This window comes from Trichomycterus rosablanca, chromosome 15, assembly GCF_030014385.1.
Source record: "Trichomycterus rosablanca isolate fTriRos1 chromosome 15, fTriRos1.hap1, whole genome shotgun sequence".
In the NCBI taxonomy this organism is placed as follows: domain Eukaryota; kingdom Metazoa; phylum Chordata; class Actinopteri; order Siluriformes; family Trichomycteridae; genus Trichomycterus; species Trichomycterus rosablanca.
This window is the reverse complement of record NC_086002.1, coordinates 32,760,526-32,884,539: the sequence shown is the minus strand read 5'-3', so window position 1 is coordinate 32,884,539 and position 124,014 is coordinate 32,760,526. Positions and strand designations below refer to the sequence as shown.

Genomic DNA, 124,014 nt, shown 5'->3' with positions numbered 1-124,014 from the left:
GATCTACAAATAAAAAACACTATTTGTAAACAAACACAACACGATCTACAAATAAAAAACACTATTTGTAAACAAACACAACACGATCTACAAATAAAAAACACTATTTGTAAACAAACAACACGATCTACAAATAAAAAACACTATTTGTAAACAAACACAACACGATCTACAAATAAAAAACACTATTTGTAAACAACACGATCTACAAATAAAAAACACTATTTGTAAACAAACACAACACGATCTACAAATAAAAAACACTATTTGTAAACAAACACAACACGATCTACAAATAAAAAACACTATTTGTAAACAAACACACGATCTACAAATAAAAAACACTATTTGTAAACAAACACAACACGATCTACAAATAAAAAACACTATTTGTAAACAAACACAACACGATCTACAAATAAAAAACACTATTTGTAAACAAACACAACACGATCTACAAATAAAAAACACTATTTGTAAACAAACACACGATCTACAAATAAAAAACACTATTTGTAAACAAACACAACACGATCTACAAATAAAAAACACTATTTGTAAACAAACACAACACGATCTACAAATAAAAAACACTATTTGTAAACAAACACAACACGATCTACAAATAAAAAACACTATTTGTAAACAAACAACACGATCTACAAATAAAAAACACTATTTGTAAACAAACACAACACGATCTACAAATAAAAAACACTATTTGTAAACAAACAACACGATCTACAAATAAAAAACACTATTTGTAAACACAACACGATCTACAAATAAAAAACACTATTTGTAAACAAACAACACGATCTACAAATAAAAAACACTATTTGTAAACAAACACAACACGATCTACAAATAAAAAACACTATTTGTAAACAAACAACACGATCTACAAATAAAAACACTATTTGTAAACAAACACAACACGATCTACAAATAAAAAACACTATTTGTAAACAAACAACACGATCTACAAATAAAAAACACTATTTGTAAACAAACACAACACGATCTACAAATAAAAAACACTATTTGTAAACAAACACAACACGATCTACAAATAAAAAACACGACTATCTAACGCACACAATGTGATTTACAAATACAAACGCTGTTCCGCAAATGCCGTTCGTGAATCACGTGACTTTTGGCTGCACTGTTCTGGCGCTTGTGTCACTTTTGTCAGATTTTCTCACAAATACATCCCGACTCGTACAAATGCATCACACCTGAGCAGTAGGGGCCGCTGTGGTACACGTTACAACATGTGAATGAGCGAGAAGAAGCCACTCCAGCCGGCTTGTGAGTCTAGGTGGATGAAGCGCTTTGCCTTTTTGAATGAATGATTATTTTATACTATAGGTCGCGCATCTCGATAGAGCCACTGATCTGTATCTCAGTCATATATCTCAAGTTTATTTATTTATTAGGATTTTACCGTCATGTATTAAACTTTGGTTACATTAATAACAGGAACGGTAGTTACTCATTACACGAGGTTTAACAGTTTAATATCAAACACAGCCCAGATAGCAAAATAATTCTGGCCCAGATCTGGCCCATATCCCCCATTTTCATCTGGCCCATTTGCCACATGGATTGGGCGGACCGCTCCCAGTTGCAAGATTTGGGCCACATATGCACCAGATTAGGGCCACACGTCAGCCAAAAGTGAAGCACACGACTGGGCCAAATCTGGACCAGAAGCTGACCACAAGATGTGGGCCATATCTGGAACAGATCTGCACCAGACTCATTTTAGACAGTAAAACGATTCTGGCCCAGATCTGGCCCACATTCCCCATTTTCATCCGGCTCACTCGCCGCATGGATTGACGGCACTTGGGTGGACCGCTCCCGGCCGCAGACTTGGTCATATAGACACCATTTCATAGCACTTTTTACACTCTTAAGCAACTCCAAACATCTAAAATATGAAATTCTTCTTAATGCATAATGATAAACTCACTAGTGTTGCTAAATAAATGAGTCCTGAACGCATTTTTCAGCAGTGAGCTGTTGGGAAAAACCATGCAGTGTTTTAGCAATTAAAAAGCAGTATATTTTGCAATTTCACTTTTGTTGCAGTCTTTACAGGCCTTCACACAGGATACTGGAATGAAATAATTTTTAAACTTAAAATACTTAGCCTTGATTTCTATCCAAGACACAGGTGAAATTGCATCATATATAGCAATATATACTATATACTATCTCAATGCCATCTGAAAGCAAAAAATGGAAGCAAACACTGGAATAGTGCAAAACTATTTAATTTATCTAACATTCAAACTACTGTCCTGCTTTCTCTTTCCATTGCCCATTTTCCATTGTAAACATTTAAAATAAACACTGAAATCATAGTGCACACAATACTTGTATTTCTTTAAAACCAAAAATAACTAAAGTTACAAAAAAAGAGGATGCTGCCGTAACTTCCTCTCTTCTTCTCCGTCCAATACAATGGTCAGCATGAAACTCAGGAACAAGTGAATATTTGGAAACAGCACCAACATCTTTAACAATCAAACAGTCCAAAGTTAACAAAGAGAAATTCTCTCTTTCTGTCTTCTTTTTCTTTTTCTCTTTTAATCTCATTCTGATTTACCGACAACTTCTCATAACTTTTCAAATGGGTCAACATCTTAACAAATCCACATCATTTTACCTCACACACCAAACAATGCATTTCAATATAAAAGCTACTCTTTTGCTTAAACCCTTAATTTCTATTTTTTCATTCCTTAAGTTGTAGTGGAACAAAAGTGGGCAACAAGTACACTATTTTTTATCACACAGAAACATTGTGGCTTTAAAGCATGAAGTCAATTTCAAGGAATCAGAGTTTATGGTAACCAAACAAGTCAGTAGTATAATACAGCACTTACCAGCAATCACATCTTTTAGTAACAAGCTGTTGAATGCCGTTTTCCCATTTATGCCCCGCCAGTTCAACTTCTTGGCCAGAGAGTTAGTCACAGTTCGCTTCATAATTCGCCACACGGTATCCTTCAGGTCCACCCCTCCATTAAGCCCCAAAGCAGTGATCTGCAAACAATTATGCACTAACTGTGTGTCCAAGATACAGACCTTTCATCAAGAAAAGTCGGAAAGACGTAAAAGTAATGTATTATTACCATTTTGTTTTTGAGCTCTTGTTCATTTTTCAGAACATTCTCCAGATCAAGCAGTGACTCAAGATCTGTAAGCGGCAGTGCCCCTTCATCAAAATCTTGCTCGCTTGGACCTCCAGTACTTCCTTGTATAGCCTGAACAGTCCTCAGGATGATCTTCAATTGGTCTATGACCATTTCTTGTTTTATCAGTAGATGATGTAGAGCAGCTGAAAAACAATAAGAACAATCAATACATGATAACAGAAAGGGTTAGACTTAGGATACAGGCAGATTTTAAAAAATTTTATATAAATGTCATTGGTCATGCTAATACTATTTACCCAGTAATTACAAGCAGTGAAATTAATATTAATTTAGACTGAAAGAAATCTGGGGTTTGATTCCCGGTCTGGGTAACCACACTGTGCTACACTCATTGGGCAAGACTCCTAACATGTTGACCTATCTGTAATACAAGTAACCTTGTAAGTCGCTCAGAATAAAAGCATCAAGTTAAACAGTAATAAGAACACTGACTTAGAACATCATATTGTAAACAAGTTATAAAATTACTCACATGCAAAATCATGAGAGGGCCATCTTCTGCTTTGAGATGTTCCATGTCCGGTCTCGGGGCTCGCCGATCCACCTCCGGTCTCGGGGCTCACTGGTCTTGGTTGAATCTCGGAGCTAGCCAATCCTGGGATTGGATGCTTTATTACTGGTGGTGGTGGGAGTTTTTTGCTCTTTTTGATAGGGAGGTCATCATCACTTTCACTGTCAAGAAGTCTTTTGTTGGGTCTTGTGAGGGTAATACATAGAAAACTAAATTATTTTAAATGACAAGCATTACGATATAGGAAAATAACTTTTAACTAATTTACATTTTTTTTCTCTTGGATTTTTTTGCCATTGTGTCATCTTGATCTTCTTCCGCTGTGTGGATGTCGGTCATGGCTTCTGCCTCAGGGAGTTTCAAACGTGCACTGTTATAGTTGTCTGAAGAGAAACAAAGGAAAAAAGGGCAAATTTTGTTAAATGAGTTGCAAGTACAGTTTGAACTCCTTGTAGACAGAAGAAACCATTCCCACAATGCAAAAAACTTTCTACAATGTACATTAATTTGAAGGGACGTCTCCACAAGTATTAACCAGAGTTAAACTCCATCAATCTGCAAATAAATCCTTTATGTACATACCAGTTGTATATAAAATCTTTATACTGAATGACTCCCAATGGTCTCCAGGCTGCTCTTGATTCCGTGTAGCTCTCATGATGTCACTCATTTTATATATCAGCGGCCACTGACACATTCCAAATTGATGGGACAACTGCAACTTCGTTTGTTTGTAAAAACTCTACAATATAATACATTATCTAAAAATCAAGCAAGCACACACACACACAGACGATTATAAATTATGGAGAGTAGTATTAATAAGAATATTGATAAGTATTGGCATCAATAAGCAGTAACGTCAATGAAATTGTAATGATAGCATTTACAACAAACAGTAATAGCTGAAATTAAATCATACTCACATACACTAAGAGCCAGTCAGTCAGCACTCGGTCTGTCTGCACAGAGACCATGAATCACAGTTAAAAAAAAAATAAAAATCTGTTACCACACTGCATATTTCAGACAAAGAATTAGGATGAATCTATATACAAGTCAGTCACTAAACCTTACAGCTCAACCTCCATTTCTACATGTTTGCTACACTCCGCTGGCTTCTTTACAATTTGCAGGGTTAAAATATTGTTGATGTGATATGTAGTATACGCTAAGCGTGGCACACGCAGCCAATACTACATATTAGATCAGCTTTATGTAACATTGCAAATAAAAAAAACACAGTAAACTGTAAAGTAGCCCCTTTTAATTCAAAGGAATATTGTGACCAAAAATCAAGTGATAACCATAGCTTTATGCTCATTTTATATATTTTATATTATTATTCCTGTTGCTCTTGTTTGGAATATATTACTATTAATTAAATTTTTTTGGTCACAATATCTCAAATATTTAGGAGGACTCTGCATGTAGAAGCGGAATGACAACAAAACCAGACTCTACAGGTAACCGGACACACTTCCGTATACAGCCTTCAAGCTTAAGGCACAGTAGAGTAGAAGAGAGATCTGACACAAAACAAATTCCTAAATCTGTTGAATCAATTGGATAGTCAAAAACCTTTGTGGCATGCCTGAATTCTTTGCAGACAATGTATTTCACTCCCTCAAGGACAATGATATTCTGAACCAAGACAATTTTGCAATTCACTGTAATGCAGCAATCCCTCTCTGATGTGTTAATGATGAACTCATCCATTACCAGCTCTTTAAACTGACAAATGGTTCCTTCAAAGGTCTGAGTGACAGGACCACCCGAATGCTGCATTTTCAATGCTGTTCTAGGGGAGGGCAAAGAAACATCTGTGGAACAATTAAGTTCTGAAAGTCTTCGTATGACTTGGGACAATGGATATCTAGGCTTCCGGACCATTTTTTTTTATTGTTTCAGGTAATTTTCAAAAGGAAACCCTGATATAAGGTCCAAATGGCCATGAATCTTTACATCACCACAAAGGTGTATCAGCCCATGTATATTATAAACCAAAAATTCATGACCATAGAGCTCCCCAAAATGATCAACAAATGACACCAGCAAAGTTTCTGCAAAGCTATTCAACAACAAACAATATGAAGGACTTGCCAAGATGTAGATGCTCACAGATAACGACATAAAGTTCTGATAAATCTCAGTAGGTAACACATCTCTCAGAACTACTGGACCTGTGTACAGTAAAAACTGGCGTAGCTCTGTTGCCTTCCACCGTAACCGCTCAGAAAGCGCCCTAGGTCTTCTGGCAAATTCTGTTGGTATGTTAGGCCTCAGAGCAATCAATTTTTCTGAGATGCAAGACACCTGTTGAGATGAAATCCGGCAACGCAAGGGGCCACCATTGCCCATCCACAAGTCCAGCAGGCGACGCATCACGCCTAAGCACACTAAATGCATGTAGTCATGTGGAAAACCACTGACCATACCAACAGTGGTTTCAGAAAGAGGAGAAGGTTGCACATGATGGTCTTCATCCTCTAAGTTTGCAAAAGACACATCTGTTCTTTGTCTTGCATCCACTTCAGGAAATGTCATTCGATTGCTGACATAAACACCAGACTGTACACATTTGTCACAGCCGCTGTAGCCATTGTGGGATTTAATACCCTTAATAAATGCCCTAGCAGGAGCATCACAAACAACTGAGGACAATGTCAAGTAAAAAGTTTTACCACTGACAACAAACCCACTACTCATTGACTTCAATTCACTGACCAGATCGTTCAGGTACTCTGACAATGACCGAGGCTTCGAATTACCACAAAATATGGCTATTAAAACAGGCTTCTTTGTACAGCCTTTAAGCATCCCTAAAATTGGCCAGAATTGCACAGCACAGCTTTTAAAAATCGGAAGACCATCAATATTCAACTGTAACTTCAAAGTGTGCCGATTTGGGACAAAAGATGACAGTTTTTCAAACACCCCACTGAACATATTCAACACACCAAAGTAATAAAATGATCCACCAGCCAAATAAGCAACATTGTATGAAGTTTGTGCTTTGAGCAATGATCGTGCATCTTTGGGCAAGGATGGATGGTGAGCTTTCAGTATACACAGCAGAGCAGACAACGCAACCAATGAAATACTAAAACAAGTTGCCCACTCTCTCAAACAGCCTGCTAAATCATCTTTGGGAGAATCTTCATCATCGTCAGAACTGTCACAAGATGACATACTAGCCCCATTATTCCCTGACACACATATCGCAGTTTTTGGGGGACACTAAGGAAACATCTCCAAAACTTCCACCCACATCTTCTTCACTCAAAGATTCTAGTAAACCATTGATCCTTTTCTTAGCTTTCTTCCTTAAATTGCTGCGTGCTGTATTCCACCAATGTCTCTCCATTATACACTTAACTGTTTTTTTTTCTGCTCTTCAGAATATCTCCAGTCAGATGCTCTGAAAGGGAAAGAAAAAATGTAGTATTAACACTTTACTAATGCACTTTGAAACAAAGTTGGCTGGTTTGTGGATCATTGTACCATTTATTTATTCAATAAAGTATAGAAGCCGAAAACTGAATAAACGTATGATGGTAAAAATTGATTTTTTTAACACATTAATAATACTTGACTGTGGAAAACATTAATTTTGGAATTTCCAAATTGACAGTAACTCTTTTGGAGAAATAAAAGTTGTTTTGTAGTGAGCCAGAAATCAGAATGGATTTAACAGCACTTAATGATGAATAATTATTTTATATTCATTATTTCGTATTAGCTACTTGTTTCCTGCGCGCGGGAGCTAATTTTAGCTTATAGTTAGCACTAGTGTTCACTCATTTATCAACCTCCAACATGAAATCCTCGTCAAAATACAGTAACTTCAGCTAAAATATTACTCTGCATGAAGTTAATATTATGGTTTTTATAATCCCCGTTTGATTTAAACATGCCAACATTTATATTTTCGTAATTCTAAAGCATGTTGGATTACCTTGACTAAATATCGATGTGTTTGTATTTTTTCATGCAGAACGATATTGCAGTCCTGAGGTAAATTAGCCGTTAACTGTGTGTAGATAACCTGCCTGCTGAGGTGAACTGTCAATCAGTCCTGACTTTCATCCAAATATTTGATGCTGTATAACCAGATAAAACAAAACAAACACAAAAATTTCGCGTAAAATGAACCAATATCACGACTTTTTTGTTTTACCTCAGTTTGTTTAAGTCGTGTTTCTGTTGCTGTTTACACCCGGCTGTGTTTTACTCAGCATAACACTTGTAAATGCGATTTTTGAATACTGTTTTTTAAAATGCTGTTTGTGTTTTGTTTAAGATCACCCAAGAAATATAAGCATAATAAATAGTAACAGCTAGCTAGGTAAACCATAAAATTATTCACTTACCAGTTTGGGCATCAGAAGTTGCTGCTCTGCTCCTCAATCGACGATGCCTTGTGCTGCGCATGCGCGTTCGGTTCAACGGCTGTGTTCCCAATACGTGCGTTATTTTACAATCACACAGCTGCATGATATGCTAAGGTAAAACATTGTAAATAATATTTTATGCAGAATTATTTACTTCTTTTACAGCATCGTCTTGTTTTACATCTTCAGATCATATTGTCAGGCTGAAGCAGCCTCTCACTTTGTGGCTGAATACCTTCCAACTCCTGTAGTGCACTACAAGCCCATCGATCCTAGTGTATTTTATAGAACACTGTGTAGGAAGGGGTGCTGTTTGAGATTCAGCCCATGCAGTAAATTCTACTGCTGGTTCTTGTGATTAAACTCAGATGCTTGTTAATGTGATCTGAATGTGATGTAAATGTAAACAGGCTATATATGTACGGTGTGTGGTTGAAACATACCCTCACCTTACTAGCTTGGAAGTTTTTGTTCCACTTTTAATCTTATATACATATACATATATATATATATATATATATACAGAGCATGTTTTATATGTTGGTGCGGATTATTTAAGAACAATTTCTTTTGAAGCTTGGCTTAAATGCACACTCCTTCGATTCCGTTGAATGATTTTATTTTGATTTATGTTGGTTTACAGGGTTTGTACATCTGTTTTGGAACTTGTGGGCCATATGAGTTTTTTTATATGTGGGCCACTTATGGCACACATGTAGGTAACACTGCCACATCTCTACCAGAAGTGGACCACTTCTGTTTTGGAACTTGTGGGCCATATGAGTTTTTTTTATATGTGGGCCACTTATGGCACACATGTAGGTAACACTGCCACATCTCTACCAGAAGTGGACCACTTCTGTTTTGGAACTTGTGGGCCATATGAGTTTTTTTTATATGTGGGCCACTTATGGCACACATGTAGGTAACACTGCCACATCTCTACCAGAAGTGGACCACTTCTGTTTTGGAACTTGTGGGCCATATGAGTTTTTTTATATGTGGGCCACTTATGGCACACATGTAGGTAACACTGCCACATCTCTACCAGAAGTGGACCACTTCTGTTTTGGAACTTGTGGGCCATATGAGTTTTTTTATATGTGGGCCACTTATGGCACACATGTAGGTAACACTGCCACATCTCTACCAGAAGTGGACCACTTCTGTTTTGGAACTTGTGGGCCATATGAGTTTTTTTATATGTGGGCCACTTATGGCACACATGTAGGTAACACTGCCACATCTCTACCAGAAGTGGACCACTTCTGTTTTGGAACTTGTGGGCCATATGTGTTTTTTTTATATGTGGGCCACTTATGGCACACATGTAGGTAACACTGCCACATCTCTACCAGAAGTGGACCACTTCTGTTTTGGAACTTGTGGGCCATATGAGTTTTTTTTATATGTGGGCCACTTATGGCACACATGTAGGTAACACTGCCACATCTCTACCAGAAGTGGACCACTTCTGTTTTGGAACTTGTGGGCCATATGAGTTTTTTTATATGTGGGCCACTTATGGCACACATGTAGGTAACACTGCCACATCTCTACCAGAAGTGGACCACTTCTGTTTTGGAACTTGTGGGCCATATGAGTTTTTTTATATGTGGGCCACTTATGGCACACATGTAGGTAACACTGCCACATCTCTACCAGAAGTGGACCACTTCTGTTTTGGAACTTGTGGGCCATATGAGTTTTTTTATATGTGGGCCACTTATGGCACACATGTAGGTAACACTGCCACATCTCTACCAGAAGTGGACCACTTCTGTTTTGGAATTTGTGGGCCATATGAGTTTTTTTATATGTGGGCCACTTATGGCACACATGTAGGTAACACTGCCACATCTCTACCAGAAGTGGACCACTTCTGTTTTGGAACTTGTGGGCCATATGAGTTTTTTTTATATGTGGGCCACTTATGGCACACATGTAGGTAACACTGCCACATCTCTACCAGAAGTGGACCACTTCTGTTTTGGAACTTGTGGGCCATATGAGTTTTTTTTATATGTGGGCCACTTATGGCACACATGTAGGTAACACTGCCACATCTCTACCAGAAGTGGACCACTTCTGTTTTGGAACTTGTGGGCCATATGAGTTTTTTTATATGTGGGCCACTTATGGCACACATGTAGGTAACACTGCCACATCTCTACCAGAAGTGGACCACTTCTGTTTTGGAACTTGTGGGCCATATGAGTTTTTTTTATATGTGGGCCACTTATGGCACACATGTAGGTAACACTGCCACATCTCTACCAGAAGTGGACCACTTCTGTTTTGGAACTTGTGGGCCATATGAGTTTTTTTATATGTGGGCCACTTATGGCACACATGTAGGTAACACTGCCACATCTCTACCAGAAGTGGACCACTTCTGTTTTGGAACTTGTGGGCCATATGTGTTTTTTTTATATGTGGGCCACTTATGGCACACATGTAGGTAACACTGCCACATCTCTACCAGAAGTGGACCACTTCTGTTTTGGAACTTGTGGGCCATATGAGTTTTTTTTATATGTGGGCCACTTATGGCACACATGTAGGTAACACTGCCACATCTCTACCAGAAGTGGACCACTTCTGTTTTGGAACTTGTGGGCCATATGAGTTTTTTTATATGTGGGCCACTTATGGCACACATGTAGGTAACACTGCCACATCTCTACCAGAAGTGGACCACTTCTGTTTTGGAACTTGTGGGCCATATGAGTTTTTTTATATGTGGGCCACTTATGGCACACATGTAGGTAACACTGCCACATCTCTACCAGAAGTGGACCACTTCTGTTTTGGAACTTGTGGGCCATATGAGTTTTTTTATATGTGGGCCACTTATGGCACACATGTAGGTAACACTGCCACATCTCTACCAGAAGTGGACCACTTCTGTTTTGGAATTTGTGGGCCATATGAGTTTTTTTATATGTGGGCCACTTATGGCACACATGTAGGTAACACTGCCACATCTCTACCAGAAGTGGACCACTTCTGTTTTGGAACTTGTGGGCCATATGAGTTTTTTTTATATGTGGGCCACTTATGGCACACATGTAGGTAACACTGCCACATCTCTACCAGAAGTGGACCACTTCTGTTTTGGAACTTGTGGGCCATATGAGTTTTTTTTATATGTGGGCCACTTATGGCACACATGTAGGTAACACTGCCACATCTCTACCAGAAGTGGACCACTTCTGTTTTGGAACTTGTGGGCCATATGAGTTTTTTTTATATGTGGGCCACTTATGGCACACATGTAGGTAACACTGCCACATCTCTACCAGAAGTGGACCACTTCTGTTTTGGAACTTGTGGGCCATATGTGTTTTTTTATATGTGGGCCACTTATGGCACACATGTAGGTAACACTGCCACATCTCTACCAGAAGTGGACCAGATGTGTTTTGGGACATGTGGGCCAAATGTGTGTTTTCAATATGAGGGCCACCTTTGGCTCACATGCAGTTTGCCAGTCCCGACAGTGGGCCAGCAATGCCATATCTCAGCCAGGAGTGGCCCACATCCGTATGCTATCTGGGAGTCATGGACAATTTACCTTACTTGCACGTATTTGGACTGTAGGAGGAAACGGAAGCTCCAGGAGGAAACCCACGCATGTCAATACATTCCCGTCCATTTACTGATTTATTAACAACACATCCTGAGTCTCTGGAGGACGTGTCTACATTTTAACATATGTAGTTTGGGTGTACATTCTGCACATTAAAATGTACCCATCTACTGCAGAGGTCACACAGGTAACACTTAAAAAAAAAAAAAAAAATCGGTAAATAATGTCCACAATAACGTTATAATAATAATAAAGTTACAATGAGATTAAATTCTCTGCATTGTCCTAAATTACCACTCAGCCCTGCTGTCATAAGGTTCCCTTGTCTTTACAAAAATTCTTATTAATTCATGAACACATAGGCATAGTTTAGCAACTATAATTTAGCGCAAAATTCTAGCTATTTTTCGCTTGTTATGTTCTTCATTCTTGACTGGGTCAACAAGTGTTACTGTTTTTTCAACATCATGATAATCTTCAACATATTTTATAGTAAATTAGACTTAAATAAGACCATAAACACAGCTAAAATATTTGGCCACACTGTCACAGTTTCAATGTGGACATAATAACTTAAACTATATATATATATATATATATATATATATATTAGGGCTGTCGAAGTTAACGCGATAATAACGCATTAACGCATTCTCAATTTAACGCGATTATAAAAGATAGTGCCGTTAACGCAAATTCTAGTTCATGTTGAGACTTGACTGGTAGAACAAACGTTTTAATGTCGGACTTGCCACATAATGTAACCGAGCGTCGTAGTGTCGTAGTAATGCACTTGCATAATAAAGAAGCTGCCAGTCCTCCATTCACGTAACGCTAGGACGGACACTTCAAAATCCTCCTTTTGGAGTGAACTGGTTTCATTTTTGATCAATATTATTTACCATTGGCTCAGGTACATGTCGAAACAAATGCTTTGTATATTGTAGCGTCAGTGGGAGGAGCCGTGGTATCCAGGCTTACCGTCAGCGTGTATCCCAGTGTGGCAGACTGGGTGGCTGCGGTGAGAGCTGGATAGGTAGCTTATATGTTTGTCTGTTGTATGGATGTATGTGTGCATGAATGAGTGTACGTCCTAAACCACTGAGAGATCTGCCAAGCGCAGCTCACTCGAGGCCCCGACGCTCGCCTTCCTGCTCGCCGGCGCCACATTGGTGTCAGAAGTGGGATTGTGATGTCTGGGTGGCTTTGGTGGTTCGGTGGGCCAATATGCCCGATCTGTCTGAGTGCGCTGGCCCCGGGGTTGTTGCGAGGGCATGGAAAGCCAGGTGCAGCATGGGGTGTTGAAACAGCGGCTCGGCAGTGTAATGGGGTGAGGTCCGGACATGGAGCCACCCAGTGGTCGCTGGTGAGTAGGTCACCGGGACGGTTGACCTTTGGGGAGGGGGCTATGTAGCGTCAGTGGGAGGAGCCGTGGTATCCAGGCTTACCGTCAGCGTGTATCCCAGTGTGGCAGACTGGGTGGCTGCGGTGAGAGCTGGATAGGTAGCTTATATGTTTGTCTGTTGTATGGATGTATGTGTGCATGAATGAGTGTACGTCCTAAACCACTGAGAGATCTGCCAAGCGCAGCTCACTCGAGGCCCCGACGCTCGCCTTCCTGCTCGCCGGCGCCACAATATCATTGGTTTAACAGCCTCATTTCACTGCTTACAGCGCTACCACTGGCCAATCGGAGAAGGTCCGCCCTCTAAATGCTAGTCTGTGATTGGGTGGTTGAATTTCGCCCGCCCTCTCTGTTTTGTAAACACTCAGCTCTCATGATCAGGAACGCGGTGAAAATGCCAAAAAGTAAACTTTTGAGGCAGCGATGAACGGACCTAAATATGAAAAGACACAACATTTAGTGAGTAAAACAGTCATTTGTTATATAATTCTTGCTTGAATTGGTCAAAAACTCTGTTATATGGGTTCTGGATTCATTCTGTGTGTTGCAGTAGCATGTCCCCCTGTTCCTAATATGATGTCCGGCTTTTTGGGGTGTAATGTCCTCCTTTTTGTTACTATGAATCTGGCCACCCTAGTCTAAACACACTCAGTTCGTGTAGAAACGTCCATTAAACCACTGGATAGTATTACTGCCTAGTATGTGAGTGAATAAAACAGTTTTCTCTTGTCCCAGCAGTTTTTAACATCAGTACATTTAGCATAAAATGTGTTCAGCATTGTAATTGTAACATTTCACTTAAAAATCCTTGTTTTCTATAACATTTACACAGATTTTTTTTAATGCGATTAATCGCGATTAACTATATGAAATTCTGAGATTAATCGCGATTAAAAATTTTAATCGTTTGACAGCCCTAATATATATATATACTGTGTATATATATATATAGAGAGAGAGATAGACAGACAGACAGATCGGTAGGATAAATTAACCGTGGCTTCTTCTCGCTCATTCACATGTTGTAACGTGTACCACAGCGGCCCCTACTGCTCAGGTGTGATGCATTTGTACGAGTCTGGATGTATTTGTGAAAAAATCTGACAAAAGTGACACAAGCGCCAGAACAGTGCAGCCAAAAGTCACGTGATTCACGAACGGCATTTGCGGAACAGCGTTTGTATTTGTAAATCACATTGTGTGCATTAGATAGTCGTGTTTTTTATTTGTAGATCGTGTTGTGTTTGTTTACAAATAGTGTTTTTTATTTGTAGATCGTGTTGTGTTTGTTTGCAAATCGTATCATATTTACAGAATACGTTCTGTTTATTTGCGAAGTTTTGGCACTAAATTAGCTCCATAGTCCTTCCAGAAGCGCATTTGTGAGCTCGGACACTGATGTTGGACGAGAAGGCCTGGCTCACAGTCTCCGCTCTAATTCATCCCAAAGGTGTTCTATCGAGTTGAGGCCACGTGTTTGCTGGACGTCCTGCACATCTGTCTTGATGTTCGGTGTTTTACAGCAACAACAAGCACCCAGAATGTTCTTGTACTTCTCCCTGACCTAAGCGTTTAACATTTACGCTGTAAAGAGGTCAATGTATCTCAAGTTCATGAAAAGGTCCATAAACCTCAGCTCAAGTCCAGGAAGAGGTGCATAAACTTCAGATCAAGTCCTAAAGAGGTACATAGACTTCAGCTCAAGTTCATGAAGAAGGGCATAAACCACAGCTCAAGTCTTCATGATGAAACGGTGTGGTGTAGAAGACCTTTACTGGACGTAACACATAAAGCTTGAGCTGAGTTCTGCTTGACTGCTAACACGGTTTGCTAAAATAAGCATCCAGATGAAGACGGACCTTTTCATGAAGTCACATTTATTGCTCTTTGATCCGAGGAAAGCGGGAAGCCATTAACCAACCGCGCTGTAGCCTGAGGATCATTTCCAAATGAAGATGCAAATGATTTTGTTGATACTTCACAGCTAGTGTTTAAAAAAAAAGCATCTGTTGATCTGATGTCCACAATTATTTGGTTTGAGTTATGTTATGTTCTGTGTTCTCTTCCTTGCAAAAAAAAAGAACCAGCATGAGGAGGAACTGCTGCGCTTGATTTACATGATGGGGTATCAGCAACAGGTTTAACCGGACTCGATTGGCAAGAAAAGGTAACAGAAACAGATTTAACCACACTCGTCTTCACAGACGACGAAGCTTTCGGCTTATCACCATCTTGTGATCGGGAAAAAGAGCACGGACTAAACAGCGCTAGGTAAGGAACAGCTCACGGGTTTGTGGTGGTCGTTAAATATTAGCTTAGCGCATGCTTAAAATCCAACATGGATAAATAAAAATATGAGCTTGAGCTGGTTTATGGTCTATACTGGGTAGGGGATTTATGCTAGGTTAGTTGGTTAAAAGATGAGCCCTGGTTTATGCAAATATTGTGCCAAATTTGAGCATCTAAATGATTTATTTTTGTTTTTTTAGTGCCTGGTTTTAGGTCATTGCTAGCTTTGTACGTCGTGAATCAAACCATTCCTAATCAGACACTTTCATAGAATTAATGGCACCATGAATTGAAACCTGTCTGTACTTTTTGGCATTCATGAGTTCATCAATTTGGATGATCGTATATATATACACACACATGTACCTATATGTCCAAAAGTATCTGGACACCTTACAAAAGGCTTGCTAGACATTAATATGGTGGTTCCTCCAGCCTTTACTCTTTCGGGAGAGCCTCCCAAAAGATCTGAAGTACGCTTGTGAGGTCAGGTATCCATGTTGAAGGGTTAAAAATCAGGGCTTGTGTAGTTCCTCCAAACCGTGTCTTTATTGTGCTTTAGGGTAACAGCAGTACTACGTGTGTTCATTCATTTTTGAGATATACTGTCCACATATACGTATTTTCCCGCTGGAACTGTTCCCCGGGTTTATGGTTTGTAAATGTTAGCGTAACGTCAGCTTATAGCTTTGTTTTTGTTGTGAAAATTTGCATTTTATCAGGACAACATGTTTTATTGAATGAAACAAAAAATAGGCCTTACCGATTAGCATTAGCTGGCTGTTGGTTTGAGTTGAGCTGAGCAGTAATGGATTTGTGCTAGTCTAGTTAGTTGTTCAAATCTCAGCTGTGCTGTTGTCCGCGATGCTTCTCAGACTTGGACAACTGTTCGAACTATCTGTTTGTTCCCTCTTTGGCAACCATGTCCAATAATGTCAGCTACGGTCCGACCCGCTTTAAGCGCCTTTATAATATAGACAGCCGTGCCAACAGGAACGTCAATCTCATTAGAGTCGCCTCCATTTTCTCTTAGTTTGTTCCTCTCAGGATGAGCAATTTCCTCCTGATAAAGTAAACTAGTTGTGATTATTAGTGATGATAAGGTTAAAAACACCCGTAAGACTAACAGACAGAGACACAGACAGGCACAGAGAGAGAAAGAGACACAGAGACGCAGACACAAAAATGAGACAGAGAAACAAAGTAATAGAGACAGACAGATACAGACAGAAACACAACAAATACAGACAGAAACAGTAATGGAGAGAGAGAGGCTCAGTCAGTCAGAAACAGACAGACAGAAAAACACAGACAGAGGCAGGAAGAGACATAAACAAAAAACACAGACAGAAACACAGACAGAGGCAGGGACACAAATTGAGAGACACATACAGTGAGACAAAGAGAGACACAGACAGAGAGACACAGACAGGCACAGAGACTAATAAATATGACACAGACAGAAACAGACAGACACAGAGACAAAGAGAGAGACACGACAGATACAGATAGAAACACAAATGGAAAGAGACCCAGTGAGACAGACAGTGACAGAAAACACAAAGACACAGACAGAAACAGAGAGAGACAGACAGACCAAAACAGACAGTCAAGTCAGAAAGAGAGATGGTCAGCTAGAACAACAGACAGAGAGACACTGACAGAGGCAGAAACACAAATGGAAAGACACACAGGCAGTGAGACAGACAGAGACACAGACAGACAGAGACACAGACAGTAAGAGACAGATAGATAGAGACAGAGAGAAAGAAAAACATATAAATAGAAACACAGACAGACACAGATACAAAGAGAAACACAAATGGAGAGAGAAACAGACAGATAGACAGAAACACAAGACAGTGAGAAACAGGTACAGAGACACAGACACAGAGACACAACAGATTTGCCCGGCAACTGCTCAAGTATGCAAAAACAAGTTTAATAAGTAACATTTGTGTCAATATGTTAAACACAGGTTTTATAAGTGGGTCAGGATGAGGTGACAGATTGAACAGGGTTAGGTTCAGGTTCATCATAATCTAATACACCACCACAATGCAACCGTTTTTTTTTTTACAACTTTTAAATAGTACCGGATGCCCTTCCTGTCACCACCTTCCCTATCGTATTTCAACTTGGGACCTGCACTTAGAGCTCACTGACAAGTGCACCTCCCAATAGCTAGGCTGCTTGGTCAAACAACCTCCCCCCGACCCATACCCGAGATAGACTGTGTGGATGCCAGAGCGGCCGAGAGCACCGCTGAGATTTGGGTGAGGTTCGACCTATAAACACACACGACCGAGTGATTTTTAACGGCTATCGTATCTTTTATTTTTCGCAGATATAAATGGTAATCGATGATGATGTCACTCAGACTTCTTCCTCCTCTTTCTCTGATCGTCCTGCTCACAATCGACGGTGAGTCGTCACGCCGTGCCTCATCCAACAGGGGGCGGATCAGAATTCTTTCTTTGTAAGTGTTAGGGTGCCTGCGACGCCTGGTGAACGTAACACCAGTTCCCAGCGTTGCAGGCGTTACAGAACAAGGAACAGCATGGCCTCAAATAGGAGGCCAGCTGATTAGGGCGAACGACCTGCAGCTGCGAGCTCCCTATTTAAGGGGGCGTCGCCAGACTGCAGGCATCGCACCTTTTGTTCTTTGTTCTTTGGGCTATGCTGCACTGCACCAGCCCGTACCCTTTTCAGGGCCAGTTCGGTTACCCCAGGCGCTAAAAGGGCGCAAGGGTGTGTAGATCGCAAGGTCGAGGTATTGAGGGTTTTATTTCTCTTTATAGGGAAAGACGGTGCGATTGGTGCAGCCCGCGAGCTGCGGTTTGTTTTCAGCGTTGCTAGGCGCCTGGCTAACGTGAGTAGCATCGGGCTAACGCTAGACGCTTCGCTCCAACTACCGCAGCCCTTTAAGGCACTAAGCGGATTCTGGGTTCGTCTGCGCCAGTTTGGCTCAGCGGTTTGAACGCCGCATTACCAACGGCACAACCCCGGTTCGAATCCGCGCCTCCCCCCTTTTCTTTCCTTCATGTAGATCGGCTCCTTCCCAGCGCCTTGCTGGTGACACAGCCGATTATTCACGCTTTAAAAGGCGTTTACCTTTTTCTGCGCGATTTCCTCGGACAGTGTCCGGGGTTTCGCTTTTCTTAAACGCTCCTTATAAGGCATAGGGGCAGCGTCTGTCTCAGCCACAGTGTAGTGTGGTGAGATACGCATTCGCTTTGCGAGCGAGCGACCCGGGTTCGCGCCTCGCATAGGCAGACTGTTTCATTTGTGTTTTGTTCTGTTCTTTTTCTCTTTTTCAGTTGCCAGCAAGCCAGCGGCTCCGTTCGGGCTTTCCCGAATCGTTTTCTGTTTTGCCAGTTTCCGTTTTTGTTTAATTATTATCATTTGTGTTGTAAAGAATTATTATTTATTGTAAATAAATATAATTTTTCTCTGCATCTTTGGGTCCTAAAGCCTCTCTTCATAACAGAAAGGTGCGACCATAGATGGACCCAGCAGAGACTCCTCCCATGGCTGACGTCCTTCGTCACCAGGGGGTCGCACTGGGGAGACACGAGCTGGCGCTGTCAGTGTTGACACAGCGGGTGACTGAAATTGCCCAGCTGTTGCAGACTCTGGCAGCCGGTTCGGGTAGCCCCAGTCATTCTTCCGCTCCCCCAGCGCCTCCTGTAGGAGTTGAAACCTCCATTCCGCCCCCCGAGCGTTTTTCAGGGGAGGCGAAGAAATGTCGAGGCTTCCTCCTACAATGCTCCCTCACTTTCGAGCTGCAACCCTCTCGCTTCCCTTCCGAGCGCTCCAAGGTAGCGTTTATTATATCTCTGCTATCTGGTAAAGCCTTGGAATGGGCTACCGCCCTCTGGGAGCAGAATGCCCCCGAGTGTTCTTCGGAGCGCTCTTTTAAAGAGGCTCTGAAGGACACTTTCTTCCATCCCACAGGGGGAAGGGAGGCGGGACCGCGCCTGCTCGAATTGTCCCAAGGAGGGCGCTCAGTCGCTGATTATGTAATCGAGTTTCGCACTCTGGCGGCTGAGTGCGGTTGGGACGAGGGGGCATTAGTTGCTATTTTCCATCGCGGGCTAGGAGAGAGAATTAAAGATGAGTTGGCCACTCGAGAACTTCCCACTTCTCTTAAGGCCTTCTATCTCCTAGCTACCTCAATCGATACCAGACTCCGACAACGATCCCGGGAGCGAGGGTCTCGCCCACCCTTTTGTCGGCCTCAAGGCCAGCCCCGGCCCGTGTCGCGAGATCAGGACCCCGAACCCATGCAACTAGGATCGACCCGGGGGGCCACCCCATTACCATCCGACTCCGCCTCGAGGGCCCGACCTCGGTTAAACGAGTAGGCTGCTCTCGTGGCAGGGAGTCGGGGGCGAGCCGTTCCATCATCCCTGAGCAGGGTCTTTTCCTCTGCGCGTCGTTGCGTTGGGATTCTGGGAATACTGATCTCAAAGTCTGTGTCGATTCAGGCGCGGTGGAGAATTTTATAGATCGCCACCTGGTACGCGGGTTGGGGATTGAGCTTCAACCCTTACGAGTTCCCATTGTGGTTCATGCTGTGGACGACCGGGCGGTGGCCGGGAGTCCAATCACGCACCAAACGCCTCCTCTCACGATGCGTTTGGGGGGGCATGAGGAGCGGATCACATTTTTAGTGACCCAGGTTCCTCAGCTCCAAGTGGTGCTGGGACACTCGTGGTTGAGAAAGCACAATCCCCAAATTGATTGGCAAACCGGGTCAATCTTTGCTTGGGGAACACGGTGCCAGGATGCATGTCTGCTGCCAGTGAGCATGTCATCGGCGCCATCATCGCCAGAGGCGATGACCCCTGATTTGGCCCGGGTACCCCCCGTGTACCATGACCTGCAGGAGGTGTTTAGCAAGTCCCGGGCGCGGGACTTGCCCCCACACAGACCTTTCGATTGTGCGATTAACTTGCTTCCTGGCACTTCTCCTCCTAGGGGGCGCCTCTTCTCCCTGTCGGGACCGGAGAGGATCGCCATGGAGGAGTATGTCAAGGAAGCACTCGATCAGGGGTTCATCCGACCATCGTCCTCCCCAGCTGGGGCAGGATTCTTCTTTGTGGGAAAGAAGGATGGAACCTTGCGCCCCTGTATCGATTATCGAGGTCTGAACGCAATAACGGTTAAGGATCGTTATCCGCTGCCGCTGATGGCCACGGCTTTCGAAGCCCTTCAGCGGGCTTCAATTTTTACGAAGCTTGACTTACGCAGTGCGTATAACTTGATCCGTATCCGGCGAGGGGATGAATGGAAGACTGCGTTCATTACGCCCACGGGACACTATGAGTATCTAGTGATGCCCTTTGGGTTAATGAATGCCCCCGCGGTCTTCCAACGCTTTATCAATGAGGCTTTACGGGAAGCCCTTGACAGATACGTCTATGTTTACCTAGACGATATCCTAATATTTAGCCGGTCCATCGAAGAACATGTGAGGCACGTTCGTCGGGTTCTCCAGCTTCTGCTCGACCACCGTTTGTTCGTCAAGCTGGAGAAGTCCGTGTTCCATACCCCATCTGTCTCATTTTTGGGGTTTATAGTTTCCCAAGGTGCCCTCCGAATGGATCCGGCTAAATGCAAATCCGTGGAGGACTGGCCAACTCCCTGTTCCGTACGCCAAATGCAAAGATTTCTGGGCTTTGCAAACTTTTTCAGGCGATTCATCCGGAACTTCAGTACGGTCGCCGCTCCTTTAACGGCCCTTACGGGTAAGGGTCCGTTTAAATGGACGGTGCAGGCCCAACAAGCCTTTAATAGGCTGAAGGCTCTCTTAACAACTGCTCCAGTGTTGCAGTTGCCCGATCCAGAGGAATCTTTCATTGTGGAAGTGGATGCCTCTGATGTCGGGGTTGGGGCGATATTGTCCCAGAGAGTGGGCCCTGAAAAGAAGCTCCACCCATGCGCTTTCTTTTCGCACCGACTAACCCCTGCTGAGCGTAACTACCCGGTAGGAGATAAGGAGCTTTTGGCCATCAAGCTGGCACTTGATGAGTGGCGACATTGGCTCGAGGGGGCAAAACATCCCTTCCTTGTTTGGACAGACCACAAGAATCTGTCGTTTATCCAGCAAGCTAAGCGGATGAATTCCCGTCAGGCTCGGTGGTCACTTTTTTTTGGTCGGTTTCGTTTCACCCTGTCTTATAGACCAGGGTCGAAAAACGCTAAGCCTGATGCCTTATCCAGGCAGTGGGAACCAACCAGACCTGAAACCGAGCCTGACCCTATCATCCCCCAGAGACAAATTGCTGCCCCAGTAACGTGGGGCATATTTAAGACAGTTCGGGACGCTCAAGCGGTTGAGCCCGACCCAGGTGGAGGTCCACCTGACCGGCTGTTTGTACCATCAACAGTCCGACGTCAGGTGTTTGAATGGGCTCATGCGTCCTCATTTGCGGCTCACCCAGGAGTCTCTAAGACCCTGGTGCTGTTGCGCCGAAGGTTTTGGTGGCCGGGGATGGAGAGTCAGGTCAAGGACTTTGTCCGTACCTGCGCTGTCTGTGCGACTAACAAAAGCACAAGAGAGCGTCCGCGTGGACTTCTCCATCCATTGCCAGTACCCTCAAGACCGTGGTCCCACCTGGCACTGGATTTTGTCACGGGTTTGCCAAAATCCAGGGGATTCACGGTGGTACTGGTGATTGTTGACCGGTTTACTAAATCTTGCCTTTTCGTTCCGATGCCCAAGCTTCCGTCCGCCATGGCTACCGCACAGGCTGTTCTGCAACATGTGGTGAGAGCACATGGGGTCCCGTCCGACATTGTGTCGGATCGGGGTCCGCAGTTTATTAGCCAGTGCTGGCGAGCCTTTTGCCAACTTCTTGGCGCGACGGCCAGCTTATCCTCGGGATACCATCCCGAGTCCAACGGGCAATCTGAGCGAGTCATTCAAGATCTAGGCAAGATGCTTCGGTGCCTGACTGCAGGTAATCCAGCCACTTGGGCGGATAAGTTGTTGTGGGCTGAATTTGCCCACAATACCCTGCACCACGCCGCATTGGGTATGTCACCATTTGAGGCACAGTTCGGCTATCCCCCTCCGCTGTTTCCTGATCAGGAACAAGAGGTTGCGGTGCCGACTGTGCAGCAACATATCCGTCGCTGCCGCACTGCCTGGCGGAAGGCAAGACAGGCCCTTTTGGCCTCTCAGCGCTCCATGAAGCGCAATGCTGACCGTAGGCGGCAGCCAGCTCTAACGTTCCGGCCGGGCCAACGTGTCCTCTTATCGACGAGGGATCTCCCCGTCAAAGGTACCACTCACAAGCTGGCACCGAGGTACATTGGTCCGTTCAAGGTAGTTAGACGGATAAACCCGGTGACATATAGGTTGGAGCTGCCTCCCAGGATGAAGGCGCATCCAACCTTCCATGTCTCCCAACTTCGCCCGTTCGCGAGCGGGGGAGCTTTACCCCCCCCACAACCTCCCGCCCCTCGTATCATCCAGGGTGCCCCTGCATTTACGGTTCGCCGCCTCCTGGATAGCAGGAGAGTGCAGGGCAGTACCCAATACCTGGTGGATTGGGAGGGTTACGGCCCCGAGGAACGTTCATGGGTACCGGCTCGACGCATCCTGGACCCTGAACTGATCCGTGAGTACCGAAGGAACCGGTCTGCGGGTCTTGGGACCTCGGGAGCTGTCCCTAGAGGGGGGGGTCCTGTTAGGGTGCCTGCGACGCCTGGTGAACGTAACACCAGTTCCCAGCGTTGCAGGCGTTACAGAACAAGGAACAGCATGGCCTCAAATAGGAGGCCAGCTGATTAGGGCGAACGACCTGCAGCTGCGAGCTCCCTATTTAAGGGGGCGTCGCCAGACTGCAGGCATCGCACCTTTTGTTCTTTGTTCTTTGGGCTATGCTGCACTGCACCAGCCCGTACCCTTTTCAGGGCCAGTTCGGTTACCCCAGGCGCTAAAAGGGCGCAAGGGTGTGTAGATCGCAAGGTCGAGGTATTGAGGGTTTTATTTCTCTTTATAGGGAAAGACGGTGCGATTGGTGCAGCCCGCGAGCTGCGGTTTGTTTTCAGCGTTGCTAGGCGCCTGGCTAACGTGAGTAGCATCGGGCTAACGCTAGACGCTTCGCTCCAACTACCGCAGCCCTTTAAGGCACTAAGCGGATTCTGGGTTCGTCTGCGCCAGTTTGGCTCAGCGGTTTGAACGCCGCATTACCAACGGCACAACCCCGGTTCGAATCCGCGCCTCCCCCCTTTTCTTTCCTTCATGTAGATCGGCTCCTTCCCAGCGCCTTGCTGGTGACACAGCCGATTATTCACGCTTTAAAAGGCGTTTACCTTTTTCTGCGCGATTTCCTCGGACAGTGTCCGGGGTTTCGCTTTTCTTAAACGCTCCTTATAAGGCATAGGGGCAGCGTCTGTCTCAGCCACAGTGTAGTGTGGTGAGATACGCATTCGCTTTGCGAGCGAGCGACCCGGGTTCGCGCCTCGCATAGGCAGACTGTTTCATTTGTGTTTTGTTCTGTTCTTTTTCTCTTTTTCAGTTGCCAGCAAGCCAGCGGCTCCGTTCGGGCTTTCCCGAATCGTTTTCTGTTTTGCCAGTTTCCGTTTTTGTTTAATTATTATCATTTGTGTTGTAAAGAATTATTATTTATTGTAAATAAATATAATTTTTCTCTGCATCTTTGGGTCCTAAAGCCTCTCTTCATAACAGTAAGAAAGAACGAAAGTGTATATAAATTAGTTCAAGGGTTGTGTTAAACATATCTAGTACGATATTTTGGTTTAGCCAGTAGTTTTGTTTAGAGTTTCCACAGTTACGAGGGGGGTCAAGACTAGACTGATTGTCCTGGTTTAGTAGGGCTGTTTAACTACTCCTGTGTTTATTTTATTATTATTTTTAATTAAAAATTATAATACGGTGGATTTACGTAGCACCTTTCTTATACCAAAGGTCACTTTACATATCAAAAGGTTGTGAAGAAAAATAAAAAGAAGAGAAAATGAAAGGCTAGCGTCAATAAATCATATTAATATTAATAATCGTGTAATTTCCAGTACGTTCCAGCTCTGCCGTGCCAGTTAAGTTTGGTGATTCCCAGCAAGTTCATGGTTAACTCGTGGAGTCCAGGGTTCCTCTAATGAGATCTTTCGTGTGTCATGTGTTTCAGGAAGTCTTGGTCAGTGGAGTGTGACTTACACCCCACAGAATGTCTGCGCTTTAAATGGATCCACAGTGTTTTTGAACTGCTCTTATAAATACCCGTCAAATGGTAAAGTGACGGACGCCTTTTGGAGCATTAACTCAGTACTGCTACCTAATCTGACCAGTCAGTCAGGTTACTCAGGGCGAGTGCAGTATTTTCAAGATCAGGGTCCAAATAAACACGCCGTTAGAATAAGAGACGTGAGGAAGACGGATGAATGCATGTATTACTTCAGATACGTAACAAACATCCAAGGAGGAAAATGGACGGGTATACCTGGAGTTACACTCAATGTTACAGGTAAGTACGGTTACCAGATTTTCAACACGCAAGTTTCTTCTGACGTTTGTGCCGCTTAATTATAGCTGATCTGCTGCTTCCCCAACCCTTGTTGATCTGATGTGTTGAAATTGAATTCATTTGGTCGGTGTAGTCCTTCAGGTGATCGGTCCTCAAGAAGTGACGGAGGGCCAACCGGCTAATCTGACGTGCAACACCACCTGCAATCTGACTGACCCGCCGATGTTCGTCTGGTTCAGAAACGGACTCAATCTGACCACGAACTCCACCAACAGCAGCCTTCTCCTGAATCCGGTCAGCAGCGCAGACGCAGGCAGTTACAGCTGTGCCGTGAAGGGATACGAACAGCTCCGCTCTCCTGATCGAACCCTCACTGTCAGATGTGAGTTCGTGTTCCGAAGAGGCAGTCTCTGCGCCTCATCGGCATTATTATGTTCCTACGCTCGTCTCTCTGTCTTGTAGCCAATGGTTAAAGTTCCTGCTGATGCTTTGACTTGGTAGCAACATTTATGTTGTATTGTTATCTAGACCCTCCAAAGAACGTCTCGGCGTCCATCATTCCCTCGGGTGACATACTGGAAGGCAGTATAGTGAATCTGACCTGCAGCAGCGATGGATACCCAGCTGTGCAGAACTACACCTGGTTGAAGGGGAACACTACCTTACAGCAGGGCAAAACCTACACCATCAACACCACCAGGTCGGAGGACAGCGGGGTTTATTACTGCAAGTCCAGCAATGCTCTCGGGGAGAAGATCTCGTCTGGTGTATCTCTCAACGTTTTGTGTAAGTCATAAGATCTTGACGCTTCCTGTAGTTGTTGAATGACGTCTCCACGGTTAATTGTGCTGTCTTCAAATGTGTTCTGCTGTAGATCCTCCAAGGAACATCTCAGCGACCATCAGTCTTTCTGGTGGAATACTGGAAGGCAGTTTGGTGAACTTGACCTGCTATGGTGATGCCAACCTACCAGTAGAGAACTACACCTGGTTCAAGGGTGAAACTTTGTTAGGCAAAGGAAAGATCTACAGCTTCTCCAGCATCAACTCCAATGACAGTGGAGACTATAAGTGCCAGTACGGTAATAAATATGGAGATGGAAACTCCACCACCGTAACTCTTAATGTTCTGTGTAAGTTCTACCCTATCCTAATCCTTGACCTTTATATGGCTCTTAGTGTCCATCAGTCTTCCTGGCGGAAAAGTTTGAGGGCAGCTCAGTGAATCTCCTGTAATGTCTTTCCATCGCTGATTGTGCTGTCTTCAAATGTGTTCTGCTTTAGATCCTCCAAGGAACGTCTCAGCAACCATCAGCCCTTCTGGTGGAATACTGGAAGGCAGTTTGGTGAATCTGACCTGCACTGGTCATGCCAACCCACCAGAGGTGAACTACACCTGGTTCAAGGGCAAAACTTTGGTATATAAAGGAAAGACCTACAGCTTCTCTAGCATCAACTCTAAGGACAGTGGAGACTATAAGTGCCAGTGCAGTAATAAATATGGAGATGGAAACTCCACCACCGTAACTCTTGATGTTCTGTGTAAGTTCTACCATATCTTAATTCCATAGCTACATTGGTGTAGGCAGTCTCTGCGCCTCGTCAGCATAATTTCGCTGCAGCAGGGAAAGATCTAAATACTGGTTTCCTTGGCCTCCTTGCTGGCTCATATGCCGGCATACTTTCTGACTAGCTGTCGTGGTGGTAGCTCAGATTTCACCTTATCTCCTTCATCCAAATGTTCCTACTTTCCTCTATGGTTGCGTGTTTCTCAGGGGACTTATTGCCAATGCCCCTGTGGGGTGATAGCATGGCAACCTAAGTAGGCTTATTTCTCTGTTAGATGTACGTATGGAGTGTGATGGTTCTTACGCTTGTCTCTGTGTCTTTCAGTTTGTGGCTCCTTCTGTCTTGTAGCCTCAGTGTTGTTTGACCTTGGTTGTGCATCTTGCAGGTTCTTATATTGTGTAGCCACCAGTAGTGGCCACATATAGATGGGAACCCTGGACACTGAAGACAGAAGAAAAACTCATCCAGACTTCAGAGAACAAGTGCATCAGAAAACTGCTGAAGATCTCACGGAGGAAGATCGCTTCGTGAGGCGCCCACATGACAACGTTGACAGTAGATCGAATCCTCTTAATGGAATGTCAGTTTTTGGGTTCTAATCTCTCGTGTTTTTCTTAGATGCCCCAAGGAACTTCTACGTGTCCATCAGTCCTTCTAGCGAAATACTGGAGACCGGTTCTGTGACTTTGACTTGCAACAGTGATGCTAACCCGCCCGTGGACAACTACGCCTGGTACAGAAAAGAGACCTTGGTAGCGACGGGACAGACGTACGACATTCCCGACGTCAGCTCTGAGAACAATGGAAAGTACAAGTGCACGTTCAGTAATGAATATGGAAGCGGAAGCTCCATCGCGACTCTTGACGTCCTGTGTAAGTAAATCTCATGATAGATGCCGTGACGGCTCGGGTGTAACGCGTCGATTACCTTTCTCCAGCGCTTCTCACAGCGGAACAGGTAGATCATCCCGCTTGTAGTGAAGTGAATCGTCTCTGGAATCGATTCTTCTGATGAATTGGACTCTCAACTCAAGTCGATTCCTCTCTAAAGCTGTTATTTTAGTTCAGACTTTGAGGAACAAGCATCCAGGGTCTCGACTCGTGTGGTAGCTGGTTAGCTGGCCACGGTCGAGTCCACCCAGGGCTTTTCCCCTTCTCCTAGTCCTATTTAGGATATTTCTTGTGCTCTGGGTCCTGCTTTCCTCTGTGGGTTTGTCTTGGTGGTACCATACCACTAAACTCTGGGTTTTGTTTTAAGAAGGTAGATTGTCTGCTCTAAATCGCACCTAGGAGCAAGTACCTTCATGACAAGTTAGTCAAACAAGTGCATGTTCCAGGCAGACGAAGGCTTGTCCATGAAGAGGGTGAAAGTACTTGCCAATGACCATTCGGCCAATAACTACACCTATTCCTCAAGGAGTTGTCATAGTCGTTTACAAGCCACCCCAAATCCAGGATCAGAGTTCATTGGCGTCTTTATTATTTAATTCCGTCTTGTTTCCTAGATGCTCCCAGGAACGTCTACGTGAGCATCTGTGATTCGAAGACTCTGACATGCAACGTTGACGCTAACCCACCCGCCGAGAACTACACCTGGTTCATAGAAGGTGGAACCTCACCTGTAGGATCTGACAAGGTTTACATAGCTTCACAAAGCGGATCCTACTACTGCCGAGCTCAGAACGTGCTTAACGATTTGCTTTCAGCCGTCCAGCAGGTCACCGTCGAAGGTAGAACTCCTGGTATCAGTGCTGAATGATCCACAGCTCCTTCCTTAAATGCCCCGAGTACTCAACCTCCAATGAGGTTCAGCTGTGGATCATTAGCTATTATACAATAAACATGAAGCATTCCTGATGCTCACGGCTAATACGTTTTTTTCTAAAAGTCTAGGAAATGTTGCGTCAGACCTCGAGGACCACAAAGTGATCTACAGCACAGTGAAGTAAACCGCACACAACTTGCCCATCAGCATCATCAGCATCCACTCGGACTCATCAGGAACCATCGGAAACAAGACAAGACATCACAAACCACCAGGTTTTCATACCAAACAAGCAAGTGCCAGACCCGATTCCACCTGGTCTTGGTCTTCGAACCGCTAATCCGTCATTGATTGGTATGAAAAGCTGTGCTTAAACGTTTATTCTGTTGATTCTGTTCGATCTTTTTCGTCTTTTTAAAATCATTATAAGCGAATTATAAACAAGACGATCTGTCAGGGGGCTTCCTTCTAAACGGGGCCACTTGCACTCTGAAGGAACCTGCCAAAGCCAATGACTTATCCTTGATGTTCTTTCCAGGTGATCATACGCTGCAGCAGGCTGTCCGATGTTTTATCTCGTTTTCTTTCTTTTTCAATATGTGCAAATACACTCAAATGTACCATTTTCTGTTTTACGCTGTTAAATTGTGCTTTTACTTTTTTGGAATGCACTGCAGGCATCAATTCCAGGGTCTTAAAACTGTTTCCTTGCAAATAAAGGTTTAATTGTTGCTGTATTTATTTGCAGAAAAACCAATAATTCTTCGTAAAAGTACAGATGTACTGTAGTTCTTGATTTATTATTTGTATTACATAAAGCCTAATAACTCCAACTGAACGGAGTCCAGAATGGGTCAATTTAGGGTCTCTGATATCTAGGAATATAAATCTCTCACAGTTACAGCTCTTTAAAATCCTCCACACGTTCTCTACTGGGGACAGGTCAGGACTCCAGGCGGTCATGTGGTTTTGCATTATCGTCCCTAGAAAAGACGACGTCTTGAAGAAATCTCTGGACGGAAGGTGGGCGGCGAGCACTGCGCGTCAGTGGAAACACCTTCCAGAGAGCCGAGTGAGATGGTACGCCTGTTCCCGGAACATTTACATGTTCAAAGTACGGCTTGTGTACTGACGCCTAAGTCGATGTTTTGCATGAGTTACGTGTTAGAACTGGTTTAAAAAAACTGTGGACAGGGCTGGCTCGGCTGTTTAGAGCCAGAAAGGTTTGGTGACTTGCCGCAAGTGCAAATCTGGTAAGGAGAATGGGTAATCCACACCCCTCATGGGTGTAAGACAGTAAGGTTCTTTAGTCCAGCTATTCCACACTCACATGTTTACATGCAGCCAATCCAACTTCTGTACGCTTTTTGAAGGCACCAAACCTACTACTACTTTTGCACCACGGACCGGCGGGGGAGGGAGGATTTCAAATAAATTACTGTAACAAGAAAATAGAAAGTCTCTGTGGTTTTGGACATTGGGATCAAAGTCTCTTTTCTGGACGCAATCCCCAACCCGACCCTGCGTCCACGCTTGAGATGAACCCAACTTTGTTAAATAGTGTGTGTGACTTGGCTTTAATAATTCTCTAAATAACATCAAGATCACACAGATAAATCCACAAATATGAGGGCTTGTCAAGGAGGAACTTGTTGCTCCTGCATGGTTGGAATGAGAACCTGCAGCTACACCAGTCCTGTATAAAGATCATGTTTTCTTTCTTTGTGTTAATATTTCTAGTACGGCAGGATCTTCAACTTTATAATTAACAAAGGATTTCTCAGCGCTTCGATTCGTCTGAGTTTATTGAGAATAAAGAGAATAAACAGTTTCAGAACTGTTTCCTTTATTACATCATGCGTGTTTTAGATCACCAGTGACAATACATGAAATAGTACAGTACAGTAATTATTACAATAATTGTTTATGTCAGAATTAAAATCAATAGAGAACGTTTTATTCATGGTGACGATCTCCATGATTGTAAATGATACCGATACTCATTTCAGAATGAGAGATTGGAGCTCTGGAGCTTTCGGGCTTCTTGTGCTTTTAAACCCACACCGAGATAAAGAAACTATAAACACCATCATGTTATCACCAATATAAACTAAAATATATACAGTGGACCCTTGACTTATGAATGTAATTGGTTCTGAAGAGCTGTTCTTAAGTCAAAATGTTCGTTAGTTAAACCTATTTTTCCCCATAAGAAATAATGTAAACAGAATTAATCCGTGCCAGACCTCCCAAACCCCCCCTTACCTAACCTAACACACATCACATTTCAGTACAGTACGTGTGCTGTACCATACACCATAATACATTTCCTTCTTTTTATATCAAATGTATCTACCAGAAACAACAATAACTCTCATATTTCTCTTTTTACTTCTTTATTTCAGTAGTGTTGTATTTTGTAGGTGTAATTACTCGAAAGAAAGAATACTTTACTCAGCCGAATTCCTTCTTCTCTCTCACTCACTGTCCTTTCTGTCTGATACACAGTGACATCTACTGGCAGGAGTAATTATACAACAACAAATGCTCTGCACCTTCTTTGGTAACATTTTAATATTGAATTTTACAAAATATAAAGAAAACACAGAAAAAACACTCCGCTGTCCGAATGTTCGCTCACTGTATATATATATATATATTGAGAGAGAGACGGTCTGAGTCAACTTGTTCGTGACATCACGTGTTTGGCGAATTTCTGTTCGTAATCTGAAATTTGTTCGTACGTTAATTTGAAAAAGATTGCTCATAACCCGAAATGTTCATATGGTAAGCCGTTCGTAACTCAAGGGTCGACTGTACATATATACGTATATACTGACCAGCCATAACATTAAAACCACCTCCTTGTTTCTACACTCACTGTCCATTTTATCATTTTAGCTCCACTTACCATATAGAAGCACTTTGTAGTTGTACAATTACACACTAGCACACCACCACCATGCCAGTGTCACTGCAGTGATGAGAATCATCCACCACCTAAATAATACCTGCTCTGTGGTGGTCCTGTGGGGGTCCTGACCACTGAAGAACAGCATGAAAGGAGCTAACAAAGTATGTAGAGAAACATATGGTTTGGTACAGTCAGTAATTGTAGAACTACAAAGTGCTTCTATATGGTAAGTTATGGCTGATCGGTGTATATAAAGAATATGTTCATCTGGTGTGTATCAGACCCCGAGGCAGCAGCAGTACGTCTGACACACTCAGTTCCACCAGAAGATTCTTCAGTGTTTATTTAATACATCTCCATTTTTATTTTACTTAGGGATTCATTTCCTAAGTGACCTGATGATGGTGAACAGTTTAGTTTTTCTGCTCATTTTTTTTGTAATGCCATCACTGCTAATCCTCCAACTGCTACTCCTGTTATTCCCATCCATAAAGACCTATTTTCAGCTTTTTCAAGTTCCTTCTGAAATTGATTTCGTAATTGCTCTTGTTCCTTTTCAGCTTTTTCACATTCTCTTTGGGCTTCTTCACGTTCCTTTTCAGCTTTTTCCTGTTCACTCTTGATCTTGTTTTGTTGAGCATCTTCAAACATCTCTGTGGTGTATAACTGATCTCTATTCTTCCAGATCATCTGATTTATTTTTCCAAGAAGTTCTGCGACCTGCGTCTGGTCTCGATTCTTGTTGTTAAAAACATGATACACTGAGTTACACTCATCAACCAGCTCCTTCACACTTTGGCACTTGTACATATGATCTTCTATTGACTCTTTATTTTCTTCCAACGCGTCTCCATGAGTGAACAGCACCATGGTGTGTTTCTGGGCTTTTTCTCCAAGGTTCTTCTGAATGAATTCCACAGCTTTCATTTCCTCCTGTGTGAATTTGGAATTCAGTCTGATGACCAGTAAGATGACGTGAACACCAGGATATGAACGCTCCAGTCCTTTTTTAATCTGCTTAATAACCTCTGTTTCATTCATACTTGTGTTGAAGATTCCCGGAGTGTCGGTCACCTGTACTGTCACATCATCCATCTCTCTGCTTTTTGTATAACTTTTTGTAATGGCAATCTAAAAAGCAGTCTTCCTCAAAAAACTTCTCGTTCAGGATGGTGTTTCCTGTTGCACTTTTGCCTGATCCGGTTTTACCCAAAAGAAGAATCCTTATTTCTCTACCTACAAATAAAAAAGAATCATTAAAATACTGCAGCACATTTTACTGTATTTTATTAAGACGTGATCTCTGTAGTATGTTTGAATAATTCTGGTACGTGTTTATGATGGATTATCTGCACAATGTGGTTGTCTGTTGTAAGATGATTTGTGATATTTGCATCATGTACAGAAAAAGATTCTTTTATTTTTATCTTCTGATTTCTGGTTCAGTAAAATGTGCTAAACGCTGCCAACAGGAAAAACAGAGAAATGTGGTAATGTCAAATGAACTCAGTACAATAATGAGCTCTAACCAGTTTATCTGGATGAATCACTCACCACATTTAGCGTCGCTTATACTTCTAATCTTACATTTACTTAATAAATTATAGACGTGTTTATTCACATGAATACAAGAAAATTATAGATTAAGATTTACTAAAGACTAAAATATTAGTTTCAGGACTCAGTATGTTGTCTCTCCATTGTTATTTTCACTTGTTCTTTAAGAGGCTGCAGATTCTGTAAATCCAGATTCAGGTCACATTCGTTCTAATGAAGAAACCCGTCCTATAAGAACAACACAAAACTATAATATAAGAACCAGCGCAGGATCAGTCTCAGCAAGCAGAGGCGGCTTGTAGCCAGTCAGTCCTCTCACCAGTCTGCTGAACTTCATGAGAAGATCTGTCCTTGTGTTTGTAGCTCACTTACTTACTTCAACTAGCAGGCGTCGCTGAAGAAGATAAATGAAGCAGGTAGAATTAGAGTTTGAGTGTGGCGGCGCGCAGGAGTGCAGCGGCTTCTCTAGCTCTCGGTGTTAGTGTAAAAAAACTAGTATGACTACTTCAAATAGAACAGCAATAAAGTACAGCTCAACAGCATTAATGGAACTAAACAGCAGCGTCCATGTTCAAATACATTTGGAACTAAAAGCAGCGCTCGGTAGGATGCGGATTCTACGAACGACATGCAGCGGCAGACGGAGCTGGCTCGGGGCCAAAAGGAAGCGGTGTACGAGAAAGCAGAAGAGGGGTAAAAGAGCCGGTCTGCTATCCAAGCTAAGAGCTAAAGCTAACAGACCCACTATTCCATCGCTCTTTTTATCCAATGTCCGGGCTTTGGATAATGAAATGGACTTGTTGCGACACAGACTGTGCCATCGGGAGATGCAAAGCTGCAGTGTTCTTGTTCTAACAGAGACGTGGCTTAATAACAACATGATGGACCAGGTCTTAGAGCTCGCCGGACGGCTACTTTTCCGCTCGGACAGAGACGTGGCTTAATAACAACATGCCGGACTACGTGTTCGAGCTCGCCAAGGAGCAAAAACCCTGACACAAAAACCATCTGTGTGTGGCCTGAAGGTGCTGTGTCCAGGCTACAGGACTGCTTCGAGACCACAGACTGGCAGATATTCAAGGAAGCTGCAACATCAGAGAGCAATGTTGATCTGGAGGAATACACAACATCTGTTATGGACTATATTAGGACGTGTATGGAGAATGTGACCACCTCAAAGACTATAACCATCAGGCAGAACCAGAAACCATGGATCAACGGCGAGGTGCGTTCCTTGCTGAGAACCCGTGATGCCGCATTCAGAGACGTGATGAAACTGCACTCAAAACTGCCAGAAGAAACCTGTCTGCTGGAATAAAGAGGGCAAAAGCCACATATGCTCTTAAGATTCAGGGTCATTTCACATCAAACGACGACAGAGCATTTGGAAGGGCATTAGGTGCATCACAGACTACACAGTGCCCTGAGGACCCAGCTGTCCCCGACACCCTCAACACCTTTGAGGTCTCCAACACCACCACCCCCTCCCGGCTCGCACCCTCCTTGGACAAACTCCCAGCCATCAGCGTAACAATAGCAGAGGTGAGAAGAACACTGCTGAAAGTCAACCCCGAAAGGCCCCCCGGCCCTGATGGAATTCCAGGTAGAGTTCTGAGGGAGTGTGCATATCAACTGTCTGAGGTCCTGACGGATATATTCAACATCTCACTGTCCCAGGCCAGAGTTCCAGTATGTCTCAAGACATCCACTATCATTCCTGTACCAAAGTCCTCTTCAGCGACGTGTATCAATGATTACCGACCTATTGCACTCACTCCTGTCACCATGAAGTGCTTCGAGAGGTTGGTAATGAGGCACCTGAAACAGACCATCAACGTAGCGGAGGACGTACACCAGTTTGCACATAGGCAGAACCGGTCCACAGCTGACGCCATCGCTACCCTGACCCACCAGGCCCTCACCCACCTGGAAAACAAGGACTCCTACGTTGTTTCTGGACTTCAGTTCTGCATTTAATACCATCATCCTGCAGAAACTGGTGTCCAAGCTGGAATCACTGGGAACCTCCTCTTCCCTGTGTAACTGGTTCCTGGATTTCCTGACCTGCAGGCCTCAAAATGTCAGGATAAACAACATCACATCCTCCACTATTATCCTGAACACCGGCTCCCCTCAGGGCTGTGTGCTCATCCCACTACTGTACACATTCATGACCTACGACTGCAGAGCACACCACAAGAACAACCTCGTGGTCAAGTTCGCGGACGATACAGTGGTGGTCGGACTCATCACCCACGGAGACGAGTCGCCGTACAGGAAGGAGGTGGAGGACCTAACATGGTGGTGCAGAGACAACAACCTCATCCTCAATGTTCAGAAAACCAAGGAGATGGTTGTGGATTTCCGCAGGACTGGTACATCCCCTCCTCCTCTACTCATTGATGGATTAGCTGTGGAGATGGTCCCCTCCGTCAAGTACCTTGGGGTACACCTGACTGACACGCTGACCTGGCATACCAACACCATGGCTGTCATAAAGGTGGCCAACCAACGCCTGTATTTCCTGAGGAAGCTGAGGAGGGCAGGTCTTCACACAGACATCCTCAGGTCCTTCTACAGCTGTGTGGTGGAGAGCACCTTGACCCTGACCACCTGCCTCACTGTGTGGTATGCTGGCTGCACTGTGGCAGAGACGGAGGCGCTGCAGAGAGTGGAAAAGTCTGCACAGAGGACCATTGGATGCAGCTTACCACCCATCGGGGACATATACACAACCAGGTGTAAGGAAAAAGCCGCCTGCATCTTCCGTGACCCCACCCACCCCGCACACGGACCCCCCCCCCCCCCCCCCCCCCCCCTTCCTTCTGGTAGGAGGCTGCGCTGCATCCGAGCAAAAACAACAAGACTGAAAAACAGCTTCTTTCCGGATGCAGTCAGACTGCTAAACTGCTCCACCCCTCATGTACTGTCTATTCACCAGTTACCTTAAACACCTGTGACCTGGTGCTGCCTTTTATCTGCTGCTATACTGAATCGTGCACTTTAGATCTGCATAAAGCTGCTGTAGTTCCTGTGCAATACTTGAATGTAAATGTAAATATTTAAAATTCATATCTTAGTTATTTCTTCTAGTTTTTAAGTCTTAAGTTTTATTTTTACTAAACATAGTTTCTCTTGCTATTTATATTTTATTTTATATGTTTACACACACCGAGACCTGAGTAACTGCATTTCGTTCTAATCATGTACATGGTTTTGAATGACAATAAAGCTGAGTCTGAGTCTGAGAAGTTCCAGTGTCGGTGTTTGTTCTGATTATGATTCAGGTTACAGTCAGTCAGGTTATAATAAAAACACCTTCTGGAGAGAAGAGTCACACCCAGACTTTAGGAATGTTCTGACATATTTTCTACCCAGTGTTTATAATTACCATACTGTTTCCTTTCAAATAGGATTATGGACATGAGGTTACATTTTCAACTAATATTTACATCTGTAGTGGTACATGTTTTGTGCCCACAAATTACTCTAGTAAAGCCATAATATCAGTTTATATTTATCTTAAAATATTGTCTACAAAAGAATAACATTGTTTATACACTTTATTCTACATTAAATTAGAACTGGTGTGAAATGGTTTTCTATTGATTGAGAATGAGGAGAAGATCCAGTTTCAGAGCAGTTTCCTTTATTTCATAACATTTCAATATCATAAAAACATCAGTGATTGTGTACAGAACATTTCAGGTTCATTCTAATAACCCACACAGGTACATCATGGTGATTGACGGTAAGAAGCTTGATTTATGGTGCATCCATGAAGATCTCCACGATTGTAAATGACACTGATACTCATTGGAGTTTTGGAGCTTTTAAAATCACGTGGAGACAAAGAAATAATGAATACCATCATTTTACCACAGATATACAATAACAAAATGATATAATACAGTTCTGCTAAAGTGGGATTCCAGTGAAGGTAATGTACATTTACACTCATCATGTCATTTTATTCGGTCAAACAGTGCTGAACATATTTGGCATATTGGCTTAAAAAAAAAAAAAATAAAAATAAATCAGACCCCGGGACAGCAGCAGAACATCTAATACACTCAGATCTACTAGAAGATTCTTCACCTCCATTATTCAGTTTCCTGAGGGATTCATTTCCAACTGGATTCAACCTGATGATGGTGAACAGTTTAGTTCTTCTGCTCATTTTTTTAGTAATTCCATCACTGCTAATCCTGCAACTGATAGTGCTGTCGTTTAAGATTTGCGTCATTTAAAAAAAAAATCTGTAATTTTATATTTTCTGCTTCCTGATGAATTAAAATTTGCTAAACATTACCGACAGTAAAAACAGAGTAACGTGGTGACTGTAAATGATCTCATTCTTATCAGCTCCTCATTTAGGGTGTGTCTCCGACCCTGAGCAAAATACACTATTAAGTAAAATTAATACAGTAAAATAAAAGGATTATGGACTTGACGTTACATTATGAACTAATATCTTGTAGCTGTTACATATGCAGTGATACATGAACTATTTTAAAAATGATTTGCACCCAATTACTCTAGTAAAGCCATAATATCAGTTAATATTTATCTAAAAATATTTATTTAATTTATTTACTATTCTACATTAAATTAGAACTGGTGTGAAATGGTTTTCTATTGATTAAGAATGAGGAGAAGATCCAGTTTCCTTTATTAACATTTCAATATAAAAAAAAATCAGTGATTGTATACAGAACATTTCAGGTTCATTCTAATAACTCACACAGATACATCATGGTGATGGTAAGAAGCTTGATTTATGGTGCATCCATGAAGATCTCCACCATTGTAAACGACACTGATACTAATTTGAAGTTTTGGAGCTTTAGTGCTTTTAAAATCACGTCAAGACAAAGAAACAATAAACATCATCATTTTACCACAGATATGCAATAAAAAAAATTATTTTATTATACAGTTCTGCTAAAGTGGGATTCCAGTGAAGGTAATAAAGCAATAAGCCACGAGAGGCCGTGCGTTACTGCGATTTTATCACTGGGATGACGTTTTTGGCACGACGCGAAGTGTGATAAAATCATAGCAGTAACGCACGTCTCGAGTGGCTTATTGCTTTTATAAAACGGCGGTCAACATAAAATATAATAAATACAACAATGTTTAATTCATAAATGTATTTATTGTGTTTAAACTTACAATAAAGCATTCTTCCGCGACGCCAGGTAGTTCCTTAAAAGTGTCGCTAGGCAACATGAGGGCGAACATAACATTCACTTTTTCTTTTCAGTGGCGTATTAATATGGAATGATGTGAGGTGGTCATAGGTGTGCGTTTATCTGGGATTTTACAACGGCTTCGAACGCGGCTCAGCCAATCAGATTTTAGGACCGGAACTATCCGTTTTATAATCTACATTTTACACTCATCTTTATCATTTCATTCAGTCAAACAGTGCTGAACATATTTAGAATATTGACTTAAATAAAAATAAAAAATTGGACCCCGAGACAGCAGCAGAACGTCTGATACACTCAGATCTACTAGAAGATTCTTCACCTCCATTATTCAGTGTCCTGAGGGGTTTAATTTCCAACTGGATTCAACCTGATGATGGTGAACAGTTTAGTTCTTCTGCTCATTTTTTTAGTAATGCGATCACTGCTAATCCTCCAACTGCTAGTGCTGTCGTTAATCCCATCAGTATAGACATAGTTTCAGCTTTTTCACGTTCACTCTGGGCTTCTTCACGTTCCTTTTCAGCTTCTTCACGTTCCATTTCAGCTTTTTCACGTTTACTCTGAGCTTCTTCACGTTCCTTTTCAGCTTCTTCACGTTTACTCTTGACCTTGTTTTGTTGAACCTCAAACATCTCTGTGGTGTATAACTGATCTCCATTCTTTCTCATCATCTGATCTATCTTGTGGAGAAGTTCTGTGACCTGCGTCTGGTCTCGGCTCTTGTTGTTAAAAACATGGTACACTGAGTTATACTCATCAACCAGCTCCTTCACACTTTGGCACTTGTACATATGATCGTCTAGTGACTCTTTATTTTTTTCTAACGCGTCTCCATGAGTGAACAGGACCATGGTGTGTTTCAGGGCTTTTTCTCCTAAGTTCTTCTGAATGAATTCCACAGCTTTCCTTTCCTCCTGTGTGAATTTGGAATTCAGTCTGATAACCAGTAGGATGGCGTGAACACCAGGATAAGAATAATATAGTCCTCTTTTAATCTGATTGATAATCTCAGTTTCAGTCAGACTTGTGTTGAAGATTCCAGGAGTGTCGGTCACCTGTAGTGTCACTTCATCCAGCTTTCTGCTTTTTGTAAAACTTTTTGTAACTGAACTTTCTGAAAAGCATTCTTCCTCAAAAAGCCTTTTGTTCAGGATGGTGTTTCCTGTTGCACTTTTACCTGATCCGGTTTTACCCAAAATAAGAATCTTTATTTCTTTACCTACAAATAAAACAGAGTTATTAAAATACTGCAGCACATTTTACTTTATTATATTAAAACATGATCTCTGTAGTACGTTTGAATAAATCTGGTACGTGTTTATAATGGATTATCTGCACAATGTGGTTGTACTTTAGTCTGTTGTAAGATGATTTGTGATATTTGCATCATGTACAGAAAAAGATTATATTATTATTTTTATCTTCTGATTTCTGGTTCAGTAAAATGTTAAACGCTGCCAACAGTAAAACCAGAGAAATGTGGTGACTGTAACTGATCTCAGAGCTCTAACTAGTTTATCTGGATGAATCGCTCACCACATTTAGCGTCGCTTATACTTCTAATCTTACATTTACTTAGTAAGACATTATAGACGTGTTTATTTACATGAGTACAAGAAAATTATAGATTAATATTTACTAAAGACTAAAAATAATAGTTTCAGGACTCATTACCTTGTCTCTCCATTGTTATTTTCACTTGTTCTTGAGGCTGCAGATTCTGTAAATCCAGATTCAGGTCACATTCGTTCTACTGAAGAAACCCGTCTTATAAGAACAACACAAAACTATAATATAAGAACCACCGCAGGATCAGTCTCAGCAAGCAGAGGCGGCTTGTAGCCAGTCAGTCCTCTCACCAGTCTGCTGAACTTCATGATCTTTCCTTGTGTTTCTAGCTCACTGACTTACTTCAACTAGCATCGCTGAAGAAGATAAATGAAGCAGGTAGAAGTTTTGGTGTCTGTGTTTGTTCTGATTATGATTCAGGTTACAATCAGTCATGTAATAATAAAAACACACCTTCTGGAGAGAAGAGTCACTCCCAAACTTTAGGAATGTTGTGACATACTTTCTACCCGGTGTTTCTAATTATCGTACTGTTTCCTTTCAAAAAGAATTATGGACATGAGATTACATTATTAACTAATATTTACATCTGCAGTGGTACATGTTTTGTGCCCACAAATTACTCTAGTAAAGCCAATGGTTTTCTATTGATTAAGAATGAGGAGAAGATCCAGTTTCAGAGCAGTTTCCTTTATTAACATTTCTATATCATAAAAACATCAGTGATTATGTAAAGAACATTCCAGGTTCATTCTAATAACCCACACAGGTACATCATGGTGATGGTAAGAAGCTTGATTTATGGATCATCCATGAAGATCTCCACCATTGTAAATGACACTGATACTCATTTGGAGTTTTGGAGCTTTAGTGCTTTTAAAATCACGTGGAGACAAAGAAATAATGAATACCATCATTTTACCACAGATATACAATAACAAAATGATATAATACAGTTCTGCTAAAGTGGGATTCCAGTGAAGGTAATGTACATTTACACTCATCTTTATCATTTTATTCGGTCAAACAGTGCTGAACATATTTAGAATATTGACTTAAATAAAATAAAAAAAAGGACCCCGAGACAGCAGCAGAACGTCTGATACACTCAGATCTACTAGAAGATTCTTCACCATTATTCAGTGTCCTGAGGGATTCATTTCCACCTGGATTCAACCTGATGATGGTGAACAGTTTAGTTCTTCTGCTCATTATTTTAGTAATGCGATTGCTGCTAATCCTCCAGCTGCTAGTGCTGTTATTCCCATCAGTATAGATATAGTTTCAGCTTTTTTACATTTACTCTGGGCTTCTTCACGTTCCTTTTCAGCTTCTTCACGTTCCTTTTCAGCTTTTTCACGTTTACTCTGGGCTTCTTCACGTTCCTTTTCAGCTTCTTCACGTTCCTTTTCAGCTTTTTCACGTTTACTCTGGGCTTCTTCACGTTCCTTTTCAGCTTCTTCACGTTCCTTTTCAGCTTTTTCACATTTACTCTGGGCTTCTTCACGTTCCTTTTCAGCTTCTTCACGTTCCTTTTCAGCTTTTTCAGCTTTACTCTGGGCTTCTTCACGTTCCTTTTCAGCTTCTTCACGTTCCTTTTCAGCTTTTTCATGTTCACTCTTGACCTTGTTTTGTTGAACCTCAAACATCTCTGTGGTGTATAACCTATCTCCATTCTTCCTCATCATCTGATCTATCTTGTGGAGAAGTTCTGTGACCTGCGTCTGGTCTCGGCTCTTGTTGTTAAAAACATGGTACACTGAGTTATACTCATCAACCAGCTCCTTGGCACTTGTACATATGATCGTCTAGTGACTCTTTATGTTTTTCTAACGCGTCTCCATGAGTAAACAGCAACATGGTGTGTTTCTGGGCTTTTTCTCCAAGGTTCTTCTGAACAAATTCCACAGCTTTCCTTTCCTCCTGTGTGAATTTAGAATTTAGTCTGATAACCAGTAGGAAGACATGAACACCGGGTTTAGAAAGCTTCAGCCCTATTTGAATCGATAATCTCAGTTTCAGTCATTCTTGTGTTGAAGATTCCCGGAGTGTCGGTCACCTGTAGTGTCCATTCATCCAGCTGTCTGGTTCTTGTAAAACTTCTTGTGTTGGAACTTTCTAAAAAGCAGTCTTCCTCAAAAAGCCTTTTGTTCAGGATGGTGTTTCCTGTTGCACTTTTGCCTGATCCGGTTTTACCCAAAATAAAAATCCTTATTTCTCTACCTACAAATAAAAAAGAATCATTAAAATACTGCAGCACATTTTACTTTATTATATTAATACATGATCTCTGTAGTATAAATCTGGTACGTGTTTATGATGGATTATCTGCACAATGTGGTTGTACTTTAGTCTGTTGTAAAATGATTTGTGATATTTGCATCATGTACAGAAAAAGATTCTATCATTTTTATATCTTCTGATTTCTGGTTCAGTAAAATGTGCTAAACGTTGCCAACAGTAAAAACAGAGTAACGTAGTGACGGTAAATTATCTCAGTACAATAAAGAGCTCTAACCAGTTTATCTGGATGAATCACTCACCACATTTAGCGTCGCTTATACTTCTAATCTTACATTTACTTAATAAAAAATTATAAACGTGTTAATTCACATGAATACAAGAAAATTATAGATTAAGATTTACTAAAGACTAAAAATATTAGTTTCAGGACTCACTACGTTGTCTCTCCATTGTTATTTTCACTTGTTCTTTAAGAGGTTACAGATCCTGTAAATCCAGATTCAGGTCACATTCGTTCTCCTGAAGAAACCCGTCCTATAAGAACAACACAAAACTATAATATAAGAACCACCGCAGGATCAGTCTCAGCAAGCAGAGGCGGCTTGTAGCCAGTCAGTCCTCTCACCATTCTGCTGAACTCTTTCCTTGTTGAAGCTCTTTTCTTGTGTTTCTAGCCCACTTACTTACTTCAACTGGCAGGCGTCGCTGAAGAAGATAAATGAAGCAGGTAGAAGTTCCAGAGTCTGTGTTTGTTTTGATTATGATTCAGGTTACAGTCAGTCAGGTATTATGGACTTCATGTTACATTATCAACTAATATTTACATCTGCAGTAGTACATGAACTATTTTGTGCCCACAAATTACTCTAGTAAAGCCATAATATCAGTTATTTATCTAAAAATATATATTTCATTCATTTACAACAGAATGACATTGTTTATACACTTTATTCTCCTCATTCTCAATCAATAAAAAACAGTTTACACCAGTTCTAATTTAATGTAGAATAAACAATTTCAGAGCTGTTTCCATTATTGACATTTTAATATCTTAAAAACATCAATGATCCTGTACAGAACATTCCAAGTGCTTTCCAATAACCCACACAGGTACATCATGGTGTTATAGATCACCAGTGATGGTAAGAAGCTTGATTTCAGATAATATCATCATTTTACCTTATTCACAATCATGTAAAATATAAAGATGAGACACCACCAGTACAAGACAACCAGAACCAAACAGTGCTGAACATATTTAAAATATTGACTTAAATCAAAATAAAATAAACACATCATACAGTATAAAGAACACGTTCATCTGGTGGAGGCAGCAGCAGTACGTCTGATACACTCAGTTCTACTAGAAGATTCTTCACCTCCATTATTCAATTTCCTGAGGGATTCATTTCCAACTGGATTCAACCTGATGATGGTGAACAGTTTAGTTCTTCTGCTCATTTTTTTAGAACTGCCATCGCTGCTAATCCTGCAACTGCTAGTGCTGTTATTCCCATCAACGTCAAGGTTTCTTTTTCACGTTTACTCTGGGCTTCTTCACGTTCCTTTTCAGCTTTTTCCTGTTCACTCTTGATCTTGTTTTGTTGAACCTCAAACATCTCTGTGGTGTATAATCGATCTCCATTCCTCCTCATTATCTGATCTATCTTTTCGAGAAGTTCTGTGACCTGCGTCTGGTCTCGGCTCTTGTTGTTAAAAACCTGGTACACTGAGCTACACTCATCAACCAGCTCCTTCAAGCTTTGACATCTGTACAGATGTGCTTCTATTTCTTCTGCTTTTTCTAACGTGTCTCCATGAGTGAACAGGACCATGGTGTGTTTCAGGGCTTTTTCTCCAAGGTTCTTCTGAATGAATTCCACAACATTCATCTCCTCTTCTGTGAATTTAGAATCCAGTCTGATAACCAGTAGAATGACGTGAACACCAGGATAAGAAGACTTCAGTCCTACTTTAATCTGATTCATAATGTCAGTCATATTTGTGTTGAAGATTCCCGGAGTGTCGGTCACCTGTACTGTCACTTCATCCAGCTTTCTGCTTTTTGTAAAACTTTTCTTAGTGGAACTTTCTGAAAAGCGGCCTTCCAGAAAAAAACTTTCGTTCAGGATGGTGTTTCCTGTTGCACTTTTACCTGATCCAGTTTTACCCAAAAGAAGAATCTTTACGTCTCTACCTACAAATAAAAACTGAGTTATTAAAATACTGCAGCACATTTTACTGTATTATATGAAGATGTGGCTGTAAGACTGTAATATTTGCGTCATGTAAAGAAAAAAACTGTAATTTTATATTTTCTGCTTCCTGATTAATTACAATGTGCTAAACGTTGCCGACAGTAAAAACAGAGTAACGTAGTGATGGTAAATGATCTTACTACAATAAAGAGCTCTAACCAGTTTATCTGGATGAATCACTCACCACATTTAACGTCGCTTATACTTCTAATCTTACATTCACTTAATAAGAAATTATAAATGTGTTTATTTAAATGAGTACATTAAGATTATAGATTTAGATGAAGATAAAATACGACTGAGATGATTAGTTTCAGGACTCACCCTCTTGTTTCTCCATCTCTATGTGTAAAAACCAGAGGAGATCTTCAGGTAACGTTGTAGATCTACTGTAGAAATCAGTCCTATAAAAAACAACACATTGTCTCATACTGTTTTATTAGGTGTTGGAAAGATGTGTATTACATTGTAAGTTATTATAAAAATATATATACATTTAAAAATATTTAAAAAAATTAATTATTTAACAATAAAAAATATCAATATAAATTTAAAGGGATAAGTAATTTAATAATTATATATTATTTTAGCTACTTACTTTAAACAGTGGACGTGAGTGAAAAAGGTAAATGAAACAGGTAAAAGTTTCAGTGTCTGTGTTTGTTCTGATTTGGATTCAGGCTACAGTCAGTCATGTTATAATAAAAACACCTCCTGGAGAGAAGAGTCACACCCAGACTTTAGGAATGTTCTCACATATTTTCTACCCGGTGTTTATAATGCTCGTACTGTTTCACCTTCAGTCACCATAGACAGTTGAAGTCAAACAGAGAAGTCACTAGATGTCGATCACTAATAAAAAAAAAATTGTGATGTCGTGGCACAATAATTAATACAAAATAAATTATTAAACCTGCTTGATGAATATTTTTGTCAGGTTTTTTTACTGTAATTATTTTAGTCGTTCTACTTACACTACAGTGGACACTATTGAGAATGGGCATTTACTCCAGGAGGGGCATCAAGAATAAAAACCCTCCCAAATCATTTTACATTTGCATTTATATTTTCAGCATTTAGCGGACGCTTTTATCCAAAGCGACTTACATTACTGTGACAGCATATTATCTAAGCAGTTTAGGGTTAAGGGCCTTGCTCAAGGGATCACTAGTCCAGTACTTTAACCACTAGGCTACACCTGCCCTGGTGTGTGATCCAGATTGATGACTCTTGATTTGGAAGTTAATGTGTGAGTGTTTCACTCGGTAGTGAATCAGCTCCTCATTCAGGGTGTGTCTCCGACCCTGAGCAAAATACACTATTAAGTAAAATTAATACAGTAAAATAAAAGGATTATGGACTTGACGTTACATTATGAACTAATATCTTGTAGCTGTTACATATGCAGTGATACATAAACTATATTAAAAATGATTTGTGCCCAATTACTCTAGTAAAGCCATAATATCAGTTAATATTTATTTAAAAATATTTATTTAATTTATTTACTATTCTACATTAAATTAGAACTGGTGTGAAATGGTTTTCTATTGATTAAGAATGAGGAGAAGATCCAGTTTCCTTTATTACCATTTCTATATCATAAAAACATCAGTGATTGTGTACAGAACATTCCAGGTTCATTCTAATAACTCACACAGATACATCAGGGTGATTGATGGTAAGAAGCTTGATTTATGGTGCATCCATGAAGATCTCCACCATTGTAAATGACACTGATACTCATTTGAAGTTTTGGAGCTTTAGTGCTTTTAAAATCACGTCGAGACAAAGAAACAATAAACATCATCATTTTACCACAGATATGCAATAAAAAAATTATTTTATTATACAGTTCTGCTAAAGTGGGATTCCAGTGAAGGTAATAAAGCAATAAGCCACGAGAGGCCGTGCGTTACTGCGATTTTATCACTGGGATGACGTTTTTGGCACGACGCGAAGCGTGATAAAATCATAGCAGTAACGCACGTCTCGAGTGGCTTATTGCTTTTATAAAACGGTGGTCAACATAAAATATAATAAATACAACAATGTTTAATTCATAAATGTATTTATTGTGTTTAAACTTACAATAAAGCATTCTTCCGCGACGCCAGGTAGTTCCTTAAAAGTGTCGCTAGGCAACATGAGGGCGAACATAACATTCACTTTTTCTTTTCAGTGGCGTATTAATATGGAATGATGTGAGGTGGTCATAGGTGTGCGTTTATCAGGGATTTTACAACGGCTTCGAACGCGGCTCAGCCAATCAGATTTTAGGACCGGAACTATCCGTTTTATAATCTACATTTTACACTCATCTTTATCATTTCATTCGGTCAAACAGTGCTGAACATATTTAGAATATTGACTTAAATAAAAAAAAAACAAATTGGACCCCGAGACAGCAGCAGAACGTCTGATACACACAGATCTACTAGAAGATTCTTCACCATTATTCAGTGTCCTGAGGGATTCATTTCCACCTGGATTCAACCTGATGATGGTGAACAGTTTAGTTCTTCTGCTCATTGTTTTAGTAATGCCATCACTGCTAATCCTGCAACTGATAGTGCTGTTGTTAATCCCATCAGTATAGATATAGTTTCAGCTTTTTCACGTTCACTCTTGATCTTGTTTTGTTGAGCCTCAAACATCTCTGTGGTGTATAACTGATCTCTGTTCTTCCAGACCATCTGATTTATCTTGTCGAGAAGTTCTGCGACCTGCGTCTGGTCTCGGCTCTTGTTGTTAAAAACCTGGTACACTGAGTTACACTCATCAACCAGCTCCTTCACACTTTGGCATCTGTACAGATGTGTTTTTAGTGACTATTTTTTTTCTAACGTGTCTCCATGAGTGAACAGCACCATGGTGTGTTTCAGGGCTTTTTCTCCTAAGTTCTTCTGAATGAATTCTACAACTTTTCTTTCCTCGTCTGTGAATCTGGAATCCAGTCTGATGACCAGAAGAATGACGTGAACGCCGGGATGAGAACGCTTCAGCCCTTCTTTAATCTGATTTGTAATTTCTGCTTCTTCTACATTTGTGCTGCAAATTCCTGGTGTATCAGTAATGATGATTGTCCTGTTGTCCATCTTTCTGGTGCCTTTAATACTTTGCTTGTCTATACTTTTAAAAGAGCATTCCTCCGGAAAGAAATCATCGTTCAGGATGGTGTTTCCTGTTGCACTTTTGCCTGATCCGGTTTTACCCAAAAGAAGAATCCTTATTTCTTTATCTACAAATAAAAAAAAACCATTAAAATACTGCAGTTTATTTTGCTGTATTTTATGAAGATATGGCTGTAAGACTGTAATATCTGCATCATGTACAGAAAATAAATCTGTGATTTTATATTTTCTGCTTCCCAATCAATTAAAATTTGCTAAACGTTGCCAACAGGAAAAACAGAGAAATGTGGTGACGGTAACTGATCTCAGAGCTCTAACCAGTTTATCTGGATGAATCACTCACCACGTTTAGCATCGCTAATCCTTCTGTCCTTACATTTACTTTATAAGACATTATATACGTGTTTATTCACGTTAACATATTAGCATTATTTAACAGGACTAAAAATATTAGTTTCAGGACTCACCATCTTGTCTCTCCATTGTTATTTTCACTTGCTCTTTAAGAGGCTGCAGATCCTGTAAACTTCATGAGAGGACCTTTTGTTGTGTTTAGTATGAGCTCACGTCAAACTAAATTCTAAATATCTGTTTAAAGTCTGTTATAATCTATAAAAACTGTAGTTTTTTTAAGTACATCAGAGAAGAAGGTAAATGAACCAGAAGTTTCAGTGTCTGTGTTTGTTCTGATTATGATTCAGGTTACAGTCAGTCATGTTATAATATGAGAGAAGAGTCACACCCAAAAGTACATATTTTCTACCTGGTGTTTAAAATTCTCGTACTGTTGTTTTACTTTCAATCACCATAAAAAAGTTGAAGACAAATAATTGGCTCATATCAGCCTGTGTAAGTTTTTCCTATGCTGCTTTTGGGCTTCTTCTCTCAGACTCTTGATGTTCTAACACTCACATATAGAAGATCAAACAGCAGCAATAGATGAGCGATGATCTCTGACTTTACATCTACAAGGTGGACCGACTAGGTAGGAGTGTCTAATAGAGTGGACAGTGAGTGGACACAGTATTGATCCACTCATACCAGCACAACACACACTAACACACCACCACCATGTCAGTGTCACTGCAGTGCTGAGAATCATCCACCACCTAAATAATACCTGCTCCTGTGGTGGTCCTGACCATTGAAGAACAGGGTGAAAGGGGGTAACAAAGCATGTAGAGAAACAGATGGACTACAGTTAGTAATTGTAGAACTACAAAATGCTTCTATATGGTAAGTGGAGCTGAGTGTAGAAACGAGGTGGTTTTAACGTTATGGCTGATGCACCACAGTGTCATGTGATTATGTTCAACATTTCACAAGAATGAAAAAAAAACATCAGTAGATTTAGTTTAAACTCTTTATTTTCAGTTTCCATGAAGTTTATTTGAGATTTACATAAAGTACATCGGCAAAGAGACCCAAGAATCACAACATGTAGTAAAAACACACTATATTTTACACCCAAATGCAATTAAAACCAAGAAAGATCAAAACACAGTGAGTACAATGATGATCTTCTAGAATTTTTGGACAAGTATAAAATACCATTGAACCCATGACCCATAAAATTGCAGTAATTACTCAGTAAGTATAAAACACAGTATTTTAGTTGTGTAATAAATACAGAATTACTTCGCTAAAACATCTTATTCTTATCTAATGATACAACAAGTCCCCGCAGCCTGTCACCGGTAACAGCAAACAATAAACTCACATTAAATCTCTACTAAATATTATTTTATATCAGATACAGATACATGATAACACAGTGAGCACGACCGACTTTTATTAAAAGCAGTTAACATCAAGTAACTTTCATTTTTATTTCAGGCCCAGATAGAAATAAAAGGGTTTCAGAAATGATAATATGTGATATTTTATTATTTACTGTAACGTGGGAGAAGATTTTGACAGATAAATTGTATAGTTGCTAAGATCTGTTAAAATAACGATAATAATATTAATTGGGGGAATATTTCAAATAGATTTGTTATTGCTGATTATTATTCCACCACCCTTTTCATACAAGTTTTACAGTTTTTACAGCTGCACGTAGGACAGCTTCACTTAAAGCAGCTACACCGGCTGCACCTGCTGCACCTGCACCAGCTGCACTTATGGCAGCTGCACCTATGGCAACTGCACCTATGGTAGCTAAACCTGCGCCAGCTACACCTGCAGCTACTAAACCTGCGGTCTTCCAGTTGATACGACTTAGCTCTCTCTGAGCTTCCTCATACATCTCACTAGTGTAGTGCTTCCCTCCATTCTTCTTAACAACATCATCTATCTTCTGAATCAGGTTCTGAACCTGGTTGGGCTGCTGGTCGTTGTTATTAAACGCACAATAGCGGCCGCTACAAGTGTTTATGAGTTCCCTGAGTTCTGGACTCTCCTCCAAGTACTCTTCTATTGTTCTGTCTTCCAGCTGGTCGGTGTGGGTGAACAGGACGATGGTGTAGCATGAAGCATCTTCTCCAAAGTTCTGCTGGACCCATTTTACAGCGTTCTGTTCCTCCTCTGTAAACCTGCCCAGTCTGATCACCAGCAGGAACACGTGTGGACCAGGAACCGACTTCCTAACACACTGCGCTATTTCATGTTTCAGTTGATCTTCAGACAGATTTGTGTCAGACATGCCAGGTGTATCAACAACACTGATACGCTTTATGGTTTTTGCTTCACATGTCTTTGTTAAGGATTTAGAAGAACATCCACGCTTAAAATGTTTGCCTTTAAGGATGGTGTTACCAGTGGAGCTCTTTCCTGATCCAGTTTTTCCCAGGAGAACGATCCGTCGTTCCATTGCTAAAATAAAAAACAAGAAAATTAGCTCAAAATAAATAGTTTATATTTGTGTTACTCCTGTCTAATGTATTTCCAGAAAACAAGTCTTTAATGTGCCTGTATGTTTGTCTTTTTTCACTGTTTTCTTGACTTTCATTTTAAGAACCTTCAGGTCTTCTTGATATTCTGCTATACAACCCCTGGCAAAAATTATGGAATCACCACTCTTGGAAGATGTTCTTTCAATTGTTTAATTTTGTAGAAAAAAAATAAATCACAGACATGCCACAAAACTATCATTTCTCAAACTGTCAACCCTCTGGCATTAAGAAACAATAAAAAAAGAAACAAATATAATAGTTGTGGTCAGTCACAATTGCTTTTTTTTAGATCAAGTAGAGGAAAAAAATATGGAATCACTCAAATCTGAGGAAAAAATTATGGAATCATTAGAAAACACTGCACCATTATTACTTTGTTGCACCACCTCTGGCTTTTATAATGGTTTAAACTCTCTGAGGCATGGAGTTAACTAATGACAAACAGTATTCTTCATCAATCTGCCTCCAACTGTCTCTTATTGCTGTTGCCAGATCAGCTTTGCAGGTTGGAACCTTGTCATTGACCATTTTCTTCAATTTCCACCAGAGATTTTCAAATGGATTGAGATCCGGACTATTTGCAGGCCATGCCATTGACATTATATGTTTTCTTGAAGGAAAGTTTTCACGTCCTTTGCCCTATGGCAAGATGCATTATCATCTTGAAAAATGAAGTCATCTTCACCAAACATCCTTTCAACTGATGGAATAAGAAAAGCGTCCAAAATTTCAATGTGGACTTTGGCATTTATTGAAGACCATCTCCCCTGTGCCTTTACCCGACATGCAGGCCCATATCATCAACAACTGTGGAAATTAACATGTTTTCTTTAGGCAGTTATCTTCATAAATTTCATTGGACAGACACCAAACAAAAGTTCCAGCATCATCACCCTGCCCAATGCAGATTCGCGATTCATCACTGAAGATCACTTTTATCCAGTCACCCACAGTCCACGATTGCTTTTCTTTAGCCTACTTTAACCTTGTTCTTTTCTTTTTAGGTGTTAATGATGGCTTTTGTTTGGCTTTTCTGTATGTAAATCCCATTTCTTTTAGGTGATTTCTTACAGTTCAGTCACAGACATTGACTCCACTTTTCGGCCACTTGTTTCTCATTTGTTTTGTTGTACATTTTCTGTTTTCAAGACATATTGCTTTAAGTTTTCTATCTTGATGCTTTTTACAACCTTCCCATTTTGTTTGTACTTGGTCCAGATTTTAAACACAGCTTACTGGGAACAACCAACATCTTCTGCGACATTCCACAATGATTTATCTTTTTGAAGGAGTTTTATAATCCTCTCACTTGTTTCAACTGACATATCTTGTGTTGGAACCATGATTCATGACAATCTGCTTTGTGCAACAGCTCTCCGAGGTGTGAGCACTCTTTTTAAACTGAAGAATAATTAGCAAATCTAATCTGCTGCAGATGTTTTGTTTTTAAACTGCAAATTACAGAGTGATTCCATAATTTTTTCCTCAGATTTGAGTGATTCCATATTTTTTTCCTCTACTTGATCTAAAAAAAGCAATTGTGACTGACCACAACTATTATATTTGTTTCTTTTTTTTATTGTTTCTTAATGCCAGAAGGTTGACATTTTGAAAAATGATAGTTTTGTGGCATGTCTGTGATTTATTTTTTTTCTACAAAATTAAACAATTGACAGAACATCTTCCAAGAGTGGTGATTCCATAATTTTTGCCAGGGGTTGTAAGTGTCGTGTCATCTACATAATGTGAGTTATTGATATTTTTTCCACAAATCCTTGATCATCTTCCTCCTGTCCTGCTTCTCTTTATACATTAAGCATAAAGTTTAAACTGTAATGGTGACAGAATGCTCACTCAGTGAAGGGTAACACACATCATTTGTTATTTAAAACAAACATCAGTGGAAAAAAGGAACCAAAGACTCCAAACCGTTGTTTACAGGGAAAACATAGATGAAAGATGGAAGTTGGAAAACTCGTCAGACTTAACCGGAACATTAACGCCAGTGGTGTAAAGTAACGAAGTAATAATAATACTTCGTTACAGTACTTAAGTACTCTATTTGACTTTAATGGTCTGAACAAGAAAATAATGTTTATAAATTATTTCTTTGCTTTTCCTTGTTTTAAACTTTTTAAACTTTTCATGGATGATTTTTAGCTGCTGCTTCAAGTTAGAAATGGTGTTTTCTTAAAAAATAACATCTACACCTGTCATCTACCATGTTTTTGAGTTTAACACACGTCAATCAGGCAGTAGATACGACCCAAAAAACATGATTTAAATTCAGTTTATTTTACCCAAATATTTCGACTTAAACTAGTGGTTGAGCAGATCATTAAAGAGCTAAAAGTGCCACATGTTTTGTTAAACTTTCTTGACTTGAATGTACTACCCAAATCAGAAATCATATTGGGACAGTATAGAAAATACAAATAAAACAGATTCAGCATTTCTTTTACATTCATATCAACTCTTATTTTATTTTATATGGAACAAAATATTTCATGTTTTGTCTGGTCTGCTTCGTTACAATTCTTACACACACATAAATGCATTTTTAAGCTACAACACATTCTAAAAAGTTGGAACAGAGCAATTTAGTGCTAGTAATAAGGTAAAAACAGCATTTACTTTTATTTTTAATGTTTAAGTACATTAACTATCAGATAAATGTCGACTTTTACTCAAGTAATATTCTAAAAGGTGACTTTTACTTCTATCAAAGTAAATTTCTGGTAAGATTCAAGTCTGGCCTTCAGGTACACTGTAACAAATTTCTGTAGTTTTTACTGTATTACTACTGTAGAATGATCAATTTCTTACTGTAGAACCTATACACTGCATTTTACTGTATGTGCAAAGGATCATGGTCAAGATTCAGTGGTGGACGAATCCTACAGTAAGCATATTTTTGCTGTGAATCACAATACGGTACAATAAGTTTAAGCTGGATTTTCTTTTCTGTCAGTTTAAACAATAATCCGTCTTTGGTAATAGTACAGTTTGCATTACAGTGTATCACAAAAGTGAGTACACCCCTAACATTTCTGCAAATATTTCATTATATCTTTTCATGGGACAACACTATAGACATGAAACTTGGATATAACTTAGAGTAGTCAGTGTACAGCTTGTATAGCAGTGTAGATTTACTGTCTTCTGAAAATAACTCAACACACAGCCATTAATGTCTAAATAGCTGCAACATAAGTGAGTACACCCCACAGTGAACATGTCCAAATTGAGCCCAAATGTGTCGTTGTCCCTCCCTGGTGTCATGTGTCAAGGTCTCAGGTGTAAATGGGGAGCAGGGCTGTTAAATTTGGTGTTTTGGGTACAATTCTCTCATACTGGCCACTGGATATTCAACATGGCACCTCATGGCAAAGAACTCTCTGAGGATGTGAGAAATAGAATTGTTGCTCTCCACAAAGATGGCCTGGGCTATAAGAAGATTGCTAACACCCTGAAACTGAGCTACAGCATGGTGGCCAAGGTCATACAGCGGTTTTCCAGGACAGGTTCCACTCGGAACAGGCTTCGCCAGGGTCGACCAAAGAAGTTGAGTCCACGTGTTCGGCGTCATATCCAGAGGTTGGCTTTAAAAAATAGACACATGAGTGCTGCCAGCATTGCTGCAGAGGTTGAAGACGTGGGAGGTCAGCCTGTCAGTGCTCAGACCATACACCGCACACTGCATCAACTCGGTCTGCATGGTCGTCATCCCAGAAGGAAGCTGACGCACAAGAAAGCCAGCAAACAGTTTGCTGAAGACAAGCAGACCAAGAACATGGATTACTGGAATGCCCTGTGGTCTGACGAGACCAAGATAAACTTGTTTGGCTCAGACGGTGTCCAGCATGTGTGGCGGCGCCCTGGTGAGAAGTACCAAGACGACTGTATCTTGCCTACAGTCAAGCATGGTGGTGGTAGCATCATGGTCTTGGGCTGCATGAGTGTTGCTGGCACTGGGGAGCTGCAGTTCATTGAGGGAAACATGAATTCCAACATGTACTGTGACATTCTGAAACAGAGCATGATCCCCTCCCTTCGAAAACTGGGCCTCATGGCAGTTTTCCAACAGGATAACGACCCCAAACACAACCTCCAAGATGACAACTGCCTTGCTGAGGAAGCTGAAGGTAAAGGTGATGGACTAAACCCAATTGAGCACCTGTGGCGCATCCTCAAGTGGAAGGTGGAGGAGTTCAAGGTGTCTAACATCCACCAGCTCCGTGATGTCATCATGGAGGAGTGGAAGAGGATTCCAGTAGCAACCTGTGCAGCTCTGGTGAATTCCATGCCCAGGAGGGTTAAGGCAGTGCTGGATAAAAATGGTGGTCACACAAAATATTTGGGCACAATTTGGACATGTTCACTGTGGGGTGTACTCACTTATGTTGCAGCTATTTAGACATTAATGGCTGTGTGTTGAGTTATTTTCAGAAGACAGTAAATCTACACTGCTATACAAGTTGTACACTGACTACTCTAAGTTATATCCAAGTTTCATATCTATAGTGTCGTCCCATGAAAAGATATAATGAAATATTTGCAGAAATGTGAGGGGTGTACTCACTTTTGTGATACACTGTATATGTAACACAAATACTAGTTTTTTTTATCACTCAGACAGAAAGACGTCTTTATTTCATCAGTAACTGGTACAGAAATTAGAATTACTTGATAATAGTCACCTACTCTTTTAAAACGCTATCAAGACAGAAAGCGAGCTAGCTCGCTGAACATAGAACTAATCGGCCAGTTGATAAACAACTAGCTAATGATCTAGCCAAAAGTAATACACTAGAGAGCCAGCGTTCATAACATTACCAACATAAGCTATTTGTACATGACATTTTGTTATCTGGTGATATTTAGTTGATAACGCCATCAGTTGAATGTATGTAGGAGTAACAACACTGTTCGTAACGTTTGTGTGTAGATGTGGCTGTGCTATGTGGTGAGACTCATCCCTCGTTTTTTTCTAGTTACCGTGAGGCATGTGTAAGTAGCCTACTGAAGTTGACCAAAGCAAAACAGAGCCCCAAAACAGGTAAGAATTTTAAACAGCGTTGATGCCTATGAACGATTTTTTGTTTCTATTAACATATTTTGTTCACATTTTGATGTTCATATTCAGATACAAAGTTGAATGTTTACACGTGAAGTGGACATTTCTACTCAAAGTACAATCTATAACACAAAAGTGAATAGATGCTTGTTTTCCTTTACTGTATTCGTTACAATTCCAGACCAAAGACGTCTAAAGCAACCAAACACAGGTTGTGATGTCACATGATGTCAGAGAAAATGCACGGAGAGAACCGAGGACCTTCTCTGGTGTGCAGTTGAGGAATTTCAGGTGATCACAACTTCGATAAATGCATTAAGCAAAGACCACTGGCATTGTTCAAATTTAACAATGGGTCAACACAAGTATGAACACCCAATGAGGGTTCCATAGCACCATAGCATTATTTAACAAAGGAGCAAACACACAATAGATGACACACCCACATGCCAGAAAAAATTAAAAAGATAATGTTAGGAGTTCCACCAGGCTGGTTTTATCATTATACCTTGCATTGGAACATTCTGGCGACACCTGGTGAAGCCAAAGGGATCATCAGCCCAATTCCCCAGCCAATAGATCTCTCCCAGTGCTGATTGAGCTCACCTGTTCCCAATTAACTCCTCATTCCCCAACCTTCATAAGGCTCTGACTTTCCACCACTCTTCACCAGATTGTCTGATGATACCAGTTTGAAAGACTGCTCAGATCTCTTGGTTTTGTGAACTTTTCTACAGCTCTTTGCTTCCCCTGGATTTCCGGTGTTCCTTGTTCCTGGCTCCAGTGCTTCCGCCGGTTTCTCCTGCCTTCTACTTGGATTCACCTGGCTCCAACTCTGCCACCGATCCTCCTGCCGGCTGTCTGGTTCCATCCGCCTCCTGCTCTACTGCTGCCTTCTCCGACAATCCTCCCAGTCCCTCCTGCCTCCAGCACTCCTGTCGGTTCTCCCTGCCCTCTCCTTGGTTCCTGCTCATCTCCTCCCTCTTCCCTGCTCAGCGGTTTGATCACCCCTGCTGCCGCTCCCTAGTGCCACTGGTTTTTTGGTACCTTTGGTGTTTAATAAATAAACTCATTGACTTAATCTCTGTGGCTGTGGTTGGTGTTCGCTTTGTGGTTCCTAACAAACCTTATTGGCCTAGTGCCAACCTTAACAGATAATGTTCAACAAAGTGTCCAGGATATATCATTCTAAAATAAGAAAAGGAAAAAAAAACTAAGTAAACTAAAAATGCACTGCAGTTTAGTTGTTTTTTTTGTACTTTAACAAAGAACAGAAAGAAATGTTCATTTAATGTAATACCATGTGTTCTTAAATAGCATATGTTGTGTAAATATTATTTTTTTTTCTTTTGCCTTTTCATTAAGTTCACAAATTCACCAGTTAAAGTTTGCATATCTGAGTGTGAGCAAAGTGGTTGGTTTTTGCTTCTTTATATGGAATATTATATTATATTATATATAACAATAACAGAACATTATTTAAACACTGTACACTATAAATTTGTATTAAACTTTATGTCTGTATATTTTGAATTTATAAATATCAGAATGTTAGTATGATCAAATTAAATAATTCTACAATTATATTAAATTAAAATATATATTAATATATATCATTATTTTAAATACATACTAGGGCTGTCACACGATTAAAATTTTTTATTTGAGATTATCGTCTGCAAAGAATAACCAAACAAAATCAACCAGTTATGCACATTTTTATTGCAAGAAATTTAATTTACCAATAAATAATTTTATAAAATTAAAAACTACGCAAACTGGAAACGACTCGTGTTATCGTTATAAACACAATGTTACTATGTTAAAGCAGCGCAGATTACCACAGTAAAGCATGTTTAAAGTGGCACAAACACAGCCCAATAAAACATCGTTTCATTAAAATGTTTAATTCTCGAAATTAACGACAGCCCTAATATACAAATATATATATTAGTATTAATATAAGTTAGTAGTAAGGTTCGAATCTTGTAGGTACTTACCAAATATTACAAACGAGTAACAGTAAGCCGTGTAGATCCCACAGATCCCACAGTAAACTCTAAACTAAAGACCTGCTTTATTCTAACTTTCTGCGTCAGGTGATTTGTGACGTACGTCTTTAAAATTCCCCCACACCTTGTTATTCACTTACTTCTGCAGGCTTAAGATTCTCTATCCTTTATCTGAATGCAGTCACGTGTGAACAGACCTGTTCGACGTCCTTTTTCAGTATAGTGTTTCTTGTACGCACTGGCCGACGCCTCGTCACCAAAACAAAATCAATAAATAATGAAAATCTGATGAAGAGAATCATGAGAAAAGCTTTAACCATCATGCTTCTGTAGTAGATAGAACTCACATGACCTTGAAACGATGGCCTAGTCCAGTTCCTCAACCACTAGGCTACAACTGCCCCTAAGTGGAAAGTATATAATCTTATACACCGATGAGGCATAACATTAAAACCACCTCCTTGTTTCTACACTCACTGTCCATTTTATCAGCTCCACTTACCATATAGAAGCACTTTGTAGTTCTACAATTACTGACTGTAGTTCATCTGTTTCTCTACATATTTTGTTAGCTCCTTTCTTGCTGTTCTTTAATCGTCAGGACCTACAACACACACTAACACACCAGCACCATGTCAGTGTCACTGCAGTGCTGAGAATCATCCACCACCTAAATAATACCTGCTCTGTGGGGGTCCTGACCTTTAAAGAACAGCATGAAAGGAGGGTAACAAAGCATGTAGAGAAATAGATGGACTACAGTCAGTAATTGTAGAACTACAAAGTGTTTCTATATGGTAAGTGGAGCTGAGTGTAGGAACGAGGTGGTTTTAATGTTATGGCTGATCGGTGTATAATGGTGTGTTAAATTAATAGTGCACCAAAGTGTCATGTGATCATGTGAACATTTCACAAGAATTAAAGAAACAAAATAGTAGATTAAGTTTAAACTCTTTATTTCCAGCTCATATGAAGCTCGTTTGAGATTTAGATAAAGTACATCAACAAAGAAACCCAAGAATCAAGCATCACACTATATTTTACACCCAAATGCAATTAAAACATGAAAAATTTGATTACAGGGAGTGCAATGATGATGATCTAGATAGATCTAATGATACAACTTCATATTATATACAGTGTCATCATACACACTTCAGCATGTCACTGGTAACAGCAACAATAAACTCACATTAAATCTCTACTAAATATTATTTTATATCAGATACAGTCACACACGTGAGAGATGAGAAGCAGATACATGACAACACAGCGAGCAGGACAGATGTTTATTAGACACACAGAGCGACTTTAGAATCTCACTTAAAATGGTGGAGTACCCTACGTAGTGCACTTCACAGGAACAGCCGGGGTGAATGGAACGCTCCTACAGAATCGGTGCTGATGGTTGTAAGATGCTTTCTGAACCAATCAGAGCTTCTGATTATAATTGTTAGTAAGAAATGCTGTTATTTGCATTTATTCCGTTTGCGTCACACAGACGACGTAATAATGAAACGCTCGATCGGCTTTCTAACGACTTCCTGTTTTACTTCACGACCGAGAAAAGTTTGGAGGTTTTTAATTATAAGCACATTTACAAAATAACGGATTCTATTCCTAATGGGACGCACGCTTATAAATGCAATAGCATCTGGAAGAACAGAAGCTCAGGTAAGCAGCGGTTATGAGATCAGTTTAAACGTATCAGTTGAAGCTTTTAACTGGAACCTTCTTGTTACAGAAATTACATGCATTTACACAATGAGGAGGAAAGTAAAGACACAAAGTAAAACAGCTAAATACACTCGCTAATCTGTTGTTGTTTTTATCTGAACTTACAGATTATTTTTCTATTTCTACTCTACATTTATAATATATGTTTTGTGTAGATTATATTGTCTCGTGACTTCACTCTGACTCGTATTTTGTGACGTGTGAACATCTCTCGATTCTCGGTGGTGTTATCGACCTCGGATTGCCTAGACACACGTGATTGGCTGTGTCTGAGGGGAGGGATGAACAGATCGAAATAGGAGGGTTCAAAAATGAAAATATGTCATATTATATTATTTACTGTAACATGCGCTTCAGTCCCAAACTTATAAAATTAAAATGACAAATGCGTGACAACAAGCTCAACATTCAACCCAAAATAGACAGAGAGAGAGAGAAGTGAGGGGATACTGACATATAATACAGAACAGAATTTTAAATTGGTTAAGATCTGTTGAAATAACGACCATTTGCTATATTAATTGGGGGAATATTTCGAAGAGATTTGTTATTTGTTATGTTATTTTTTTAAAACAGCCATCACACCTATGGCAGCTGCACCAAGGGCAACTGCACCTACAGCCTCCCAATCAATACCACGTAGTTCTCTCTGAGCTTTCTTATACATCTCATTAGTGTAGTGCTTCCCTCCATTCTTCTCAACAACATCATCTATCTTCTGCATCAGGTTCTGAACCTGGTTGGGCTGCTGGTCGTTGTTATTAAATGAACAATAGCGGCCGCCACAAGTGTTGATGATTCGCCTGAGTTCTGGACTCTCCTCCAAATACTCTTCTATCGTTTTTTTCCCCAGCTGATCGGCGTGGGTGAACAGGACGATGGTGTAGAGTGAAGCATCTTCTCCAAAGTTCTCCTGGATCCATTTCACCGCGTTCTTCTCCTCCTCGGTAAACCTGCCCAGTCTGATCACCAGCAGGAACACGTGTGGACCAGGAACCGACATCTTCACACATTCCTTTATTTCATGTTTCAGTTTATCTTTAGACAGATTTGTGTCAAACATGCCAGGTGTATCAACAACACTGATACGCTTTATGGTTTTTGCTTCACATTTCTTTGTCACGGATGCAGGAGAACATTCATGCTTAAAATATTCTCCTCTTAGGATGGTGTTACCAGTGGAGCTCTTTCCTGATCCAGTTTTTCCCAGGAGAACGATCCGTCGGGCCATTGCTAAAATAAAAAGCAAGGAAATGAGCACAAAATAAATAGTTTATATTTGTGTTACTTCTTACTAATGTATTTCCATTAAAACAAGTCTTTAATATGCCTGTACGTTTGTCTTTTTTCACTCTGGGTTTCCTGATAATGATTGATCTTAGCGATTTACGAACAACCTTAAGAACGAAACCGTAAGTCTCCGAAACTACAAACGAGGTGCAAGAGGTTCTTTGTAGACAAGCCAAAGCCAGGTGAAAACTGAATCACCGATTACATATTCAATTTCTCATTATTATATTACAACAAGCGAACAATTCATTAAGAAACATTTTTTAAAAACTAATGATCAATAGATCTTTAAATAACTGGTACACAAACATTACATTTGCAATCGCTATCTATGCATATCAAGCCTATAAATTAGCGCACAATTAACCTTTCGTGCATCAAACCAGAAGCATTGTGAGCCTATGGTGCAAATGAGGCACAATCTGGGAAAGAGAGAGCTAACACAGGTGGAGGTCAGTCATCTACAACAGACCTTACTGTGGAAGATGAAGTAACACTGAGAATACTAGATCCAACAGCCACTGAAGGGATATCTGGGGGACTAGGTGTATGTTTAAAGTTCCCATCTACCCATCTACCCCACCTCAGCCTACATCCCCTGTGCAATCTTCACTTTGCAGCAGTCCTGGGTCTTCTAGGCTTTCCTCTGCACAGTCCAGTCAAATGGCTCCACCTGAGTAACAGGACATCATGGCCAAGCAGCTTTTTAATGGCAGAGTTATAGCTAACCAATGCCATCTATTTCTGTGCCACTTTTACTGCCCTCTGAACATATACTACTCATAATTTACTAACGATTTGAAGTACTACGTTAGTTACGAAGGGTTTCAGGAAACACTCGTACATGTAAGAATGTTCTTAAGTACAAGGTTAGGAACGTTTTGTGAAACGCACCCGTTTTTTTTTTTTACTTTCATTACAAGAACCTTCAGGTCTTCTTGATATTCTGCTATGGGTGTCGTGTCATCTACATGTTGGAGATTATTGATATTTTATCATCTTCCTTCAGTCCTGCTTCTCTTTATATGTTAAGTGTACAGTCTAAAGTCTAATGGTGACAGTGAAGGGTAACACACACCGGTTGTTATTTAAAACACACATCAGTGTTAAGAAGGAAGCAAAGACTCTACAGTATATATTACAGAGAAAACATAGAATCTTAACCAAAGTTAAAAGTTGCTATTTTTAGAATTATTGCTGTTTTAGGTTCGTCTGACATTATCGCATCACGCAAAAGCTAAATAAAAAACAAAACCTTTCAACAGCTATCTGCAAGTACTTCAGAACTTCTATTTAGAAGTCACAAAAAAACCACGGCGTATCAGGGCCACTTTAAGTTTCAATTTGGGGATTGAAGTGGAATTATTAAGGCTATAGCACCTCCTTGTGTTGGATGAAGGATGTTCATGATTTGGTAAAGTTCACAAATAAAGAAATGACGCTGAAGCAGCTTTGTAATAAACTGGGTTTATTTAGTTGAATGTGCGTCACCGGTGCGCTCATATTCTCATAATATTTCACCTTTATTTCTATAATATTTCACCTTTATTTCTATATTTCACCTTTATTCTCATAATATTTCACCTTTTATCTCATAATATTTCACCTTTATTCTGATAATATTTCACCTTTATTCTCATAATATTTCACCTTTATTCTCATAATATTTCACCTTTATTTCTATAATATTTCACCTTTATTCTGATAATATTTCACCTTTATTTCTATAATATTTCACCTTTATTTCTATATTTCACCTTTATTCTCATATTTCACCTTTATTTCTATATTTCACCTTTATTCTCATATTTCACCTTTATTTCTATATTTCACCTTTATTCTCATAATATTTCACCTTTATTCTCATAATATTTCACCTTTATTTCTATAATATTTCACCTTTATTTCTATAATATTTCACCTTTATTTCTATATTTCACCTTTATTCTCATATTTCACCTTTATTTCTATATTTCACCTTTATTCTCATATTTCACCTTTATTTCTATATTTCACCTTTATTCTCATAATATTTCACCTTTATTCTGATAATATTTCACCTTTATTCTTATATTTCACCTTTATTCTGATAATATTTCACCTTTATTCTCATAATATTTCACCTTTATTCTCATAATATTTCACCTTTATTCTCATAATATTTCACCTTTATTCTTATAATAATTCACCTTTATTCTTATATTTCACCTTTATTCTTATAATATTTCACCTTTATTCTTATATTTCACCTTTATTCTTATATTTCACCTTTATTCTTATATTTCACCTTTATTCTTATAATATTTCACCTTTATTCTTATATTTCACCTTTATTCTTATAATATTTCACCTTTATTCTTATATTTCACCTTTATTCTTATATTTCACCTTTATTCTTATATTTCACCTTTATTCTCACAATATTTCACCTTTATTCTCATAATATTTCACCTTTATTCTCATAATATCTCACCTTTATTCTCATAATATTTCACCTTTATTTCTATAATATTTCACCTTTATTTCTATATTTCACCTTTATTCTCATATTTCACCTTTATTTCTATATTTCACCTTCATTCTCATATTTCACCTTTATTTCTATATTTCACGTTTATTCTCATATTTCACCTTTATTTCTATATTTCACCTTTATTCTCATAATATTTCACCTTTATTCTCATAATATCTCACCTTTATTCTCATAATATTTCACCTTTATTTCTATAATATTTCACCTTTATTTCTATATTTCACCTTTATTCTCATATTTCACCTTTATTTCTATATTTCACCTTTATTCTCATATTTCACCTTTATTTCTATATTTCACCTTTATTTCTATATTTCACCTTTATTCTCATAATATTTCACCTTTTATCTCATAATATTTCACCTTTATTCTTATATTTCACCTTTATTCTGATAATATTTCACCTTTATTCTGATAATATTTCACCTTTATTCTGATAATATTTCACCTTTATTCTTATATTTCACCTTTATTCTGATAATATTTCACCTTTATTTCTATATTTCACCTTTATTCTGATAATATTTCACCTTTATTCTGATAATATTTCACCTTTATTCTTATAATATTTCACCTTTATTTCTATAATATTTCACCTTTATTCTGATAATATTTCACCTTTATTCTTATATTTCACCTTTATTCTGATAATATTTCACCTTTATTCTCATAATATTTCACCTTTATTCTGATAATATTTCACCTTTATTTCTATAATATTTCACCTTTATTTCTATAATATTTCACCTTTATTCTGATGATATTTCACCTTTATTCTGATAATATTTCACCTTTATTTCTATAATATTTCACCTTTATTTCTATAATATTTCACCTTTATTCTGATAATATTTCACCTTTATTCTGATAATATTTCACCTTTATTTCTATAATATTTCACCTTTATTCTGATGATATTTCACCTTTATTTCTATAATATTTCACCTTTATTTCTATAATATTTCACCTTTATTCTGATAATATTTCACCTTTATTCTGATAATATTTCACCTTTATTTCTATAATATTTCACCTTTATTCTGATAATATTTCACCTTTATTTCTATAATATTTCACCTTTATTCTGATAATATTTCACCTTTATTCTGATAATATTTCACCTTTATTTCTATAATATTTCACCTTTATTCTGATAATATTTCACCTTTATTCTGATAATATTTCACCTTTATTTCTATAAAATTTCACCTTTATTCTGATAATATTTCACCTTTATTCTGATAATATTTCACCTTTATTTCTATAATATTTCACCTTTATTCTGATAATATTTCACCTTTATTCTCATAATATTTCACCTTTATTCTCATAATATTTCACCTTTATTCTCATAATATTTCACCTTTATTTCTATATTTCACCTTTATTCTTATAATATTTCACATTTATTCTCATAATATTTCACCTTTATTCTCATAATATTTCACATTTATTCTCATAATATTTCACCTTTATTCTCATAATATTTCATCTTTATTCTCATAATATTTCACCTTTATTCTGATAATATCTCACCTTTATTCTCATAATATTTCACCTTTATTCTGATAATATTTTACATTTATTCTCATAATATTTCACCTTTATTCTCATAATATTTCACCTTTATTCTCATAATATTTCACCTTTATTCTTATAATATTTCACATTTATTCTCATAATATTTCACCTTTATTCTGATAATATTTCACCTTTATTCTTATAATATTTCACATTTATTCTCATAATATTTCACCTTTATTCTCACAATATTTCACCTTTATTCTCATAATATTTCACCTTTATTCTTATAATATTTCACATTTATTCTCATAATATTTCACCTTTATTCTCATAATATTTCACATTTATTCTTATAATATTTCACCTTTATTCTCACAATATTTCACCTTTATTCTCATAATATTTCACCTTTATTCTTATAATATTTCACATTTATTCTCATAATATTTCACCTTTATTCTCATAATATTTCATATTTATTCTTATAATATTTCACATTTATTCTCATAATATTTCACCTTTATTCTCATAATATTTCACATTCATTTATATTCATTTTCAAGACTGAAACTTAAAAATATTTTTTACAGTGGCCTTAAAATATTTGTAAGTTTTGATTTCGAGATAAAAGGTGAAATATTATGGAGGAGTGTGTGTAGGCTTGTCAGTACCCAGATCACAGCCTCCACTGTGTGTTACTGTGGTTATCCAGTAACCCTCGATTATACAACCCCTGGCAAAAATTATGGAATCACCACTCTTGGAAGATGTTCTTTCAATTGTTTAATTTTGTAGAAAAAAAATAAATCACAGACATGCCACAAAACTATCATTTCTCAAACTGTCAACCTTCTGGCATTAAGAAACAATAAAAAAAGAAACAAATATAATAGTTGTGGTCAGTCACAATTGCTTTTTTTTAGATCAAGTAGAGGAAAAAAATATGGAATCACTCAAATCTGAGGAAAAAATTATGGAATCATTAGAAAACACTGCACCATTATTACTTTGTTGCACCACCTCTGGCTTTTATAATGGTTTAAACTCTCTGAGGCATGGAGTTAACTAATGACAAACAGTATTCTTCATTCTTCAACTGTCTCTTATTGCTGTTGCCAGATCAGCTTTGCAGGTTGGAACCTTGTCATTGACCATTTTCTTCAATTTCCACCAGAGATTTTCTAATGGATTGAGATCCGGACTATTTGCAGGCCATGCCATTGACATTATATGTTTTCTTGAAGGAAAGTTTTCACGTCCTTTGCCCTATGGCAAGATGCATTATCATCTTGAAAAATGAAGTCATCATCACCAAACATCCTTTCAACTGATGGAATAAGAAAAGCGTCCAAAATTTCAATGTGGACTTTGGCATTTATTGAAGACCATCTCCCCTGTGCCTTTACCCGACATGCAGGCCCATATCATCAATAACTGTGGAAATTAACATGTTTTCTTTAGGCAGTTATCTTCATAAATTTCATTGGACAGACACCAAACAAAAGTTCCAGCATCATCACCTTGCCCAATGCAGATTCGCGATTCATCACTGAAGATCACTTTTATCCAGTCACCCACAGTCCACGATTGCTTTTCTTTAGCCTACTTTAACCTTGTTCTTTTCTTTTTAGGTGTTAATGGTGGCTTTTGTTTGGCTTTTCTGTATGTAAATCCCATTTCTTTTAGGTGATTTCTTACAGTTCAGTCACAGACATTGACTCCACTTTCCGGCCACTTGTTTCTCATTTGTTTTGTTGTGCATTTTCTGTTTTCAAGACATATTGCTTTAAGTTTTCTATCTTGATGCTTTGATGTCTTACTTGGTCTACCAGTATGCTTCCCTTTTACAACCTTCCCATTTTGTTTGTACTTGGTCCAGATTTTAAACACAGCTTACTGGGAACAGCCAACATCTTTTGCAACATTCCACAATGATTTATCTTCTTGAAGGAGTTTTATAATCCTCTCATTTGTTTCAACTGACATATCTTGTGTTGGAACCATGATTCATGACAATCTGCTTTGTGCAACAGCTCTCCGAGGTGTGAGCACTCTTTTTAAACTGAAGAATAATTAGCAAATCTAATCTGCTGCAGATGTTTTGTTTTTAAACTGCAAATTACAAGTAATCACTCAGCTCAGCTTTGATTTTGTCTTCTTGTGACTGGGGGGGTGGATGGACGGGGCACATTCCACGTCTAACCATATGGACTACAATTCCCATGAGCCCCTGGACTGTCACGTGACTATCACATGTCCCCGGTCAGCCAATCCTGATCGCGCTCACCGTCTCCGGAGTTTTGATTCAGTTCAGCTGTGTTCAGTTCCATGCGCATCTTATTTAAACTCTTCTGTTTGAGTCTCGTTGTGAAGTTTTGCTGATCGTGTTTGTGTCCTTATTTCTGAATCTAACCGTTACCGTGTATAATCCTTCCTGTCTTCCGTTTCCTGCCTGTCTGTTTATCCTCTGGTTTTGGATTTTGTACCCTGTTTTTGCCCTTTTAATATTCAACTTTCCCTGATTTATATTCCGCGAGCGTCTGGTCAGTTTCTGCCTCATGACATGTTGGTATTTTAATTAAAATATAAAGTATGTAAACAATCGCGATTAATGAACCGAATTAATCGTGAAAATCGCCCAGCACTAAATACAGTTACATAAAATCAGGTAGTTAGAAGAAATGTTGGTCAGTGGGAGATACTGCAGCATCTTTCTGACACCAACTGATTAATGTGGTCGCAAGCACACCAGACATAAGAAAACACTTGTTTGTCCATTCAGGGTTAAATTTCTATGCTCGAGATCCACTTTTCTTTTTTTACTCGTACTTGGTTTGGACAAACACATGGTACCTCTGAAGTAACTTGTATTTACATCATTTACTTTTCAGTCGCAATATAACGGAATTACCCGGTGAATTTAAAGTGACAGCATCATTTATTTAAAAATGCATCAGCACTTCATCTGGCGGGCCGGATCGAGAGTTTTGCCGGGCCGGATCTGGCCCGCGGGCCGTATGTTGTGCTCCCCTGATCTAAATAATCCCAATTTATTACAAAGCTGCTTCAGCTCCTTACACTAATAACAAACTGGTGCTGATGTTACAGGAGATCGAGGATTTCTTTATCTGTGAATCTGATATAAAAGTATAACTTTACCAAATCATGAACATCCCTCATTTTAACACCAGGAGAAACTATGTCCATAATATTTCTTTAATCCCAAACCTTGTGGCCCTTAAACTGCGTACAAAAGTGTCTGTATTTTTAATCAAAAATCAATAGTTACCTGAACAAGGTCTCTGGCTTTTTTTGCGTTTTATTTCCACGTACACGGATCTCTGATCTTTGTGCTAAAACCCGCCCTATTTTCTCACGTGATAAAAGTATTGGCACTCACTTCAACCAATCCAGATTCACATTTTGGCTGATAAACAAAAGCGATAAGAATACTTTTTTATTGACATATTTAACTTGTGATATTATTTGCACAATGTGTGTTTCAGTTCCAGTCGGTTCTCTTAATAACCTTATACGTGTATTAGTTGGTTTCGGTTTCGTTTTCCCACCCAGTGTTCTTCTGTTACGATGAACAAACCTTTAAAAAGAAAGAACACAAGGGGACAAAGTCACGGCTAATAACATGATACTAAAAGCTCATTTGAAAATAAAGATGCTTTGATGATGAATCTAATCAGTGGGAATAAATGTTCTAATCCAGGCTGATTTATTTACTGTTCGACATGTGATTCAAAAGTGTAAATGTTTCTCCATCCTTGATGACTAGTGAGGAAAATATAAAAAGGACAAAAGGGGGCACAGAGGCACCAGAAGTGTCATGTGATCAGGTTCAACATTTCACAAGATTAAAAAAAAATAATTTAAACTCTTTATTTCCAGCTCATATGAAGTTTTTGAGATACATAAAGTCCAGCAACAAAGAAACCCAAGAATCACACACGTGTACAATATAATCTTCATTTATATATAACAGTTATGTAATTAAATCACATTTTACATCCAAATGCAACTAAAACATACATTTCAAATTTCAACCATTTGCTATATTAATGGGGGAATATTTGAAAGAGATTTGTTATTTGTTATACAATTTGTTATTTTTTTAAAACAGCCAGTCCTACAGCTGCACCTACAGCCTCCCAGTCGATACCACTTTGTTCTCTCTGAGCTTTCTTATACATCTCATTAGTGTAGTGCTTCCCTCCATTCTTCTTAACAACATCATCTATCTTCTGCATCAGGTTCTGAACCTGGTTGGACTGCTGGTCGTTGTTATTAAATGCACAATAGCGGCCGCCACAAGTGTTTATGAGTTCCCCGAGTTCTGGACTCTCCTCCAAGTACTCTTCTATCGTTCTGTCTCCCAGCTGGTCGGTGTGGGTGAACAGGACGATGGTGTAGAGTAAAGCATCTTTTCCAAAGTTCTTCTGGATCCATTTTACAGCGTTCTGTTCCTCCTCTGTAAACCTGCTCAGTCTGATCACCAGCAGGAACACGTGTGGACCAGGAACCGACATCCTAACACACTGCACTATTTCATGTTTCAGTTGATCTTCAGACAGATTTGTGTCACACATGCCAGGTGTATCAACAACACTGATATGTTGTATGGTTTTTGCTTTACATGTCTTTGTCACGGATGCAGGAGAACATCTTTGCTCAAAATATGCTCCTTTAAGGATGGTGTTACCAGTGGAGCTCTTTCCTGATCCAGTTTTTCCCAGGAGAACGATCCGTCGGTCCATTGCTAAAATAAAAAGCCAGAAAATTAGTACAAAGAAATAGTTTATATTTGTGTTACTCCTGTCTATTGTACTCCCAGAAAACAAGTCTTTAATGTGCCCGTATGTTTGTCTTGTTTTTTTTTGTACTTGTTTTTTTAAACTTTTATTATATGAACCTTCAGGTCTTCTTGATATTCTGCTATGAGTGTCGTGTCATCTACATAATGGAGATGATTGATATTTTTCACATCTTCCATCAGTCCTGCTTCTCTTTATACGTTAAACATAAAGTTTAAGCTGTAATGGTGACAGAATTTGTTATTTAAAACACAAATCAGTGGACAAAAAGGAACCAAAGACTCTATTATATGCTGTTGTTAACAGGAAAAACATAAAAGCTTAAACAAAGATGAAAGTTAAAAAACTGGTTGCTATTCTTGATTATTGCTTAGAAGATTATTGCCGTCTTAGATTGGTCCGACCGGAACATTAACACTAGTGTAAAGTAACAAAGTAATACTTCGTTACAGTATGTAAGTATTTTTTTGGAGTATTTGTACTTTATTTGACTTTAATGGTCTCAACAAGAAAATAATGTTTATAAATTATTTCTTTGCTTTTCCTCGTTTTAAACTTTTAAAATTGTTCATGGATGATTTTTACCTGCTGCTTCAAGTTAGAAATGGGGTTTCCCTAAAATAACATCTACACCTGTCATCGACCATATTTCTGAGTTTAACACACACCAATCAGGCAGTAGATATACAACCCAAACAAGATTATTTAAATACAACTTATTTTACCAGACTAATGGTTGAGCAGATCATTAAAGAGCTAAAAGTGACACATGTTTTGTTAAACTTTCTTGAGTTTTGCTTCAAATTAATTCTGCCAAAATTCAGTGGTTTTATGTTACTGGGATATATACAGTATCTATGACTTGAATGTACTACTCAAATCAGAAATCATTTTGGGACAGTATAGAAAATACAAAATAAAACATTCAGTGTTTCTTACATTTACATCGACTCTTATTTTATCTTATATGAACCAAAATATTTCATGTTTTGTCTGGTCAACTTCGTTACAATTCTTACAACCCCAATTCCAATGAAGTTGGGACGTTTTGTAAAACATGAATAAAAACAGAATACGATAATTTGCAAATCCTTTTCAACCCACATTCAACTGAATACTCTACAAAGACAAAATATTTAATGTTCAAACGGATAAACTTTATTGTTTTTTGCAAATATTCACTCATTTTGAATTTGATGCCTGCAACACGTTCCAAAGAAGTTGGGACAGGGGCATGTTTACCACTGTGTTACATCACCTTTCCTTTTAACAACACTCAGTAAGCGTTTGGGAACTGAGGACACTAATTGTTGAGACTTTGTAGGTGGAATTCTTTCCCATTCTTGCTTGATGTACAACTTCAGTTGCTCAACAGTCCGGGGTCTCCGTCGTCGTATTTCGCGCTTCATAATGCGCCACACATTTTCAATGGGAGACAGGTCTGGACTGCAGGCAGGCCGGTCTAGTACCCGCACTCTTTTACTACAGCCACGCTGTTGTAACACGTGCAGAAGGTGGCTTGGCATCGTCTTGCTGAAATAAGCAGGGACGTCCCTGAAAAAGACGTCGCTTGGATGGCAGCATATGTTGCTCCAAAACCTGTATGTACCTTTCAGCATTAATGGTGCCTTCACAGATGTGCAAGTTACCCATTACCCATGGGCACTAACACCCCCCCCCCCCATACCATCAGAGATGCTCGCTTTTGAACTTAGCGCTGATAACAATCCGGACAGTCCTTTTCCTCTTTGGCCCGGAGGACACGACGTCCATGATTTCCAAAACAATTTGAAATGTGGACTCGTCAGACCACAGGACACTTTTCCACTTTGCGTCGGTCCATCTCAGATGAGCTCAGGCCCAGAGAAGCCGGCAGTGTTTCTGGGTGTTGTTGATATATGGCTTTCGCTTTGCATGGTAGAGTTTTAACTTGCACTTGTAGATGGAGCGACGAACTGTGTTCACTGACGAAGGTTTTCTGAAGTGTTCCTGAGCCCATGTGCTAATATCCGTTACAGAATGATGTCGGTTTTTAATGCAGTGCTGCCTGAGGGATCGAAGGTCACGGGTATTCAATGTTGGTTTTCGGCCTTGCTGCTCACTTGCACAGATTTCTCCAGATTCTCTGAATCTTTTGATGATATTATGGGCTGTAGATGATGAAATCCCTAAATTCCTTGCAATTGCACGTTGAGAAACGTTGTTCTTAAACTGTTGGACTATTTGCTCACACAAATGTTCACAAAGTGGTGAACCTCGCCCCATCCTTGCTTGGATGCTCCCTTTATACCCAATCATGACACTCACCTGTTTCCAATTAACCTGTTCACCTGTGGAATGTTCCAAACAGGTGTTTTTTGAGCATTTATCAACTTTCCCAGTCTTTTGTTGCCCCTGTCCCAACTTTTTTGGAACGTGTTGCAGGCATCAAATTCAAAATGAGTGAATATTTGCAAAAAAAAAACAATAAAGTTTATCCATTTGAACATTAAATATCTCGTCTTTGAAGTGGATTCAAGTGAATGTGGGTTGAAAAGGATTTGCAAATCATCGTATTCTGTTTTTATTCATGTTTTACACAACGTCCCAACTTCATTGGAATTGGGATTGTACACACACATAAATGCTTTTTAAGCTACAACACATTCTAAAAAAAGTTGGAACAGAGCAATTTAGGGCGAATAATAAGGTAAAAATTAAATAATGACATTATTTCAAACAGGTAATGTGGGCGGCACGGTGGCTAAGTGGGTAGCACTGTCGCCTCACAGCGAGAAGGTCCTGGGTTCGATCTTCGGGTGGGGCGGTCCGGGTCCTTTCTGTGCAGAGTTTGCATGTTCTCCCCGTGTCTGCGTGGGTTTCCTCCGGGTGCTCCGGTTTCCTCCCACAGTCCAAAGACATGCTGCTAGGCTAATTGGAGACACTGAATTGTCCCATAGTTACCTAGCCGCTGCAATGCACAGACCAGTGCATTGTAGTGCCGGTCCCAAGCCCGGATAAATAGGGAGGGTTGTGTCAGGAAGGGCATCCGGCGTAAAAACTGTGCCAAATCCCGCCAGCGACCCCTAACGGGAAGAAGCCGGAAATGCCGACCCCGTAACCGAGAAACGGGACAAAGGCTGAGGAACAAGAAGAATTTCAAACAGGTAATGTCAACAGCCGATACTAACAGCATTTACTTTTGATACTTAAATACATTAACTATAAGATTCTTTTAGTTTTTTCTTTTTACTCAAGTAATATTCTAAAAGGTGACTTTTACTTCTATTAAAGTACATTTCTGGTAAGATACTTGTACTTTTACTCAAGTCTGGCCTTTAGATACTTTATACACCACTGCTTAATGCATCACGCACCAGCTACATAAAAAAACTAAACTTCAGAACTTCTATTTAGAATGTAGATCACAAGTCACAAAATAGTGTGATTAAAAATCAATAGTTACCTGAACAAGGTCTCCGGCTTCTTGTAGTTTTATTTCCACGTACACGATCTCTGATCTTGGTGCTAAAACCTTCTCTCTATTCTCATGTGATTAAAGTATTTGCCCTCACTTCGACCAATCACATTCTGGCTGGTAAACAAAGCAATACAAAAGCAGTGCTTTTTTTATTTACGTATTAACCGCAGTTCCAGTCGGTTCCCATAACAACCTTATACGTGTATCAGTTGTTTTTGATTTCTTGTCACGGTAAACAAATCTTTCAAAAATGTACACAAGGGGACAAAGGCACGGCTAATAACACGATACTAAAAGCTCATGAAAATAATGATATTTTGATGATGAATGAGTGAGAATAAACGTTCTAATCCAGGCTGGTTTATTTACTGTTCGACATGTGATTCAAATGTGTAAATGTTTCTCCATCCTTAATGACTAGTGAAGGAAATGTAAAAAAGACAAAAGGAGGCACAGAGGCACCAGAAGTGTCATGTGATCATGTTCAACATTTCACAAGAATTAAAAAAAAAACAGTAAATTACATTTAAACTCTTTATTTCCAGCTCAACAAAGAAACCCAAGAATCACAAGTGTACAATATAATCTTCATTTATATATAACAGTTATGTAATAAAACCACCTATATTTTACACCCAAATGGCATTAAAAGCAGGAAAAATACAGTGAATACAACGATGATCTAGAATTACTGTAGAAGTATAAAATACTCATGAACCCATGACCCATGATGAATCTGAGGAAAGTGAAAGTAAAATTGCACTAATTGCTCAGTAAGTGTAAAACACAGTATTGTAGTCGTGTAATAAATACAGAATTGTTTCACTAAAACATCTTATTCTTATCTAATGATACAATTTCACATCATATACAGTGTCATCATACTCACTTCAGCATGTCACCGGTAACAGCAACAATAATCTCACATTAAATCTCTACTCAATATTATTTCATATCAGATACAGATACACACACGAGATGTGTACACCCCCCCCCCCCCCATCATACAACCCATTCTGCACTCTGCACTTTACCATGTGTGATTCATCTTACACAATAATTGTACATCTTGGACTTACTATTCCAATTGTATTTTATATATTTATATTCATTCACTTTTCATAATTTTGTACATCTGCACATAAAGATTCCTGTATTATATCTGTATATACTCAACAAATGGTGCTAGTTTTTATGTAAGGTAATGTGTATATTTTGTAATTAATGTGACACACCTGTGTCAATGTGACGTGACAATAAAGTGATTTGATTTGATTTGATATATTAATTGGAGGAATATTTCAAAGAGATTTGTTATTGCTGATTATTATTCCATCACCACCTTTCTACAAGTTTTAAAGCCAAACCTGCTCCAGCTAAACCTGCTCCAGCTAAACCTGCTCCAGATAAACCTGCTCCAGCTAAACCTGCTACAGCTAAACCTGCTCCAGCTAAACCTGCTACAGCTAAACCTGTGCCAGCTATGGCAGCTAAACATGCGACAGCTGCACCTACGGCAGCTATGGTAGCTAAACCTGCTCCAGCTAAACCTGTGCCAGCTATGGTAGCTAAACATGCGACAGCTGCACCTACAGCAGCTGTGGCAGCTAAACCTGCTTCAGCAAAATCTGCTTCAGCTAAACCTGTGCCAGCTACGACAGCTAAACATGCAACAGCTGCACCTACGGCAGCTACGGCAGCTAAACATGCGACAGCTGCACCTACGCCAGCTGTGGTAGCTAAACCTGCTCCAGCTAAACCTGTGCCAGCCATGGTAGCTAAACATGCGACAGCTGCACCTACGGCAGCTATGACAGCTAAACGTGCGACAAATACAAGTGCGGTCCTCCAATAGAGACCACTTAGTTCTCTCTGAGCTTCCTCATACATCTCCCTAGTGTAGTGCTTCCCTCCATTCATCTTAACAACCTCATCTATCTTCTGCATCAGGTTCTGAACTTGGTTGGACTGCTGGTCGTTGTTATTAAATACACAATAGCGGCCGCCACAAGTTTTGATGAGTTCCCCGAGTTTTGGACTCTCCTGTAAATACTGTTTTATCGTTCTGTTTCCCAGTTTATCGGCGTGGGTGAACAGGACGATGGTGTAGAGTAAAGCATCTTTTCCAAAGTTCTCCTGGATCCATCTTACAGCGTTCTTCTCCTCCTCGGTAAACCTGCCCAGTCTGATCACCAGCAGGAACACGTGTGGACCAGGAACCGACATCTTTACACATTCCTCTATTTCAATTTTCAGTTGATCTTCAGACAAATTTGTGTCAAACATGCCAGGTGTATCAACAACACTGATATGCTTTATGGTTTTTGCTTCACATTTCTTTGTTAAGGATTTAGAAGAACATCCACGCTTAAAATGTTTGCCTTTAAGGATGGTGTTACCAGTGGAGCTCTTTCCTGATCCAGTTTTTCCCAGGAGAACGATCCGTCGGTCCATCGCTACAATAAAAAACAAGAAAATGAGCTAAAAATAAATAGTTTATATTTGTGTTACTCCTGTCTAATGTACTTCCAGAAAACAAGTCTTTAATATGCCCGTATGTTTGTCTTTTTTCACTCTGGGGTGCGTTTCCTGATAACGATTGATTTATGAACAACCTTAAGAACGACAATTTTGCGATTAAGTCTCTGAAACTACAAACGAGGTGTAAGAGGTTCTTTGTTGCCTCTGAAAAGGCAAAGCCAGTCGAAAACTGAATCACTGATTACTATTCAATTTCTCATTATTATATTACAAAAAGAATAATTCATTAAGAATTTATTTAAAATAACAAAAGATCTTTTAATGAGTGCTATAAAACATTACATGTGCAATTGCTATCTGTTGCATATCAAGCCTATAAATAGACTCATAATTAACCTTTCGTGCATCAATCCAGAAGCATAAACTGGGTTTATTTAGAAGAATGTGCACCACCGGTGCGCTCATATTCTCATAATATTTTACATTTATTCTTATATTTCACCTTTAATATCAAAATAATTTCGAGTTTATTCTCAAGATTTAAACTTAAAAATATTTTATTTTTTATTTTGAATAAAGGTAAAATATTATAAGAATAATGGTAAAATGTTATAAAAATCAAGGTGAAATATTATGAAAAATAAAGGTGAAATATTATAAAAATAAAGGTAAAATATTATAGGAATAAAGGTGAAATATAAGAATAAAGGTGAAATATTATACAAAAAAATAAAGGTAAAATATTATTAAAAAAAAAGAAAAGTAAAATATTATAAGAATAAAGGTGAAATATTATTAAAAATAAAGGTAAAATATTATAAAAAATAAAGATAAAACATTATAAGAATAAAGGTGAAATATTATGAAAAATAAAGGTGAAATATTATAAGAATAAAGGTGAAATATTATAAGAATAAAGGTGAAATATTATAAGAATAAAGGTGAAATATTATAAGAATAAAGGTGAAATATTATAAGAATAAAGGTGAAATATTATAAGAATAAAGGTGAAATATTATAAAAATAAAGGTAAAATATTATTAAAAAAAAGGTAAAATATTATAAAAATAAAGGTAAAATATTATAAAAATAAAGGTAAAATATTATAAAAATAAAAGTAAAATATTATAAAAATAAAGGTAAAATATTAAAAAAATAAAGGTAAAATTTTATAAGAATAAAGGTGAAATATTATTAAAAAAAATAACGGTGAAATATTATAAGAATAAAGGTAAAATATTATAAAAAAAAATAAAGGTAAAATATTATAAAAAAAAATAACGGTGAAATATTATAAGAATAACGGTAAAATATTATAAAAATAAAGGTAAAATTTTATAAAAAATAAGTATCTGTATTTTTAATAAAAAATTAATAGTTACCTGAACAAGGTCTCCGGCTTCTTGGTGTTTTATTTCCACTCACACGATCTCTGATCTTGGTGCTAGAACCTTCTCTCTATTCTCATGTGATAAAAGTACTTGCCGACTTCGACCAATCCAGAATCACATTCTGGCTGGTAAACAAAGCGAAACAAAGGCAGTGCTTTTTTTATTCACCTGTTTAACTTGTTACCTGCACAATGCGTGTCTCAGTTCCAGTCGGTTCTCATACCAAGCTTATACGTGTATCAGTTGGTTTCGATTTCTTGCCACAATAAACAAATCTTTTTAAAAAAAGTACACAAGGGCACAAAGGCACGACTAATAACATGATACTTATTAAGCTCATTTGAAAATGAAGAAGTTTTGATGATGAATCTACACAGTGAGAATAAACGTTCTAATCCAGGCTGATTTATTTACTGTTCGACATGTGATTCAAAAGTGTAAATGTTTATTTCCAGCTCTTATGAAGTTTATTTGAGATTTACATAAAGTGCATCAACAAAGAAACCCAAGAATCACGTGTACAATATAATCTTCATTTATACAGAACAGTTATGTAATTATCATCTTACACTCAAATGCAGGTAAAACATGAAATAATAAAATACAGTGAGTACAATGATGATCTAGAATTACTGTAGAAGTATAAAATACCCTCAAACCCATGATCCATGAGGAATCTGAGGAAAGTGAAAGTAAAATTGCACTAATTGCTCAGTAAGTATAAAACACAGTATTTTAGTCGTGTAATAAATCACTATAACATCTTATTCTTATCTAATGATACAAGTTCACATCATACAGAGTGTCAGTAAAGTTCCTCCAGCATGTCACCGGTAACAGCAAACAATAAACTCACATTAAATCTCTACTCAATATTATTTTATATCAGATACAGATACATGACAACACAGTGAGCACGAACCTGGTTGGACCGCTTATCGTTGTTGTTAAATGCACAATAGCGGTTGCCACAAATGTTTACGACTCGCCTGAGTTCTGGACTCTCCTGTGTTATGTTGTGTGTTAAACATATAAACTTCAAGTCCCATGAGTCAGGGGTACAGCAAGGAGGCGGGGCTGGGAAGAGTTGTTGTTGTAGTAGCATGGTTGAACTCAGTAAAGCGCTGTTAAATAGAACCACGCGAGTTTGTGATTTATATCAACATAAAAACAACACATGGTGTCAGAAGAGGGATGCAACGAGCATCGTAAAACGAAAATAAATAAAGACGGGAGAACGGCAGCGAGAGTCAGCGGCTCATAAGTAGAAAAAAAAAAAGCAAAAAAACTACAGAAAAGTTACAGTGAGCGTGATAGCGAGAGTGAACGCAGGTGCAATGGATAAGCTACAACCCCCGGCTGGCATGTCGCTAAATGGTAATTTAGCTGAAAACTGGAAGCGTTTCAAGCAACGTTTCAACATTTATATGGCAGCAAGTGACGCAGGAGGTGACGACGAGAAAAAGAAAGCCTCAATTTTACTGCATGTCATCGGAGAAGAAGCGCTGGACATATTCAACAGCTTCCAAATAACTGACGAACAGCTTCAGCTCCAGAACGTAATGACTTAATTTGAGGAATACTTTGTCCCCAAACAAAATGTCACGTTCGAAAGGTACAGATTTTTCTCTTGTAATCAAAAAGAAGGAGAAAGTTTTGATCAGTATTTGACTGACTTGCATACTCTGAGTAAAACATGTGACTTTGGCCAGCTTAAGGAATCTTTAATCCGTGACAAAATAGTATGTGGTATTCCAGACCATGTAGTAAGAGAACGGCTGTTACGAGAGCAGGATTTGACTTTGGATAGAGCAGTGGCAATATGTAGAGCAGCAGAAACTACCAAAGCACAAGCAAAAGAGCTTAGAAAACAAGAGAGAGTTGTGCACACAGTTAGAGAAAAGCAGGAGAACAAGTGTCACCCGAAGTCCAAGCAAAGGTCAGAAATAAAGCGAAGTTTTAACAAAAGCTGTGGACAATGTGCAGGTCATCATAAGCCCCGAGCATGTCCAGCATATGGTAAAACCTGCAACAAGTGTGGTAAGGACAACCATTATGCCAAATGCTGCAGAACAAAAAGTGTCAAAACAAAAGTACACACTGTAGAAGAAGAGACAGAGACGTTCTTTGTAGACTCTGTGCAAGTGTATAATGAAAGTAAACAGGAATGGATTATCCCATTGGAAGTCAATGACACAGTGATGCCATTTAAGCTTGATACAGGGGCACAAGTCAATCTGATCTCTTACAGTGACTATAAGGCATTAAACAAGAAAACCAAAATGCACCCTGTCAAAATCAAAGTGACCGGCTATACTGGAGAAAATGTGCCAGTGAAAGGAGGCTGCATAGCTATGTTCAGACACAAAGGGATAGGCTACAAGGCACAACTCCTGGTTGTGGACAAGAATGTACAGCCCATATTAGACTTAATCTAGTAAAAAAGGTGTTTGTTGCAGCAGCACACACTGAGTCAGTCAGCGAGTTACCACTGACAGAGTATGCTGATGTTTTTGAAGGCCTAGGCTGTCTCCCAGGTGAGCACAAAATACATATAGATGAAACTGTGGCTCCAGTAGTTCATGCATGTCGCAAAGTTCCTTTCGCACTAAGAGAGAAACTTAAAGAGGAATTGACACGCATGGAAAAAATGGGCGTGATCAGAAAAATAGATGAACCTACAGATTGGGTAAGCTCATTACACATTGTAGAAAAGAAATTACGCATTTGTTTGGAACCAAAAGAGACCTGAACAGAGCTATCAAGCGTGAGCACTTCAAGTTGCCTACTAGAGAAGAAATAATGTCACAGTTTGCAGGAGCATGTTGGTTTAGCAAGCTAGACGCATCCTCAGGGTTCTGGCAAATGAAGTTAGATGATGCATCTTCAAAACTCTGCACCTTCAACACACCAGAAGGACGGTACAGGTTCTTACGGTTGCCATATGGCATTCTTTCAGCACCAGAAGTGTATCACAAAACAATAAGGTTGCTGTTTGAACACATTCAAGGTGTGCAGACAATGATGGATGACATCATAGTTTACGGCTCAACAAAAACTGAACATGACACGAGATTGAGACAAGTCATGGAACTGATAAGAAAGGTCAATAGGTCAATTTAAAACTTAATAAAGACAAATGTGAGTTTGCTGTAAAGACTCTGACCTTCTTAGGAGATGTGGTTTCAGAAAATGGGGTAAGACCAGACCCACGGAAAACATCTGCCATTGAAAACATGGAGAGACCAAAGAACAAGGATGATGTGAGGAGATTCTTAGGGATGGTCACGTACTTAGGAAAGTTCATACCTCAGTTATCAGCAGAGACAGCTTCACTCAGAACTCTCCTTGAACAAAAGAATGAATGGATGTGGTCACATGAACAAGAGAAATGCTGGAATACACTGAAAAGAGCACTCACAGCGGATCCAGTACTCAAGTTTTATGACCCAAACAAGAGCACAAGGATTTCAGCAGATGCTTCCCAGAAGGGCTTGGGAGCTGTTCTTCTTCAGCAGCATGATGATGCCTGGCAACCCGTAGCATATGCTTCAAGGTCACTAACAGAAGCTGAAACAAGGTATGCACAGATTGAAAAAGAACTGTTAGCTATCACCTATGCATGCAAGAGATTTCACCAATTTGTGTATGGTCAAGCATTCACAGTAGAGACAGATCACAAGCCTCTAGTGTCAATAATGACCAAATCCTTAAATGACTGTCCTATGAGAATACAGAGAATGCTGGTCAGGCTACAAAAGTATGATGCAGTTCTGACATACACACCAGGCAAGTACATGTTTACTGCTGACACACTTTCTCGTGCTGCAGAAAGAAACCAGAAAGATGAGACAGAATTAGGTGTACACATACAGGCCTATGTAGATATGGTCGTAGCATCGTTACCAGTGTCGGCAGAGAGAACAGAACAGATCAGATTACAGACAAATGCTGATGATACCATGCAAGCACTGAAAAAGGTCATAATCGATGGATGGCCAAGTCATAAGAGGTACTGTCCAGCTTCACTCCATGACTACTGGATGTGCAGAACTGATCTTACAGTGGTCAATGATATCATCTACAAGGGCAAAAAGTATGTTATACCTGCTAGCCTAAGAAAAGAGATGCTTCTCAAAATACATGAAGATCATCTTGGAGAGGAGAAATGTAAACGGCGAGCAAGAGAAGTAATGTACTGGCCGAGGATCAATCAGGACATATCACAGGTTACAGCAAGTTGTGAAGTGTGTTTGAAACACAGCTCAAAACAGCAGGCAGAGCCACTGGTCCCACACCCAACACCAAACAGACCTTATTACAAGGTAGGAGCTGATTTGTTTGACTTCCAAGGTAAAAGCCACATTGTAGTGACAGACTACTACTCGAATTACCCGGAAGTAGCCAATCTACAGACGCCAAATAGCAAAGCAGTTATAGCCTTCATGAAATCTGTATTTGCAAGACACGGAGTACCATGTATCGTCTTCACTGACAACGGTCCACAATTTTCCAGCTCTGAGTTCCAACAGTTCTCCAAAGAATGGGGTTTTCATCACAACACATCTAGTCCAAATTATCCCAGATCAAATGGCTTAGCAGAAAGCTCAGTCAAGATTGTCAAAAGACTCATGATGGTAAGGAAGATTTTGCAAAAAGCCTCATGATCTACAGAAGTGCACCTATGGAGAATGGATTGTCACCAGCTCAGATGCTGATGGGAAGAAGAATTCGAACAAACCTTCCAATTCACGAAGATCTACTCACCACATCACTCTCTAATACAGTGATGAGCAGCAAAGAGGCACAAAAGGCTAAACAAAAGAGACTGCATGACAGAAGAGCTAAAGTACTGTCTACTTTGAAACCAGGTGATTCAGTGAGACTTCGAGATCACAATGCTGGTACTTGGATGCAGCAAGGTACAGTGGAAAGACAGGTAGCACCTCGCTCGTATGAAGTCACAACAGCAAATGGACAGGCACTGCGAAGGAATCGTGTTGATCTGAAAGTATTTCCATCAACTTCAGATGAAACGTTTTCAGCAGTTTCTGACAAACCACAGACTGAAGAGACTGAACAAGCAAAAGAACTACCTCAAAACACCACTTTGGACTTTTCTAATCAAAGACCAAAAAGACATGTTAAACCTCCTGAAAGACTGATAGAAATTATCTGAAAAGGTCAGATAAAGGGACTGTTTATACCCAGTTTAAAAAAAAAAAAGAAAAAAAATTGTAGGAAAGTTTATTAGTTTGCTATACAGTTAAAGAGATGATAGACGCACTTGATGCTACGATAGATCCTGCAGTGTTTTTTTTTAAGGGGGGAGATGTTATGTTATGTGTTAAACATATAAACTTCAAGTCCCATGAGTCAGGGGTACAGCAAGGAGGCGGGGCTGGGAAGAGTTGTTGTTGTAGTAGCATGGTTGAACTCAGTAAAGCGCTGTTAAATATAACCACGCGAGTTTGTGATTTATATCAACATAAAAACAACACATCCTGTAAATACTCTTCTATCGTTCTATCTCCCAGCTGGTCGACGTGGGTGAACAGGACGATGGTGTAGAGTGAAGCATCTTCTCCAAATTTCTCCTGGATCCATTTTACCGCGTTCTGTTCCTCCTCTGTAAACCTGCTCAGTCTGATCACCAGCAGGAACACGTGTGGACCAGGAACCAACATCCTAACATACTGCACTATTTCATGTTTCAGTTGATCTTTAGACAGATCTGTGCCAAACATGCCAGGTGTATCAACAACACTGATATGTTGTATGGTTTTTGCTTCACATTTCTTTGTCACAGATGCAGGAGAACATCTTTGCTCACAATGTTTGCCTTTAAGGATGGTGTTACCAGTGGAGCTCTTTCCTGATCCAGTTTTTCCCAGGAGAACGATCCGTCGGTCCATTGCTAAAATAAAAAGCAAGAAAACTATTAGGGTGCCTGTGGTAGCTGGGGAACGTAACCCGGGTTCCCGGCGAAGCAAGCGTTACAGAGCTCAGCAAACAAAGGCCATAAGCAGGAGGTCTTCTAATTAGGGCTGATCGCCCGCAGCTGTGGGCTGGCTTATTTAAGCCAGCTCTGCGCCGCCGCAGCAGCGGGCGTTGCACCTTTTGTTCTTTTGCTCTAAGCGGCAGCTCGTCCACACTCCTTTTTCAGGGCCAGAAGGTTACCCCCGGGTGACGTTAGGCTAGTGATGGGCAAGTGAAGCCTCATGTAGCACTGAGGCTTTCCTAACAATTGTGCCGAAAAAGATTCGAAGCTTCAAGGCTTCAGTGACGGTGACATCTGGTGGACAACTGAAGCCATAGCAACCTCTAAAGAGCATCACTGAAGCAATGGCATTGTTTCAATCCTATGACAGCAATAAAAGTTCAGAAAAGTCTGAGTGGTCATTCAAGTGTTTTGTTCATTCATACCAAATAATGATTATATTGTCATTACAATAAAATATGCAGATGCTCTCCCCCATACTCTAACACATTCCAGATTAACCCATCGAATAAATGCAAATTATATTAAGGGTTAAATTTTGGTTAAGGGTTTATATATAGCTTTGATCCCTAACAGGATTAGAGATCTTTCCTACTTTGCAAAAGGTCATGGTGTTTAAATTCAGAAACACTGTTTTTTTTTGTGTGTGAAATGTTTTTACGAAAAACCTTTAAAGATATTGCTGGTAGTCGACATGAAACTTGCCAAATACTCTCACTCTCCAAATTTCTATCTCCTCACAACCCCATTTTGAAGCATAATGATACAACTTATATAGCTGGTATGTTACCAAACCACTCAAATCTGTCAAACCTGTCAAGCTGTCATTGGCTCAGAACGCATTGAAACGCCGTGAGCCAATGACACACACTGAAAGACTATGAGCCAATGAAAAGCTTCGAAACATTTTGAAGCAATGAAGCGCAAAGCGAAACAGCGATGACGTTTGAAGCTCCGACACAGCGTTTCGAATCACTCCGCTTCAGGAAGAGTGACACACGCTCCGAAGCCTCGGTGTCATTTGCCCATCACTACCGTTAGGCTGAAAGGCCGAGTTAAATAGCTTTTGGCGATTGGTTTTTGTTTCTAGTTTTTTCCATTTTTGTTCTTTTGCTTTAAAAAATAAAACTATTCTTTCGTTTAAATCTGCATTTGAGTCCTCCTTCTTCCACGTAACAAAAACGAGCACAAAATAAATAATTTATATTTGTGTTACTTCTATATAATGTATTTCCAGAAAACAAGTATTTAATATGCCCGTTTGTTCGTCTTGATTTTTTTTACTGTTTTTTTTTTTACTTTCATTCTAAGAACCTTCAGGTCTTCTTGATATTCTGCTGTGGGTATCGTGTCGTCTACATAATGGAAATTATTGATATTTTTTCCACAAATCCTTGATCACCTTCCTCCAGTCCTGCTTCTCTTTATACCTTAAACATAAAGTTTAAACTGTAATGGTGACAGAATGCTCACTCAGTGAAGGGTAACACACACCATTTGTTATTTAAAACACACATCAGTGCACAGAAAGGAATTAAAGACTCCAAAACATTGTTTACTGGAAAAACACAGAAGATTAAACAAAGATGATTTAAATACAACTTATTTTTACACAAATATTCTGATTTAAACGAATGGTTGAGCAGATCATTAAAGAGCTAAAAGTGACACATGTTTTGTTAAACTCTTGAGTTTTGCTTCAAATTAATTCTGCCAAAATTCAGTAGTTTTAGGTTACTGGGATATATACAGTATCTATGACTTGAATGTACTACTCAAATCAGAACTCATTTTGGGACAGTATAGAAAATACAAAATAAAACAGATTCAGTGTTTCTTTCTTTCTCATTTACATCGACTCTTATTTTATCTTATATGAACCAGAATATTTAATGTTTTGTCTGGTCAACTTTTCTTACACACACATAAATGCTTTTTTAAGCTACAACACATTCTTAAAAAGTTGGAATAGAGCAATTCAGGTTGAATAATGAGGTGATTTCAAACAGGTAACATCAACAGCCGATACTAACAGCATCTACTTTTACCTCTACTTTTCATGCTTAAGTACATTAACTATCAGATACTTGTAGACTTTTATTCAAGTAATATTGTAGATCACAAGTCACAAAATAGTGTGAATAAAAATCAGTAGTTACCTGAACAAGGTCTCCGGCTTCTTGGAGTTTTATTTCCACGTACACGGATCTCTGATCTTGGTGTTAAAACCCTTTCTCTATTCCCATGTGATTACAGGTATTCCCAAGTACCTGCCCTCACTTCGACCAATCCAGAATCGCATTTCGGCTGGTAAACAAAAGTGGTGCTTTTTATTTACCCATACCAAGCTTATTAGTGTATCAGGTTGGTTTCGATTTCTTGTCACGATGAACAAATATTAAATGAGAAAGTACACAAAGGCACGGCTAATAACATGATACTAAAAGCTCATTTGAAAATAAAGATGTTTTGATGATGAATGTAAACAGTGAGAATAAACGTTCTAATCCAGGCTGATTTATTTACTGTGCGACATGTGATTCAAAAGTGTAAATGTTTCTCCACCCTTAATGACTAGTGAGGAAAATGTAAAAAGCACAAAAGGGGGCACAGAGGCACCAGAAGTGTAATGTGATCATGTTCAACATTTCACAAGAATAAAAAAAAACAGTAAATTACATTTAAACTCTTTAACTCTTAAAGAAACCCAATATAATCTTCATTTATACAGAACAGTTATGTAATTAAATCATATTTTACACCCAAATGCAGTTAAAACATGAAAAAATAAAATACAGTGAGTACAATAATGATCTAGATTTTTTTGTAGAAGTATAAAATACCCTTAAACCCACTGACTTATGAGGAATCTAAGGAAAGTGAAAGTAAAATTGCACTAATTGCTCAGTAAGTATAAAACACAGTATTTTAGTCATGTAATAAATACAGAATTGTTTCACTAAAACATCTTATTCTTATCTAATGATACAATTTCACATCATATACAGTGTCATCATACACACTTCAGCATGTCACCGGTAACAGGAAACAATAAACTCACATTAAATCTCTACTTAATATTATTTTATATCAGATACAGTCACAAACATGAGAGATGAGAAGTAGATACATGACAACACAGTGAGCACGACCGACTTTTATTAACAGCGAATAACATCAAGTAACTCTCACACATTTATTTGTAAGCCAAAAAACCAGGAGAAAGAATGTTAAGAGAGAGCTACAATTATCAATATTACAAATATATATATAGTGTATATATGGGTGGCACTGGGGCCCATGGCAGGGGCCACCGACCTCACTGCCCCCCCCCCCCCTTTCCCCATTGGCTGTAGTGATGGGTCGGTCGCGAATGATCCGCTCTTTAAAGTGATCCGGCTCCTGATTGGGAGCTGATTCGTTTTTTTTTTCGTTTTTCTTTTTTTTCTTAAAGCCGAATGTGATTGGTCAAGATGCGTGGTGGCGTTTGTGTGTTTACACTGAGCAGGATGGGCGGGGTTACAGACACACACACACACACACACACACACACACACACACAGTAAGCACACAAACAGGAGGGAGGGAGAGAGAGAGAGAGAACTCAGCACTTTACATAGCCAGACATTACAAGCTGGAAAGGTGAGAAAAATGAGTGAGAGGAAACATAGTAAAGTTTGAACACGAGAAGCTTTTACAGAGAGGTTCAGACCCACTGAACTGGTGGGAGATCAAGTGTTCAGTCTATCTTATACATGTGATGGCACATAGACTGTGTATTGTAGCAACATCTGCCCCCTCAGAGAGAATCTTTTCCAAAACAGGGCAGATCATAACAGAAAGGAGAAACAGGATCAACCCATCAAAGATGAGCTCCTTGGTCTTTCTAAATGCCAATCTTCGCTCAAGACTTACAAATACCTGGATGCTGCTTTTTCTTTTTGTTTTGCACATTTTCATTTATATTATGTTGAGTGATGTTTTGTTGATGTTGTGTTGTTTTACTCTAGATGCAAATTTACAGATAATATACACAATCAGACCTTTTTGTCTAATTGAGATGAGTCTTTGTTTTTGTATTTTATTGTTGTAGCACTCTGTTCCACATTTAGTATATAAATAAAGCAATTTAAATAATAAACATTCGATACAATGTTTTTACATTAGTAATTCACTTTACATGTAATTTGGTAATAAATTAATTTAAGCAACAAAAAAATCTAAGGAGCCACTTGGGAGCCGAAAGAGCCGGCTCTTTATACTGAGCCGAGCCAAAAGAACCGGCTCTCTAAAAAGAGCCGAAATTCCCATCACTAATTGGCTGCACGTATAATGCATGTATTATGGCAAGCCAAACAGGAAATATATAGCAAACACTGATATATACAGTATGGAATAAAACAGATATATATATATGACATTTAGATATATATGACATTTGTTGAGGGGGGCCCAATTTTTTATTTTTTTTTGCACTGGAGAAGCTGAATGAGCTCCTAGTTACGCCACTGTCTCAGCTGGTAGCAAGTTCAGAGCTACTCTATAACCTCATTGTATGTTTTATTTTAAGCAGAATCAATGCTGTCTTCCCAGGTATTCCGCCTAACATCATTAAACAACCTATTGTTAACATAAATAGTAATGGTCTCTCTCGTACTGTTCTTAATTCTCCAAATGTACCTACTGTGGTCAAAATGCAGATCATTGGTCCCATCACATAACCCATTGTTTCTTTTACTTTTTTGGCAATTTCTCTAATACGGTTCATGAACCTACTCGGGGCTACAAGCGTACGTGACGACCCCATCCTGTTTCTTTCATCCTCCCTTATTCTTTCCTCCCACTCTTTCTTTCTTCTCTCATCATCTTTTCTTTGTCTCTCTCTCTCCTCTTGTAATCTCTTCTGAGCCGCCTCAAACTTCTCACTGGTGTAGAAGCTGCTGCCTAACAGTCTAATTCTCCTGAGAAGTTTTAAGACCTGAGAACCGTTCTGCATAACTTTATTATTAAATGCGAGGTACCTTCCACCACAGCTCTGAACGAGCTGCTCTAGGTCCGGGCATTCTCCTATGTACTGCTCTAGTGTTACATCTAACGCTTCTGCATGAGTGAACACTACAATTGTGTAGCCTGATGCATCTTCTCCAAAGTTCTCCTGAATCCATTTCACAGAGTTCTTCTCCTCATCTGTGAATCTCACATCCAATCTGATGACCAGCAGAAATGCATGTGGACCAGGAACTGACATCTCTACACACTTCGCCACTTCATCTTTTAGATCGTCATTATTTCTTGATGTATCAAAGAGTCCTGGAGTGTCAACCACTGAGATGTTTCTACCATCCACTCTGCTTTTCTGTTCCATACAATGTCTGGTCACTGACACAGCCCTATTTTCCTCCTTAAATGCCTTTCTGCCCAGGATGGTGTTTCCTGTTGAGCTTTTACCTGATCCAGTCTTTCCCAGCAGCACAACTCGCAGGTCTGTGGATAAAAGACAACTTTTAATTAGCAGCTTTTAATTGAGCCTAGACATTGGGAGGTGCACTTGTGCAATGGTCAGTGCGCTCTCTTAATCTAACAGCCACCTGCTACAGTATGCACATTGTTTACCTCCATTTACCTTCCCAAAATGAATAGTAATTTTACCACGTTTTTAAAAATACTTGACACTCCTAATAGGCCACTGCTCCCCTAAGTATAAGTGAGTAAATGTGTGAGTCTGTGTTCTATTATGGACTGGTGTTCATTTAGTGAACCTACCTTCATTATTCTCTACCAAGACCTCAATCTTTCTGTTCTGGTACATCTCAGTTGTGTAACACCTCCCTTCATTCTTCTGCATTAAGACCTGGATCTTCTCCAGCAGCTCTGTGACCTGAGTTCTATCTTCTTTCTCCTTGTTGTTGAAGACGTGACACCCTACTTCATACACATCGATAAACCTTTGCAGGTCTGGTGTCTTCTCTAAAGTGTCTGTTCCACATTCGTCCCCATGGGTTATCAGGATTAAAGTTCGTTTCAAAAATTCAGACCCGAATACTCTGTTTATTGAAGAAATCATATCGATTGAGTCACCAGGAGTTTTCACAACAGCCAAAAACACATGAGGACCAGGATTACACAGGGCGAAAAACTGATCCATTAGATCACTGAGCCATGGAGCCACTTCATCATTCACACATCCACACATCAGGTCAAACAAATGACCAGTGTCGACCACAGTGATGGTTTTATTCTTCAGAACTCCATCATGTCTCCAGGCATCTATGGTATCAGTGAAACGTTCTTTACCGAACGCCTCTCTGCCCAGGATGGTGTTTCCTGATGAGCTTTTCCCAACTTCAGTACCACCCAGCAGCACAATCCTCAGATCACTCACTGAAAAACAGAACATCAATTCAGATAACATCCTGTTCTGCATCTTTAAATGTTTTATCTTATAAATCAGAAAGTTTCAAAAAGTATTTGGACCCCTGCACTTTACTGTATTGTGAAAGTGATTTTGAATGGATGTAACTGCAGTTTTAAGCACCAACGTACAATCATCACCTATAATGATACACTGAGTCTTAATACTTTTATTCATCATGAAATGTTTACATGCCACGCCCCTCTCTACAGGAGCACATGTTAGAGAAATGTTTGTTTTCACTGTCAAGCCAACGCCCCCTCATCAGGATTGGTCTCCTGCTAATTATTCACAGCTGCACCTCATCCCAAGTCGATATAAGGGTGCAGCTGTGGATCAGTCATTTGCCTTTACTCCTGTCTGTCTGATCCTGTTTGTTTGCTAATGTTAAAAGTTAAAGGGTTGGTTTCACAGACAGGGATTAAGGCTAGTCCTAGACTACACAACATTTTGAATGGAGATTCTCCATTTAAAGCAAAATGTAGTCCTGGACTTGCCTTAATCCCTGTCTGGGAAACCAACCCAAAGTCAGTCTTTAGTCTAAAGTTACCACTGCCACTGTGAAGTCAGGAATGTAACATGGAGCCATTTCTAAACAACTTAAAATCTAAAGACCATCTGTAGATCATCTCCCATAAATATCTTCATAAGTTTTGTGGAAAAAAAACTTGGGAGTAGATTGATCATAGCAAGAAAAAAACTTAAAAAAGCAAAGTTTAAGGAAAATGTTGTGGATTCTTGAATCTTAGATGTTACAGTAATACTCACCTGAATCGAGTCCTCCACCTGTGGCTCCTCTCTCCTCCTGTTCCTCAATATTCTCTAATATTTGTCTCAAATCAGACGGGATGGATTCCAACTCCTCATTTTGCTCTTCCAGTCTCCATAACGTCTTTTCTTCTATCTTATGTTCAAGCTTCATCATGTCATTTCTTTCTAAGCTTTCATTATCACTCTCACAGCTTGAAGCTCTGTTTTCACCTCCCCTTGCACCTGATGCTAGCCATGTTTGGATTTCCTCTGCTGTATTCCATTGAGGTTCTTCTTTTTCAATTGTCTTCTCTTGGGTTTCCTTCGTCTGGTCTTCTGCATTTGATTTTCTCTCCAGCGTTTGCTTCTTACTGACTTGATCCTCCTCTTGCCAACTTGTCTGTCTTTCTTCCTCTTGTGTCTCTTCCATAATGTTCTTATTCTGAACCTCGGACATCTCTTGAGGGTAGTAGAGACCTCCATTGCATTGGACCACAGTCTCGACCTTCTGCAACAGTTTTTTGATCTGATTTGGATTAACCTCTCGCTTGCTGTTCATTGCAAAATAATGACCTCTGAAGTTCCTGATAAAATCCAGAGTTTGAGCATCCTGAGAGAACTTCCTCCACTGTCTATGTGACAGTTCTTCTCTCCCTGTGAACAGTATCACTGTGAACTTCAGAGCTTCTTCTCCAAAGTGTTCCCGAATCCACCAGACAGCTTTTCTATCCTCCTTTGTAAAGTTCCAGAGTCGGATCACCAGCAGGAATACGTGAGGACCAGGATGAGAAAGCTCTGCACACCTTTGTATTTCAATTCTCCATTGTTTTTCCGTCAGTGAGGTGTTGTTCATTCCTGGAGTATCAATCACTGAGATGTTTCTACCCTCCACAATCCTGCTGCTCATCTCACACTTGGTGGTTTCAGTCTCTCTGAAATCTACTGTTCCTAATATTGCATTGGCAGTGGAACTCTTTCCAGCACCAGTGCAACCCAACAGAACCATCCTCAGCTCTGGTGAACAGAGTAAAGCGTGTTACCAATCTCATCAATCTGTCCAACACGTATTAGTATTATGTGTAAAGTAATAAACACACCTGATAACGAAGGTATAATACACACCTGAAAGTTCTTTACATGCCATGACCATGAAACAGTTGGATGGTAATCTGCTGGTGTTATATGATTCTTCAGGATTCTATAATAAACACATTTACATTAACTGCAAAGAGGAAGAAAGACACATTCAGACGCATCCTTCGACATTCTGTCCACATGCGTTTATCTTATATATATATTTTTCTATTTTGCTTACTGTACTTGACTCAAAATATAGTGTTAAAAATGATCATATACCCATGTTGTATACAAGGATAAAAGAACATTTGTACTGATGCTTAAATCTCATATGTAACTATTTTTTTGTGTTAGACCTGTTTAATCTACATGTTGGTATTTAGATTTTGTTCTTTTATTATGTTTGTAATATTAAGAGTTAACTTTCACATAAAGTTTTACAAACTTCTACAAAAGTTCTTCGGGGAGCCAACTTTTACCAAGCTACTGACCACAAGTGGTTAAGGACCAGGATGAGAAAGCAGCTCCCTCAAAAGGGTTAAAGAGTTCGCGCAACTGATGTGACACAAGTTTGGATTCGACGTGAATTGTCCGTTTTGGAACTTTAACTAAATACAGTCTGTTGTTTTTTATCGGAACTTACAGATTATGTTTATTTTTTCCGTTACATTTCCGATTTGTGTTTATTATATTGGCTCGTGATCTGACTCGGACTCTAGCCTAAAGACTCGTGACTTGACTCGGATTTTAGCCTAAAGACTCGTGACTTGACTCGGATTTTAGCCTAAAGACTCGTGACTTGACTTGGTCTCTATGCTAAAGACTCATGACTTGACTCGGACTCCAGCCTTAAGATTCATGACTTGAATTGGACTCTAGCCTAAAGACTCGTGACTCGGCTTGGACTCCAGCCTAAAGACTCATGACTCGACTGGGACTCTAGCCTAAAGACTCGTGACTCGACTGGGACTCTAGCCTAAAGACTCATGACTTGACTCGGACTCTAGCCTAAAGACTCGTGACTCGACTTGGACTCTAGCCTAAAGACTCGTGACTCGACTTGGACTCTAGCCAAAAGACTCGTGACTCGACTTGGACTCCAGCCTTAAGACTCATGACTGGAATTGGACTCTAGCCTAAAGACTCGTGACTCGACTTGGACTCTAGCCTAAAGACTCGTGACTTGACTTGTACTCCAGCCTTAAGACTCATGACTGGAATTGGACTCTAGCCTAAAGACTCGTGACTCGACTTGGACTCTAGCCTAAAGACTCGTGACTCGACTTGGACTCCAGCCTTAAGACTCATGACTGGAATTGGACTCTAGCCTAAAGACTCGTGACTCGACTTGGACTCTAGCCTAAAGACTCGTGACTCGACTTGGACTCTAGCCTAAAGACTCGTGACTTGACTTGGACTCCAGCCTTAAGACTCATGACTGGAATTGGACTCTAGCCTAAAGACTCGTGACTCGACTTGGACTCTAGCCTAAAGACTCGTGACTTGACTCGGACTCTAGCGTAAAGACTAAAGAAGTCATTGTATGTGTTGTATTTTTTGTTAGTTTAATAAACAGAATTATTTAAAATTTAGCGCTGTGAGTTTGATTACCTGTGTGAGAGAAATACTCGACTAACGGACTTGTGGTGCCTTGTATTTGATTATCAGCCATTAATTACATAATTTAATAATGAATTGCTAATCTCTCTTTTCCACAACGGAGGTGTTTGGTCACAGAACCTGTAAAGTTACTTCAACATCCATTGTAAAAAGCGCTACACAGATACACATGACCTGACTAGCATGACAACAGTTCCGTGACTAAGCACCGAGAGTTTTATGCTTCATGTCAGTATGTTCATGTTAGGAAGCTCTGATTACCAAACAAGTGGGAAGGGCCAGAATCCATGATGTCATCGGTTTGTCAAACCTTTTCTTGGTAATGGCTTTGGTGGCAAAGAGTAAATGAAAGCTCTGGCGTTATTTATTATTTCTATAGCCATTACGACATCCTGAACACATCTCGATAACATAAACATGTACTTTAGTTATACATACAGCTGAGACGACTGATCTTGCAGTGATCGATGCAGTTCGTGTCAAAATCTAAAATGAAAGTGTGTGTTGTTCAGCGGGAAGAACAACTCCGTCGTAAGCTACAGGTTATATAGAGCTTAAAATCATGTCAGAACTAGACTAAACATGTTGCACGTCCTAACATGCCCTAAAACAAAACATTGTTAATCTCAGAGTAAAATGATACACACCTGAATTTTGAAGTCCGAAGTGGGCTTTTACTTTCACTGACCTTGAGGAAGTGTTCATACCGGACGCCTCTCATTGTCGTCATTGTTCGATGTCTAAACAATAAGAGTGTTCCTCCCTTCTGATTTTTGCATGTTGCACTGACATGCGTATATTTGATTTATAAGCAAACGCTTCATATTGACTTCAGTGTAAATGAAGCAAGTGTTGAGAAGAGTAAAAGTGTGTTGTACTTTTTAATGTCCTTCACACACACAAGAACTATTTTTACTAAATAAAATTCTATTCTAAGAAAAAAAGAATGTTGTTTTCTAACGTCTCACCGTCATCACAATATTAACATTTACATTCATAATTTTTACCGTGTAGGACTCAGTTCTGTAATAACTGATGGTACACATTAACATTTACATTTTCTACATTTAGCAGACACTCTTATCCAGAGCGACTTACAGAAGTGCTTCTATAGTGAACATTTCATTTCTCAAGTTGAAGTAAACAACAGTCCAAGAACACAAATCTGCTCAAACCTGTTAGAACCTGTTTTTTTTTTTTTTAAGAAATGGAAAAGAGTGTTAGTAAGTAAGTACAAGTCAGCTTAAGTGTTTAGTAAAAAGGTGATGAAGGTTTTTAATCATTTTTTTAAGACAGCAAGAGACTCAGATGTTCGGACAGACAGAGGAAGTTCGTTCCACCACGTCACTGTGTAACTATTACAACATTTAATACATTTTAATCAGCGTTCTGCTTCATGCATTTTTTAGACGCTGCCTTAGTTTGTTATCGCGGATGAACCTCACATTGAAGAAACAGCTTTAACTTTTTAAAATTTTTACTAAAATGCAGAGTTCGGTCGTGCAATTTTATTTATTTTTGGATGTTTATTAGCTGAGAACAAATAAATAAGTCATCTACGAAGAGTAAAAGTATAATCTAAGTATAGCATGTGTTCATTCTCTTTTCAAATTTTAACCATGCTGATGTATGGATCAACATAATCTATAAAATTATGACAAGCCATAGATCATATACATGACTACCCAAGTATATTTATTTATTTATTTATTTATTTAAGAAGATAATAATCCTGAAGCTTGGACAGTTTTCCAGAGTTTAGGATTGACATCATAAAAAACCCACACAAGTCCCGAACAAAGTGCTCAGGATGAAATATACTGCTTTAGGAGATCAGCAAGATATTCAGAAGCTGAACCCTTTAGAGATGTAGAGATGTAAAGCAGTAGCTCAATGGTTAAGGCACCGGGCTAGTAATCCAAAGGTTGCTGGTTCAAGCCCCACTGACGCTCAATTGCCAATGTTGCCACATTTGATGATATAACATAGCACTGTGGGTGCTTCCAGAAAGGGCTTGGCCACTAGGTGGTGCTCTGGTAGAGTGCAACATCTAGACAGTAGCGTCATTTCTGAGGTCCTGGGTCTGATCTTCACCTCTGGGCACTGTCCTTTCTGTATCTGTGTAGGTTTATGCAGGGTACATGCAGAAGGTGTATTGACTGCTCTGAATGGCCTTTAGGTGTAAGTGATGGATTGCTGCTATGTTGAGTTTAGCGTCTAGTTCACAGCAGCGAACAGCTTTCCTGTTGGTCCACCTGCTTCATTTTTTGCTTCTTCCCAGCTGTATCATGTTTCTTTTCATTCTGCACCAAAGCCTCGATCTTCTTTCTGTTCCGGTACATCTCAGCTGTATAACACCTCCCTTCATTCTTCTGCACCAAGACCTGGATCTTCTTCAGCAGCTCCGTGACCTGAGTTCTATCTTCTTTCTCCTTGTTGTTGAAGACGTGACACCCTACCTCATACTTGTGGATAAGCTTTTGGAGGTCTGGTGTCTTCTTTAAAATCTTCTCAGTGTCTTTTCCACATTTGTCTCCATGGGTTATCAGGATTAACGTGTGTTTCAAAAATTCAGACCCGAATACTTTCTTTATTGAGGAAATCATGTCGATTGAGTCACCTGGAGTTTTCACAACAGCCAAAAACACATGAGGACCAGGATTACACAACATAAAAAACTGATACATTAGATCACTGAGCCATGGAGCCACTTCATCGTCCACAATGTGTTTACAGATCACTTCAAACAAATGATCAGTGTCGACCACAGTGATGGTTTTATTCTCCAGAACTCCATCATGTCTCCAGACATATATGGTATCAGTGAAACGTTCCCAACCAAACGCCTCTCGGCCCAGGATGCTGTTTCCTGATGAGCTTTTACCTGCTCCAATACGACCCATCAGCATAATCCTCAGATCACACACTGAAAAACAGAACATCAGCATCTCATAAATCAGAAGCTCTCTTGTGACACTATTTGCTTGTATATGTGAATAATAGTTTAAAATTCAGTGGTCAGAAAATATTCATTGTGTTGTATTGTTGGAAAATCTGGGGTTAGGGTTAGGGTTAGGCAATGCACACCCCAAACCTTGGTCATTTCTTGGTCACTTAACATGTTTCGTTTCAAGATAAAGAATCAAATAAACAAACAAACAGAAACTGAAAAACAGGTAGTATTTTAATCAGCATTTTCTATCAGTTCAACCGGAAATAAACATGCAAGCGCTGACATGCATATATTTACTTACATATAAATTAAGCACAAGTGTTGAGAAGACGGAGAAAAAAGTAATAATAACATTACGCCGCGTCCCCTGTCCTGAGTGAGTAAGTGAATGTTCAGCAAGGCTAAGAATGCCTCTTTTGTCAATCATTTGCTGCTGTTTTAAACAAACAGGCACAAATTCCCACAGACACACTCCAAACTCTTGTAAAATCCTTCCAATATGATCAGAGACCGTTATAGCTGCAGAACAGAGGAACTGAACATTAAAGCTCCTGGTTACAGAACAGGATTTCTCACACACTCTATAGTCATTCTATTTTAAATCCGTGAAATTATATCTTATATGAAACCGGTCCGTGGGGAGCGCTGGTCTAGCGTGCTAACACGCCACATAGGACTGAGCCATAACTGAACATCATCTGTATATCATCTCCCATGAATATATTTCTGGATGTTACAGTAATACTCACCTGAATCGAGTCCTCCACCTGTGGCTCCTCTCTCCTCCAGTTCCTCAATATTCTCTAATATTTGTCTCAAATCAAACGGGATGGATTCGAAATCCTTATATTGCTCTTCCAGTCTCCATAACGTCTTGTTTTCTTCTATCTCATTCTCAAGCTTCATGAAAGTATACAGTCTTTCTAGGCTTTGACTATCTCCCTTATAGCTGCTCATATATGCACATGCACCTGATGTTAGCCCTCTATGGATTTCTTCTGCGTCGTCCCATTGTGGGTCTTCTTGTTTAGTTGTTGTCTCTCGGATTTGCTTCTTCTGGTACACTGCTTTCAATAATCTCTTCAGCATTTGCTTCTTACTCTCTTGTTTCTGTCTTTCTTGCTCATGTGTCTCTTGAGTAATTTTCTTATTCTGATAAACCTCAAACATCTCTTGAGGGTAGTAGAGACCTCCGTTGTCTTGAACAACAGTCTCGACCTTCTGCAACAGTTTTTTGATCTGATATGGATTAACCTCTCGCATGCTGTTCATTGCAATATGCAGAGTTTGAGCATCCTGAGAGAACTTCCTCCACTGTCTGTTTGACAGTTCTTCTCTCCCTGTGAACAATATCACGGTGAACTTCAGGGCTTCTTCTCCAAAGTGTTCCTGAATCCACCAGACAGCTTTTCTATCCTCCTTTGTAAAGTTGCAGAGTCTGATCACCAGCAGGAACACATGAGGACCAGGATGAGAAAGCTCTGCACACCTTTTTATTTCGGTTCTCCATTGTTCTTCGGTCAGTGAGGTGTTGTTAATTCCTGGAGTATCGATCACTGAGATGTTTCTACCCTCCACAATCCTGCTGCTCATCTCACACTTGGTGGTTTCGGTCTCTCTGAAATCTTCTGTTCCTAATATTGCATTGGCAGTGGAACTCTTCCCAGCACCAGTGCAACCCAACAGAACCAACCTCAGCTCTGGTGAACAGAGTAAAGCGTGTTACCAATCTGATCAATCTGTCCAACATGTTCAACCCCAAATCAGAAAAAGTTGGGACAGCAGGGAAAATGCAAATAATAAAAACACAGAGTTTCTTACATTGACTTTGACGTTTATTTGAGTGCAGACAGGATGAAGCTGAGATATGTCATCTTTTATCTGCTCAACTTCATTTCATTTATTAATAAACATCCATTCCTGCATTTCAAGCCTGCAATACATTCCAAAAAAAGATGGGACGGTAAAGCATTTACCACTCTGTAATGCTGTCATTTCTTTTCACCACTTAAAAGAGGTTTTGGCACCGAGGAGACCAAGTGATTTAGTGTTTCAGCAAACACATCTTAAGATGTACAACAGTATGGGGGGTCGTCGTCATTTCAAAATCCTCCACACATGTGGTTATATCAGCTAGTGTTGAGTGGAGGTTCTTGATGCGACGCCGTCTGAGGGATGGAAGATCACGAGCGTTCAGGTTGAGCCCGATTCCTTCAATGGTTTAATGATATTCTGCACTGTAGAGGGAGAACATGCAAATCCCTTCCAATCATTTTTTGTGGTTCATTGTTTTTAAACATTTTAATCATTTTCTCACACATTTGTGGACAAACTGGATCCTCTGATCATCTTTACTCATCGGTAATGAATGCTGCTTTTGTACCAAACCATGATTATAATCACCTCATTACTAGCACTAAATCTTCCCCGTCCCAACTTTTTTTGGAATGTGTTGCAGGCCTGAAATGCAGGAATGGATGTTTATTAATAAATGAAATGAAGCTGAGCAGATAAAAGATGAAATATCTCAGCTTCAAACTGTGTTTATATTTGATTTGCATTTTCCACACTGTCCCAACTTTTTTTGATTTAGGGTTGTATTATGTGAAGAGTAATAAACGCACCTGATAATGCAGTGCTAATACATACCTGAAACTCCTTTATATGCCATGACCATGAAATCATGCAGTTAGATGTTAACCTGCCAGAACAGAAAAGGAGCTACTGAACCAGTACACTACAGCGTGTGTATTTAACTCCATGTTTCACACACACTTCAAGTGAATATAAAGCACATTTAACCAGTATTCCCAGTGCACTTGAAGTACAATAGAAGTATTTTAAAATTAGACTTCAAATATATTTACTTAAGAGTAAAAATATACTTCCACTTCCTATTTTTCTAGACCTGATTCTTTGTAGTGCATAACAAAATATTTATCAATATACAGTGTATCACAAAAGTAAGTGCACCCCTCACATTTCTGCAAATATTTTATTATATGTTTTCATGGGACAACACTATAGACATGAAACTTGGATATAACTTAGAGTAGTCAGTGTACAGCTTGTATAGCAGTGTAGATTTACTGTCTTCTGAAAATAAGTCAACACACAGCCATTAATGTCTAAATAGCTGCAACATAAGTGAGTACCCCCCACAGTGAACATGTCCAAATTGTGCCCAAAGTGTCAATATTTTGTGTGAGCACCATTATTATCACAGCCTTAACCCTCCTGGGCATGGAATTCACCAGAGCTGCACAGGTTGCTACTGGAATCCTCTTCCAATCCTCCATGATGACATCACGGAGCTGGTGGATGTTAGACACCTTGAACTCCTCCACCTTCCACTTGAGGATGCGCCACAGGTGCTCAATTGGGTTTAGTCCATCACCTTTACCTTCAGCTTCCTCAGCAAGGCAGTTGTCATCTTGGAGGTTGTGTTTGGGGTCGTTATCCTGTTTTCGAAGGGAGGGGATCATGCTCTGTTTCAGAATGTCACAGTACATGTTGGAATTCATGTTTCCCTCAATGAACTGCAGCTCCCCAGTGCCAGCAACACTCATGCAGCCCAAGACCATGATGCTACCACCACCATGCTTGACTGTAGGCAAGATACAGTTGTCTTGGTACTTCTCACCAGGGCGCCGCCACACATGCTGGACACCATCTGAGCCAAACAAGTTCATCTTGGTCTGGTCAGACCACAGGGCATTCCAGTAATCCATGTTCTTGGACTGCTTGTTTTCAGCAAACTGTTTGATGGCTTTCTTGTGCGTCAGCTTCCTTCTGGGATGACGACCATGCAGACCGAGTCGATGCAGTGTGCGGCGTATGGTCTGAGCACTGACAGGCTGACCTCCCACGTCTTCAACCTCTTCAGCAATGCTGGCAGCACTCATTTGTCTATTTTTTAAAGCCAACCTCTGGATATGATGCCGAACACGTGGACTCGACTTCTTTGATCGACCCTGGCGAAGCATGATCCGAGTGGAACCTGTCCTGGAAAACCGCTGTATGACCTTGGCCACAATGCTGTAGCTCAGTTTCAGGGTGTTAGCAATCTTCTTATAGCCCAGGCCATCTTTGTGGAGAGCAACAATTCTATTTCTCACATCATCAGAAAGTTCTTTGCCATGAGGTGCCATGTTGAATATCCAGTGGCCAGTATGAGAGAATTGTACCCAAAACACCAAATTTAACAGCCCTGCTACCCATTTACACCTGGGACCTTGACACATGACACCAGGGAGGGATAACGACACATTTGGGCACAATTTGGACACAATTTGGACATGTTCACTGTGGGGGGTACTCACTCATGTTGCAGCTATTTAGACATTAATGGCTGTGTGTTGAGTTATTTTCAGAAGACAGTAAATCTACACTGTTATACAAGCTGTACACTGACTACTCTAAGTTATATCCAAGTTTCATTTCTATAGTGTCGTCCCATGAAAAGATATAATGAAATATTTGCAGAAATGTGAGGGGTGTACTTACTTTTGTGATACACTGTATGTATTTATGAGCGAGGCATAGGGATAGGCATAAGGTTTTTCAGAAGGGGACTGACCCTGGAGAAGAAGGTGTTGGCACAGTGAGTCCTGCGAAGTAATCCTCAAGGCTTCTACCTCTAATTCCCGTAACCGTAGTTCCCGTTCCACCTCCACCTCATATCGCTAGCCTCAACTCATTTTCTCTTTCGCTCTCTAAAGCCTTTGCTTGAGCTTCGAACTGCAGTCGTGCAAGACGCACCTTAATGCGAGCGGCTTCTCTAGACCCTGCAGACAGAGAAGGAGACAGTCAGTAGTACTTGATCCAAGACCTCCAAGTGAACCAGTCCCTCACGGACCTTGGCCTTCATTTCTCTCTTCAAGAGATTCCTAGACACAGACACCCCATAATGTGCTGCTATTTCCAACAACGTGACACTTCTTTAAAGTCTCAAATGTTGGTTCAGCCACAAAACTTTGCGACTCTCTTTCCCAGACCAGGGAATAATGACAACTTTTAATATCCCGGACGAGCCCCCACTTGTTACGATCCTGCCTGTGGCTCACGTCTAAAGGACGTGGCGGAATCATAATAGATGTTTGGTTTATTTTTGCAAAGAATGTAAAATATTTACTTTATTAAAACCTAATAATTTTAAATATATTTCAGCATTCTTTAATTCTAATATGGAAAATAAATGAATCATATTAAAGAACATATTCAAGTACTTGTTACTATGTTCTGTATTTTTACTTTGCATGTAATTATTGTATTCACATGATGCTGTGATTATGCTTGCAAGAAAACACTACATAAATATTCATTCATTCAGTGAAGTTGAATGAATGAGTTAAAATTTACATTTCAAGTGTATTTTAAAGTGACTAGAGCTCACAATAAAGCTGAACACTTTGTTTAACATACATGAACATGTAAAAACATTCACTTCAACAACAAGCTGGTATAAATCTTTACGTGTCTACTCATGCGCGACAGTAAAACACGCTAACACATAAGAACTGACATGTCAGAGTCATGCGTTCGAACCTTAAATAAAAATAAATTACCACCTCTACTGGTTGATGGTTACAATTCAAAGAACAGAGATCAGTGCCGTGCATGGCTGATACAATTTGGTTATGAACTACAAAGAATCGAGTCTAGAAAGAAAGTGGAAGTATATTTTTATTTTTATAAATATATTTTAATGCACTCAGGGTGCACTTGGAATTCTGATTAAGTGTGTTTTAATTTCACTTTAAGTGTGTGTGGAACATGCAGTAACATACTTAAGTTACCTTAACTATACTTAAATTGTTCTCAGTTTGGTACAGTTATTTCTTCATACAATTAAAGTCAAGCTTGTATTATTTTTGTACAATTACAGTATAGTAAGTACAAAAATAGTTGTTCCGTTTTAGCACTCTTTAAGTGTATTGATCATTAGTGTGACAATAATACACTTTAATGCACTTTAGCATATTAAAAATTAGCAAACAAGTCTACTTTTTTCATATGGCAAGATGTGGCTGTAAGACTGTAATATTTGCATCATGTAAAGGAAAAAAATCTGTAATTTTATATTTTCTGCTTCCTGATTAATTACAATGTGTTAAACGTTGCCGACAGTACAAACAGAGTAACGTGGTGACAGTAAATGATCTCAGTACAATAAAGAGCTCTAACCAGTTTATCTGGATGAATCACTCAGTACATTTAGCGTCGCTTATACTTCTAACCTCACATTCACTTAATAAGAAATTATAGACGTGTTAATTCACATGAGTACATTTAGATTATAGATTTAGATGAAGATAAAATACGACTGAGATGATTAGTTTCAGGACTCACCCTCTTGTTTCTCCATCTCTGTGTGTAAAAACCAGAGGAGATCTTCAGGTAACGTCAGGTCTAGAAATCAGTCCTATAAAAAACAACACATTTATGCTCATGCTGATTTATTAGGTGTTGGAAAGATGTGTATTACATTGTAAGTTATTATAAAAAATATAATGGATAAATATAGTGGACGTGAGTGAAGAAGCCCGGTTGCAGTTCCAGTGTCTGTGTTTGTTCTGATTATGATTCAGATTACAATAAAGGTCATGTTACAATAAAAACACACCTCCTGGAGAGAAGAGTCACTCCCAAACTTACATATGTTCTACCTGGTGTTTAAAATTATCATACTGTTGTTTTACTTTCAGTCACCATAAAAAAGTTGAGCACAAATGATTGGGTATAGACAGACTAATCACTCATTTAAAAAGAAATGGTGATTTCTGGTACACCGGAAGTTTTATCAAGGTGTCCATAAACTTTTGGTGACTTGTCCTTTTGTTGCCCCTCTGAATACAGCGACACATATATTTATATACACCGATCAGCCATAACATTAAAACCACCTCTGTGTTTCTACACTCACTGTCCATTCTATCAGCTCCACTTACCATATAGGAGCACTTTGTAGTTCTACAATTACTGACTGTAGTCCATCTGTTTCTCTACATGCTTTGTTACCCCCTTTCACCCTGTTCTTCAATGGTCAGGACCACCACAGGACCCCCACAGAGCAGGTATTATTTAGGTGGAGGATCATTCTCAGCACTGCAGTGACACTGACATGGTGGTGGTGTGTTAGTGTGTGTTGTGCTGGTATGAGTGGATCAGACACAGCAGCGCTGCTGGAGTTTTTAAACACCTCACTGTCACTGCTGGACTGAGAATCGTCCATCAACCAAAAACATCCAGCCAACAGCGCCCCGTGGGCAGCGTCCTGTTACCACTGATGAAGGTCTAGAAGATGAGCGACTCAAACAGCAGCAATAGATGAGCGATCGTCTCTGACTTTACATCTACAAGGTGGACCGACTAGGTAGGAGCGTCTAATAGAGTGGACACCCAAAATGTCCAGAACTCACTACAGACTTTATCACAAACTGGACTAAATAGTTATAAGCTAGGTATAACCTTTAGTTCAATTTAATTGTGTGTTTGTATGATTGTTGTGGATTCTGCTCATTTAAAGTTTCCTCCAGGCCACCCGAGGAGGACGTGGGTCCCTGCTGAGTCTGGTTCCTCTCAAGGTTCCTCCCTGTATTTTTAAGGGAGTTTTTCCTCCCACTGTCGCCCTCGGCTTGCTCAACAGGAGGTTTTTGGTCTGTTGGTCCTGGATTCTGTAAAGTTGCTTTGAGACGATGTCTGTTGTAAAAAGGGCTATATGAATAAGCTTGACTTGACTTGACTGTACCGTAGCGTGAGAAGAAATCTCTGGGTGTTCAAAGTACGGCTTGTGTACTGACGCCCGACACAGTGTTTCGCATGGGTTACGTGTTACACTCTCTTTGTGATAAAACTGGTTTCAAAAAACTGTGGACGTGGCTGGCTCGTCTGTTTAAAGCCAGAAATGTTTGGTGACTTACCTACTATATAAATATAGAATATAGAGAACACACATCACACCTCTGTCCTAAAGAAAGAGGACGAGGACGTGCTGATGAGTCTGTGATGAGAGCTGCAGTGTGAAGTAAATGAGAGTCATTAGGATGCACACTGTCCATAATGTCCAGGAGATGGACCTTCCAGGACCTGTGAACACCCACATGTTCACATACAAGCACTGGATGTAAGACAGTAAGGTCCATTATTCCAGTTATACCACACTCACATGTTTACTCACTTTCTTACACCAGGGGGCAGTTTAGAGCAGCCAATCCAGCTTCTGTACGCTTTTTGAAGGGACCAAACCTACTACTACTGAGCTTCTTAATACAGTAACTGCTTAACCGAGCAAAGTCTGAATGCATGGAGTGCTCCAGAGTGACCGTTTACTTCCCACCACATCAAAGGTTCAGGGTTCACGATAGCTATGGGGTACACCTCAAACGAGACGCCAAACAAGGTGCGGTGAAGGATATCACCAAGGTAAAACACACCAGCAGTGTGTGACAGTGACGCCAATAACTGCAACATTTTATTTTCAACCCCAAATCAGAAAAAGTTGGGACAGGATGGAAAATGCAAATAAAATAAAAACACAGAGTTTGTTTACATTGACTTTGACGTTTATTTGATGTCAGACAGGATGAAGCCGAGATATTTCATCTTTTATCTGCTCAACTTCATTTCATTTATTAATAAACATCCATTCCTGCAGTTCAGGCCTGCAACACATTCCAAAAAAAGTTGGGACGGGGTAATTTACGGCCAGTAATGAGGTGATTGTAATCATGGTTTGGTACAAAAGCAGCATCCAGGAAAGGCTGAGAGTCTCTGATGAGCAAAGATGATCAGAGGATCCAGTTTGTCCACAAATGTGTGAGAAAATGATCGAAATGTTTAAAAACAACGAACCTCAAAGAAAGATTGGAAGCGATTTGCATGTTCTCCCTCTACAGTGCAGAATATCATTAAACCATTCAAGGAATCGGGAGGAATTTCAGCGCGTAAAAGGCCGAGGGTGCGAGCTTAATGAGTTCTTTTTGGGAACTTTTTTTGGAATGTGTTGCAGCCCAGTCTCATCCAACTCTTCCAGCTTTAGTTTAGTTCAGCGTTATGCTCAGATTTAAAAGAGTCTTTTCAGTGCAGCCTGTGCTTTATTACAACATTATTGAACACACAGTTACCCATCATACAATCAAGATTTATTTTAAATATAAGCACTTCCTGATCAGCACTCACCCCAAAGCAGCAGCTTAGTCAGCAATACTCACAAGAGACGAACCCTAAACACCATAAATGACCCGAGCAACCCGTCGCCCACCAGTTTAGATTGCGACCCATCTTTTAAAATAAAATTTGTATATTTTCAAGAGGAGGTTCAAGAGAACTGTTTGCAATCAACTGGTTCTTGTTTTATTATGACATTGTCTCCTTAAATAAACTCTAGTTTTTTCTTGCCATTACTATTCCAACAGCCACTGCACAACCCAGCACAAGTCCTCCAGCACCTGGTACTGACAAGGGCCAACTGCTTGTAATACTAAATACACTGTTTTTATTCCTCTGCTTCAGTTCATCTATCTTATTTAGAAGCTCTGTGACCTGGTCCTCATTTTCCTGCTTGTTGTTAAAAACATGGTACCTCCCATCACACTGACTAACTACATCCTTCAACTTCGGACAACCATTCACATGGTCTTCTATATTTTCAGTTAGCAGATCTCCGTAAGTGAACAGCACCATGGTGTAGTCAAGAATTTCTGTTCCAAAGCTCCTTTGAAACCACTCCACGACTTTGGCTTCCTTGTCCCCGAATCTCACACCGAGCCTGATGACCAGCAGAATCACATGTGGGCCGGGATTACAAAGACCTATGCCATTCGTGATGGCATTTTTAAGTTCTTTACGAAACACGGCGTCAGTCTGAATGCCTGGTGTGTCAATCACAAATATTGTCTTTTCTCCCAAAATTCGGACGCGTCTCTGACTGTCCGTCATATCACATTGAAAGGAGCAATTATCCAAAAAGACTTTTTTATTCAGGATGGTGTTTCCTGATGCACTCTTTCCTGATCCAGTTTCACCCACTAGAAGAATCCTCACTTCATCGGCATCTGCCAGTGAGACATTTCATTTTCAGACTTTGAATCTTAAAACTACTTAATTAAAAGCTGTCATTAGGAAGTTATATATCACCATAACAGTATCACATAATCCAGTCGGACTTACCTTCCATTTCCTTTGGTTCAAACCACTTGTAGGTAGAGGTAAGGGTTACTGGCGTAAGAAGTAAGAAACTGAAGAAATAGGTGTATTGTATGTATATATATTTTCTTACTTCATTTAGTAGAAGAGACACCAGTGAAGTTGTATAAACCATCCAAGTAGAGCGAGTAAGGTGTAAGCTCCTTTCCTTTCTCTTAATATATATATATATATGTGTGTATATATATGTCTGTGTGTACATACATGTACCGTCAAGGAGATGCTCAAAAAATTTCGTTGTGCACTGTGCAATGACAATAAAGGCATTCTATTAAACCGAATCAATTCCAGTAAATCTGCTTAACGCTTTTAGTTTTGTGAAATGAAAGTCACACCTCGGCTTCAGGAATTAAAGGGCTTATAAGTGTTCCACTCGCAGTGTTTAAAATGCCATTCTACTCCCTTACCAAAATGTGGACAGCCACACCTATTGCTCAGAGGTGTATACAATCAATTCTATGTTTAAAAAAAAATGTTCCGACTATGCTGGCATTGTTTAGGGTAGGAGTGCTCTAACCTCAACCCTACTCAACATCTTTGGCTACTCAACATAGCCATATTACCTCACAAATGCTCTTTTGATTAAACTGGCACCAATTCCCACAAACACGCTACCGATATCTTGTGGAAAGCCTTTCCAGAAGTGTAGAACCTGTCATGGTATAATCAACTGATCATATCTATATTGATTCACATGGTTTTGGAACGGGATATCCAACAAACTTATGTTCAGGTGTCTGCATATCATATTTTAAGCCATATAGTGTACGCTCCAGGTTCAGGAATCTCAATTTTGTCCAAAATTAAGCCTTTGGCTGGTGGTTCAAGGCTGGGTATGGTGGTAAATTGGGTATGATGCTGTTTGGTGGTAAAGCAGCAGATCCCAGTGATTAGTGCGTTTTATTAAAAACAAACACATTACCGTCACTGTTCATTTCGGAGATATGCATTGTTAGCTTCAGTGACCTGTCGCTTACTAACGAGAACACAGGGTTTGGTTTAAAATCCTTTAATTCACTTTAAATAATTCGATAAATACCAACAAGATCACATGAACACGTCCCCAAATATGAGAACGTGTCAACGTGCTAACATTCCATTAGGTTGGGGAACCTGTAGCTCCTGCGTGGTTATTTAAAGATCATGTTGTTTTATTATTTTGTGCTTCTTGAGCATTTCTTGTACAGCAGGATTTGCAAGTCCATAATTCACCAAGGGTTTTAAAGGCGCTGCATGTTATAAAGATTCCTTTTGTTTCAAAAACAGTAATTTTTGATGTTTTTAAAAAAAAATTTACATTGGAAACTTCTGCTACTAGAGGTTACCATGCAGAAATTGGGGTTGCTTCCTCATCCCTATCTGAACCGGTCGATTCTGAAGCAAACAAACTGCAGTTATCAGCAATTTACACCGATTAGGCACAACATTATGACCACCTTCCTAATATTGTGTTGGTCCCCCGTCGAGGCCTGGACTCCACTAGACCCCTGAAGGTACCGCTGTATTCAGTATTAACATATTTTAGCAACAAATCATATCAGTGACAAACATGGATCTGTGTTTATTGTGATTTAGTGTATTGTGTATTATGAGACATCACGTCTTTATTCATAATATCACATTTCAAATGTATTCGTATAGCTGTTGCATGTGAAATTTTATATCACTAAGAGGCCATGCTGATGAGAGCACCCTATTGCTGTTTTAATCATACTTCAATCATACGTCACCTGGCCATGATAATTTGCCACTTATGTTGATCAGATCTTCTGCATCCAACACTAAACTACAATAACCTTCATCTGCACAGCATCTAATCTATTACTGGTCATAACAGTAGCCCGAGTTCACAGAACAGTAACTAAATAATCATTGTTATGCACATTTTGAGCACCACAATGTAAATATGTAAATGGTATTGTGTTTTCTTTTAGTCTACCTTTTACCATCATGAAGAGAAGTACAGCGGTACCTTTAAACTCAGCGTCAGTCAGTTCTGGGTTTTAAAGATGTTGAGTTTCGAGGTATTTTTCCCCATAAGGATGTTTGGGGAACCTGTTAATGCATCCATGGTCCCGTGGAGCTGCAGATATTTTAGTCTCATGTAAAATAATGAGGTTGTTTTTGACACTTAAACACTGAAAATAACACAAATATAATATAAACACACTGAAATAAAAAGCTGATTCTCACCATTTCTCAGAAGCTGGAGCTGTAACACAAGTTTAAAAGTGAAACAGGGAGGAAAATCCAGATAAACACAGATACATGTGGAGCTGTAACCCTGGATCTGACGCTTATTCCACACAAATACAGATTCAGCTCAGATTCACACGCTGATGATGTTTTACCGCTCAAGCCGAGCACCGAACAAAGTGACCGTTAATTGTTAATTTGAAATTAAATAAGCAATTTCTTAAAAAACAAACTGAACACGTGGAGTTTAAGGGGAGTTTCTTGACAAAGGGCGTCGAGTTTCAAAGATTTTGAGTTATCAGTGTATTGTATTATTATTTTTTCCTTAGGTTAACTAGTTGGATTGTGTTTTTGCAAGTTCACTCCAAAGCAGAAAAAACACAATTCATCGTAACTCAATGTACAAGTGGCAAAACTGAAAGAACTGAGGTAATATGGTCTACTGTACATAATATATAATAAGTACATAATAATCATGTTCCAGGAGCCTAATTGCTCTAATTTTACATTTACGCCAACAGGGACTGATCTTTACCAATACACTGATAAATAAAGTCACACCTAGAATAATTAGTTGTAACTGTAGTTAAAGCTGCTGTTGACATTTTTTATTCTGATCCTCAAAAACTGCTTTAAAAAAAAAATTTTTAAGTTTCTTTTACATTATATATAGTACATTTTATAATTCATTCTAGTATCTGGTTAATCTTTAAAAAAAGAGGACGCAGGAAAGATTCTTTATACAATATTTATTATAACAGAAGTCTACATAAAGAGATTATAGAGAGAGTATTTAAGAGTATTAGGTATTATGAATGATATAATGGTTGTAGTACTTCCATTAGTCCACTTATTTCGTATTTTCAGATATGCAAAAAGAAATGATTTGCTTAACATTACTTTAGACAAATGTCAATACCAAATAGTCAATACCCAACCAATCTTAGTACAGCTTGTTTTGCTGCTGAAACCAGACCTACGCCTGCTGATGCAGCTCTCTGAAATACATTTGGCCGCATGTTTCTCTGAGCCTCTTCATACATCTCACTAGTGTAGTGCTGTTCCCCATTTTTTGTTAGCATATCCTCTATCTTCTGCATCAGGTCGCAGACGTGGGATGAAGTGCGGTTGTTGTTGTTAACAGTGTGGTATCGATTTCCACATGTGTTGAGAACTTGATTGAGTTCTTTACTTTCCGTGATAAATTCCTGTATCGCTCTGCCTCCGAGCTGATCTGCGCGGGTGAACAGGACGACGGTGTAGTCAGAGGCCTTTTCTCCAAAGTTCTGTTGGATCCATTTCACCGCGTTGTTCTCTTCCTCTGTAAACCTGCCCACACTGATGACCAGCAGGAACACGTGAGGACCAGGAAGTGACATATCTATGCACCGCTCTATTTCTCTCTTTACCTGATCTTCAGTTAGTGATGTGTCAAATAATCCGGGTGTATCGACAACTGTGATGTGATCGACGGTTTTCTTTTGACATTGTTTTGTCACAGATGAGGGAGAAGATTTCACTTCAAAATATCTGCCTTTGAGGATGGTGTTTCCAACAGCGCTCTTTCCCGATCCGGTCTTCCCCAGCAGAACGATACGCCGCTCCATTTCTGTTATTCAAATAAAAGGGGAGAGTTTGATGATTTTCCATTATTTGAAGTACCTCTTAAAAGCTGCAGCATGTTCATTTTTTAATGATCAACAGGTTGTGTAAACTAATGTTGCTAAAGCTGGTAGAGCCTCAGAGCTGGTTATGCAAAATGTGACCGTTACTGTAACAGCACATTTGCTAAATGGTTTAAGTCGTGGACCCAACATGCCACAATACGTAATATCAATTTTCATTTCTCATTTTGATATCTGATCAACCTTATTAAAGAAATGCAGAAGATAACAAATTGTTGTAAGTTTATTAAACCAATGGGATACCTCAATACAGAAAAAACACAAGCATAAAGCTTTACAGTATTCTACAAAACAATGTCACTTTTTTCTATTTAATTGTACTAATAAACATTTGGGTTAAATTCAGTTGAAAAAACGTTAAAATATTTGTAAAGATTTCTACAGGTACGTACGGTAAAGATGACACTGCATACACTATGCAGTAGGTATTCTGTGCAGATCCTTTCCAGGGTAAAGTGAACGATAAGTCACAGGAGTGTTCTTTTTACTTGTTCTGTACTTTACTAACAGACTACACCTTATCGGCAGAGCCGGTACCACACCCTCATTTCCAGTCATTCAAGATTGTCTAACCATCGTCTTTCTTTTTTTCATAATTCTGGCTTGATATGACACTTTAGCTTCTCAACGGTCTGGGTTCTCTATTCTCTCTTCAGATTGCATCTTTAGTCCAATGTGCAGACAGAGAGAGCCAACCAAGATCTGGAATGGATGCTCTGGTGTCTAGCTTACACCAATCCCACATGGGTATAAGCTTGACACACGCTGGACCAAGAGCTCATTCAAGAGCTTTTCCACAATCGAGCAGCGGGCCTTGGACCATCGGAATCTGATATAATGACGGGAGGTCTATAATGGGTTGATAACCTTTGCCGTTCCGTGTCACGGTAGAAAAAGTAAAACCTGTAGAGCTCTGGCTTGTGGAAGCTGGGAGAACAATGCGGTGCTGAGTCTTTATCCAAACTCAGTCAATCAATTCACCGTAAAGTATTTTCAATCTCTCTTCCCCAAAGCAGGACTGTTACTGTAAACTTTAAATGATTAATGTAACCTTAATTATTATACAGCACCAACTCTTACTGAGCTATTTTACATTTATTGAGTCAGAAAACATATATATATATATATATATATATATTGTATCCAGTCATCCAGATTCTGTTTTTAAGATACACAGTACAAAGTGCTTAACAATAAGATCAGACCCTAAACAGGATAAAGCGGTGGTAAAACAGACAATGAATGAATGAATGAATATTGTTCAGAGCATCTAGTGAACCAGTTGAGGTGACAGTGGAAGTGTTTTTTAAGTAAGACTAATTTAAATGTTTCTCGTTCCTCATCCAACCTTGTTTTCAGCTCTTCAATTAAGATAACCTTAAAAAAAAAGTTATAATAACACCTACTGCTACTGCTACTACTACTACGATTACACCGACTAAACCTATTTTAAATAAATCGTCCCTGTTTTTCTTTCTCTGAGCCTCCTCATACATCTCACTAGTGTAGCACTTTCCACCATTCATCCTAATGACTTCTTTTTCTATCATCTGCATCAGGTGTTTAACCTGAGAGGGATCAGAGTCGTTGTTGTTAAAGACGTGATATCGAGTTCCACAGCTGATAACTAGTTGTTTCAGTTCTTCACTTTCTGAGATGAATGTCTCTATCGCTCTGCCTCCGAGCTGCTCAGTGTGGGTGAACAGGACGACGGTGTAGTCAGAGACCCTTTCTCCAAATTTATGCTGAATCCATTCCACAGCATTTCTATCTTCCTCTGTAAACCTGCCCAGACTGATGACCAGCAGGAACACATGAGGACCAGGGAGTGACATATTTATGCACTGTTCTATTTCTCTCTTTAAATGATCTTCGGTCAGTGATGTGTCAAATAATCCGGGTGTATCGACAACTGTGATGTGATTGATGGTTTTCTTTTGACATTGTTTTGTCACAGATGAAGGAGAAGATCTCACTTCAAAATATCTGCCTTTGAGGATGGTGTTTCCAACAGCGCTCTTTCCCGATCCGGTCTTCCCCAGCAGAACGATACGCCGCTCCATTTCTGTTATTCAAATAAAAGGATTTTTTTTTTTTCATTTTTAACATATTTGTATAGTAAGATATAAGATTCCTTTATTGATCCCCATGGGGGGAATTAGAGAAAAAAATTATAGTATTTATTGGCTCTGTAATTTACATTGGAACAGATTTTTGAATTTCAGAAAGTTTTACAAGTATCACTTATTCAACTATTTATTTATTATGAACAATAAACACACTATTACATTTTTTGTTCAATGTTTTGTAAGCTCCTGTGTGACTTATACTGACTAGGCATAACATTATGAGCACTGACAGGTGAAGTGAATAACACTAAATATCTCTTCATCACGGCACCTGTTTTTGCACAAAACATTGCCTCAAGAAATCCAACATGCCTAATTTAATAAGTAGTATTTTATATGTACTATAATTGATAGAGAACATTTGCACCAGCCACAGCAAACACATGATGGATCCAGCTTTCTAAAGTACAAACGTATCGATACACAGAGACGCTCTCTGTGAGAAATGATCACATTGAGTAAATAATAAATGATCAGGTAAAAATAACACATCATTACACAATTAGTTAAACATTACAAATAACACGTGAATATTTTATTTGCTCTTCTAATACTGTCCTGTACTTACGGTGAGGTTGAAAAGCAGCCACTATGTACCTGTAAAATGTGTGTGTGTGTGTGTGTGTGTGTGTGTGTTCTGTACAGACTGAAATGAAAGTTAAATTCCTCTTAGTACCTGTTCTGTGACATGTGATTCTATAAATGTACCTCACTAACAGACCACACCTGAGCTGTAGAGCCGGTACCACACCCCCGTATCCACGTGTCATTCAAGATTCGGGGTTGGACTCGTGTATACGTGCAAAACACTTTATATCGAAATCTAATAGAAAGGCTTCACATTTTAATCAGGGGGAAAAAACAAATGTAATTTTTCCTCCACACATTTGTTCTGACACCAGTGCCTTTATTTAAACACCTTTATTAAAATATATTAAACTCATATTCCCACTTTAGTCACATTTACCTTTTCACCATTTTGAAATTGTTTTATGTAAGTATTGTAATCATTCTTTATATTTTTGATGGTAATAAACCATCAACATCATACAGCACCGCTGAGCAAATGTATTGAGCCTTAAAACACATGTATAAATCATTAATAATCTAGTTATTTAAATATTCTGTTTAAAGATCTAGAGGAACTTTAATTGAACCTTCCACACAACTCAGGCATGTAATTACAAAAGTAAATGTAATGAATAAATCACAACAAGATTGACAAGAGGTGTCTACAAGATCGTGTGAATAATGTTATGTAATATAGTTCAGAGCTTTTTGAATCACTTCTCATTCTTCATCCAAGTCTGTATTCAGTTCTTCAACTGATAATCAGGAAAGAAACTTACGGTAACCAAGTACTGCTGCAGTCGTGACTGCGACTGCAACTAAACCTATTTTAAATAAATCGTCCCTGTTTTTCTTTCTCTGAGCCTCCTCATACATCTCACTAGTGTAGCACTTTCCACCATTTATCCTAATGACTTTTTTTTCTATCATCTGCATCAGGTGTTTAACCTGAGAGGGATCAGAGTCGTTGTTGTTAAGGACGTGATATCGAGTTCCACAGCTGATAACTAGGTCCTTCAGTTCATTATTTTCATCTATAAACGTCTCTATGGGTTTGTTTTCGAGCTGATCTGCGCGGGTGAACAGGACGACGGTGTAGTCAGAGGCCTTTTCTCCAAAGTTCTGCTGGATCAATTTCACCGCGTTCCTCTCTTCCTCTGTAAACCTGCCAAGACTGATGACCAGCAGGAACACGTGAGGACCAGGAAGTGACATATCTATGCACCGCTCTATTTCTCTCTTTACCTGATCTTCAGTTAGTGATGTGTCAAATAATCCGGGTGTATCGACAACTGTGATGTGATCGACGGTTTTTTTTTGACATTGTTTTGTCACAGATGAGGGAGAAGATTTCACTTCAAAATATCTGCCTTTGAGGATGGTGTTTCCAACAGCGCTCTTTCCCGATCCGGTCTTCCCCAGCAGAACGATACGCCGCTCCATTTCTGTTATTCAAATAAAAAATTCATTTTTAAATCGATTTGTACAGTATTTATATTGAAACCAGATACTTATAATTGTTTTATAAAAAAATATTTTCTAAAAATGGTAAAATGTCACCAAAATGCAAATTTGTTGTTAGGTTTTTATTACTCCAGCTTCAGTTAATGTTTTTAATCAATCACTTCACTTGTTACAGTAAAAGAATACGCAAAATTACCCATGTAAAAAACCTTTAGCATCAGCTACCAAACATTTGGGACTTGCTCTTGTTCTTTGGATAGATGTCTTGTTGCATTATCCAGTCGTTGCTTACTTTAAATTAGCTGAAATTGATGTTGAATTTATTTAAGTGATGTTTCCATTTAGCACAATCATCTTTGCTTTAAGTTAGAAGACTGCTTCGGATCAGGATCCAACATGCCTAATTTAATAAGTAGTATTTTATATGTACTATAATTGATAGAGAACATTTGCACCAGCCACAGCAAACACATGATGGATCCAGCTTTCTAAAGTACAAACGTATCGATACACAGAGACGCTCTCTGTGAGAAATGATCACATTGAGTAAATAATAAATGATCAGGTAAAAATAACACATCATTACACAATTAGTTAAACATTACAAATAACACGTGAATATTTTATTTGCTCTTCTAATACTGTCCTGTACTTACGGTGAGGTTGAAAAGCAGCCACTATGTACCTGTAAAATGTGTGTGTGTGTGTGTGTGTGTGTGTGTGTTCTGTACAGACTGAAATGAAAGTTAAATTCCTCTCAGTACCTGTTCTGTGACATGTGATTCTATAAATGTACCTCACTAACACACCTGAGCTGTAGAGCCGGTACCACACCCCCGTATCCACGTGTCATTCAAGATTCGGGGTCGGACTCGTGTATACGTGTTTATTATGTACAAAACCCTTTATATCGAAATCTAATAGAAAGGCTTCACATTTTAACAAGTGCATACAATATTCACCCGATTGCGTTAAGCTTCCTCTTTACTGGTGCTGACCCCCGTTCTGATTGAGGAGAGCGAGACTGAAAAGATGTCCCACAAAATTCTGTTCTAGGGCGCGTATCATTTTTTAGGTTCTAACTAGCTCCAGGGACTTGCAATCTCTTAACAGGTTGGTTGCCTTTAGTTTAATGCTGATGATACACAGTTATACCAGCCAGCCAGTGCAGTGCAGTCAAACAACCTAGGCTCTAAATTCTCATATAAAAGGTCACAAATTATGATTTCCTTATGCCTGGTTCGCTACGTGTGAACTGTTTAACGTCTCGATCCAAGCAGACTGAAGAGAAATATCTAGCGTGCTAAATATCTGGATATCAGTCGAGCGACTGACAGCTAGTCCGGTATTGAACTACAGCCAATGAGAACGCAGGATACGGGGTGAGGGGAAGCCCCGGGGGAGGGACGGGACGTTATATAGTTTCTATATAATCAGAACACATTGGCACACACAAGCTTTACAGTATTTGTGACCTTATCGTTCACGCCGAACCATAATACCCACTCTGCATTGCAACTCACTACAGAACAGACGCCCCCTGCTGGTCACGTTGCCAAATCCACTCGGAGGTTTATTTTAAAATGGTAAATGTGGTCAAGAGAACAACATGGGCTACAGTCATTAATTGTCTACCCACAAATTTCATCTTAACAGCAAGTGTGGCTTGTTGAATAATCAGTTAATGTACATGCCAGATTGGTGTATCTAATAAAGACTTTAAAATACTCAGAGAGAATAGTTTAGGATTAAGACAACTCCCATAAATGGTATGTCGTATTTCTGTTCAAACTTCACAGTTCACACACTCACCATTGGTTGATTATCATTTCACAAATAAACAGAACAAATTTTGACTAAACTCAATAAACAAGCTTATGGACAGGCTGGGATCTTAAATAAACTGGTCACCAAAAATACACTCATGATAAATGTAAAGGCCAAGGGCGCAAGCTTAAGCCGAATGCCCGTGATCTGATATAACCACATGGGTGAGGGATTAGTTTATCAAACCTTTATCAAGCTCTACAATACAGAGTTACTGCACTAATCATACTTAACACTTTAGTCTGAAAAAATGCAGGAATGGATGTTTATTAATAAATGAAATGAAGTTAAGCAGATAAAACATGAAATATCTCAGCTTTATCCTGTCTGACATCAAATAAACGTCAAAGTCAATGTAAGAAACTCTGTGTTTTTATTTTATTTGCATTTTCCTTGCTGTTTCAACTCTATCTGATTTGGGGTTGTAGATCCCTGACCATCACATGTACCATTGGTTCAAATATGGGTTACCATGCACATATCGAGAGGTGGTTTTAATGTTTTGCTGCATCTAAGTATAATATAGTTGAAATAAAACTAACAGCGGCGGAAATCAGTGACAGACAAACTGAAAGTGTGTTGAAATGTTTTGACCACAACTGCACACACTCACACACACATGTGGCAGAAAGGGGAGGAGCTGAGAAACTGAAAGTAAAAAAAATAAACAGCATTTTGTGGAGACTTGATCATAAGTCCTGAGACCCCACGGCCAGAAACGTTTAGTGTTATTCATATTTTTTGAGGATCTGGATCCATTAAGCATGGACAAACATGACAGAAAAAAAAGGAATACACGCGACAGCACAGTACAAATGGAAAACGACTAAAAACTGAAGATTTACACATCAAAGGAGGCGTCCAGTATGAAACTTCTCTACGATCAGTGAGAGTGAAATGAAATCACTGAATTTCAGACACCGGATTCAGGTTTGTATCATTTTCACTCAGGAATGACTGTAAGAGGGTCTTGGGGCATGTTGGGGCATGCAACGTCTCCGGTCTAGTTCTGACATGTTTTTAAGCTTTGCCCAAACTGAACAGTATTATTGTTATTACAACCCCAAATCTGGGACAGTATGGAAAATGTAAATAATAATAAAATAAAAACACAGAGTTTCTAACATTGACTTTTATTTGATGTCAGACAGGATGAACCTGAGATATTTCATCTTTCATTTATTAATAAACATCCATTCCTGCATTTCAGACCCGCAGCACATTCCAAAAAAAGTTGGGACAGTAAAGCGTTTACCACTCTTTAATGTCGCCGTTCCTTTTCACCACTTAAAAGAGGTTTTGGCACCGAGGAGACCAAGTGATTTAGTGTTTCAGCTTTTATTTTGTCTCATTCTTCCTGCAAACACAACTTAAGATGTGCAGCAGTACGGGGAATCGGTACAAGTCAGGACCGCAGGCGGGCCGGTCCAGTACCTGTACCCTCTTCTCGTCCCTGGAAAAGACGACGTCTTGAAGGCAGCACGTGTTGCTCTAAGATCTCGATGTATTTTTCTGCATTAATGCTGCATCACAGAGTGTAAATGACCTTTACCAAGGGCACTGACACCCCGCATACCATGACAGATGCGGCTCTGTCTGAGGAGAATAATTCCTCCAGATTCCTTGAATGGTTTAATGATATTCTGCACTGTAGAGGGAGAAATATAAAACATGCAAATCCCTTCCAATCTTTCTTTGAGGTTCATTGTTTTTAAACATTTCAATCATTTTCTCACACATTTGTGGACAAACTGGATCCTCTGATCATCTTTGCTCATCAGAGACTCTCAGCCTTTCCTGGATGCTGCTTTTGTACCAAACCATGGTTACAATCCCCTGTTTGGAAAGTCAAAGGAACTGTATCTTTTTTTTTTTGTATTTTTCAGATTAAGATTTAATGTAGATTCTGAAATGACACTCCCAGTTCTTTCAGGGTTAGGGTTAAGGTTAGGGTTATGGTTAGGGTTAAGGTTAGGGTTAGGGGTAGGGCTCACTGTCACAATCTGTGAATGACACTGCTGGTAACTCGGCTCTGTAAGTGTCTGACAAAGCCAGTAACAGGTATCACAAATTCTCGTGTCACCTGTAGCAAGTCTTCTTCATCCTCTGAGATCTTCACAAGTCCTGCAATACACTAACCTTTTTTGTTCTGGCAATCTCGTACACTCGCTCAGTGGTCATGATCTTCCTCTATGAGAGTTTCCTGAATGTGTTTCTTCTTCCTCTTTACAGTTTAATAGACAGTATTTGTTATAGAAGCCTGGGAAATCACATGACACCAGCTGGTTACCATCCAACTGCATGACTTCATGGTCATGGCATGTAAAGAACTTTCAGGTGTGTATTATACCTTCGTTATCAGGTGTGTTTATTACTTTACACATAATACTAATACGTGTTGGACAGATTGATGAGATTGGTAACACGCTTTACTCTGTTCACCAGAGCTGAGGATGGTTCTGTTGGGTTGCACTGGTGCTGGGAAGAGTTCCACTGCCAATGCAATATTAGGAACAGAAGATTTCAGAGAGACCGAAACCACCAAGTGTGAGATGAGCAGCGGGATTGTGGAGGGTAGAAACATCTCAGTGATCGATACTCCAGGAATGAACAACACCTCACTGACGGAAGAACAATGGAGAACCGAAATACAAAGGTGTGCAGAGCTTTCTCATCCTGGTCCTCATGTGTTCCTGCTGGTGATCAGATTCTGGAACTTTACAAAGGAGGATAGAAAAGCTGTCCGGTGGATTCCAGAACACTTTGGAGAAGAAGCCCTGAAGTTCACCATGATACTGTTCACAGCGAGAGAAGATCTGTCAAACAGACAGTGGATGAAGTTCTCTCAGGATGCTCAAACTCTGGATTTTATCAGTAACTTCAGAGGTAATTATTTTGCAATGAACAGCAAGCGAGAGGTTAATCCAAATCAGATCAAAAAACTCTTGGAGAAAGTCGAGACTGTGGTCCAAAACAATGGAGGTCTCTACTACCCACAAGACATAATCATAGAAGAGACACATAAGGAAGAAAGACAGAATCAAGAGAGTAAGAAACAAACACTGGAGAGTAAATCGAGCAAGAAGGCAGAAGACCAGAGGAAGCAAAACCAAGAGACATCAACTGAAGGAATGAAATCTCAATGGAATAAAGCATCAGGTGCAAGTGTATGTGTGAAGAATGCTTCAAGTTATGAGAGGGACAGTAAAAGTCTAGGAAGACATAAAATCAAGAGACAAGAGGAGTCGGTAAATGATCTATTCAAGGACAAGAAGGAGCTGGAATCCATTGAAGACTTAAGGAGGCAGATAGAGACCCGGAGAGAAAATGAAAGACAGAAATGGAAGAAGGAGAGAGAAGCTACAGGACGACCTGATTTGGGTGAGTAGTAACAAAATATGTTCCTGCAAATTTTTGTCCATGACCATCAGAAGAAATCTCATCTGACAGTATTATTAAACCCAGATGATCCTTTTCTCGACTTCTGTTTTCCAGTGAGTGATCTGAGGATCGTGCTGCTGGGTGGTACGGAAGTAGAAACAAGCTCACCAGGAAACATCATCCTGAGCAGAGAGGCGTTCGCTAAAGAACGTTTCACTGATACCATAGATGCCTGCAGAGAAGATGGAGTGCTGGAGAATAAAACCATCACCGTGGTCGATACTAATCATTTGTTTGATTCGGATAACCTGATGGATCAGTGTTTCGCCTTGTGTCCTCCTGGTCCTCATGTGTTTTTGGTTGTAGTGCTATATCCAAGTGATTCAATCGACACAATCTCCTCAATAAGTAGAGCGTTTGGGTCTGAAATTTTAAAACACACGTTAATCCTGATGACCCATGAGGGCCTGTGGAGGACAGGCGCTAAGGAGCTTGTACAAGAGAGGCCATACCTTCAAAAGTTTATCGACTTGCATGAAGTAGGGTGTCACGTCTTCAACAACAAGGAGAAAGAAGATAGGACTCAGGTCACTGAGCTGCTGGAGAAGATCCAGGTCTTGGTGCAGAAGAACGAAGGGAGGTGTTACACAGCCGAGATGTACCGGAACAGAAAGAAGATCTTGGAACCAAAAAATAAAGGTAAGAGTTATACAGAAATTAAAGAGAGCTTTTGGTTTAGTAGACAAAACTTATAAAAGATCGTGTGTTCTGTTTTCCAGTGAGTGATCTGAGGATTGTGCTGCTGGGTCGTATTAAAGCAGGTAAAAGCTCATCAGGAAACACCATCCTGGGCAGAGAGGTGTTTGGTAAAGAACCTTCTACTGATACCATAGATGCCTGGAGACATGATGGAGTTCTGGAGAATAAAACCATCACCGTGGTCGATACTGGTCATTTGTTTGACCTGATCTGTGAACATATTGTGGAGCATGAACTGGCTCAAAAGGATTCAGATCAACTGATGGATCAGTGTTTCACCTTGTGTCCTCCTGGTCCTCATGTGTTTTTGGCTGTTGTGTCGACTGTAAGTCATTCATATGAGATGATTTCCTTCATCGGTAGTGTATTCGGCTCTGAATTTTTGAAACACACTTTAATCCTGATCACTTATGGAGACCTGTTTGGGACAAACGCTCGGAAGGTTTTACAGGAGAAGCCAGGACTCCAGATGCTCATCAGCATGCAGAAAGTAGAATTTCACATCTTCAACAACAAGAAGATAGAAGATAGGACTCAGGTCACGGAGCTGCTGGAGAAGATCCAGGTCTTGGTGCGGAAGAATGAAGGGAGGTGTTACACAGCGGAGATGTACCGGAACAGAAAGAAGATCCAGGTCTTGGTGCCGAAGAATAAAGGTAAGTGGGTGAGGGATTAGTTTATCAAACCTTTATCAAGCTCTACAATACAGTTACTGCACAAATGATACTTAAAACTCTACTGTGCAAAAAAGTAGCCTTGTGGTAATCATGTCCATAAGCCGCGTCGACTTCCCTGGGCTCTGAGGCATCTAAGATGGTCCATAACACAGTGGAGACGTGTATTGTGGTCAGATGAATCAGCATTCCAGGAACCATCCAGACTGTTATCAGCGACAAGTCCAAAATCCAGGGTTTGTCATGGTATGGGTGTGTGTCAGTGCCCTTGGTAAAGGTCATTTACACTCGTATGCAGCATTAATACAGAAAAGTACATCGAGATCTTAGAGCAACACGTGCTGCCTTCAAGACGTCGTCTTTTCCAAGACAATACACAACACTATACAAGTGACCATCAGGTGGTCTGATTACATGTGCATCTTTTCTGATCTTGTGTTCTGTTTTCCAGTGAGTGATCTGAGGATTGTGCTGCTGGGTCATACTAAAGTTGGGAAAAGCTCATCAGGAAACACCATCCTGGGCAGAGAGGCGTTCGGTAAAGAACGTTTCACTGATACCATAGATGCCTGGAGACATGATGGAGTACTGGAGAATAAAACCATCACCGTGGTCGACACTGGTCATTTGTTTGACCTGATCTGTGAACACATTCTGTACGACGCACTAACTCAATGCTTTTCTGATAAACTGATGGATCAGTGTTTGGCCTTGTGTCCTCCTGGTCCTCATGTGTTTTTGGCTGTCGTGTCACATCCAAGTGATTTAAAGGACATGATTTCCTTCATAAACAAAGCGTTTGGGTCTGGATTTTTGAAACACACGTTAATCCTGATAACCCATGGAGACAAATGCAGAAAAGATACTGAGAAGCTTTTAGAGGAGAGGCCAGACCTCCAAAAGCTTATCGACTTGCATAAAGTAGGATGTCACGTCTTCAACAACAATAAAAAAGATGATAGGACTCAGGTCACAAAGCTGCTGGAGAAGATCCAGGTCTTGGTGCAGAAGAATGATGGGAGGTGTTACACAGCTGAGATGTACCGGAACAGAGAGATCAAGGTCTTGGTGCCGAAGTGTTATAAAGTGTTATAATAAAATGAACCAGAAAGACCAGAATTGAAGTCTTGGTGGAGAAGTATGAATGAAGGGCTGAGAACAAACAGGAGGACCAACAGAAAAGCTGTTCACGGTCAGGGTCAGGGTCACAGACTCACACGTTTACTCACTCAGCACCACCTAGTGGTCATGAACATCTTGATAGTCTCAAAAGTGCAGCAAATGAACCGAACTTCCATGAGTAGAAACATGGTAAAGCCCTTTCTGTAAGTGTTATTTCAAGGTGTTTCTGTAGTAAATAAATAAACTCTCTATTTATTCAAGCTTGTACACAAGGTAAATTCTTTCTTCTTCCTAGTAAATTATCAATGACACATACACATTCAAATACACCGATCAGCCATAACATTAAAACCACCTCCACCTACCATATAGAAGCACTTTGGAGTTCTACAATTACTGACTGTAGTCCATCTGTTTTTATACATGCTTTGTTACCCCCCTTTCATTATTAGCTACTGTGATGATGTCAAGGCGCCAGACACATCACTGGTAACAGGTACCACATAGTATTATACACCAATCAGCCATAAGATTAAAACCACCTCTTTGTTTCTCTATTCTATTTCTCCGGCTGCTCCCGTTAGGTGTCGCCGATTGATTCGGCTCGGTTTTTATGCCAGATGCCCTTTCCTGACACGACCCTCCTTATTGATCCGGGCCTGGGACCGGCGCTGGCAAGTTTTGCTTACTACATTGTGTTCCAAATTATTACGCAAATAATATTTTCTCCGATTTTCCAAAATTACCTATATGAATTGCAGTCATTGTAATTTTCCAGTCATCAACTATTAGAGTACAATTGAAAGGTTTTTGAACAAACTGCCAATGATAACAGTATATTTAAAAAAAAATAAAACACTCAAAATGCCCTCAAAATGCATGTTCCAAATTATTATGCACAGCAGAGTTTTCAACCTTTTCATTTTTCTAAAGAACAAAAAAATGGTCATTTGTGAAATTATAAGCATTAGCAGGTTATTACAAACTGAAATCAAACAGTTTTCAAGTCAAAACTTTATTCTAGGTGATGTTACATTTGCACATAGGACCCCTTGTTCGAAACCCATTGTTTTGCATGAGGACAGAATACCCTCCCAGAGCTGTTGCTTAGATGTGAACTGCCTCCCACCATCATAGACACTCCTTTTGATGATGCTCCAGAGGTTTTCAATGGGGTTGAGGTCAGGGGAGCATGGGGGCCACACCATAAGTTTGTCCCCTTTTATGCCCATAGCAGCCAGAGATGCAGATGTGTTCTTTGCAGCATGAGACGGTGCATTATCATGCATGAAAATGATCTTGCTGCGGAATGCCGGTTCTGCTTCTTGAACCATGGCAGGAAGTGCTGTTTGAGAAACTCCACATACATTATGGAGGTCATCTTTACCCCTTCAGGGATCCTAAAGGGGCCGACAATCTCTCCCCCCATGATTCCAGCCCAAAACATTACTCCACCTCCTCCGTAGCCTTGTTTGCATGTTGTGTCCATCAACCAGCCATCCTCCACTCCATCCATCTGGACCATCGAGCGTTGCACGGCACTCATCGGTGAACAAAACAGTCTTCATGTATTGTTTGGCCCACTGGAGCCGTTTCTGCTTGTGTGCAGTGGATAGAGGAGGTCGACAGGATGGCTTACGCACAGCTGCAAACCTCTGAAGGACCCTGCATCTTGTTGTTCGGGGGACGTTGGAGGCACCAGCAGTTTCAAAAACTTGTCTGCTGCTATGACAAGGCATTTTTGCAGCTGCTCTTTTAACCTGACGTAATTGCCTGTTGGAAAGAGTCCTCAATTTTCCCTTATCAGCACGCACACGTGTGTGCTCTGAATCAGCTACATACTTCTTGATTGTGCGATGATCACGATGAAGTGTCTTGGCAATGTTGATTGTAGTCATGCCTTGACCTAAACACTCCACAATTTGTTGCTTCTCAGCAGCCGACACATCCTTTTTCTTTCCCATTTTGGCTGAAAATGTAGGCTGCTTAATAATGTGGGACAGCCTTCTTAAGTAGTCTTGCCTTTAATTGGACACACCTGCCAAACTAATTAGCACAGGTGTCTGCAATTGCTTTCAGTGATATAAAGAGCCCTGACACACATCACCATCAATGAGTTTAACTGACAAACAAAAAAATTCTTACCTTATCACTCCTAAACACTTTTTGCATAATAATTTGGAACACAGTGTAAGCTAACGCAGTCCCAGGTCACCGACAAGCCCGAATTTGCAACTAGATTACACTCGTAAACCTTTATATAAATTAAAAAATCAATGAGAATTTATTTACCTTCGATATGAACTTTGTTTGATGCTTTGCACTCGTCCGCCATTGGTGTTTGAAGTCCATGTCCGTGGAGCCTATCCCATCTTTTCAATGGGCGCAAGGCACACAGTAACACACACACTCATCTAAACCGGAGCGCCCAGAGAAAACCTGTACTGTTACAGGGACCGAGTGTACCGGGGCAGCTGGAGCCTAGTGGTTAAGAAACTGGACTTGTAACCGAAAGAACATCAGTTCAAGCCACACCACTGCCAGGTTGCCACTGTTGGACCCTCAAGCAAGGCCCTTAACCCTCAATTGCTTAGACAATATACTGTCACAGTACTGTAGGTCGCCTGTAAATGTACCGGTGGAGCGTATTGGTACACCCTGCACTCAATCACTATTGTGGATAATTTACTGATACGTACACCAAAAAAAGTTCAAACATTTGATATTTAATCAACAAAAGCAAGAAGAGAAGTTGAAGTAGACGTAAAGACGGTGGTTCAGTTGATTTATTACTTTATTTTATATCAGTTTTATATCTGA

At 39.5% G+C, this 124,014-nt stretch overlaps 7 protein-coding genes and 1 pseudogene across 7 annotated transcripts in view; all 8 read right to left on the bottom strand.

The window, feature by feature from the left end:
* Positions 1 to 38,339: 38,339 nt before the first annotated feature.
* LOC134328496 (GTPase IMAP family member 8-like) lies at positions 38,340 to 43,742 on the bottom strand (annotated as a pseudogene).
* Positions 43,743 to 49,172: 5,430 nt separating this feature from the next.
* Positions 49,173 to 87,988, bottom strand: LOC134328495 (uncharacterized). The gene is made up of 10 exons (XM_063009587.1): positions 87,983 to 87,988; positions 87,164 to 87,884; positions 84,529 to 84,579; positions 81,857 to 82,285; positions 74,356 to 74,952; positions 68,368 to 68,981; positions 67,503 to 67,566; positions 59,437 to 60,099; positions 55,941 to 56,105; positions 49,173 to 49,960 (listed from the first exon to the last, which is right to left on the bottom strand). Exons 1-10 carry the CDS (start codon positions 87,986 to 87,988, stop codon positions 49,173 to 49,175), a joined length of 4,098 nt encoding a protein of 1,365 aa, XP_062865657.1.
* A 127-nt stretch (positions 87,989 to 88,115) lies between these two features.
* On the bottom strand, positions 88,116 to 90,549 carry LOC134328494 (GTPase IMAP family member 4-like; the record flags this gene model as incomplete). The annotated part of the gene is made up of 2 exons (XM_063009586.1): positions 88,116 to 88,750; positions 89,550 to 90,549. Coding segments are annotated over 2 exons (1,635 nt in total), but the record flags the coding sequence as incomplete, so codon positions are not given.
* A 3,464-nt stretch (positions 90,550 to 94,013) lies between these two features.
* On the bottom strand, positions 94,014 to 97,883 carry LOC134328493 (uncharacterized). Its single transcript, XM_063009585.1, has 4 exons — positions 97,831 to 97,883; positions 95,931 to 96,881; positions 94,940 to 95,154; positions 94,014 to 94,906 (listed from the first exon to the last, which is right to left on the bottom strand). Exons 1-4 carry the CDS (start codon positions 97,856 to 97,858, stop codon positions 94,451 to 94,453), a joined length of 1,650 nt encoding a protein of 549 aa, XP_062865655.1. The 5' UTR covers positions 97,859 to 97,883; the 3' UTR covers positions 94,014 to 94,450.
* A 5,267-nt stretch (positions 97,884 to 103,150) lies between these two features.
* Positions 103,151 to 105,358, bottom strand: LOC134328492 (GTPase IMAP family member 5-like). The gene is made up of 3 exons (XM_063009583.1): positions 105,352 to 105,358; positions 104,671 to 105,236; positions 103,151 to 103,195 (listed from the first exon to the last, which is right to left on the bottom strand). The coding sequence occupies exons 1-3, from the start codon at positions 105,356 to 105,358 to the stop codon at positions 103,151 to 103,153; spliced, it is 618 nt and encodes a 205-aa protein (XP_062865653.1).
* Positions 105,359 to 108,414: 3,056 nt separating this feature from the next.
* LOC134329461 (GTPase IMAP family member 8-like) lies at positions 108,415 to 112,030 on the bottom strand. Its single transcript, XM_063010745.1, has 3 exons — positions 111,966 to 112,030; positions 110,713 to 111,333; positions 108,415 to 109,192 (listed from the first exon to the last, which is right to left on the bottom strand). The coding sequence occupies exons 2-3, from the start codon at positions 111,329 to 111,331 to the stop codon at positions 108,510 to 108,512; spliced, it is 1,302 nt and encodes a 433-aa protein (XP_062866815.1). The 5' UTR covers positions 111,332 to 111,333; positions 111,966 to 112,030; the 3' UTR covers positions 108,415 to 108,509.
* A 289-nt stretch (positions 112,031 to 112,319) lies between these two features.
* Positions 112,320 to 114,006, bottom strand: LOC134329470 (GTPase IMAP family member 9-like). Its single transcript, XM_063010757.1, has 2 exons — positions 113,628 to 114,006; positions 112,320 to 113,412 (listed from the first exon to the last, which is right to left on the bottom strand). Exons 1-2 carry the CDS (start codon positions 113,647 to 113,649, stop codon positions 112,730 to 112,732), a joined length of 705 nt encoding a protein of 234 aa, XP_062866827.1. The 5' UTR covers positions 113,650 to 114,006; the 3' UTR covers positions 112,320 to 112,729.
* Positions 114,007 to 123,970: 9,964 nt separating this feature from the next.
* The window catches only part of LOC134329450 (complement C3-like), a 21,932-nt gene continuing 21,888 nt past the window's right edge, over positions 123,971 to 124,014 (bottom strand). The window contains exon 29 of the mRNA XM_063010724.1: positions 123,971 to 124,014. This exon is cut by the window's right edge and continues 259 nt beyond it. The gene's annotated coding sequence lies outside the window, so the exon portion shown is untranslated.

Bases quoted from the DNA above. Each gene is read 5' to 3' on its own strand.
- LOC134328495 (XM_063009587.1), bottom strand. The intron at 68,982-74,355 runs GTCTCTATTGGA...TTTTTATTTTAG, and splicing joins AGCTCAGAGAGAACTAAGTG to CAATGGACCGACGGATCGTT. The intron at 56,106-59,436 runs TAAAAAAATAAC...ACCGCTGAGCAG, and splicing joins CATAGGTGTGATGGCTGTTT to GGAAGAGGGAGGAGATGAGC.
- LOC134328493 (XM_063009585.1), bottom strand. From the start codon at position 97,858: ATGGTCATGGCATATAAAGGAGTTTCAG. The intron at 96,882-97,830 runs GTATGTATTAGC...TCTGTTCACCAG, and splicing joins GGCATATAAAGGAGTTTCAG to AGCTGAGGTTGGTTCTGTTG. The intron at 94,907-94,939 runs GTGGCTCCATGG...CTAATGTATCAG, and splicing joins AACACATTGTGGACGATGAA to TTTTTTATGTTGTGTAATCC.
- LOC134328492 (XM_063009583.1), bottom strand. The intron at 103,196-104,670 runs GTATTTAGTATT...TTCACACTGCAG, and splicing joins AGCAGAGGAATAAAAACAGT to CTCTCATCACAGACTCATCA.
- LOC134329461 (XM_063010745.1), bottom strand. From the start codon at position 111,331: ATGGAGCGGCGTATCGTTCTGCTGGGGAAGACCGGATCGGGAAAGAGC. The intron at 109,193-110,712 runs GTTTAGTCGGTG...TTTGAATAACAG, and splicing joins GGACGATTTATTTAAAATAG to AAATGGAGCGGCGTATCGTT.
- LOC134329470 (XM_063010757.1), bottom strand. From the start codon at position 113,649: ATGCTAAAGGTTTTTTACATGG. The intron at 113,413-113,627 runs GTAATTTTGCGT...TTTGAATAACAG, and splicing joins GCTAAAGGTTTTTTACATGG to AAATGGAGCGGCGTATCGTT.